This window comes from Xiphophorus maculatus, chromosome 20 (genome assembly GCF_002775205.1).
Source record: "Xiphophorus maculatus strain JP 163 A chromosome 20, X_maculatus-5.0-male, whole genome shotgun sequence".
Classification (NCBI taxonomy): Eukaryota; Metazoa; Chordata; class Actinopteri; order Cyprinodontiformes; family Poeciliidae; genus Xiphophorus; species Xiphophorus maculatus.
Genome location: NC_036462.1, coordinates 14,454,415 through 14,583,134, shown reverse-complemented (window position 1 = coordinate 14,583,134; position 128,720 = coordinate 14,454,415). Strand labels below are relative to the sequence as shown.

The 128,720-nt window shown below is 39.2% G+C and overlaps 3 protein-coding genes and 1 pseudogene across 6 annotated transcripts; 2 read left to right on the top strand and 2 right to left on the bottom strand.

Moving 5' to 3' along the window:
* Positions 1–26,238: 26,238 nt before the first annotated feature.
* Positions 26,239–33,259, top strand: errfi1 (ERBB receptor feedback inhibitor 1). Of its 2 annotated transcripts, XM_005815424.2 has the most exons (4): positions 26,239–26,423; positions 29,602–29,812; positions 29,972–30,048; positions 30,161–33,259. In XM_005815424.2, exons 2-4 carry the CDS (start codon positions 29,658–29,660, stop codon positions 31,198–31,200), a joined length of 1,272 nt encoding a protein of 423 aa, XP_005815481.1. In that variant the 5' UTR covers positions 26,239–26,423; positions 29,602–29,657; the 3' UTR covers positions 31,201–33,259. The 2 variants fall into 2 exon arrangements, with proteins under 2 accessions (XP_005815481.1, XP_023181249.1); XM_023325481.1 differs by lacking the exon at positions 26,239–26,423 and having other exon boundaries at positions 29,792–29,881.
* A 5,087-nt stretch (positions 33,260–38,346) lies between these two features.
* LOC111605800 lies at positions 38,347–39,382 on the bottom strand (annotated as a pseudogene).
* A 3,536-nt stretch (positions 39,383–42,918) lies between these two features.
* mrps16 (mitochondrial ribosomal protein S16) lies at positions 42,919–46,820 on the bottom strand. 2 transcript variants are annotated; one of them, XM_023324486.1, is made up of 4 exons: positions 46,679–46,820; positions 46,441–46,464; positions 45,603–45,869; positions 42,919–44,858 (listed from the first exon to the last, which is right to left on the bottom strand). In XM_023324486.1, exons 2-4 carry the CDS (start codon positions 46,451–46,453, stop codon positions 44,737–44,739), a joined length of 402 nt encoding a protein of 133 aa, XP_023180254.1. In that variant the 5' UTR covers positions 46,454–46,464; positions 46,679–46,820; the 3' UTR covers positions 42,919–44,736. The 2 variants fall into 2 exon arrangements, with proteins under 2 accessions (XP_023180254.1, XP_005816089.1); XM_005816032.3 differs by having other exon boundaries at positions 42,924–44,858; positions 46,655–46,819.
* A 19,425-nt stretch (positions 46,821–66,245) lies between these two features.
* On the top strand, positions 66,246–125,838 carry pax7 (paired box 7). Of its 2 annotated transcripts, none has more exons than XM_023325307.1 (9): positions 66,246–66,822; positions 67,943–68,178; positions 69,257–69,386; positions 69,792–69,920; positions 92,703–92,902; positions 104,060–104,225; positions 105,783–105,979; positions 120,950–121,199; positions 123,160–125,838. In XM_023325307.1, exons 1-9 carry the CDS (start codon positions 66,738–66,740, stop codon positions 123,273–123,275), a joined length of 1,509 nt encoding a protein of 502 aa, XP_023181075.1. In that variant the 5' UTR covers positions 66,246–66,737; the 3' UTR covers positions 123,276–125,838. The 2 variants fall into 2 exon arrangements, with proteins under 2 accessions (XP_023181075.1, XP_023181074.1); XM_023325306.1 differs by having other exon boundaries at positions 69,257–69,401.
* Positions 125,839–128,720: the final 2,882 nt, after the last annotated feature.

Here is a 128,720-nt window from a genome sequence, read left to right as displayed (position 1 = left end):
TCACCCTGAAATCAGCATCCCGACAGGTAAACATGATAATGGTGGCATCTGATACCAAGTAAAAACATGGGCAGTATTTCCAACACCAACACGATGTCCATACTTTTATTATTTAAGTTTGATATATCATCATGTTCCTTTGGATTCCTTTGAATTATTTTGTTAAAATCTCAGTTTGGACAAAGTTTATAGTTGTCTGATAAAATACTTTAAAAACATATGGACATATTGAACAGAAAAAATAGAATAACAAAACAAATCTCTGCATTTTTCCTTAATAAAATTGGGAAAAACATAATTTGAGAGCAAATCAAAACAAAATCTTCTTCGAGGTAGAGTTTAGATATTGTATACTGTCTGGTTAGAATGAAGAAAACAACTATTATTTGTCTTAAAACTGGTCTTACATTTAATAAAAATTCAGTTTTTCTACCTTTAGTTTATCATATTTGCAAACAACACAAAATTGATAAGACAGGGATGAGGCCTGGAATTGATTGCTTTAGTTTGAAAGTTGGGGTGGAGTCTCGTGTCACGCCAAAAAACACAACTTATCTGGGTGCATTTGAGGATTCACCACAAGCTCGAGCTTCAGCTAGTTTCATCTGCAGTGGAAGAGACAGAAGATCAAAATGAATGTGTAGGTTTGCTCTATTTGCTCTGATTTCCTTTCACACTCCCAAAAGGTGCCATTACAGTAAGTGGTCTCATTAAATTACCAGGATACAGAGGGTGAATACGAGATGTGATGTTAAAAATGTAACAATGTTAAATTCAAGGTATTTTCGTTCAGGGTGCTTCAGTTCAAAATAGTTCAAGTTAGGTTAATTGGTTGCTGTGCGCCAGCAGACAGCTCGTTCGTGGTGTTCTGTGCTGACCCTGTGATTATCTGCCAACCTCGCATGATGTTGTGTAACACATCACTCATCAAAAGGCTCCACCTCTCCTGCAGCCTTCAGCACGGGTTAAACAGGTAGAGAAACTGGATGAGTGATAGGCAGAGAAATTAAAAATACCTTAAATGTGAATCAAACTGTGACACATCGCATCTCTTCAATGGGGGCCTTTAACATGAGGCTCCCAGGACAGCGACACCTGACCTCCATCTTGTCTTTTCGCCTTTTGATTTTGCCCTCCTGAGAGTCTTGCCTTCAGTTCAGAGTTTTATTTTTTATTGATTTTGTTAAATTAAAAACGCACATTTAACAGTCTATTTTAACTCAGACAAACAATGCTAATATTTCACTGAAGAACTGCATTCTGATTTAAATATTCCCAAAAGGTAGAGGTTTTTGTTATAAACTGCTCCTTTAATTTCTGTTTACATTTTTAAGGATCTTTATGTAACATTTGTGACTTTTTTTTAATCTTTACAAAATAAAACAATCCACAGATTAAGGTAAAAACCTTCAATCTCAGAAGAAATATATAAATATGTAATTATTTATCTTTATCCTTTCATTCACTAAACAGATCCTGTCAGGTGTTGCTATATATACATTTCATATAGTGATTTAAATATACAAGTACAAAACTGCCGAAAACAAAACCCCCCAAACAAACAAAAAAACATGCTTTTATGTCCTAAATATAGACAAAGTTAGTTCTAATAAATGTAGATACGGTTATTTAAACCATTTCAATTTGGTTATAAATTTAGGCTTCTTGCTGGAAGCTGAAACTCCACCTCAGTCCCAAGTCTTAACATCTTTTCCTATGTTGAAGAAAATCATTCCGACAGCATGATGCTGCCACCACCCAGGGTTGCCATGGGGATGGTATGTTCAGAATGACGTGCAATGTTGATGTTTCCACACACAGCTCTGCTTGTAGGCAAAAGAGTTCAGTTTTAGTTTCTTCTGATGTAGCACCTACACGCCTTCGAATCGCTGAAATCTGCAAGTGCTTCACAGCCCCTTGTTTTTTGACGGGCTCTCAATTTTATTTTTGTATTATAAACACCAAATATACCTTAATATGCATTAATATGCACTTTGGATACAGTGTTAGCAATATTGCAGAGGCTAATGTCCACAGTTTTCCTCCTCTGCACTGTTTAGGGTGCAGCCAATCAGTGCCAAGAAAAATAAATATCTCTACTATATTGACCAGACAATAGTGTTGACTCAAATTGTGTCTGTCTATTTCAGTTTCCCAAGTTGCATTTTCCTTCTAATACTTTAGATAATTTTTCTGTGAACAATTTGGAGTTACATTTCACATAAAATGAAGTGAATAAGTGAATCTGTGAATGCTGAACCACAAATCCACTGTACATGACATGAAGTCGCAATAAAATGCTTTGAGGTTTGTGGCTGCAGCACGACAAAATAAAAAAAAACATCTAAAGATAGTACCAGTCCAACATATTGCTCTCACACAATACAAATAATAATCAAAAATGAGCGCATGCAAAGGGCATTCATAAATGTTTTTAGAGGGGCATTCAGGTGAAAGTCTGTGATATTAGGCCTGGCACTGTTGAGGAAAATGTTGTATCATGCTTACTTCTACTCGTCTTTGACAAAAGATGCTTGAAAAGCAGCAAAGGTTTCTTAATGTTCTGCATTCACAGAGGGCAAATTGTATTGTATTTTATTTGGATAGATGAGTCAGTTTGTTCTCTTGAGACGCTGGGTTTGCGTCACTCTGGTGACCTTACAGGAAAGTCTGCATTGTATTACTCCACGCAAGTGACAATACCAGTCATCGCCATTATCATGCATTTGCAACAGCTGTACCGATGACACGCTGGTGCTCAGATTCAAAGGTGGGCTCTGGGTGGACTCCGGTCAAACTGGGGAAATATCAGGTATAATTTCGGGAAAAATGTCAATGTCTTCTGTGGTTGCATATCTTATCTAAAGACCCAGATTTAGCTCCTTGTGTCTAAGTTATGAACCTTAATTTAACTTTTATCAGTGACTCTTATCCATAATTTAAAGTAAGTGCAAACTCTACCTGTGCTGGCAGCTAGTTTAGTCAGATTTGGTCTAAATCTGTCTAGATGTGAACGCCAGGAGGACCAGCAGCAGACCCTCTGACTCGCTAAGGTGTGATGACTGACACCCTGTGTGACTGACAGGAAGGCTTGCGTGTAAAGATGTCTCACAACTATAAACAGAGCAAACCTGGTAGAAGGGGGTGGTGGTGTTCTTTAGGCTGCGCTTCAATTGCAAAACACCTGCATCTGACTCACACAGAGGTAATTACACACCTTTACTGCTCAGCAGCCCTGCACTGCTTGTTGGATGCTGAAAGACGACAAAAAAGAAGTGGGAGATTGACAGCAACTTATGTTATTTATTTACTTTCACCACAGATTTATCTATATATGTTCAGGTAATTGCTTTATTTATTATTTAAATAAGTGTTTCCTCTGCCATATGAAGGATATAAAAACAAACTACTCAAGTTATATCTGTACTGGTGTTACAGATCACAGCTATAAGGAAGAATAGAGCTGCCACTGACATAAAGAAAAATCAAATTTCAACACATTATAGAACAATACTTTAAAATGGACACTTTATTTTTCCAACTACTAAGCTAACTGGCTTTGGACCAGTCAGTAGTCTAGACCTTTGTGATCTAAGGTTGTGTTTGGTACAGACAGGACTCACAAGCAATGAGACAGTTATAGCCCATGTCCAGGAGGAGTCTGTGTGGCGGCTGACACCAGCTGCACTCCACTCCTTTGTGAATCTTTAGTTCACAATCATCTCATCCCTTCGGTAATCTCTATTGATCCCTCAACTTTTTTGCAGCATTTTCCTTCCACTTAACTTCCCATTAATATTCTAGGGTCCAGCACTTTGAACTTTGACCTGTAGCAGTGATCTACGAGGCTGAAGTCTTGGAGGCTGGAAGTTGTGAAAACACTACTTTGGTTTAGTTTTGAAGAAAGATTAAGAGATTTATTGCAATTTATGCTTTACTGTCGTCTAAACTCTTAATTTGAATATATGTCATGAAAATAGGATGGTATGCCATGCTTTGTGAACAAACTCAGATCCAGGAATTAATCCCTGGGGGATACCACAAAAGAGATGACCCATTCTAATTGTACAAGCTTGGTCACTCAAATGTTTTTGCAAAAATCACATTTGATTTGAGTGCTGCAAAAAAAGCAGCACTGCGGTCTAGAAGCACCAATATATAATAACTCTCTGTGTGGATAAGAAATAAAAAGACATGTAAAACATTTTTTTTATAGAAACAATCCATTTAGATCATACTGATCCAATAAGTGACTTGATCTCAACCATTCATTTGGAATTAAAAGCTTTTAGTTTGTTTTGATTTTCTAATTAACTATGCCCAGTCAGTCCTGGTAGATGCCAGGTCACACTAACTCTGGCTCTGCTAGAAATTTCTTCCTGTGAAAAGGGAGTTTTTTCTTTCCAGTGTTGCCACACGCATGTTCAGATTGAGGGACGGATTTAGAGTTATTGACTAGATGGAATCAGTTTTCCATTTTCACATGGATTCATATCAATTGAATCCGTTTCTGTTTTGAAATGATATTTGTTAAATACTAAATTGAATTGACAAAAAATTAAAGATCTTCTTCTGTGGTTGAGATGAAATATGAGTGCACTTCTAGGAAAGAAGTGCACAACTTGATAATCTAAACTAATGAGATACTTTGACAGCAGATATCACTGTAATGGGAAACATTTCCATCAAAAATAAAGGACGCATCTTTTGCATTTTCTTCCAGCTGCTGACTGTTTGCGATGTGAGGGCATATGGAGACATAAACTCTATCTGCATGTGGGAACTCTCCCGTATTTTTCGCTCTCCCTTAGGTGAAGAAGCAGGAGAGTGAGCTGACTTTATCGGAAAATTCAAAAGGACACACAGCTTACATAGTATAAGCATTAAGCTGTTGTCGTGAAACTAAACGAGTTATACTGCCATGTTGTTCAGAGGAGATATTATGTCAGGGTGAACTGGTTAATCTAAAACTGATGTACCTGTGCAGGGCCCTGAGTGTCTGTTTGATTAGGAGATAAAGAGACTATTGAGGTGATGTGTGCGTGTATTGTGGGGTGCGTGTGTTGAGGGTGAAGTGGTTGGTTGACTCCATTGGAATGTGGTGCTGGCTCAGTCTGTCTGTCAGCCGTGGCCTTGTTCCCTCTGTGAACTTATTCACACACTGCAACCGTGTCCGGGCAGCAGAGGGGGGCTCGGCCTGTTGCCTCATGCTGGATTTCCGGCAGGACTCTTGGCATATCAGGAAACAGAACTCCAGGAACTCCAGGGAAAATACTGGCTCTGGGAGTGAGTTTCTTTATGAAAATTTCAGTAAAATGTGTAAAGTTCCCTTTTAATGTTCAGTAAATGTGCAAAGAAAAAGAGCAAAAAGCAAATTTTTAACTTTAGACTTATATTTTCAATGCAGAGTATCAATACCTCTTGAGCATCAAGACGTGTTTACATTTGGTTACAAAACAACCAAACTGTGTTTTATTGAAGTATTTTTATGATAACTCATCACATTACAAAGTCAAAGAAATAACTGGTGAACAACTCTCACATATCTCCTTCTGACATTTTTCTACGTACAAGTGCGACAAATTGAATACATTACTCAAGAGATATCAAGCCTTCAAGATCCAGATGCAGCAAAACAAGCCAAAACCATAATAGCACCTTCCCTAGTTTTCTCAGATGAGTGATATTTGATGTGTTTCTTTCTTCGTTGAACAATTTGCTTTGTCATTGTGATGTTAAGCTGCCAACAGGAAACCAACAATGTTCTTTTTGGAGAAAATAATGCTTTCCTGTCCCTGGATTATGCACACTGCATGGTTAATATGTCAAGTTTGTTTTGCAAGCTTTCTTCCATTAAAACATATTTTTTTACATGTAGCCACTAATGCCCAGGAATGTTGTCCATCCATTTTCTATACTCACTTATCCTTGCAGGGTCTTAAGAGACTGGTAGTGAGATTATTGGCTGTCATTCGATCACAGACAAGTAGTAGTTGAACCATTTACAGTTTTTCTGATTTTAAAATAACTAACCACGCGTCCAACAAGATCAGCTTCATAAAAGCAGAAGTGAATACAATTTATTTTTTTAAAGTGACCTTGAGATGTGATCTTTTACTTTGTTGTTGCCGTCGTTGTAAGAGGAGCACACAAATGTTTTTCATTCGATTCCACCGACAATCAGCAGCTGAGAAAATGCATTGTTACTTTAAGATGACTTCCTGTGACTAATCTGAGATGCTGATCATAAGATTAGACAAAAATCTACTTGTCAGCTGACCCAGATGACACTTTTGTAGGGCAGAATTTATTAAGGTGAGTAGTAAAGCATAGCAGATGTCAAAGGAAACCAGTTGGAGTCTTGATGCTTTATTTGAGCTTGCCAAGAGCGCGTAGGGATTCTCATGCAGTTTATTTCCTGCTGCAAATCTACACAGACAGACTTCAAGATGGACATTTTATTTTTCCGTTTGTGACTTAATGAACTCAATGATTTAAAGTGAAACGGAAAATTTGAAAAGCAGAAAGATACTTTACAAACCCTCTAAGATGACTAGGAAAACCTGATTCAAATATGTTGGTTGTTAGTTACAGCATTTCTAACAAAAAAACATTGAACTTATTGTTTATTTAAAGATTTAAAGATTATTCAGACTATTCTTCCTGGGGTCCACATCATAAAAAGGCATGATGAATTGTTATTTGTAGGCCAGGCTTTTTGAAACATGGCTGCATGGTGGCACAGTTGGTAGCGCCGTGCCACCGCCACGCCCTAACGCGTGCTTTGACAGGAGAGATTTAAACAAAAAGCAGTGAGTTTTTCAACCATAAGAATCAGCAATCAGACTGATGTTATTGACTGACAATGTGCTTGTACAACCATCCCTGATTGCAGAGAAAAGATTGGACTCCCATTTTTCTGAAATCTGTCGTATGTTTCTTCCTTTGTAGCCCTGAGATTTATCTGTCCTTTTTAGATGATGCAGATGTTGACATAACAAGAAGATAAGAGCAGGAAACAGTTTTATCTCTAGGTCACCTAAGCTTTGTTTCCCCTTAGTTTTAAGATTAGAGCAAGTAAGTGATGTTTCAAAGGATTGAGGACAGGAGTGAAGAATTGTGCAAGTTTTGCTCTGCAATATACTTTTTAAGCTCTTGTTAAAGATGAGTTTCTCGCTGCAGCTACTGACTGCCTCTTCCTCTAAAGGTGTCTTCAGGTATCAAACACACAGGGACTAAGTCAACCAGACTGAAAATGCGTCTATCTGCAACTGATCCTTCAGAATCACAGTGCAGCCCTAAGAAAATAGCAGATTCTCATTGCAGCTGCAGCCAACCACGGCTTTTAATTGTTTGCATTGATCACATTCCTGTATAGCGCATCCTATTGCATCTCTTGTGTATTTTATTTCTGCAGACAGCGCAGCTCTTCTTTATCCTTCCATGTTCAGCCTGACCTGCAACCTGCTTCCAGTTGGTGCAACGCTAAGCGACAATAGTTCCAATAGATGAATGCAGTTTGTGGCATGAAAAGCAAACAGCTCATTGCACACACTAACTCCACACAAGCATACCACCTTCCACACTACTTGAACCCAGAGGCAGGATGCCAAAGAGCTGGAGGAATGTGACCTGTTGACCTTGGCTTGCAGACTTCCACAATGAGACCGGACACCCGGATGGCGTGCAACAGAAGAGGAGGCCAGAATAGCTCCGGTGTCTGGTAACGGGAGGCAGACTGTTTGTAAACTGCAGCCATATGACACACGCACTCAGTCTGCAGGATTCGCACAGGTGATGGAAACACATGCACTCGGGTCCAGAGGTTAGACGGAACATCATGATGGATGAAATGACGGAGGAAACTTTTTGGGTGGTGTTGGTTCAGGAACAGTTTATGTGTTTCCTTCTGTGTAACACCAAGTTAACCTCGCAGCAACACTTTTTTTTTTTTTTTTTTTGCTGTCATAAATCCTGACTTTCCTGTTTGACGTTTTGAGCTGGCCCATAAATCCGTTTGCAGAAAAGGCCAAGTTCAATTTGTCAAACATGCTGATATTTCTAAAACATTTTAAATTGAGACACTTTACATATATATAGCTCTACATGCTTGTGAGCTTGCATGTCTAATTAAGTAAAACACAACTGTTTTGGCATTGAGGAAACCTTTTGCAAACACTTATTTAAATGATTTGGCACACGCTGCAAACTTAGTGCCAAGTCTTTGCGCAACATATTGACTTTTTTTTTTCTCTTCCTGCAGAGAGTGCATGCAGGATCCAAGTGAAGCATTGAAGGTGGTGAGGATAAGGTTTACCACAACGCCACAAATTGCACTTTTTATAAACCGTTCTTTAAGCCTTTATCATCTGAGAATGAAAACACTGCCACTTCCAGAGAAACCTAACCCACACACAACAAGAAGCAGGATTCACAACAAGAATTCATGATTGTGAGATTCTTTAAGGTGTCATTATGGAATTCGAAGTAAGATAAATTGCCTCTTTTAATTTTGACGTTTGGACAAAAATAAAAGGGAGATGTTCAATCCTTTTTTAAACTCCTTCTGTTTCGACAGGCCAGGGGTAAACCCCACCCTCTGAGCTCAACAAGAGGACAGAGATACATCTGACAGATCAGGTCTAACCAGTCCCAGTTGACAAACCCTCAGCGTTTCTCCATGATTATCTGACAGGTGGTTGACTCCTCTGCAGGAGCCACTCTTTCAAACATTTTAGTTTCTTAAATGTTTCTACTTATCCTTGTTTGAAGGCCTTCCATTAAGCTGCTTTTTTTTTTTTTTTTTTTTTTTTTTTGCAAAAGTCACATGTAAGTTTATGCTTTATGCCCTTTCCATATTTACTCACAAAGCACCTGGCTGTCTCTTCAGACCACTGCAGTTTGTCTTTGAGCCATTTAAAACGTGCTAAGCGCACACACAGAGGTCATACCTGAGGCAGACCGTCTGGTGCCAACGAGTTGTAAAACAATCAAAAGGCAGTAATATGTCCCTCTGCCTATCGTATAGTTAACAGAGTTGGAAAGAAACACCCTGGTGATCCAGGAACAAACAACATTCAGCTCTGGGGCCTTTTCCGTCCGACTCGGGATGATCCATTTTGGTAGCGTTCCCTCTCCAACCTTCACCCTAATTTTGACCCTAATTATGGGACTAACGCGGCCGACGGCTCGTCTTTGCACAGCTGGCACAGTAGATCAAAAACACCCCACATACTTTATTTGCCAGAGCAAATTTCCACTCTACAAGACAGCAATATTTCTAATCCCTTCTAATCTCCAGAGGTAAGGCACATTAAGCTTTGCCCGGCACTGCCCCCATAGCATCTATTCAGGTCAAGCATTGAGAGATGCCACGATCACCCGGGCAACCAGTAAAACAAACAATGTGTGGGTTTTGTATGTGTATGAAACGCTAGACTGGAACCAGTCAGCCACACGGAATGGAGCTGGTGGGAAGAGAAGAAGGACCTGCAACCCGCTTCCAGTTGTGTTTTTCAACCGCATCCTGCCTTTGTGAGACAGTGTGGGTGGTGGGAGTTTAAAAGTTGTCAGACTTTTTTTTTACTTGATCCATGTTTACCACAATGTGCAAGTTATGTAAACACACGGGCTTGCCACAGTATTATCCCAACAAGCCCCATATTTTTAAAAAAAACTATAGCTGAGTGTGATGTTTTTCCATCTAAGAGATGATTTATCTGGAGTGAGCTGGCAGTGAGATGTTTAACTTTTCCCAGGCTTTTTGGTGACTGTGGCACGGCACAGCGATGATGCATGATGGTTTTACGATGATAGTGCTGCAGTATTTTCATTTTATGTGCACCATGGCAATTTAGAGCCTTACCCTATTTGTTTCATTAGTTTCCTGGTTGCTATTTGATGCAGTGATGACACACAGTATTTCCCCTGGCAGTTGAGTAACCAGCTAATGTGGTGCACTCCAGGAACATTTTTATATTTTGTCACGGTTTAACCGTTTTGCTGTGAAAAATAAAGGAATCTACCAAACGCCTTCAGAGCTTTATTCATCTTAGATATAAGACTTTTCTGTGCAAAGCTGGATGTGCATTTAAAGCATGAGTGTCAGGAAGAGGAAAGTTGTGTGTGCACAGCACCTATGCTCTGAGCCGGTTTTAGTGTGCACACACTCTTTTCTACCCGTCGTAATCAGCAGTTCTTATCTGAGCTTCCACGGAAGGGTTTTATCAGCTTGGAAATACAACCCACGGAGAGACAGAACGTACGCTGAATGATCCGACAGGCACACTGAGAGAGGAAAACAGGAAAAGAAATCCAGGTGCTTAAAAAACAACATCACATGTTACATATGAGCACACCTGCCTGAGTTACTGTAAAGAAACTGTAAAGTCTCTGAGAAACTGTCTTTTCCTCCACAAGGACAATGTTTCTCCTCTTTGCTTGTGAGAAGAATTTTTTTTAAACAATCTTTGTTGTTCCATCCAATCCCTAACTTCAGTTAGAGATTGGAAGATTAAGAGAAGAAAAGAAGATTAACAAGGACATGCCATGCAAAACTGATGCAATAACAAGACTCATATTACTATCTCATTTAATTGTAATGACGAAACTTTTTTAATGAGATCATATAATTTTATTTCTCTTAAACAGAAAGAGTAAAGCTATGTTTTTAGGTGCTTTTGGTGGATCAACAATTCTTGTTTTTCATCCAGTGAGACTAATTTCTTATGAGATATTAGTGGACATCTAATCTAAAGTAAAACATTTACATTTACAGTATATGTGAGACTAATAAATTAATGTGCATCATATTTTTGAGAGTCTGAAAACACACATGAAAACATACAGAGAGGGCTTGGTCAGGGTGGTTGAAAATAAAAACACTTAGTCAAAGTTCAGAACTTAATCTGGTTTAAATGATTCTTGTAAACCTCAAAAACCAACAAACCGATTCAACGCTTTTAACCGACTTAGTCCAAATGTGGAAAATCTGACAGAGGCAACAAGAAATGACTACTTCAAGTCCTGCAGGTGATTCTACAAAGCTTTGTCTTCTTCCCGTGACTGTAACCGATGTTGTAAGAGTGACATTCACAATAACGTGCTTGACGTTTGCCTTACAGCTGAGATTTCACAGTGTGCTCTCTGTAGGGTTGTACAGTATGTTATGATTGAGACTGTTGCATGTTTTTTTTATGAGCTTACAGTCACTGTGACTACATTCGTGAGAGCTGCTGTCAAAACTTTGGGCGCTCCCAGCTCGACGACTCTGGCCAAATTTCAGGGTCAGCCTGCAGATTGTGGAGGAGTCCCAGAGTGATGTCCTCGACTCCCTACCATGTGCCAACCAAACCGCATGACTCAGGCTGCGGCTAGAGTGGGTGGCTTCCCCTCCTGTGACTACTCCCTGACCCATCCAGCTCCAAATCCCTCAAACTCGCTTCCGGTCTAACTCCCTCCTGTGAATCAGCCATAATATTTGGGATGAAAATGAATGTGAAGTCACTGAAAGATTCATTTCAAATTCTGACCATAATTTTAACTGCAAGCATAAATGTTACTAATACATCACCAGCCTTGGAACAACATGACAGTCTCTGTTTGCTTAACTAAGGCTGTGTCACATGAGACATGTGCATTACGTCAGATGGAGCCATGCAAACTGAAAGGCCACAAGGCAGCATGGTGCGCTCGTGTTTTTGCAAGTTCTGCTCTTTGCAAAAGTGTTTGCACCCCTTGAACCTTTCCACATGTTGTCAGGCTAAAACCACAAACATCGAGCAACAGTGCACTGCATCAGGATTTTCTGAGTAATACAAACACAATTTAATAAATAATAAAGTGGAAAAAAGTGGCATGGTTTTAATTTCTTTTTTTTTTTTGTAACAAAACTAAATCTAAAAAGTGTGGCGTGTAAAAGTGCTCGGCCACTTTTTGCTTCTCTCCAAGATATCTTGACAAACTAATTGTAAATCAGACTGGATTTAGAGAGTCTGTGAACAGAAATTTTCAAGAGATGCCAAAACGTCTCGATTACTTTCAGGTCTGAACTTTGACTGGGCCGATCTCACACATGAATCTGCTTTGACATAAACCCTCGTTTGCAGCTCTGACTGCATATTCAGGGCTGTTGCACTCCATCCTCCAGTGGTGGGAAACTTTAGGATGTGTTTTTCTTTGCCACTCTTTGGTAAAGTCCAGATTTGGGACTGGTGACTGGTTTTCCTGTGGAGCTGCAGACCATCTGATCTCTTCAGACCCTATAGAGTTACTGTGGGCCCGTTTAGGTGGGGTGTGCTGTTGAGTGTCACTTTTTGCTGTTTTTTTGGGTTATCGATTGAACAGAGCTCTATTAAATGTCTAAAACTTGGAATATAGCTTTATAATCTCAACCTCTCCAATAATATCCCTGACATGTCTGCTGTTCAATGGTCTTAATGATGACTGGTTCATTAATGTCCTCTGTCCTCTGAAACTTCTGAAGTAGTATCAGATTAAAAGAAGTTGAATGCTTGCAGCACTTTTGAGATTTATAGTTGTAAAAACTTAAATGTATAAATATTCCTCCACTTCACAACTTCTTACTAGTTTGTGTTATAAGATGACAAATTGTGACAGAAAACGTATTAATACTGTTGCAAGGTACTATAGGATGTCCATTTTAAGTTTTTGCTGTTACTAAAACCATTTTTGCTCTTTGTGGATCTGAGGAACATGCAGCAGAGACTGGGAAAACACATCTAGTGTCACATCTGCTTCTTCTCACCACGGGTGCCAACGACATGCTGACACTCCCTCCCCCATGAAGTCCTCCCACTGCTTAGAGCTCTGCTCTTTGTCCTCAGACATTATTTACCTGCTCCTCTGCATCCAGTGACTGTATCACATACAGTAAGTGCACACAGACATACTGAGCCTTCGTGGGAGCGCTCAGTCTCACAAACTTAACCTATTTCCATTTCCAAGATGCGTAATCCACTTCCTATTTGGTGATTTTCCCACCACAGGGAGAAGCTGGTGGAAGCGGCGCTGTTCTTGTCTCTCTTTGCTGGGTGCTTCCTGTGTTGATAGGAGGCCAAGTAGAGATATCCCTGAAAGGAGCTATTGGTGCAGGCGAGGAAGAGCCGGGTGTTTTGGACCTCTTTCAATGACTCACAATCTTATCTGGCCTGAGTTTGGTATGCATCCACTACTGTAGCTCTGTGCTGGGAAGATTTTAGCTTCCTTCTCTGGTGCAAACAGTGAATACTTTGCACAGCTGCAGATAGCTGAAAATCACTGCAGCGCCTTTCATGCAAAAACATCCTAAGATATAAAATTAATCCAGCAATCTCTGTGCATTCTAGGCCCTCATTAGTTGCTCGGTTCTTAACCTGAAAAGACTCGGATTGAAAAGACTTATTGAGGATTTGTTTGGGGTTGTTTGTGTTGTTGTTGCATTTCAAACGGTCTTGAATTTAGCATTTTAATGAGCATAAACCTAATTAGAGGGTTTTTATGGTGGGAACACTTTGTGAGCTCCAAAAGCTGCAGCTATGCGGGATAAATACAAACAGTCGCCATACAACAGCACATTGTTTAGCAGGAACAATACGAGTCTGTGATATTGCACAATCATCACAAATGCAAAATCTGCTTCAATGGCTTACAGAAAAATACAATCATTCATCAATGCTTATGGTGTCAGGAACCTTTCCACCCCCAACTTTGCATAAGATTTAATTAGATGAAGAAAATTGTAAGACTATCCAGATTTGCGAAAGGAACAGAATTATATTTTCCCAGTAAAAATAAGTAAGCTTATCCTTGTAAAAGAAAGTACAATCGACAATTAGATGACCAGCTGTTGTTGCAAACAAATGCAAGGCAGAAATGTTTATGTCTCTCCAGAGGCAGATGCATGAGCTCAAGGTTTTTTTTGCACTTTAAATCTTTGTGTTCAGATAAATAAGGTGTATTATTTTGGCTCCTCATTTTATGTTTATTAACTAAAAAGCAGACTTTTAAACCCCATGATAGTGTTGCTTTAAAATCCATCCTCATGGAAAATGACATTTTAGACTTTAATTCAGGCCAACGTTCAAGTCTCTTCAACTCATACAAAAGTATTTGTAACTATGAGCACTTTTTCACATTTTGTCCTCCTGTCATAACATTAAACTTTATTCAATAAACTGCCACAATCTATTTGTCATTGCTGAAAGGAAGTCTGCCCAAAGCATGACGTTGCCACCACTTTACTTTACTCTGGAGATAGCTTATTCAGAACCAGATTCAGTGTTGGTATACGTCCCAAAACTGTGGATGAATATAAAAATTAGTTTAATCTGACCAGAGCACCTTCTTCCATGTGCTCACTCTGTCCTCTACCCTATGGAAAACTTTAAATTTGATTTCTTCAATTTCTTCTTCCTTTGGAGTTATGGGTCCATTTCTGTTATTCTGCCATGTTAAATCTCAACAAAATATACATAAATGTGTGGCTGTGACATAAAAACGTGAAAAGTTCAAGAAGTATAAAAATCTATGCAAGATATTGTATTCCTGCTTGTGTCATAGAAGTTCTTCAACAAAGTCTGTTTAAGGTGGAAAACCCCACATATAAGTGTGATATATGGTCAATATGTGCAAAACGACACGTTTTTGGCTTTGAAAAGGCTCCAAATGACAGAATAATTTTGCAAGCTTGAGTAAATAAATATCCATGACAACTTATACGGTAACTTAAGCTCAGTCCTGTGAAAGCTTGTTCGTTAAAATATGAAAATGCATCAGTTAAACCACCAAATAAGTATGCATGAGTGAGTGTGAGTTAGGGCGCACATCTGTTTGTTGAGCAAAGTGTCTGTTTTCTTACTTGACCAGGAAGTAACAAGCAGACTGTGGCCCGTGAGTTTAGTGTACACCTCCCACACGCCTTCAGGCTCCAGAGATCCGCGCTGTGTTTGGTCTCAGGCGGCTCCTTGGCTGATTTACTTCCTGCCAGGGACCACAGCGCTGCACGAAGGACATTGTCTCTTAAGTTTACAGAAGACAGACAGATGGAGGATTCACAATGTTTATTTTACAAGGAATAATTGTTTACTGCCTTATGATTCCTCTTTTCAACATATTCGTTATTTCAAAAGGTTTAGTTTCACATGTTACATGATTTAAAAATAGAGTGCAGAGGAGGGATGGCTTATTATTTTCCTTGAGTTAAGAATAATCTGCTGGCTCCTAGATAATTACAGTTCTTATATTCAAGATGGTGTTGAATGTTCTTTCCACTCTGTGCTAAATATACATAACAGAATCTGGTGCCTTACTTTCTACATCTTAGCTATAATCTGAAAATACATCATTTAAAGTAATTTTTTAAATATTACAGGAGACAAACAGTCTTTATTCAATTAGGAAATCTTGTGACATTTCCTTGAACTTAATTATATTAACCTGGGAGAAATCATCTCCTTGTTCTATGCTTTGGATCCTTGTCTGTTGAGAAGTGATTGCTTGCTCAACCTGATTTTATCCATCCATCCATTTTCTTCCGCTTATCCGGGGTCGGGTTGTGGGGGTAGAAGCTTCAGAAGGGAGGCCCAGACTTCTCTCTCCCCGGCCACTTCTTCCAGCTCCTCCGGGGGAATCTTAAGGCCAGCCGAGAGACATAGTCCCTCCAGCGTGTCCTGGGTCTTCCCCGGGGCCTCCTCCCGGTGGGACGTGCCCAGAACACCTCACCAGGGAGGCTTCCTGACCAGATGCCCGAGCCACCTCAACTGGCTCCTCTCGATGTGAAGGAGCAGCGGCTCCACTCTGAGTCCCTCCCAGATGACTGAGCTTCTCACCCTGTCTCTAAGGGAGAGCCCAGACACCCTACGGGGAAAACTAATTTTGGCCGCTTGTATCAGCGATCTCGTTCTTTCGGTCATGACCCAAAGCTCATGACCATAGATGAGGGTGGGAATGTAGATCACCACCAAACCACAATTAAACAATTTAAAAATGAATATACCTGAAATAAGGTTGAACGAAGAGGTGAATTTATGAATAACCAGAAAGATTTTAGTATAGGAAGGGAGGCTAAATAGTCCTTAGAGGTTAACAGTAAAGATCCGAAGAATCACATCTTAGTGATATAAAGTTTCCTAACTTAAATTACTTGTTTTGTTTGTTTGTTTTTTTAATCTTTAGCAAAAGTTTCTGTAGTATTTAAAATCATGTATACAATATATTTTACTTTGATTAGGACAGTGCACATTAATCAACATTACCACAATTCATGGCAGTGTAAATATGCAGGAATTAGCACAACAGCTAAAAATCATCCTTATGCTGATGTCAAACTGTATATGCATTTACATTTTTGAGAATGCCTGGATTGTATGTAAAGACAAAGCATCAGTAGCCTCATTCCCTGAGAGAGTGAGAATGGAAACTGTAACCTACACAGCAGAGAAACAGCATCAAGTAGAAAAATACTAATAAGGCTGATAAAAAGCCTCTCAAACTGTGTAGGTTGCTGGTGTCAGGCCATGCTGTGACTTTGCATTTTAAAGGAACAGACGGCATTAAACCACAGTGCAGATGGAAGTTTAGTTATTCATCCTGCTCGCTTTTCAACATGCAGCCTCCAGGCCATTATTACACCCTTACAATTGGATGAACTTGTGCATTCCAACCCACGCAAGGTTCTCCCCCTGGAGCAGCACATTTTACCCCTTACATATGCATCTGCACAGCCAACCTGTTTGCAGGAGATGGAAAACAGGCGCTGGACCTCAGCTCTATTCTCCTGAAGCAGCTGATTAAGAAGTTTGTGCGAGCAGTCACCCAGAGCTGGTACTGTGAGGAATTAATGAGCCTGCAGCTCAGCGGCAGATCAGCCCGGCTGCTTGATTTAATCAGGCACCCTAAAATCCATCCATGAATGGAACAAAAAGAAGCTCTGACAAAGCATACTCTGCCCCAAAATGAGTCAGTGTCTGTCGTCAGGCACACTCAGAGACTCACAAAAATGGGAAAACAGGACCTGTTCAGCTCACTGGCTTTACCTCATCTGTGGATTGCATCTGTCCTTGCGCATGTGTTTTCTGTCCTCTTAGTGTGCCAAGAGAGCAATCCCTTCTTGACCCTGCAGCTTTTGATTTATATCTCCTCCATCATCAACTCCCTCTTTTCCTTTTGATGGCAAACATAATGATCTCCTTGGTGGAGAACATCTGAAATCTTTATCACAGGAGATGTGGGCTCTGGGTTGCACCACAGGCTAAATGCCTCCCAGGAGTGAAGCCCAACCAGGAAATCTGGGAAAAAGAAATGTCTCCCACTGATCAGATGTTACCTAAGATTAATAGATTGCTACTTTCAGAGGAGCCTGGTCCCTCGTCTCCAAAGACTAACACCAGCAACACCGGAAACCTTGAAAGCCTGACAGCTTAATGCCAGAAACACCTGTGTGGTGTTTGAAAGACAATACTTACGTTACATTGAAGGCTATATGTAATGTATTGGTTTACTAAGACCATCTATGATCATCAGACAAGAGCAGAAAACTGATATGAAAACTGCTGAGCCAAATTATTGAGTCATCCCTCATTTACCAATATTTTCCTATCGGAGCAAAACGTGTGATCTTTTAAAGTCGTCTTGGTTAATAGGTCTTCAGTTTCAGTAGGTCGATCAAAGCTTTGGTGAGTAACAGCTTTCACTTGAGTCCCTGGAGAGCCTTTTCTTCTGGTTTCCCACCAACAACTATTAAAATCTTCCTTCCTCTCCCTTTCAAAGCATTTAAGATGGTTCTCCTCTTCTCGCCTGCAAGAAAGCAGAATCTATTCAGCACACAGACGTCTTATTAACAGATGATGCATACAAGGTAGACAATAAAATCTTTTTCAGAGCGCCACATCAAACACAGTCACTGACTTTGAAATATTTTTCTGTCATCATTCAGGTACAAAGGACCGCTAAGTTCAGTGGCGAAACCAGTTTTCAGTCAAAACCTAACAGATAAAATAGAAAATGACCAAATCAGATACTTTGTTACAGTAATAATTTAATAATAACAATAAAAAACTTTTAGTTCAAGTTACACTTGTTTATACTGGAGTGATGAGTGCTGAGTTTTAGCCTCACTTCAAGTGCAGAGCAGGTCACATGACAGGAAGCTGCAGCAGCTAATGCAGTCTCTCTTTAATATATTTGCAAATGTTGGAAAACACTGACGCACAGCAGGGCCGGAGCTGTCAGCTGAAGTTGTCTTAACAAAAATGGAAAGTTGATTAAACTTTTAATATATTTTGGTTGCAATTTAGTTGCTGTTTTCTTTCATTTTCATTCAAAAAACTTGCTAGAAAAAAAGGCCAGATTTGTCAGGTTAGCAAAACATCTTGAGTGATCAATAGTACAGGTTTTCGAGTAGAGCACACAAAAGTTGGTGATGATTTTTAAAGCCAGGTTGAGCTAACTGTGACAAATGTGGGTGTAAAAATTTATTTCCTACTTCGTCACCATATTTAGCAGTCAAAGCTCTTCAGGAACTTTCCCAAAAATGCTACTGGTGACAAACCTTGTGACTTTTTCTGCAGTTAATGAAAACTTTTAAGGCTCTGACATGACCGGGTATATTATTGTTGCTCTTTTCAGTGAGCAGTGGGAGTTGCCATCTGCTCCTCCTTTGTCCCAAAGAGCTCGTAGACCTTGTTCACCAGTTGCAGGAGACATTCACTCCTCCACATCCAGATTGCATATTTAACCCACGTGTGCAAAGCTGTGACTGATTCTCTCACAGTTTCTCTGTCTAAAATAAATCAGTGTAATTGACTGCTAGCCTGAGTCTCTCAATAAACTCATTCAAAGTGTGTGTGTTTCTCTGTCAGATAAGGAAAACATCTTAAAACACCCTAAAGTGACTGAAACAAATAAATGAATCCAATGTCTTGAAAAGTTCTTCTGTTTTTCCGTTTTTGTCATAGTCATAAGTTACAGATCAAACAAATTTTAATAACAGACAAAGTCAATCAACAGATTGTTTTAGTTATTATGGTCAAAATACCATCCAGACTAATTAGGCTGTATATGAAAAAGTTGGTCTGTGGTCATCCAGTGTGACAGATGCACTGACCGCAGATTTACCTCTCTATTGACCTGACTAAAACCCACAAACTAAAATCGATCAGTAGTAGACATTTTCTGGTAAACTCGCACAGTGTCGCTGCTGCTGCAGCTTTGAACATCGTCTTTCACTAACCAGGCACGAGTACTTCCACAGTCATCCCTTTTTCCTCATCCTCCTCTTCCTCTTTTCAGCATCTGACTCTAATTAAAAGTGAATTAACATCGTAAACATGGTGGGTATTTATTGTTGCGTGGGGGTAGGAGTCGGATATATCTGAAGAAATTCTACAGCAGCAACAAGTCGAACACTCAGGCATCTTCTATTGTCAAGATCGTAGCATGTCACGCTTGTACAGTGTGACATGTCCAAGTCCTGTTTGATGTTTTAAAGTGGACCATGCATGCTGGGTTTGATGCAGTTTTGCAAGGAGTGCTGGCAAACCTACGTTGCTAATTTTACAAACTAGACACAGATTGCCGGGGAGCCCAGTGTTTCCGACGTCCACCCATCTATCCATGATCTATACCTGCATTTCCTTGCAGGGTCACAACTGCAAGGAAATGCAGTGTCTCCAACTTAGCGACTCTTCATCAAAAAGTGATTTTCTGCATGTCGAGTGACTTTTCCTGGTGTTACTAAAAGCTCAGGACGTATCATTAGCCACTTTCAGATGATTCCTGAGCTTCACATGTTTTCAGACCTCAATCAACTGAAAGGCCCTGAAAATGAATGGGGGCCTGAAATAAAAAATGATGCCCTTAACGCCCTAATGGGAGGCAGTTACCTCCCCCATAACCACTGTGAACTTTTAAGGGTATTACATGAATGTGGAACAACTTTAAAGTTTGAAAGGTTATAAAAAAACAAAAACACCTGCAAATCAGGAGATGACGTCAATTCCAGCAGTTGTTTTGGTCAGCTAATTACTAAATGAGGAAATAGCGACACAAGACATAAAAATTGTAAAAAGTATAACATATATTTTGGAGTTTAGTCAGGAACTCTGACATCAGGTATCTAAAATCCCCATGATGGGACATCTACAGTTAATCCTGTATGAAACGTTAGACACTAATTGAAAACACGAACAAATTAAAAATGATAAAAACCTTCAAAAACGCACAAGAATTATTGATCTAGGCCACTGTTAATCAAGGCTTTTTATAGCTAAAATATGATGAAATTGGGGTTGGTTTAAACAATTTTACACCCTGACTTAAACTTTAAGAAACTGTTGTGAGAACATACAGTATTTGGAAACGTTTACCATCTCCTTTTGCAGCTGGAAAGAAAACCCAAGCTGCATGACGCCCTCCACAGCTGTCGTTTTCACAGCTTCACCCAAAAAGGCAGGCACAAATACAATGTTTATGAGCGTGTCTGCGTGAGGGATTATGCGTGACGGTATAAGTAATCAAAGAAGTATGTTCCTTCTCTTTTTTTAATGGGAGACTTTTAGAAGCCATGCTTATAATTATTAGAGCCGGTTCTACTGAATCTGACTCAGGATCAGACGTGGGATGAGCTCAGCAACGACTCCCCCGCTCTCCGTCAAGTGATCCTCGGATCCTGGAGACTAAACAAACCCTGTCATCATAAGGGGGTGGATGGCTTGTTCCTCCCATTACTGACAGCAAGCTCCTGGCTGCACTTGAACTGCTCAACGTAACAATGCTGAGGAGTGATGCAATAATGACTCCGTGTTGCTGCTATTGATTACATAGCTCTCGAAAAGAAAAGCAGTAAAAGGAAATACCTGTGCGTGATCAGATTTTCTCTAAAATCCCACGACTTCCCAGAAGTCGACACAGGAAGTGATTAATGACTGAAGCAGCCAGTGGGACTTTAGCAGTTTGGCATTGTTATGATGTGGAAGTGCTTTAATACGGCCTTATTTACACATGGTGGTGAGAAATGACACACTGTTGCCTAGAGTTTTATATTTTGTTTCCATGACCGGAGCCAAATGTGTGTCTACCAGAATAAAAGAGGCTGAAAAAAAAAATCCGGGGCTTGAGGAGCGCAATGTGTGTCATTTTGAAATTTAGTGCTCACAGCTGCACAAACTGGATTCCCAGCTCAATCCCACCAGTAAGGAATTAGGACTTCTTGGGCCACTCTTTTAGGAAAATGTATAGATAAACCTTTAAATACAAAATTAAAATATACACATTTTTAAATGAGGCTGCATGGATTAAGTCTTACTGAAAAGAACAAGATAGAAGATAACTGGTTCATTCTAGGCTCTTAAAAACTTGGAACAAAATTCTATTTAGTTTCTAATTGGATGTTGCAAGTTCAGAAACTCCAGCAAGGATCATCAGGACGTGACGCGTTTGTCACTCGTTTACCACCCAATAGCATGGGCCGCTTTGGTTGTGTCAAGTGCATTGTTTACCTTCTGACATGTGAGGTGTTTTGGTGACATGTTTCAGAAGGTGAATGGTTGCGAAATTGCCCAGAGGGGAAAGTAATGGCAGACTCCATACACACAGTAGGTGTTAGAGAGGTGATACCTGAGGCCACTTCTTCTGTTGAGGGGTGGTTTTTCATATTTTACATAGATGCCGTCCGTAGCTACCTGGTTAGATAATCTCTGTCCAGGATGTGTAAATCCTGAAAAAACAACTCCTACCTTTGCAATGCTGTAAGTCGGACAACTGAGTCTAGAGCTTTTTATCGCTTGTAATTTTTTCGGTTCTTCCATTCCTTTCTCAAGTGCTTGTTTGGTTTTTCTAAAATGTCTGAGCGCTCCTTATTACACAAGGCTGCATATATCAAAATGTGTTATGTCAGGCAAGTATATCAGCTTTAAAGTGCAACACTTAATGCCACAGAATATTTTGAAATGCACGTAAAAATCTCTAACAGCCTGATATAACTGTAGATTAATGCTAGCGTTTCGGGAGCTAAAATGCCAAAAGATAATTTACGTACAGTTGCAAATACTATCATGTTTATTAGTGAAACCGATAAAACACATAAAAAGGTATGCAACAGTTTGTTTGCAGTATATGTGTGACGTAATTTTGAAGATTACATGTCTACACTGTCAAAAGTAAATGTTTCTCAGCACATCTAGTGAAGCAAACAAAACCTGTGGTGATCATAGACTTGATATAATTTTATGGTTAGCAGCTGCTTAGCCTGACATAACATTTGCTTTTGAACATGGAACAAATAACAGGGCCTTATATTTACCTTGGAAGTTGTATCTCTGAATTATGTCCTGCAAATCGCAGGGGTGTCAGACTCCAGTCCTCGAGGGCCGCTGTCCTGCAACTTTTAGATGTGCCTCTGCTGCACCACACCTGAATAGAATAATTAGGTCATTAGCAAGGCTGGGAGAACTGATCTACACAAGGAGGAGGTAATTAAGCCATTTCATTGCAGCGTTTTGTACCTGTGGCACATCTAAAAACTGCAGGACAGCGGTTCTTGAGGACTGGAGTTTGAGACCCCTGATAGGAAAAACAGCAAACAGTTTTTTACGCAGTCAAACACCAAAACAATGTGTTCACAGAAATATTTACATACTGTTTGTGGGACACAAAATGTAAGGTTAATGTTTTAATTTCTCAAACTTTTATACATTGTGGCCATATTGGATCATGATGGCAGGACCGACAAAGAACCTTCCAGCTTTAATCTCCAGGAGTTGTTCTTGCGTTTTAGTAGAAATGGAGCACATCTCAACTGATTTTGTGAATATCTTTACAAAAAGAAGACATTAAATGACCAAAACTTATGACTTCAGGCTTTTAAAACCAAAATATTAGTTAAAGTTAACCATTCTGAACTATTTGTGGTTCAGTATACTCCAGGCTATTTCTCTACTTATTTGTTGTACAGCTTTTTTGTGGCATACATCTTAAATATTCAAATGAAAACACAATGTGCAAAGCTGAAATACCGAGGCACAATGCTACTGTTATTGTCTGCTGTTGCAAGGCAACCAATCCAGGAGCACCATTCACTTTCCTTTGGCTGAACCCCCAAGAGCGGCGATAAGGAAGACTGTGGAGGTTTTGACGAGGTCTCTACGCTCTGAAGGAGCAGATAAATAAAACTTTCAAGACAACAGTTGTGTGCTTGAAATTCATTTTATCAATAAAATCAAAGCCGTTTTTACATTTGCAAATTACATTGTTATGAAAAGATCTTCATTATTGTTTAATTTCAAGAAGCACTCATTGAATGCAGTCTTTGACACCCTGCTGTAGAGACTCATCAAGCATTTTGTGCAAAGATTCAAATGACAGATAGGCAGACAGAAGGGAAAACAAAACGTTCTTTTTCATTCAAGCTTACCTGTAAAAAATCTTCACCACTATAATTGTTGTTATGCAACTGTAAGGCAGCTTCATTGATAAGTCTGCAAACAAATACAAACTGTACAAAACCCTGCAGCATAATGTGCTTGAAAATATGACGTGAGTGTTCTGATTTAATCTGTATACACAGAATCTGGGAATAGCTTTTTGTCCTCACCTGTGCTCCATCAAGTGAACTTTAGCAGGATTTACAGTGTAGTGCGTCACCTCACTGTAACACCAAACATTTTGCTCCTGTGTGAATATCAGGGTGAACTTTGGAAGCAGACTGAATATACACGTAATCTGATTACCTCAGCAAGCAGAGAAGATCAATGGTCTGATCTCCACAGAGAATAAATCATTTACAAAAATACTATGTTTTTTTTGTGCTCTATGTGTGACTGACCTCCGCTCTTTTGTTTGAAGGATTGAGAGTGATCAGCATAAAGACAGGAATACAGTTTCATAGCCTTGCATATACTGGAATGTGACCCATGAAGGGCACTTTCTTTGTATTTTCACACCAGCTGACAGGAAATGAGCCAAAGGTGTTAATTCTTTGAGAAGAGCTCGTCTGACAGACACCAAGTATGAGTCATGAAGCAAAGAAACCAAAGAAAAGACAGACAATTTTTTTTTTCCTGAGAAGGGTATATCCTCTCTGACACAAGAGCTGCCACCTCAACTTCTCATCGGGACTGCCTCTGGCTGCGGCGGCTTGTCTTACACCCTGACTTAGTTTTTTTCCTCTAATGACTACCTTTAAAAGGCACTTCCTGTGAGCAGTGACATCACAGTGTGGTTCACAGGCAGGGAGGGGACTGGGGAAGTGAAGGGAGGAGAGATCACTTGGACATGAAACCTATTTATGTTTTTGGCGGCACATGGAAACCAGCTCACTTGGAGATTCACTGAGTAATTCAAAATAAAAAACAGCTTTATTACACTAACCATCCACTTTTTTTTTTATCTTTCTCCTACCCCAACCAGGCAACCTGAATCCTGTCATTGGTGCTCAAATACACTGCAGGTTCCACCTCTTTTCACTTCATTGGTCACAACTTGTCCGGAGGAATTCGAAAAATGTGGCTGAAATTATAAAAGGGGATTAGTGAGCGTCTGGTCCGTGCGAGGGCCAAACATGCAATGATAAGCCTTTTTGGGTTTGGAAGCAGGGGAAGCAAGCTGCAAAGGATTCCCAAACTCAGGAAGAGGAACAGTCTGTTCTTTCTCTTTCTGCACACGCACACCTGTGCTTTTCTGCCTCTATTGATTCCACTTGTTTGTAGCCATTGTGTCACTGTGTTTGCTTAGTGTGCATGTCACTGTTGGGTTTGTTTAGCCCAGTTAGATTACAGAGTTAATACAACACCACTTATGGCCTAGCAGGCCTAAGTGGCAGGAAATGCTAGGTGGGACAGACAGGGCATTTAAAATTGTGCATATTTTAAATTAATGAGACTAAACTCTCTCTGTGTTGCTGCGTTCAGAGGTCGTCATGTCTGGCGAGCGGGAAACAGGCCTGGCTGAAAGAAAATACAGAGGGAGAAGGAGAAAAATAACTGCTTAGCTCAGTTAAGCTGTGCAGATAAAGGTGTTTCTTTCTGCCTGCAGTCAGTGTTATCTGGAGCCATCCCCATTATCACATCTGTCTGCTTGCAGACCTGTGCTCCTGCCTCTGCAGCCTCGTGCTCATGATTCTTTTTATTTAGGTAAAGCAGAGCTTGTATACAAGAAGGTTTGAGAGGTCTAATCCAGCACTGCCCAAACATTGCATAAGGAATTTAGGGGCACACTTGCCTTAGGGACTTCTTGCAATCACACCTTGTTGCTATCATTTGTCACAAACTCAAATCTGGGAGCACCCGACTCAAAAGTATTCTAGTTGCAAGCTTGCAATGGTTTAGTGTGAGTGTTTGTGACCAGAGCAGAAGGAAATATTAAAATGTGGCTCGCTTGGTTCATCTCTAAAGTTGGACCTCTGACCCAGGAAGAAGACCCACCCAAAGTAAGTGAGTTCTGGTTGCAAGCCAGAAGATTTGTGGGATTTGCTCATTTTTTCTGTGCTAACTACTAATAGCAACTCAAGCAGATAATGTATATGTTTTCCTTTTAAAAGTTCAAACACTAACATGCTTATAAGGTACTAGGTGCACCTCTTGTTTAATAAGAAATCTATCAGAAGTGCCAACTTTCACTATGTTTCACACGCGTGGATACTGAACTTGAGGCTGCTTTAGCTTTCTCAGTAGTAAATCCTACTTCAAGGAGGGTTTTTATCGTAGTTCCTGCTGGAGTCAAAATCAGACTTGCAAGTACAAAGGGAATGCATCATTTGTATCAAAATGAGACTGATTTCAAGTTAGATGTTTTTCTTCTAATGTGTTTTTAAACCTACCTTACCCATATTTAAGTGCTCTTCCGGTGAGCAGGAGGCCCTCACCAGTCACAAAGTTTGCATGTTCAACAGGCCGGTTCTGATCTAATCAGTTTGAGCATACAACAGCCAGATTCTTCACAATAGCTATTGTTTTGAGATATAGTCTCTCAGTTTATTGCATGCAGGTAAAACCCACTAATAAAGAATTACCTTCTAACTAACTATGCCTCATTTATTGTGCGCCAACTAAATATCTAAGTGCACACCTAAATGTTACCCCATGCCTGGGTTCAAGGGCGATTCTTCAATCAATATGCAAGTGACGTGTAGCCAGATAATTCTGGTTAAAAAGAGGGACTGCGCCTTTAAGAGAGGGGAGAGGCGGAGCCTGCGTGTCTCTATGGTGTGGAGCTTATAAAACATTTCTCAATACAACACTGGAGGGATCTAGAAGTGTCACAGTGTAGTCGGAGCGCCGCCAACTTGCAGGCGTCTTGATCTTAATGCATTAGAAATCTGAAGACTTTACAAATTCAAGCTAAACCCAGAGAAAAGCAGCAGATCGTTATTTATAAGGACAAAAGGACTGTTTGTGGGCCAGTCAGCGAGGGAGATCAGAGGAGTTATTTAGGTGAGTCCATAATGTGATATTTAAATTTTTTGCTTAGGGCACACTTGATGCAACTTCAGATCACACTTCTTTTATTATTACTATTGTTTGCTTTATTTTTCTTTTCCATCTATTTTTTTATTTTTAATCAAATAAATAATCTAATCCAAATTGGAGTTTCTGATTACAGTTCTGACAGATGAGCTAGAAATTCTAAGCAGATTCATAATCATGTACAACAATTTAAAAACGAGTGAATAATCATATTAGTGTTGCTTAAATTGCGCGTTTAATCCAGGGGCTGCAATATCAATTCCTGACATATATCCCACCTACACATGAAAAGGTAATCATTCATTGTGTATCATCACTGTGCTTGCCAAATATCTGTCCTCTGTGTTGTGGCGTGACTCACTTGGCTGCTACAGGGCTTTTAACCATTATTATCTCAATCCGGTAAAGTGAGGGGGTGTGCGCGCTGTTTGCTTGCCGCACAGGTAGAGCGGGTATGGTTGCTCGGAAACTGCTGCAGGGATATCATGAGCGGGGTGTGAACCGCTGCTTTCAAGCTCTGACTCCGACTTCTACTACCAACTTTTAAAACCAGAGGGAAATAAACTAATGCACCACCGTGTCAATTTATTATTATTACCCTTTTAAGCAAGAGTTTGTCCAACTCTACAACCATAAAAAGCCCACACTGTCTGGCCAGAAGGTCAGAATTAATTGACTGAAAGAATTTCTCTTGAGGAGACGGGGTACATCATTTGTTTAATCCTGTTGCCTGTAAATGCGCCTGTGGTTAGCTGCCAGAATGGACTGTCTTTGCACCTGTTGCAAGAGGAAGCGCAAGCCTCAGGGGCTTCATTATCGAGGATCATGTTGCTTCCCGTCTCCGCCGAACCGAATCGGCAGCCCAGGACATGAGGAGGTGGGAGAAGAGGAGGGGGGGCAGGCTGGGGCTCCTGCATGCCTTGTTGGGCAGTTTGGCTTGTCTCGATGGTCCTCGTGCTTCCTGTTGTTTCAGAGCTTTGTTTCTCAGCAGCTGTCAGGTCAGCACATAAATACATGGCTCAGGAGACCAGAAGCCGTCACAGCAAGCCTGCAGCATAAGCAAACCTTGCAACTGCTTTGCACCCAAACGAGCACTTCCTGAAGGACAAGCCTTCAAAATGCAACAGTTGAAAACAAACTTGGCAAAATCTTTACAACTTGAAAGTATGCTAACAGAGCCATAAATGGTGCAAATTAAATCTTTTTTTTTTTTTTTTTTTGCTGCGTGTTTGTGAGCTGCGGTCACTTGCATACAGAAACAACAGGTTTTTCTGGCAGACACCCAGTTCTGGTTTTGTTTGAGTTTGGCCAATTTCAGTTTGTTTTACATTATCAAAACAAATACAAATAAATACAACCATGAATTCAATGAACTAGGAAATTAAATAAGCTATAATCTTTCTCTATTTGACCTATTTACCATTGATCAGAGCTAATCAAATCAAAACTGACGATTCAGATCTCTAGTCGCTTTAATGTTGCCTCTCTGTTCCTTAAACAGATAAACAACTTCCATATCTACTATTTACATTTTATTAAAGTTGCAGCTATAAACTATTTAGTAGCTCTTTAGACAGTTTGCATGTCATAAATCAGTGGGGCCAATAGTTTGGTAAAATTTCTACTGGTGAACATATTTATTTAGTGTTACAGAATTACAGTGTTATTAGCTGGCAATGCTAACAGTAAGTAGCACAGCTATAATTGACAAATTTTACTGATTCTCCAACTTGAGTCAACTTGCTCAAGCCATTTTCATATCTGAGTTTTAATGCACCATAGTTATACTGTGGAAAACACCATAACTATATAGGAAGTATATCTTCTTCTTTTGTCCAGGCTGAGGTTGCATGCTCATTGTAGCTATTAGGAGGGACATAAACAAAAATTAGAACATTTTTTCATGGTTATTTGTGGACAAAACTTTAACCTATTTGCGATTCCTGTGGAAAATTCAACAAGAATTCTCCTTAAAGTCAGAATTGTAACAATCCAATATGGCTGTCAGGCATCGAAAACTCTACAAGTTGTAGGCGTAAACTATTTGTTTGGTTCTCTTGTGGTTATTATCCCATTAAGCAGGTGACAAAATAGTTAATCTCTCTCTGCATTAATTAATACTCATGCAACCAGATAAAATGAAGAGAAATGCAACATTATTGTCCTGCATCGCTGCTGGTAGGCAGATCTAAAGTGATTTAAACAAGAACCCACTCAAGCTCCAACATCCAAAGCAAATTTAAACTCAGCTTGGTTCTGATAGTCCCAAGTCAGATTCTGCTCAGGACCTCATACAACCTGACAGTGTTCGTCTGCTGCACAGGAAGTTCTGCTGTTCTTGTGAAAAATGGAAAAAAAAAAAAAACTGGCTAAGTATGTCTTGATCTGGGATTTATCTATGATGACTTGCCAGATTTTTACAACAAACTATAAACTCTCCGCAGCAGTTTCCAAGCACAGCTCTGCTTAGACAGCGACACATGTAAATGTAAATTCAGTGTCACACAAAAGCCAGATCAAACTTTGCTCCCAGCGCTCACAGCTGACCCCAGAAATATCAATACGCTGCGAGGTTTCCACCCCTCTGAATATTGTATTCATTGTTTACTCAGGCCTGACACATACTTGTCGTGACACAAGCATTCAGGTCACTTGACATTCGGAGTTCTTGCAACATCCAGTCTATCTGCGGTAACAGGAGGAGCCCCTTATAGTTTCCTATTCAGGAGGAGCAGGATTGCGGCACTGGTGCGTGGCACAGTCGTGTTTTAAATAAACTAGAACCATTATGAGGTGCAGAAAAGAAAATTGAAAGTTGGCTCTGGCTCTCTGGCTTGTGTATGCACAAACAGTCTAAAACATACAGATTGGACTTAAAATTGTTTCATTTGTATCTTAGTCGCTTTCGGAGTGAAGCTACAATACCTGAGATAAGTATTTCCATGTTTATTCTTTTAAAAAACAGAACAATATTAAAATTGCGCCAGTTAAGCAACAAAGAGGAGAATATTTCCTAGAGAAGGATCTTGTCAGTCATGAACTGCTTGACGTTTTGTGTTGGGGTTTCCTCTCTGTCTTCTTTTGCTTTCAGTCTTCATTTCACCATCATCCTCCTCAAGTCTGCCTTTTGTGTGTGTTTTTTTAGACAGAGGAGAGAAGCAGGGGCAGCCGGCCCGGTGATCTGAGTGTTTCCTCGCTTTGATGCGATCCGACTGTGCCTGGAGCATGTCCACAGTGGGCCTGACTACCCAGGAGATCTCTCTTCCCATAGAAAACCCCTTCCTCCGGGGCAGCTACTGTCACAGCATGGCTGGATCCAAACCGTCCTGGAGCTACCGCCAGGAACCCATACACAAGTAAGTGTTTGGGTCTCGAAGTTCATCAGGGCTTAGGCACGGGTGACACGTTGAGGAGAAGCAGTTCAGGTTCGTCTTAGAAGTGTTGTAAACAAAAAAAAATTATGCTTGTGTGATTTGACGTTCTGAAAATCTAAAATATATTGTTTTAATTTACAGTTTCTACTTTACAATGGACCGCCACATAGAATCGAGCTACCGAACTCAGCAGAAAGCGCCGCCCCAAAGCCATGAGAGTAAGTGTGTGTTGGATTATGGTTTTTTTTTTTTGAAAGATGGAGTTGTAACCTATCTTAAAGCCTTGTTTCACTGATTCAGTGATTGTTGTACTGTGGTTTTTATCAACAGAGCTGAAATACAGTCCCAAGTCTCAGAGTTTAGCTCAGAAGAAATCCCTACCCTCCCATCTGTCCCTGTCCCACGCCATGGAACCATCCACCCCGGGTCCTGCAGATGACATGCAGAGGCTTTCTGTCAACGAGAACAGTCCACCTGTAACGCCAGTTAGATGTTCAAAGCCCCTGCCACCCATCCCACCACAAACGGACATCTCCACTGAGCAGGCTATGGATCATGAGGTGGAATCTTTCACCAGTGAAGATGAAAGCTGCCGCCTTGTCTCCAATGATGAACGGTCTTCCAAATCTTCTCCTTTTCGATATGGACTCTCCCACAGAAGGAGCTTAAGAAATGTCGGGGAGATAAACTATGCTTATTACGATGGCCCTTTAAGGCCACATATCCAGCAGCACTCCCAACCCCAACCCCAACACCAGCACCATAACCATCCCGCATATCATCAGCAGGAAGTGCGACAACAGCATGAACAGCAGCGACAGGAACCACCAGAGCATGCGGCCTGTCCACGACCACAGGACAAAGCTCAAAGGAAGCTACGACGTTCTCACTCTGGCCCTGCGGGCTCTTTACACAAACCTTCATTTATGCGTCTCTGTCCAAAACGTTACACCAATGGTTCAGACAAACCAGAGGTGCCACCCCCAATCCCTCCTCGCATGGTCAAGACTACAGAATCGCGCCGCTGGTCAGCAGAGGTCTCCTCAGGGGCTTACAGCGACGATGATAAACCACCCAAGTTGCCCCCAAGGGACCATTTTCCCAGAAGCATCTCCCGCACCCCAAGTCCAAAGAGCCTCCTCCCCACATATGAAAAGGGAGTCATGCCCAAAACTCAGAGTTTTGCGCCGGACCCCAAGTACGTTAGCTGTCGGTCTTTTAATAGACAGAACAGTGAGGGCTCTGCATGCACCGTTCCTATCATTGTGAAAGGCGACAGCAACACTCATTACTACATTCTGTCTCAGCGGTCTTCGTTTGCAGATTCGTCCTGTGACTGCCACACCAAGAGGAAAGTAGATCTAGTTTAGTTTGAGAGGTTCTAGTGGAAGGAGAAGGACTGTACATGAGCAAAAAAGTAAATAAAACAAACAAAAAAAACACTCGACAAAATAGTGAAACCAGACGCTAACAACAGTCAAACTGCTGCTTTTTACAGTTTTTTTCCTTAATACCCCACATATTTTTAACTCACAGGGTATGTGTGCACTGTATACAGTTACTGGTAATGTTGAACAGCTATCACAACTAAGATACTTCGTCGGACTAAGGATTGTGATCAACATTCAATTTTGTAGAGCTTATTTTTGATATGATTTTATTTCATGACATTCATTACTGTACTGTTTGTTTGTTTTGTCATTGACGATGTGGTACAATCAAAAGGGGCAAGCCGGCCTTGCACCCTATGTGCTCAGTGTTTTGTGTCTGGAATAGTGGGGATGGTTTTTTTTGTAATGCACATGGGGTTTTCTGTGATGCTGCTTTTGTATCTTACAAGGGACAAAAGGTCAGTAAATGTAAACCATGTAACACTTAATATATGAAGTCTAAACCCCATCCCAGTGAACTTTTTAATGAAATGAAGGATCCTAGATATCAGTGTGATGTTTTATCCCAACTTTGACGTGATGTAGTTCAAGTTCTACTCGTTCTGTGTTTTCCCCACATGGCACGTTGTTTCTGGTAGCTATGCTTGTTTCCAAAGGAATCTTTGGTGCAGCTTATATGGAGAACTTGTCTGTTGATGAAAGTATTTGTGTTTGTGTTTGTGCATGTGATTCACAATCGTTTAGTGGTGGACTTTCTGCAATATGTAGAGAATTGTCAACACAACCTGTTACTGTGTGCTGTTTCTTTTTTTTTGCACACATTCAGTTATTTCCAGTCTGTGTCCTGGTCTGTGCAGGTTGCACAGTAATTGTGTTCATGCATCCTTACTGAAGTTTCCTCAAACTGTTAAAGGAAGCAATAGTTATTCTTGTTTGTGCTCAAAAGTTGGACTTTCCGAGGTCTCAGTCAGAAAGGGAACAGAAATGCCTCAAACTAATATCCAATATGGCTGTCGCACATGAAACACATAGTGGAAAGTGTGTTTATAAGCTATTTATTAGCACTTCTGATAGTGTGTGTTGTATTAAACCACTGACATACATACTTATTTTTATGAACATGTTCATTTTAGAGTTTGCTTAAGAAGGAAAGGAATATATTATTAGTTGTATTGTTCAATCCCACAAGCTTTTCCGATCTTTTGAATCCACTCAACACGTCATTCTCTAAATCTGACTTCCAAGTCAAACTGAGCTCAGCATTACTTTTGGTCACGTTCTGAAGAAAGTATTACGACATTTTTCAACTCATTCAATTTTTCCTTTAAATTGTCTAAACGGTTTTAAAATATTAAAGTTTAGGCCCCCAGCTCAATATGTGACTTGACTTTTGACCTAATATTCATAAATAGATTTGAAATCAGGCAGATCTGCAATAAGGGATGTCAGTCCAACCAGTTAATACAGCGACGGTGCAGGATTCAACCTCCTGCCTGCCTGACACCGACTTTCCTGTTCTGCACACGCATTCCTTGCTTTACGTGATTGCAGTGGGTGTGGCCTGAAAGACTTTGGCTGCTGGCAGCCAGGAAAGACGTATGAGTTTTATTGTTGTAGATTATTCACCAAGCACCCGGATGTTGTGAAAATTGTAGCACATGTATTGAAGTAACCCCTTCTGTATCAAACACGGTGTTCAGTTTTTGGGAAACATGACCTTTGAGGTCAGCCGGTCATTGAAGTCTACCCCCTCTATCCTCCTCTTCCTCACCAAACATAATGTTGCTTTTTGACCTAAATGTTTGAAATGTTTACATCACACACTATTTAATCTTAAGGTATTCGTATGTCTTATGAAAAATAATGAAACTAAATGAAGACTAGTGTATCAAGAAATAACTTCTCTGCTGTGGTTGAAACAAAATGCACTGGGAGAGTTCAGTATGCTTTGTACAGTATTTAACAATTCCATTTGTTATTATGAATAGCTGAGACTTTTAAAAGAAAGCCAAAATAAAATGACTTATTTATGAGCTTGCTTCAGTCTTGTTTCTTGAATCTGTCAGTGTGAACTCAGTTCCTTTCAGCTGTTTGGCCTGTTTTATCACCCACACGCCCTCATGCTGTGCCTTATTGTGACTGGCCTCCATCCAGAGAAAGAAGAGTGACAGGTGTAAAATCTTCCTCTTCCTGGTTAAACAGCAATTTCCTCCTTGCATGACTGCTCTCCTGTTCCCTGTCAACCAACTTTGCACACAAAGGTTTTTTTTTATACATTTTAACAGTAATTATTATTTTTTATTCTTCTGTTGAGTCCAGGTGGCAAAAGTCAAATATCCCCTAAATCAGCTGCAGACCAACTGCTGTCATGTTATACTCAGTTAAACCTTTCAGACATGCATAATAATTTGTGATTCTCTAGATTAGGTGTTTTTTAAAATTTATTTTTGCAACAAAGGGTGGCAGCTTGATCTACTCAGAACATGCCTTTTTACTTGGTTCACTCAGGCAAGCTTTAGCATTGAGAAAGGCAGATTGCTTGTTTTAAACTTCTGTTGAACTGGAAGTTAATAAGCAAAGTTTGTGACAAGCATCTGAATACACAAAGTGGCATCATTATAGTAAGAAGGAAGTATTTTTTTTTTGTCGGCTTTATCTTTTGGTAGATATTTTTAAAACTTTGCCCACGGGATATTTTAAAGGTAAATCATTCAGCATGTCAATCTATTTCTGTCCTCTTTCTGTTTTCCTTATTTTATGCTCCAAAATTGGTCACGACTTCCTGTCTTTCCTTACTAAGCTGTTTTCAGAGTAATTAACTTCCTGTGAGTGAATTTATTTCAAGCTTAAGACTTTTATTCTGACCTCAAAGTTCTCGCTAATTGTTTGACTTGTGGAGCTTGTTCTTTGGATGACAACTATTATGATGAGTCCAGCCACAGATTCAGCTATTGTTACACTCCCTCTGCTGGCTGTCTTGAGCAAGGCATGCCTGTGTTTTCTGTGTTAAGAAAGATAATTACCTTAAGTTGGATATAATAATTTTAAAGATTTAAAATTAACTAATTTCATTTATTCAATTAAAAATGTAAAATATATAGATTTCTTTAACAAAGCTGAATTTATTTTCAGCGTTTATTCTAATTTGGATTCTTATGGCTCACAGCACGCCAACCCTTATTCTGCTCTGCCCAGGTAAGACACTCCTGACATTGTCTCTATTTCAGGAGTGGCTTAACATGAGGATTACAACAGTTGTAGCCCATGTTTGTATGCGGCATCCATTTTTTATGTGCACCACACTTTTTTCTTCCACACAACTTTACATGAATATGTTTGGATTCAGTTCTTTGTAACTAATGTATCTAATAAGGACCATTTGGATATGATAGCTCTGATTATTTTAGTCATTCTGATTTTTCGAAAAACCAATTTAGGGTTTCTTCGTAGCTCTAAGTCGACTGGATTCAAACCCTGGCCTGGACTCTGCAAAGTGGATTCTCTCTGGATTCTCCCTCAGTACTCCCCGAATCCAAATGGATAATAGGTTATTCAGCCATACTAAAACAGCCAATAAATCACAGTGTATACTTAAATCAGTGTGTGTCTCTGTGTTGCCTGCACAAACAGGTGACCTGTCCAGGGTTTAACCCGCTTCTTGCCCAATGACGTCTGTACATAGATGTGACTCTAACTGACCCTACAAATATAAGAGGGTATGGGCAATAGATGGATGAAGTAGCTAAAACCCATTGAAATGTTTTGAAGTTAAAACTAAAGCTGTTTATAATAAATGTATAGTACACGTAACGTGTAACACATTTCACTTTTCAAACTGAGTTGCTGCAAAAAAAAAACAGAAGCTTTTGCATATAATTGAAATTTATCAATATTACTTATAAATGAAGTACATACAGAGACAATGATGTTCCAGCATTTCTCCCAATTTGTTTTGGGAATTTGATAATAAGCCAGGCAAATTGCATAAAAAAATAAATGACAAAAAGCTAATTGATGAGAAATAATGATCTATAGGGAATTGAAATGTATGTGAAATAACCCTCTAAAACCATATATAGGCCTATATATATACATTTAATTCCCTCAACAAAAAGAAGATAGTAGAGTCTGTTTACACTCTTGTAGGTAACATTTAACTTGTACCATGTGCATAACTCAGAAATCCAAATGAATACCTCTTATGTTTGCTTGTATCTTTCTTATCATTTGGTGTGGCAGGGAGACAGAGTGTTAAATATTTAACCCAACATGAAGTGCTGGTGGTTAAAATTTATTCAAGTCTGGGCGCCATATGAAAAAAGACATATAAACTGAAGGTAAATAAATTAGCCAATATGTTTCCAGTGTTTGGACACTAGATGGAGACAAAGCTAATTTAATGTTTTATAAACCAGAACTCTCCAGTCAAGCTTAAATGGGTCTTAGATAAAGTTCTGCTCAGTTTAGTTCAATTTACTTATTTATTTACTTTTAAAACGACAATAGATGATTTGGAAAAATTGCATGCAAAAACGTGAGATTATTGTCCAGGGGTTAATTTCCATATCTAGTCCCACTGACAGGTTGGTCTTAAAATACAAATAATAAAAAACAAGAGAAAACAAGTCTGTAAAAAAGAAAACAAACAATGAAACTCGCCCCCTCAAAAACAAAAACATAACACTGAGGTGTAACTAGCTAAATGGCAAAATAGTTTTCTGAATTCAGGAAGCAGACACTTTTTTAGTTTAGATTTACAAGAGCACAGACCGACTGATTGTTGTCTTTCAGATCACTGGTTTACATTAAATCCTATTTAAAATAAATGTCAGTTACTCTCCCTCTTAATGTCTCCCTGTTCTCATTTTCCATAGTAAAATACATTTCTGCCATCTAGTGACAGAAGACAGTAATGGCCATTTGGGAACTCCAGAGAAATTTTCTGTGGATTTAAAATATAAATACAAATATATCAACCCCAGATCTTAAAACAGTAAAAATACATGTTCAGTGCAAGAAGCAGGTCTTTTAAAGATCTTTTCCAAAATAAGAGGACACATTTCTACTGGATACTGAATAGGTTAAAGGGAAAATGCTATTATTAAATTTCTCTGGATGGCAGTACCTTCACCTCCAGTGCTACTAAGCCAGAGATATATTTGAACAGATTATGTCCCTGGGCTCAAGCATTGAACAGGGTATATTGGATTAAATCTGCCTCTAATTATCTAAATCATCATTTAAAAACTGTTCATTCTGACTCTTTATAAGACTACAGCAAAAGTGATCTCAGATCACCTGTCGAGCTCTAAAACCGGTCATATCTTAAAGACCCAACAGCTCCATAACCTTCAATTTGAGCATTGGACTCACAGATTGCAGGCTTACCTCTGGATTAGAGATTATCTGAAAGAAGAATGGGAGCAGAGGATTTACTTATCAGGCTCCTCTCTTGTTGAACTGACTGCCAGCTACGGGTTCAGGAAGCGGACACGCTCTCTAGTTTTGGAACTGAGGTTTGCTGCGGTGAACTCAAACTATTCATTTAGTTATGAACCATGGCAGCTGACATCACTGTTAGTAACTGCTTATAGCTTCATTCTTTTAGCATCTATTCAGCCCTCAACACATCAACGCATTCTCGTTTTGCTGGAGGTTGAAAGAAAGGTACACCAAGAAACAATTTAAAGCAAATAATGTAAAATAGAAGATTAAACAAATGGTGAGGATCACATGTATTATACGTGTAGGCTTAAAATAACACTTGGACTCGAGAGAGAGTTCTCCTTCTTCATTTTTCCACACACTTTGTCCAGGGCACCAGGCCCAGAGTATATACAGTTGTGTCCAAAGTGTGGGCCATTTGTGACCCTAGAGGTGATTTTGTATGCTCCTAGTCCACAATACGAAAATGGCAACAACTTTTTTTTTTCCAGCTCAAGGATGATGCGGTAAAAAGAAAAAAAAAAAAATCCATTTTAAAAAGATACAGACATTTTAAAGTATTCTAAGTATGGAAAGTGCAACACAAAGTATTAATCTTTTATCAACCATATTTTTTACTTTAATTAAATTTGATAGTATTTAATTAACATCCAGTTATTGCAGTGACCAAGACTTCAAGTTTAATATTGCTCTTATCAATCAATATTAATTTCTGTATGGAAATTCCACATGTAAAGTTAAGTAAAAAAAAGCCAAAGTGCTTCACATGTGAAAAAAATAGGAGACAATAAAAAGCAAACAAAGAAGTGATGAGCTAAGCAAGACCAAACATCAAACAAAAGACAACATAGCTCAAAATAACATCAAATAAAAGATGGAAAAGTACTAAGGAGTGCAGAGATGATTGAAGTATAAATTATAAAAGCATATCTAAAATCTTGTTTCTGAATAGTCATAAAACAAAAATCACAAATAGAAAGAACAATAAAAGTAAATTCACAAATAACAAAATAAAAATAATGCAAATATAAAAAAAAATCAACATAAATAAAAATAAAAATGAAAAATTACAGGTACTTTGAATATAAATGACAGATTACTTAACATAAAATTAAAGGTATAAATTAGGATTTCATAATCTAAATTTGGAATTCATTATATTAATTAAATAAAATATCTTAATTTTTGTTCAAAAACATCAATAGTCTTTTTTGCTCTTTGCAGAAACACTGATCCAGAAAAGAGGAATAAGGAACCACAATGGGTCGTTTTGTTCTTAATTATGGTAAATTATAGTATAATACTTCATGAAGGTACACCAGTATTCTAAGTACTGATTTATTTAGATTATTCTAAATAGTGGTATTTTTAGAAAGTTCTAAATACTTTTGTATTTAGAATACTGTTAATATTAATTTTAAAAATAATATTAATATCAATCAAAGTTACTTGAGTTAATAACAAACCTCAGTTTCTCTTAAACTTTTTCTAAAAATCCATTATCTTGAAATTCAGAGTTATGATTCCCTGGAAACAAAAGCATGATATAATTATGTTATTTTTTATTTTATAGTAAGCATAAATTAGGAATGATTCATCAATATGACAGAAAACAACACAGCGGCAGCTACCTCTTTTGGAGAAATCTATTAAAAATCCTCTTCAAAAGATAGCGCTGAGTCAATTTACACAGTTCCTTGTCCTAAAAGAAATAATATTTAAATGGTTAACAACAAAAATTAATGTAGAAGTTGCCAGTTATATTATTGGGCTATGTTAAGCTGTATAATTTTGGTTGATTATTGACAACTAATAACCCACCTGATGATAACAATGGTGATTATGATAATCAAAAGCAGGAGTGCCAAGGCCAGAGATCCAAACTGTGCTCCATAGAAACCAGAACCATCTGCGGAAAAACTCACATCTTGGACCATAGTACTGCTCTAAACTGGTCTGATAGCACCTGGGTTGAAAAATACATGAGAACACCAATAATAGTATGATAGCAAAATAGAGTTGAACTGTTTAATATTTAATAAGGCTAAATCAGATAATTTAGTTTACCTGCACATGAAGCCTTCATCAATGTGACTAAAACAATCTCCATGTTGATTACAGTAATCAACATTTGTTTTACAAGGTCCACTGCCATGCACCATTGATAATTTCAGCAGTGTAAATGGCAAACTGGAAGCAGCTGATGAAATGCTTCAGATTTGTAATGTCTGGTTGATGAAAAATGACCAATAATTTAGATAGAACATAGTCATGGAATGAATATTTACTGAAAATTTGTTGAGATAAAACCTACTTGTAATCAAAGGTGTTGGCAGGCTTAGTCCACTAAACAACACTTGACTCCCAAAAACCTGAGAGATATTATAGAGGTTCATGGTGTCATTTAAGATGTCAGTCAGCACATGATCAAGCTGATTGTTGAGAAACTGTATCTGAGTTTCATTGTTTTGATAGTTGTACAGCACCACGCTCTCTGAGACAACACTTCCCCTTCTGTTGCAAAATAAACACAAAAAAGTATTTATGAAAGACAAAATTCTTGCATTTAAATGTAAAAACTATCAAATGTTCATTACATATTAGTAAGGAATTTTTTTAGAAAAACATATGTTCATTTTATAACTTCTACAGCTTTGTAGGCTCCTGGGACAGCTTTTTTGGAAAGTGCTTCCAACTGAAAGACAAAAGATGACATTTACGTTCTTGGATAATGATTAACAAACGCAATAAACTTTAAAGACATAGTTTCCATAATTAAAACGCAGAAAGAGAGTACTGTGATATTGGTGTTGTTGAAAGCATCTTTGCTGTTGGTGTTTCTTGGCTAATCAATGATGTTGATTGTGATAACTGTGTTAAAGATTGAGTAGAATGTAATGTAGTAGTGGGCTTCACTCTAGCAATAGATGTCAAGAGTTCAGAGCTAGTTGTAATTGAAGATGTTTGAGAAATGTGGGAGGTGAAAAAAAGAGGTGCTTGGGTTGGAAGTCAGGAAATCCTCCGTACTTAGGGACAGGATTGTGGATGTCGAAGTTAACTAATTTGTGATGAGGTGTGTGGTTGACTGGGTTGTCTGTACGTTTCCAGTATGTGGGAATGTGGCAGTAAATGTAGACATTGTTTCTGTTGGGGAAGACAGTGGTGTACTTGTTGCCTTAATTGTTGGTGGAGCTATACTTGATTTGGTTGTTTCAGAGTGCTCAGCTGGGGTTGTCATAGTAAAGTAAGTGGTGGCTGATGATGTTGTTAGACCCTCGTTGGTTGTTGTAGTTAGTCCGTTTGTGATGGGCGAGATTGTCGACTCCATAGGAAGTGTTGTACTGGTGGACTGCACTGCAGTGATCGATGTCGAATCAGTAAAGTCTGTGATAGGTATCTTTGTTGTAGATGTTTCGGGACTAAATAGTTGATTAGGTAAAGTGAAGATAGAATAACATGTTTCTTCCCAGGTCAATATTTTCTAAGCTGTAGTTAAAACAGACATTATACTTTTACCAAATTTTTATCACAAGTCAATACTGCTTAGGAGCAAAGAACCCATGTGATACAAATATAATGTTTTAAAGTTAATCTCTGGAATGCATTAACAGGAGTAGATTAAGGAAACGTTTTAGTGTAGATATATTCTCAATGTCCCACATCAAAATACTTGACAAAAATTGAGTTCTGGCCATTTCAACCCTTCACACTTTCATTCTTTTACGCTGTCAGGAGTTTCGTTCTCATCTTCTTCAGGCCTGAACCTCCCAGCCACAACAAATGTTTCCACAGAAGCTACGAATTAATTCAAATCTTCCAGGGAAAGTATTGCAGTAGTTTCTACAGCTAAGGATTAAGAGTATTTTTTCTATGTTCTACTCATCGTCCTCTAAGGACATGTTGTTACCTGAGCCCAATAAATAACATTAACAACAAGAGATCACTGAGAAGTTACAATACATCAGAGTCTAAAATCTCTCATATCAGAACCAAAATAAAGAGAAAAAGTGTGGGATCCAAACTTTTTAATTCAATTGTTTGAGTACCATTTCTGAAAATACTTGACTGCACCAAAATTAATGTCATATAGCAGATGGACTAAGGAAATGGGTACAAAACAAATATATATATATATCTGTTAATATATTTTGGTCCCAATCTGAAAGCTCTGGTCACACTGTTCTCTCACCTATACAAGATTATGTGTTTTGTCAATTTTTATTTGGTCCCCCATGTGTTTATTTTACCCTCTTGTTCCCTTTTAGAAGTACAGTATATCAGTAAGCATCATTTTCAAAATTATGGCATTATAAGTTCTTGGACCTAAAAAACTAACAGCTTTTTCTTTGAGTGTAAATTTAATCTCTGCATTCCTTACACTCTGACAATATACACTAAGTACAGTTTTTTGTGTACGATAAAGAGAGTAGTAAATGATCTCTTCTACTTTATTCTGTCTTCTTCCATCCTGGGTCCCTTATTAGTATGCATGTGTGTGTGTGTGTGTGTGTGTGGGTGTGTGTGTGCGTGTGTGTGTGGGTGTGGGTGTGTGTGTGTGTGCGTGTGTGTGTGTGTGTGTGGGTGGGGTGGGGGGGGGGGGGGGTGCGTGTGTGTGTGGGTGTGGGTGTGTGTGTGTGCATCTATACATGTGAAAGTTTTTTTTAACATGCCCCTGCTGCTAGTGCTCTAGCACCTAGACTTGTTTGCGACCATGTAGTTATATATTCTGTTACATATTCACTCTTGAGGGGATTATGCTCATTTTCTCACTCTCCATTTCAGCTGCAACTTGGGGGCAGATAGGTCCAATCCCATTTACATGCAAATGTTGAGGTTCTTTTGCTCGCTGGGTTTTTCTAAAGGGGGATCCTTCCTATAGAATTTGACTTGAATGTCTCCAGAAACTTCCACTTTGATTTTAATATCATCTTTGATAGCAGGAAACAGCTCAAGATTTCAGAGTTGTCACCAGGCCAGTGTACAAATGGGTCCAGCTGATAGGAGCCCCTTTATATAACATCAAAAAGGATGGATGGATGAAAAGCTACAAGGTGCAAGATGAAAGAATTATTATTATTATTTTGCGATGCTGCATCATCATGGACATATTGACAATTGAGTTCTGGCCATTTCAACCCTTCACACTTTCATTCTTTTAAAGGTATTGCAGTAGTTTCTACAACTAAAGATTAAAAGTAATTTCCTATGTTCTACTCATAGTTCTCTGTAAGGACACGTTGCTGCACGAGCCCAATAAATAACATTGAACAGCAAAAGATCACTGAGAAGTTACAGTGCTTTCATCACAGTCTATAATCTATCATGTCAGCAACAAGAATCAGAACCAAATAGAAAAAGTGTGGGATCCAAACTTTCTAATTCAATGGTTTGAGTATTTTACAGCCATTTAACTCCACCATTTACGAAAATACTTGACTACACCAAAATTAATGTCATATAGCAGATGGAAATGGGTACAAAACGAAAGGAGGATGGGATGAAATGGCTATATTAGTACAGAATAGGTTTACAAATAGGAAAAGAGGCCAACTGACACAGAGCCAGAGGTGATGTTTGCTCTGCCAACTGTATTGCTATTTTCTGAAAAGATCAGGATTTCTGGTTACTTTGTTGGGTACTATCAATTATCTGCTGTCCATGTTGCTCTCTGCTTGGTGTGAGAGCAACATTCCCGTAAATCTGTATGTACGAGTCACTAAATGGAGAGGAACCTCAATTTGGATTTTGGCCTCTGAGGGACTCCGTAGATAAAAAGAAACAAATTATTTGTAACGTTCTGTAACCTCTGTGTGCTGCTGCCTGTCTTGGCCAGGATTCTCTTGCAAAAGAGATTTTTATCTAGGTGGGATTGAAATAAAATAAAATAAAAAAAAAGATTGTGTAAACAGGTTAAGACCACAGCAGCCAGTATTTGTATCTTCATCTTTGTAGATTATGTCTTTGTAATCTGTGCAGTGTCGATTTCTACTAACTTGGATGTTATTGCACAGCTGTTCTTGGAAACTAATAGCTAGTGTTGGTTTGAAACTTTTATGCTGAATTTGTGTAAAAATGATAACCAAAACAGGTAGAAAATAAAATAAGATTTTAAAATATTGAAACAAAGATTAACCTTATGATGTATACATTTTCTTTCTCTCAAATATATACATTTAATTTATTTATTTTTACAATTGTTTCGTTCTTTAATTTCAATACAGAAACAAGTGGGAAGGTTTTATGACTTTTATTGAAATAATATTTTACTAAACATATTACAGTTGCATAATTCAGCATATGCTCCATAAATAGCTCATTGGACATGATCACAGTCAGTGTAACAAATTATATCAATAGCAACATAAAGAAACAAGCTGTGACAAGGTGAAGACGGTCTTTTGACTGAAGTCTGAAGAGGTTTTGTAAAGTCATCTACACCTCTGTTTGCTGTTTAGGAAATCATTACTAAAATGTCGCAGCAGAAAGTCTCTCTTTCTCTCTAAGCTGTGTCATTATTGTAATAACGTTCAACAATTACCATTATTTCAAAACTATTAAAGCTGTAACTTAATTATGGAGACTCAAAGGGACTTTTGTCACACATGTTCTAAAGGAAGTCATGAAATTATGAATATACTGAGATTCCTAAACCTGACAGTCGGCCATTAACTCCCAGTTATGCCAGTTTATCAGCAGCTTCTTCTCTTATGACGAACTGCTTCCTGGTAAACGTTGGGTTAATTTTAGTTGGTTGAACAGTAAGTTTCAAGGAGGGTTTATAAGGTTTAACTAAAGGCAACCTTTAAAAACCTCCTCATAAATTTATGAATTATAAACCAAGACACATTTTACCACCAGTGAAGAATGTACGACTCAAATTATTGAATGTCCACAACTTCTCTAAACCTGTTTTTTTTCCTAATTTTAGCTTTTCCTATAACTTCTTATGAAAGAAAAGGATGAAAGCAAGGCTCATCTAAAGCAAAACACAAGCACAACCTCACTGGCATTTAAGTCTTACTCTACTGTTCGCTCCAGATGTTTCTTTGTATAACCAGAAACTGATTTTGTTTTCTCTAGAGGTCCTTTAGGAAAGTTATTGGTTTATTTTTTTAATGCAACATTGTTTAATGTCTTATCCCTGCTCACATAAATATGGATAACTATATGGAGGCCCTACTTCTTCACTCTACTCTTTCACTTTACAAGCTAAAATCTTCAGCATTGCAATAATGAGATATTACTTTATTCAGAGAATACCAATGAACTAAAAAAGAAAACACCCAGTTAAAACTGTCTTATTTGAATTAGCTCTACAAGCTATAACAGCATGCAGAGTTCAATTTTCTTTACGTTTCCAAGTTTTGGCTTTGTTCTTAATTTTTAAATAAATACATTGTAATGAATTAGGTTTCTGCTCAGTAGAAGGCAAAATTTACCTTCTACTCATTTATTTAGTCTTTGCCAGAAGCAATTTAAGTTAAACCTTTTATGTAAACATTTAAAGTTCATAGCAGGTGAATCAACATTTTACTGTGACTGTAAACTGACTTCAGCAGCCACTTCTGTCCGTGATCTCAATCTAGTTGAATGTTGTCTCAACTCTCAGAAAAATAGTGAAGGGAGGAGTTTTTATTCTTAAAAATATTTAGTGATTCTTAAAATGATTTTGTGTGTTTGCCATCAACCCCATCTACAAACACAAACTCCTTGCAACTTTACTTTGTTGACATGGCTCCAATGTATAAACCAAAAGACATAATATGAGACAAAGGGATTTTGAGTGAATTTCAAAAGGACCAAAACATTTTTAATAAAAACATGCATAGCCTTGCAGTTATGACACATTTTTTAATAATAAAAAAAAATAACCAAAAAATACAGCCTTTGTCAATCTACGATCAACTCAGAGCTGTTGATTCCCCCCCCCCCAACATTATGAGTTGTTCACATTTTTGAAGAAGTTTGTTCTTCAAGACATTAGATCAGTTGTTTTGAGCAGTCCACCAAGAAAGAGAAAAACGTGTTTTTATAAGTTTTCTTTCAAACAGCAGCTTCCCTTTGATCCGATCACACGTCAGCCTGTTTCTCCTCCTCTGTTCCTGTGGCAGTTTCTGCCAGCTTCGCCTGAGCTCTTCGACGCTCTGCCTCCGTTACCGTCATGGGATGGAGGGGGAAAAACCCAGACAACCCTGATGATGTAAGAAAGAAAAGTTGTTTTTAAAGTTCAGAAGCAGATACAGCCTGGCTCATTCACAGTGCCTTGCAAAAATATTAAGGCTACTAAACTTTCTATGGATTTACTCGTGTTCCAGATAAAACCACAAGGTATTTTAGGGGTGTTTCGTGAATTAGACCAACCTTAAAGTAGTGAAAGGGAAATTATACATTGCTTTACTTTATTTTTATTTTACAAATAAAAATCACTAAAGTATGGAGTACATTTGTATTTGGCAGTAACACCAAGAAACTCTAATTCTTGGTTCATGTCCGTCAGTATGAATTAACATTTAACACGTCAAAAAATTTGTCATGACGAGGAATAAAAAACACTTATAAGTTGCATAACCAGCCAAAGTATGAAAAGTATGATTTATAGTCATGAAAATACAGTACTTAGTTTTATCCACTGATAGTTTCAGGAACTGTGTTTCTTCAACAAACCTTTAAATCAAAGAACATTATCAAGGTGCTTCAGGTAATGTTGAATGCACATAAATATTTAAGAGGTAAATATGAAAGAAATTTTAAAAAAACTCAGAAGAAAATAAAGTAAAGAACTTCACAGCAGTTTCTAAGGTGCAGGTGCTGATGAAAAGTTACGTAAGGACCTCCTTGATTAAACAATTCCTCATGAATTAACTGAATTGCCCAACAACAAAATTGTGTAATCTTGTCACAGGCTACAATTCGCGTCAAAGAAAGTCAGCACACACCTAGAAGTTTGGCCACTGGTTTGGACGTGTGAGCGCCGCAGCCGATCCAGTACTTGATCCGGTCGAAGTTGAAACTAACAAGCTTCTCATTGTAGATGTTAGGGAGCGGGTCGAAGCTGCCCAGCTGCTCGATGTATTTACCATCCCTTGACCTCTTGTTGTAAGCCGCCACGATGCGATAAAAGGGTCGGTTGGCTTGTTTGTGGCCTGCGAGGGCGAGCCGGATGATGACGTAGCCGGCGTGGTAGTTCTTCAAAAGGAGGGACGCTGCATGAGGACATCAGGATAAAAAGGACCATCAGAGGAAAACATGATTCTTCTTCTTCTTCTTCTTAAATTAACTGATTGCATGAGTGAGATATGGCAAACTTCTGTTGATAAAAATTAACTTTCATACAAACAAATTATAGTTTACATTCTATTTAAAATATTTTTTTTGTAGAAAATGTATTTGGATCAGTGTAAATTAAATAATGCACATATTTTTTTTTCTTTTTTGCCAACAGCTACAACTTCTGATGGCAAATATCCTCCAACGAGATGATGAAAAACTGCTTTTTCTGTCTTACTGAATGTTAGTTTCTTACATTAATGATGAATTCCCAGAATTATTTTAAGAATTTATTTGATAAGGAGATTACCAACTTACTGACTAAAGCTGTAAGGTTGAAATGTAGTACTCATTTGATCTAGAATTATGTAAATATGATGACAGGTACCTGACGAAAAACTAGTAAAGGTCAAAATAAAGACTATGTTTTCGGTGGTTTATATTTTTTGCAGAGTACCTTCGTAACTGTCTTCTATATCAAAAAAGGAAATTAAATTTTATACTCACATAAATGCACCATGATGAATCACCCTGCAGAAAATAAGACACGTTTAAACTGACATAAATGTTGAGATTACTATATTAGTATGTAGTTTCCTCCACTAAACTCGGCTTAAGCTGAAAGAAAACTGTGCAAATGTCATTGCATTGTAAATAGCAAAACTGCGGTCCAGTCGATGCTAAGCTATTTTTAAGTGTAAGATAAAGAAATGAGAAAAACCTCTCAGGGCGGAGAATGACGCACAGATGATAGTCACAGCCTTCTCCTTTCGATGTTTCGCTCCACTGTTGACCGACCTGCAAATATTACCAAAATGTTTTCTTTCTCACAAGAGAGTGTGACATTCGTCAGGGCGCAGCCATGTTTAAGCCGGATGTTACGCAGCAGCGTCGTTGTTCCCTATTCTGGACGCCAGATGGCGCCATGGGACCGTTGACCACTGAAAGAGTCAACTTTGTAGATAGATGTAGAAATTCAAGATTTTGTAACGTCGCTGCTCATTTTTCTAAACTTCACGTTTCTCTGTGATATTCATGAGAGTTTTCTTTTTTTTTTGTCTTTCAATTTTAGTTAAAGAAAAAAAACTAAATAAATATATATTTAAAAGAAAGAGAATGATGAATTTTGGAAGTGGAAATTCTAACAGCTGAAACAAGAATGAAAAAAATAGGAAATATTGTTTTATAATAACAAAAACCTACTACAATACTATTCAAAATTTCACATTACGATATGGGCCAAACATTTGATGATTTCCCCAGGAATAGATAAATTGAAAGTTATTTGTAACAAACATAATTTTGTAAGCTTTGGGCTATTGTAAAATCTGGGTACATAGTTTTTGCTAATTTTGTAGAAGACAAACTTAATTTATATGTGTTTTATTTGTAATGCAGTGTCCTCAAAGTTACTGATGAAAAACTTCTACAATCTGTAAAAACATATACATATAGGTAGAAGATCAAATATATACATATATATGAACTCAATAACTTTTAGCTATATCCTATCACAAATAATGTGATATACATATTTTATCAATGTCAAAATGACCAATAATGGTACTGTTGCTGTTTAAACTTTATTTAGAGACATTAAGGTTTTTTCAGTTTAAGAATAATTACTGTTTAGATAAAATTATATATCTAATAACATTAGCGTCTAAGGAACAACTGTATTCTAATTAAATCACATAATTTCATTGTTACACAACAGTTTGTTGTGTCTGTAGTTGAACAGTACATTGAGTTTGAAATGCCAACTCCTGGAGAGATGAAAACAAAGTTACCTGAGTCTGCTCATTAATTCAGGAGCCTTTGTTTGTGCCTCATGTTGTCCAAGAGCACAGATACATATTTTTTTTTAGTCCGCTGAGAGCCCAACCACCCCGCCACCACTCCCAGTCTTGGAACATGGTGATTTCACACTCCTGTTGTGTAAAGCTTGTTTTCCAGTGTGTGTGACAAACACATGGTTTTCTGTGAGGAGAGGTCACACAAAAAAGATGGGCCCATGTTTGTAATTCTCAAAATATCCTCATGTCCCAGAGTGACTCTTTGTGCACGAGGCTAGAAATGAGTTCTGAATCATTTCAAGCAGACAAAAGGAACAATGCGGCTTCGTGCTTTTAATGTACTTATTTGATGAAGACAAACAAGAAGGTAAATTTAACTTTGAGCTGTTGAAATTAGGAGTGAATGAGGATGAAACTGCATGAAACATCATTTGTTCAAGTTGTTCAAGAAGATTAGAAGATGCTGGGGAATTTATTAAATATAAGATGAGTAGGAAATGAAAAGATGACTTTTTACATCCGTTTAGAACTGAACTAGAGGTCTAAATCAATGTTTTCCAACCCTGGTTCTTGAGCAGGGTTGGACAGGCATATGGGACTACTGGGCATTTTCCTGGTGGTTGATGAGTTAGTGGGTCGGTGGTTTCGCCCATGAAAAACATGACATACTTGCTTCGTAGTCACACTGCACGCTGTTGTTTTGCAGTGCCATTATTCCTCAAACTGTACCTTCACATTTGTCCTCTTCATCTCTCCTCCACGTGAATCAGTAAGATCTCCTCAGAGCGAATTCATCCTTAACCAGTCGGCTGGCCTACTTGGTCCTTTTGATGCTGTTTGCTCACCAATAATTTCCAGCCAAATCTGGCCGGCAAGATTTTTTTTTTTTGTGGTCATCTAAGCTGGAAATAGAACCTTCAAGATGAGAGTTGTGTGCTTAAAAAATATATCAACCAAACGACAGCAGTTTTGTCTGTATAGTAGCAGATTATATCAATGTGAATATTTCATTTCAAATGCAGAAAAGCCATTTATTAATATTTTGACATTTTGTTTGTAGGTAGCTTTATCATCACATTCTGCCACAATGTGATGACATCTGAGGACATTCTTGATCTTGATTTGACCCAAAATGAAAAGAAGTTTAACAGACAGATTTATATTGAGATGAAATCACACAACCATATGCATGATGTAACCCACTTCTTCCTTTATGATTTTATTTACATGTCACCATTTCTCAACAAAAGACATTTTTACAGGGCTTTCAAATTACTTTATCTAATCCAATTGCTCAATTTAATGTTATCAGTGTATAAACAACTCAGTCTGATTAACAAGGTGGTACAATGGCGCTTGCAAAAAAAAAAGAAGTTGTCAATCCAAGTCAGTCAGGAGATTCCACTTTTTGTTTTACCGAAGTCCCAAAAGGTTGTGGAAGAACAGGACGACTGATTTGCGTTTAACAGGAAGAAACCTCCAGCAGAACCAATGTCTGGATCTGCTTTGAGCAGTTGTGATTTCAAGGAACAGGAAAGAGATACAGACACTGACGCACTGGGCTATGATACATTGTATAAAGAGAACATCAATTTTATACAGCCAACATTTTGCATAAAGAGTAAAGATACCAAAGTGAGGTTATTTAGTGACTTTGTACCATAAAGGATTGAGGTTTGTGTATTAATCATTACTTTGTCAATTTCTCGTTCCTTTGTCAGTTTCCAGTATTTAAGCTCCTGGTTTTTCATTATTCCTTTGCCGGATTCTTACAAAATCTTGTTTGTACAAAAAGTTGTACAAACAAGGATGCACACGGATGTATTTTAATCCCTGACTTTAATCTAAGAAAAATAAATTCAAATGGAGCAAAATGCAAGAATAAATTAAGAAACTAAAAGCAAATGTAATAACTAATGTGACAGTAATAAACACAGAGCGACACTCGACAAATAAATTAATGATGGTCTGCACGGTTCTGAACTCGAGCCAATTCTTCTCTATTATTTATCAACAGAAGTATGAAACCCAACGAGAAAATTGAATAAAAGACACAAAAGTCAAGTTTATCAATAATGTTTCACATGTAAATTCAAAAATAGTCATTCTTGGTTTTAGTCATTAAAGCTGCAGAAATTTAGCCAGGCCTCAAAGTAATTTTCGAAATATTTTGTAGTAAATAAATACAATTTTAGATACAATGGTTTCTGTTATCAGCCAGAAAAATCATATTTCCCTTGCATTAGAGCATTTTCACATCAATTTCTGTACATTATGTTATACAAAATGTGATCTTAAGTTTTAAAACAGAAGTTTAGAAAGCTTTTTCTGTTCCTATTCAAGAAGGTTATTAATCACTTAATAAATTGTTTCTATTTAAATTTTTCAAATCTGTCTTATCCGTCTGCAGGACGGACATTTGCAGGATAACGTCGAGTTACACACTCCACAGTTCTGGCCTTTGGTGAAAAGTGGAAAGAAGAAGCCCATTAAAATTTTCATTCAAAGTTTTCAACAAGCCATTAGGAGACACAGCAAACATTATAAAGGAGATGCTTTTGTCAGATGAGACCAGATTAATATACATATCTATAGTTTCATGATTTTCACCTTGTATGAGCAATAATACCAACTATATGCATTTACATTTTGTCACAAATATCTCTAGCTGGTTAATAACATTGCATAAGAAGTTAGTACAAAGTGATGGATAATTGTGCATTTGTATTCAGATTCCATAAATAAAAGGCAGAGCAGCCCACTGCCTTCCAAAGTTATGTAATTACTAAATAGTCATGTTTGTACCGTAATTAAATCTCAGGTATTTTCTCTCTGAAGGCCTCAGAGATTTGATAGAGAACATTAGTGAATAATTGTGAAGATCAAGGAGCGCAGCAGACAGTGGTGGAGTTTGTTTGTTCATCTTTTAGTTTGTTGAACAGGGACCATGTACAGTAGCATTAATCTGAAAGAAAATATACCTTACCTCAAGCACAAAGTATTACACAAAGAACAGTACAGAAACAGTACAGAGTGCATACATGTATTAAATCTTTAAAATGTGCACTGTCTGATTGAAGTTTACATTGAAAAAAGAAAAACATCACAATTAATGAAAGTGCTGCTAAATCTGTTAAAGCAAACTAAAGTTATAAAACAGTATCCCAAGTTTTAAACATCCATCAGAGCTACACTTCATCTACCAACCAAAAATGAAACGAGTATCAAACAGCTGCAAACCTACAAATGCGTGATCTTCCACCTAAACTGGGAGGTTGGACAGAAGAGCAAAGATCAGCCAAGAGGAGCATGGTAACTCTGGAGGAGCTGCACGGATCCACAGGAGAGTCTGTTGACAAGTCAACCACAAATCCAGCACTTCATAAATCTGTCCTGGGAAGAAGAAAGTCATAAAAAGTGTCAAGCATGTAAGTAACACAAAGAGATCCTTTGGTCAAATGAAACTGAAGTATGCTTCTGGGCGTACATGTAAAGGACAATGCACATTCTGCTACAAAGCATGGTGTTGGCAGCATCATGCTGTGGGGAGGCTTTTTTTCATAAGGGAAAAAATGAACTGAGCAAAATAAAATATTTGAAGAAAACTCATAAGAGGATCTCTGCCCTCCTTTCTCTCCCTCTCTGTCTCTTTCTATCTGGGTTTAACCGGTTCTCACTGAAGTTATTAATTAACTAATTCATGTATTAGCAGGTATTACTTCTTACATTTCTTGTTTAGTCCCTGTTAAAACTTTTTATTCTTCTTTGGGAAACTTTACCACATATTTTCTTTGGATAATGGGCAAGACTGCAACTTATGCAGCACAACCTTTTCTCTTGATAGCCTGACCAACTTGACAAATCTGTGAATCAATAATGCAGCATTGCAGATGTGCGTTTTGGAAATTGTTTTAACAATTTATTCTGGAAACATGCAAAACTGTAAGAACTAAGTGCCTCAATTTCAAGTATGAGAAATGCTTAATGGTATTTCAAACCAATATAGTTGGCTCTCACACGTCTTTAATTGGAAAGAATAACAAGATTACAGGCGCATTAGTTTAAAAAGATTTGAGAATTTTGTCAGTCTGGTTTGTCACAAGAATAATTTAAGCAACCAGACTGAAAACCCTGTAACAAACGCTCTCTTCCCAACAAGAGGGCAGGAATTTCAAGAAAGAAGGATCATTACTGCGCTGACCACGTTTTTTTCCCCCCTCTTTCTGTGGAAAATTCAGAAAATGAATAGAGGCTTTACACAGTTAGGCAGCAAACAAAATGCATCTTACATGGTGAATCGGTGATGCATGATTATCTGAACGGTGACATTGATTCTGGTTGTGGCTCACCCTCTCTCGTGAGGACCTCATGCTCTTTGGGATACCAAGACGAGCTGTTCCTCCTCTAATCATCTGTGACAGTTCAGTTAGCGCCGCTCAGATGACCAGATATTTTACTCAGGAAAAAAAGGCGAGACTGCTCTAAATGATGAATGCTGCTCCAGACTATGCAGGCATATACGTCTGAATTTAATGTGATTATGTGGAACATGTTTCTTCTACCTTCTACACATTGAACTTCCTCAGACATTGAGGACATGTGGGTGCTGAATTACAGCAACCCTCTTAATAATTGCAATTCTTTATGAAAGTACTTCAGTGGCTTCCTTTGGTTTAGAAAGTAAATAAATTATTAAAACACCTTAAGCAATAAAGTGTTGTGTTTTGAGTCAGTTTGGTTTGCTCGATTAAAATAAGGACAGAAATAAAATTTAATGCCGTTATGACCACACTAAGCAATGACGAATCACCAGAATTAGAATGAGTCAATTAGGAGCTGTGATTCATTCAAATGTCTGCCTGGATTATTTTGGGATTGTGCTTTTGGGAATCCTGTGTGAATCCTTGCAACATAAATACGTCTGCTGCTGCAGTCAAATGTTTACCTCGGTGTTGATGCTGGAATCTGTGTTTTCAATTTTCCCAAAAGTCCCTCTAATCAGCACAGCCTGTGTCACTTCAGCAACACAAAAACACATTGAGGTGGCAGTAGATTAATACACCCATCAAGGGCAAGACTGGGTCCATCTTGGACAGGTTGCTGCTCAATCAGCAGCACAGAGACGTTCAAACTTTGAATATTTTTGAGATGAAGCAGCAGAGCTAAGAACTGCTCCACCGTGCAACCCTTGGCAGATAAAGGGAAAATGTTTTATGGCTCTTTTAATTCATCAGTAGAAATCATTGAAATTCATTTTTATTGCTTCTTAATACATGTTTTTGAACGGTCAACATTCAAACTCTGCACAGAGAGGTCACAATCTGGATTCAAACCAAAGACTTTTTTGCTATGTGACAGCAGTGATAACTGACCCACCAAAAGGCCCCGTTTAACCATGCAAATGCACTACAGGTAGTTTCAGACTTCAGACTAGTTCACCTGTTTGTTGGAAGGGTTTTTTGTCATTTTAAATGAGGCGAAAATCCTAAATCTTCTTGTTAGTCATTCCAAAGTTGTCTGTGCTTTTGTTAAGTTTTAAGCCTGTTGATTTTTACCTTAATGTGATGATTCATGGTGATTTATTCACAAAGGAAAATGAATCCATTCATAGTTTGTGCTGATGCCCTTTTTCTGTTTCTCTCTGTACATGGAGAGAGTATTTGGTGAGAATATTAATAATCGGATTAGATCTTACTCGATGATTAGCAGCTGGACATCTTGGACTTGTTGAGAAGACTGAATGTGGCTGCAGTAAATTGTGTGGTAGAAGCATCTCTGGGGGTCTGGTTGTTGTTTGTGATGAACCATAAGGCAGACAAAGAAGCAAAAGTGACAGTGGGTGACTTGGCAAAGTATGTGGGAAGGACAGATGTGGAGAATTTTTTTCTGATAGGGAAGGCAAACAAGCCTTGTGTGGAACTTGAGCACATTTACCTCAACAAAAGGCAAAGGAAATCAGCTGAGCAGCTTCTCCTAATGAGCCAGCCTGATGAGATGATCAGACTCAGGTGTGGAGCTGCAGCCTGGGAAGCTCCACTATCCCAGAGTGGATGAACACGGAGGAACTGGGAGAGATACACACAAAACGTTCATGAAGATGAGGTGAGGAGATTTTGACAACATTCAAATTCTGGACAGAAGTTTAAGAATACACCCATGACCTTCTCAGCACCCCTCACTATCCTCTGCAGTGTGCCACGCAAATTCAAAATGGATTCATGCTTCGGGTTGAGCTACTTTAGAAATGTTCTTGTTTTAGTAGCTTTTTATAACCTGACCTTAACTATTCAGCCACTTTGAGTATTTGAAATTTTGCACTGTTCTGGAAAACCTTGCACTGTGTTGTTATGTGATTGACCCACTGTTCATTTTAAACATATGTTGCAGAAGTAAAATATAGCAAAATAATGTCGTGCACATCCTAATTATGTTGTTTTATTTCCTCCTTTGTGAGAACGCTGAAGGAAGATGAACCAAGAGGAGGAAGGTAAATTTCCACCTGGAGGAGAGTCTACCAGCGTGAAAGTACTGTCCGTCTTTATGCCTTTCTACAGTCGAACCAGTGTTGTCTCTTCAATTCAATTCAATTTTTTTAAAATGCGGAGTGAAGTCATATGAGTATTCTTAAGAAACCCACATGCTTACTGGGAGAGGATTCAAATCCTGACGTGCAATCCTGGAAATAGTTCTTGGAAATATGTGGACCCTGTGATGAGCCGGCAACAGATGCCCCGAGACAATGTTCATGCATGCAAAAGAAAATGATTATTACTTATTTCCAATATGATCAGATGATTATTTCAGAAAATCCCAAAGGATATTCGACTGATTGGTATATGCACCTTCCAATTTTCAAGCATTCTACAGAATCAAACAAACACCTCACCTCCATGTTTTTGCTTTCACTATGAAATGAATGCATTTTATTAGAACAAAGAAAATTATGATTACTTTCTTGTCGGAAGCTTTAGATCTTCTCATGATATACATCAAGAGAGGATGCCTTGAACTTCACATCAAGGGTGCATTTTAAACTCGAGAATATCCCAACCACATAGCAGTTTTATGTTGTTTTAAGTTTGTTTTTGAAAGCACCAGCAAATTCATAAGATTCTTGGGCTTGGTTAGTTTGAATAATGGACCTTTTCAATCACAGGCGCCGTGTGACTTCTACACTGTCAGCTCTTTGTGATGCCCTCTTCTTTTTTAAGCATCTGTGTCCAGCATGAGGAGAGAGAGATGTTATGGTTGCAGAGAGCACCTAATGGGGTGATGGGATTCAGTCACAGATGGGGGGTCAAGTGATCTGCCTTTTCTGGAAGGATCTTTCAGATGGTTGTGGTGAGACTAATTGTGATAGCATGCAAAATGGAGCCATTACTTTTATCTTCATTAACAAAGAGTCTTTTTCTGTTTTTCTTCTATTTCTTTTCTGGGATTTGTCAACTCTTGCAGCCACTGGTTGAGCCAATGATGCTCTGTGTTCTCTGTCAGAGGGAGGCATGTGTTTAATTGCCAAAGCCAAAAAAGTAGAAAAATAGTGTATGATGTGAAAGAAATTTGCTTTTTAAATTTATTTATGTTTATAATTAACTTCACAGAATTGTAGAATAAATATCTTCCATCATTTATAAACCAAACAAGTCCGTCACACTGATTGCCTTAACTATGATTAAATACTTCAAGTTGGACTTAAAGCCACAAAAAAAACCAAAATTAGACTTCATAAAAGAAAAGTCTGTTAGATAGTTGCATATGTCTTCATGGTCAAATTGCCATAACAAGGTTGTAAACTATGCTTTCCATTCACTTTACCTCACTTTCTTTGGAGATCTTGATCTCCAGCGATGCTGAAAATAGGAACTTGCGCAAAAAGACCAATAAACTGTCTTGTGATTTTGTAAAAAAAAAAAAAAAAGAGTTTGAAAACCACAAAAAACAAGATATTTTTGAGTAAATAAGAAGTCGTTTGGATAATTTTAAAAGTGAAGAAGATATCTTGTCTCTTATAGTTGTGAAATGTTATAAAGTGTAATAAAAGATTTGCACACTCAACTCCTATATTGTCCCTTAACTTGATTTTTTAACCTGCATATTTCCACTAATGATTAAATACGAAACTATAAGTTAAGCAGCAAATGTTTTTGCCTTTTAAAGTTTTACTTATATCTTGATAAAAGTAGTTAACATAAAACCTTCCTGGATACTTATGCTTCATTTTTGGTATTTCCAACAGTTGCTTAATCATTGTCACTAGTACTTTTTCACCAAATCAAAGAAAAATGATAAAGCTACTTTACTAAGTTGATAGAAAAAACATGGACAAATCTGCAAAAAGGAGATATTTTCTGGTAAGTACTTGAAACCAAATTGCAGAAATCATAAAATGAAAGATTGGGATTCCTCTGATGTTTAATCAAAAATGTTATTTCTCTAAAGAATATTTACTAATGCATACTCTACATTTATTATAATACTCCAGCTTTTAAATTTGATTTTAATGGGCTGACTCCTCCATCCCAACCATAGCTGCAGTTCTGAGAGAAGGTGATTCCAATTTTCACTGAAATCTGCTGCTTATTTTTCATGGCATTTCATGCAAAAGTAATCACAACCCATTAACATTTTGCATCATATTACAACCACAAACCCTGATGGTTGCTTTTTATTACATATGACCGAGCAACATAAATTAGTGTATTAATTTGAAAAGGAAAGAAAAGGATTTATGGTTTTCTAATATTTTTACCAGTAGAATTCTGAAAAGTACAGTTAATTAAGTTCAATGCTTCGTGAAACCAGCTTTTATTGCTTGTTATAGCTGCAAGTTTTCCGGGATATGACTCTAAAAGCTTTGCAGACATGGACACAGAATTTCTTTACATTGGTATTGAAGTGTTACCAGATGTAATCTGAGTTTATGACTTTGACTTTCTACATTTTCAGGGTTGTTGTCCTGCTAGAAGCTGCAGCATTTAATTTAATATTTTGTCTTTGAAATTATGTCCTTCTTTGTGTTTGTCTACAACAGAAAAAGCCTAAAAAATACACTTAAGTTTGCAACTGTAGCACGAGAAAATGTAGAGCAGTTCAAGGGGTTTGATAAGATTTCCAAGGCAAGACATGTTAATCAAAATAAATGAACTAAATAAATAAATAGCTACATAAATCAAATCAAACTGTATTCAAAGAGCACTTTTATTCCATTCAGATCTAAAACAATAGATTTTTAAATGTCAAAAACAGAAGGAAATAATTTGCTAATTACACATCATATTTAAACTTTTTCAATTATCCTACAGAAAAACAAAAAAATGTGTCAAAACGACAGCTCTGCTGACATTCACTGTTCAGCAGAGATTATAAACCAATTATCAGCAAGCAAAAATGTCTGGGTACCTCAGCCAGTCGTAGGTCACGTTTGGTGATATCGGAGCAGCACACTGCTCTGTGATTTCTGCTATGAGAGGTTGTGACCTGCCTCCTACGCCGCCGCTCTCCCCAGTCCCCCACTGGCAGAGCTGAAGCGGTGGAGCCACACTGGTAGGTTGTGTGAGAGGACAAGCGGATTTGGCATGCACATCAGAGCGTGATACCCAAGCATTTTGGTCCTATCACATGCCACACACACCGACTCTCACACACACTAAGAGAGCATTTCTGGTCGCGTAAAATGGATTGTAACACTGGCCACTGTTATGAAATGATGCCAGCAACTCATAGTATCCCTTTACAGCCCTCTCAACCAAAGGTCTGAGTGTATTTGTGCCATGTTGTTGTTGAAAGAAGTGGTTTTACAGGTGCAGTTATCTTTACAGTTTAAAGCTTCTGCTTGCTTAAGACGTTACACGGTCACTTTTGATCAAATCCAGCCAAAACAAAATAGTTGCTTACACTATGGAAGGAAACAATATATTAGAGAGCTTTTTAGATCTTTTTTTTTAAATTTAAGGTCAATGTTTCAATAAACAAGATTATTTTTTACAATGTTTAAGTTAATTGGAGGCGCAACTCAAACACATGACTTCTTTGTGACGACATGGAAAAATTAATCGTCCTGCGGTCTAAGCATGACGCCCAGGAGGAGCACAGAAAATGTCAACGTCGGACAGCGGGGCAAGTGGGGGTGTTGTCCCTTCAAACCCTCAACTTCCCAAACCACACACAAAGAAAATGCATATTTTTAAACAATTACTTTCATGTATAAACATCATGTAAATGACCAGTCAACATACAGTTCAGATAGGCAACGGGATTCTGCCTGTCAAATTTCAACATGTTTTGGTGCAAAATGTTTGCATCAATCCCAGAAGAAACGGCAAAACACTTTGCAAAGATCCAGCATGAAGCTGGTAATGAATCCTGCAAACTTGTGGACAAAAAGGCCACTCTGAAAGGACGCCGTTATTGTCCCAAAAGCAACAGAATAGAAATGCAGAACACAGTGTGGCAATGCACACTGTCACAAAGACCTTCATTTTTTTTTGCACCAGTTCCGTCCCAGCAAACTATTGTCAGGAGCTCCAGGAAGGAAAACAGTTTAGACGGCAATTCTGTCAAAAACTGGGAAAATTTATGTTAACCACTGAGCTTGAAGAAACCTTTTAAAAACTTTTCACAAAAAAAAAAAATATTTCAGTCATCCTTTAGGCATTTAGCAAACAGAAATAAATTAGCTAATCCAGACTGACCTAAAAGAAGAAAAGTTTAGTTCGATTTAATGTTTTTTTTTTTTTTTTTTTTTACAATTTCAGTAAATATCTGGTTTCATCTGGAAGCTTCAATTTGACAGATACTTTTAGTTTAATTAGATCAGCAAACATTGTAATCACTAGAAAAACCCTCCTGGTTGTGTTCTAGTCAAACCTTTGAAGGGATTTTGAGGCTAGTGAAGGATATCATCGGGGATACATTTTTCTAAAATGCTAGTTGACTGATTTAGTCTCACACACGCTTCAGGGAAATCTGCTCATCTGTGATCTTAAGGTGTTCATGCAACCTGTTTGTTCAACACCCAGTAGCAACATGCAGATTGTGGTTTTTTTTAAGTGTGTAACTGTAAAAAATGCCCGTCTCTGAGGATACTGACACTAAACCCAGAACAGCCATATCTTAGGGACATTGTAGGCGGCCATGACAAGTTATGCCCCATTTAAGATGTTGCATTATCTCAACGTGTTTGAGCCGCTCTGAAGCAAATCATCAAAGACATAAAATCAGCAGTTGGCTATGATATGGTACCTTGTTTTCGTGCATCACAGATGAGCAGGCTTCGCATTAAAACTCTAACGTCATCCCCATACAAACAAGTGAGAAATAAAGTGGTGTTTTTGGAGTGTAAGTGTGATTTCACATGACAGAGGAGCAGAAAGGAGAGCTCTTTTGGCGTTAAACGGAAGAGGGCAGGTGAGCCCTGCTGCGGGGCGATAAGAGCCTCGGGGAACAACCAGACAACACATAGTCCCTCCGTTTTGCTTCAGTGAAATAAAGAAGAAACTGTTGCACTTCCTGAAACACTCACCATCATGTGCTTTGTGCTTTTCGCTTATTTAATCCCTGCCACTTCAAAGTGTGGGGCTGCCCTCGTTTGCAGACTTAAGATGGTTTGTCTCCGCTCAGTGGACGGTCCTCCGTCTCCTCCCCATTGGTTCGTCTTCAGACTAGGTTTGAATTTTCTATCTTCTCCTCTCAGGCCTCAATCTGCAGCGTCAAGTCACGAGTTTGTGCTGTCTGCTGCCTGGAGAAGGTGTTACTCGGGATAAACAGAATTCACACTATAATGAGCGACGACAGGATGTCACCCCGTCTGACACAAATCAAACTCCAGCCACCGTGCTTCCACCTCTGTACCCACCTGCACCCATCCAGCTGAGACGTCCCCCGCTCCCCCTCCTCTGGTTTTGTGATGCCATCCGCAAAACTTATTTTGGCAGATGCTGTTGCAACAAAGGAGCAATATTTACAATCACATCTTCAAAGCTTGGCCAAATATAATGCTTTTTTGTCTGGTTCTCACCAAAGTTTTGCTACCTGTTGTGTCTCACACATTTGTGTCCAGCCTTACGGGCCAAGAGCATACCTCAGTAAATGGATCTGTGGCCAAGTCTGATGGCTTTTTGAGTTTCAGATTTTTACACAACTCATAATTCATATTTATGTGCCAAATCAATGTTTTTCCAACGCATTGTGTTCCGGTGTTGTACGTCTAAATCAGTGCCCACCATCTATTTTGGCTTATGGTGCCTTTCAAAACTGTTAGTACCGTTCTGACTCATTTTGTCACATTACACTATTTCATAAATAAAGTCCGAATTCAATTTCTGTATTAATCCAGCAGTTTGGTGAAGGCCTCAGAGGTTTGACAGTTCTCTGATCAGACGAGGCTTTTATTCAGCATCGATGGGGAAGCTGGCCACAGCTGATTGAAAGGTTGAGGAGCTGAGCACAGAGCAATCCTGGGAGGGAGTCTGTTAGAGGCTGCAACAAACTCTGAGATTCACCATCCAGCAGGGAAACGGCACGGAACGCACACCCAAAGCTATGATGGAGGGGTTTAGATGAAAGCATCTTCATAAACTAGAATGGCCCAGTCAAAACCCAGTCTGGATTCCAATTCATTATCAGTGATGAGACTTACAAATTGCCTTGCATCCTATTTGACTGAGCTTTGGGTGGAAGTTTCACAGGAAGGAAATTCAGAAAAGTTGCAGCTGTATGATTCAGTGCTCAGGGGTTGGAGGGCTGAATATGAATATAGAGTTTTTACATTACATTGTGTCATTGTCCTTCCACCTCACAGTCAGACACAATACTTTGTACTGTTCCACTATGTAACATAAGAAAAGTGAAAGACAACAACATAAAGTTTGTACTTGTAATGTGACAATATATGTAAAAGTTCAGGACTTTGTGAGGCACCAAAGGGTTATAGATTGAATTCTCAGAGCGGGTCGAGTGTGTGGCCCGGTCCAGAAAACCGGTTCTCCCTGGCTCTGCCTCTCTAATGCCTCATTCTACGGGGTTAGCTCATCCTGAGCTACCTTTGCAGCTACGTTGCTTTAGGCTTAGGCTGCTTGAGAATAAAATGACCACTTCTCCTCACTTTCCTCTTTTACTGCTGTCCACTTGATCTTTATTTCAACTGTTAACTTTGTTTTCTTGCAGTTTGCTTGCATTCTGTTTGCCTGTGTTGCCTTCCTGGAGGAGGAAATCGGCTGAGATAATGGTGTCAACACTTCAATGTTCCCCCTCTTCTGACATGAACTTTGCACTTATCATTAACATAGAAAGCACTCCAGGGTCAGTTCTACTGTTTCTTTTTGTGTGTCTGCTCTGTCGCCTCATGGCAGATAGTTGCTTCCTTGCACTGAACCAGGTTCTGCTGGAGATTTCTTCCTGTTACAAGGGAGTTTTTCCTCTCCACTGTCGCTACGTGCATGCTCGGTATGAGGGATTGCTGGAAAGTCAACAATACAAGCAGCTGTCTACAGTACTTGTCCAGGAGGAGTGAATGCAGCAAGTCAGTGACTCCATGTAATCCGCTGAGTTTCCTTAGACAGAAAACTTTTTAAACTAATTTGAATAATAAACTGAGATTAATACTTGATGACTAGGATTAGCGTGTATTTGTCATTGAAGTGTCTCGAAGCAATATTTGTTGTGAATTTGCACTATATAGATGACCAGGAATTAATTACATTTATAAGTAAAAGAGAGAGAGAGTTAAAGAGGCTAAGTACACGATTGTAATAATTTTCCACCACACGTAGCCAAAACATTATTTTTTTCCATATTCTTCCTCATATTTAAAGACAGTTCCTTTTGTCTCCCGACTAAAAACAACAAATGCACACCTCAGTTTGCTAAAGGCTCATCTCAAAGTATGCACCAGTTAAATGAGATAAGAACTCAATATTTATAATCCAAAGTTATCTTCAGCACATGAAATATACATTTTTTTTTGTCTCTCTGTGACTTTTTTTCCATCTTATTCAAGGCCATTTAGCTCTATTAATCTTCTCAGGAACTCTTACCAGCTTTATTGCTCCTGCTAAAAAGAAGTAGGACTTCAGCATGACACTGCCACCATCATGCTTGCCCTTATTTTGCTGTGCGTTTGTTAGTTTTCTGCAACACAAAGCATTTTGTAAGTATTTCGAAAGTCAAACTCAAATTCATCTTTATTTCCTCTCATTTGCACAATCCCACTGGAAAGAGCAAACCAAAAAAATGTTCCTGGCAATTCTTAAAACTGACCATTTCACCACATATCAGAAATCCCTGTTGTCTGCTTTTCTTAGTGTTGGGTCCACATCAATCTGTTCTCAACACAACTATGGTGCAGACCCTGAAGAAATCCTGCACTGTACCTGAAGGTCATAAAATATATAAGCATTTTGTTTCCATCTGCACAAATACTACAATTCTTTTTCATGCCTGTTTCACAATTTACCTTGGGACCATGTAAACTGGATTATAGTCCAGTCAGTTGTGGTTTCTTGATGAAAAAAAGCTGTGTTGTTCTCTTGTATCTGACTTGTTTTCCCTTGTCTGTACTTCAGGACCTTTCTGCAGGCCTGAAGAGGTGAAAGGGTTTTTTTTCTTTTCAGGAAAATATGCATTTTTTCCAGTTTTTTTTCCGCTTAAGTCTCATAAATCTCAGTGAGAGTTTCTTCTTCTTGTTTCTCAAGACTTACCTTATAAATTTCAGTATTTGTGGCTGTAGACCTAGTGATACATTTATTTTAGATTTTCCAAACCAATAACAATGACCTTTTTCTTCATTTTGAGGTCATGTTTCCTTAAAATGCACAGGATTAACTGAGATGGAGGCAAAACAGCGAAATGTTAGTCAATTTTTACGTGTCAGCTAATTTGTTCCAAATGAGTTTTTCAGGAATTCCTGAATCTCTGCTCTCCTTATTAACCAAACATCACCTTGTTAGACCCTTGTTAGAAAGTATGTGTAATCAGAGCTCCTCCCTGTGCCACACATAATGTGATGAATATCTCAAATCAGCTTTCTTTAATTACACTTACAACACATAGTAGGGCTTTACACTAGTCTCCTCCTAAGAGGCCATTTTATACGCTTGCTGTGCGCCATGATAAAAGAAAAATAATTCCCTGTAAGGAGGTGATTACACATTCGGATAATTCTGAGCAGATGTGAAAATGTCTCAACAAGTTAACAAGTCTTTGGAGGAAGTGCAGGCTTTGTCACCACTGAAACAGCTTGAAGAATCCTTCACAGTTGCGATCTTTGTTTTGAATAGATGCAGGATGATGGTAAAAAAAAATATGGCCGCTGTTTTTGGTGTTCAGGGTCTCGAAAATGTTGGGCAGCAGTTTATCATGGTTGCATCTGTTTTAAATGAGTTTGCATGAAACATTTATGAGAACAACCAATGCTGGTGAGAAAGGCAGCTGACTGATGCACCAACTACTTTTGCAGAGTTCTGGTTTGTTTTTAGAAGCATTTGTTGTTTTCAGCAAAGAAAATGCACATAATATGGAAAATACATTTTCAGATTAACACAATTCTCTCTCCTTATGCAACAATGATGTAGAATTATCTTTTTGTCTTCATAAAGATCAGAACAATAAATGTAACAAGCTTAAATGTCCAATTACTCTTTAGAATGTAAGACAATTTATTTTCAGTTCTCTTCTTTGAAAATTAACTTTAAATTGCTAAAGGATTATCTATCAGAAAGTGTTTTTTTAAATTATATTCTGTGCAAAGACAAACTAAAAAAATGTTAAAAACTTTTGAACACATAAACTTTTATACACTTAACTTGCTGTGGTTCTTCTCAGAAAAAGATAAAAGCTCAAATTGGCTATGCCTCTCATCAAAGGTGCTTTCTCTCTTCTGAACAACTAAAACTACACATTAAGAAAAATCCATAGTGAAATAAGAATGAGTGGAGGAGGAGGGGTGTTCACCTACAAGCAAGAAAGAAACTTTGGGTAATTGCCATAACACAAATAATGAGAGGCTAAAGCAGCGAAGTGTTTGAAGAGCGGTCCTGATCGAGATAAGATTGGAGACATTATCATGTTGGAGAGGAAGCTTTTGCTTTTTTTTTCTGTCTGCTGTAGCTGAGAGGAAACTTTAGTGACGGAGTTGCTCATGTGAGCCAGACGTCGAGGTGAACCATGCAGAAAAAATGCTTTAAAAAAAGAGCTTAGGCACTGCAACAGGGATGAATCTTTGGGTGCAAAACAGGCAACGCAGAAATACTTTAAGTAGATATGTGACTTTTAATCATTTTTAATGTCGTTTATGAACATGACTCGCCCACTGGTGAACACTCTTTTTGATCTAAAAACAGTTCCCTAAGTAACAAATAAGAATGTTCTTTAATTAAAGTAGATTTAGAAAAAATGCACATTAGTTTCTGCGGGCTATTTTGTTTCCAAATATCCAAAAATTCCCTTGCAGTTTTATCACATGACTCTGGGTTTTGCAATCTGATGTTTTCAGAAAACAACTCTTTAAAGTTAAATTAATTCAACTTTATTTGTTCATAGCAAATATATCCTCAATTCACTTTACAAGGCAAACTTGTCAGATTATTTAGAAACATATAGAAGAATCAATTAAAGACAATACAATTATAAAGACAGAATAAAATTCAGTTACATACAGACCAGTTTAACCCCAATTATTACAAAGTAAAAATCCAGTTTATAATTTAAGTTGGTAAAAGAATATATGTCAAGACTTTTCAGCGATCCCACTACTTCCAGTGAGAGAGTTTTCTCTGTTTTCAGCCTGTTTTAACATTTCACTATCAAGTGAAATGTTATAAATCATGCATATTCTGCATTCTAAGCTCAGCAGCATTTATTGCTTTTGTTTTAGCGTGCAAACATTTCAAGAGAGGTGCTGAGCAATTGCAACGCTTGTGTTAAATGATTCAAATAGCCTCTGACAAACCTATACGTTTAGTTTATGTTGAGACTGAAAAAAGAAACAGGCTACAAATGCTTGCAAATACATACACACACATATATATATAAAGCCCTTCCACAGCCTGGTTCTTAAATTCACCACAATCTAAAAATTTTCTGCACACTGCTAATGCCTTTCTTTTTGGTGTAATTATAAACAGATGCATAGCAAATGAATATCAGGCTTGTAATGATTAGGATAACAGAGGCAAGACCTTACGGTGCTGAACCAATGGTGTGTTCAGGGAACACGGAGCCTCATTTCAAAGGCGAACCTGTTGTAGCTCCAAAGAGGTAGAATATTTGTACTTTTTACATTTTACTTTTACTTTCTCCTTGAAGTGAAATGCAGCTTGTGTCTCCAGATGATTTATGCTCGACTTAATCCAGCGCTCTTTGCTCCTTCCCCAGGAGACTGAGGCGGTCTCTTTGTGCCCCCTCTGTCCCATGCGAAGCAGACCAAAAGCGGGGAGAGCGAGGGTCAGAGATCCGTTCGGCGGGGTGGCTCCTTCCCACCGGCGCATCTGCATGTGAAATCGCCATTTCACCCCTCCACACTCCCTAATTGTTGCTAAAATTATTTGTGAAATTGCCTTCCACCAGGAGTGTTTTCCACGGCAATTGTCACACGATTTTATATGCACGGTGGGCCCACAGAGCCAGCACACACGCACACCTCCTCTCCTCCTCCTCTCTCTCCATATGCGCTCGTTCGGTTTAACTTTAATTGTGACGCGTTATTATTATTATTATTATTATTATTATTATTATTATTATTATTATTATTATTATTATTATTATTATTATTATTATTATTATTATTATTAAACAATTAATTTTAAAGGGTGCCCTCTGTACCCGACCTGTTATCATCAATATCGGGTCGATCCAAATGTTGTTGTCAATTACAACAAAAGCAAGAGGAGCGGACTGGGCTGATCCTGCAGCGCAGCAGTTTGACTAATTGAAAGGTTAACAAGCGAAGGGCCGCAGTTCTTCTAACCTCCGTCTGGTCTGACAGGGCGGCTCCTGTTTGCGGTGAAGAAAAAAAAAATACTGCAACTTTGAACAGGAAGAAGAAATAAAAGGCTTTAACTTTATTTAATTTTTTTCCCCCCTTTGTTTCAATTCTATTTTTTTTTTAAGTTGAATAATTCAGAATTTATTTAGTGGACTGAGTTACACTGTTTTCTAAACTAATGCATATATTTGTAAAAGTTAAATAAGTATGTAAATAAATGAATATTTTTAAAATGTATATTTTATTAAGTAGTTTTTTAGGATGTTGGAGTAATTGTGAGTAAAATAAGAGTAAATGTCTAAAATATATATATATATATATGAAAATCTTCAGATGTTTAAAGTTCTGCTCATTTTTTCACAACAGTTCTTCTTATAGAATATTTTCTATGTGGTCCTCTAAGAGAGGCAGCGGTGAATTAAAAAAGTAAAAATGTGACGATCTGATTGGTCGTCGGGCTCTTGGTTAAACCCACTCCCTTTCATCCATAAAAGAAAGGGCAGCGAGCCTATGGGAGCGCTCCGCTGTCTCCTCCTACGACATGCACGAAAGTTGGCCACTTAAACTACTTCCAGCCAGCCGGCAGACATTATACCGAACCCAAACTACACCAGGGGGAAAAGAATAACACCGCGTTTCCCACAACGCGCCACCATTTAGCTGCTTGCGCCTCCATTTTTTTTATTTTTATTTTGTGCAAACTTACCTCTGTGGAGGTTTTCGTTTCAGCTGTTGCAGCGTTTTGACGTTGTATTTTTGGCCGATTTATAAAGCAAGAGGAGAGCATCCCCCCCTTTTTTTCTTCTTTTTTTTATTTTTATTTCCTCCCCCCCGGTGGAAGAAGGGTCTGTCCAGATTTACTCCGCCTGGGATTTGGGATTTGACAGCGGCTGTTCTCAGATCTTTCCAAACACATTCCGTTTTCTTTTTCTTTTTCTTTTTTGTTTTTTAACTTGGAATTTCAGAGTGAAACACGTCCTTTAGCGCAGTGATTTTATTTTTATTTTTTTTGCCTCGGTAGCTACAGGATGGCTACTTTACCTGGAACAGTGCCTCGGATGGTGCGCCCTGCGCCAGGCCAGAACTACCCTCGAACCGGCTTCCCCCTGGAAGGTGAGGACAAGGACAGCCACGGGTGCCTGATACTTGAACTTGTGCTGGTTTAAGAGCGAAACTGTCCGCTCTGTCAGCTCGTACGCAGCGCGGCGGTGGGCACAGTTTGTCATCGGCGACATGCTGGGAAATAAAAAGATGGGTGAACAAAACGCGCCGCAGTCAGGGCTGATTAAAGTTAACCTCACGTCACGGTCAGGGGAGAATTATAGCTGCAGAAAATACAATCTGGTGTCTTAAAAATGCTCCAAAATCTCAAAAGTGTATAATCCATGTGGATTCTGGTTGTTTTATGTGCATTTCAGACAGCATTTAAAACAATGTTCTTCAATTTTTTTATTGTTTTTTTTTTGTTGTTGTTTATTGCTATTTTAATGCAACATTTATTCTCTACTTTTTATGCCCTAATATTTGTTTTAATCTAAAAAAATATGTTTAAATCTTTCATTACATCACTGGAAATTATTTTGGCCCTCAGAATTAAATGTCTAATTTGGAATATATTTGTGTTCTTTCTTAGACGCACACAACATTTAAATCGCCCGTATATGTGGTGGAGGGAAGGAGAGGAAGGGTAAAAAAAATAATAATTAAAAAAAAAGATCATTGTATTTGCATGTATTTGCGGGAAACTGGTTCTTCCCCATCCTACACCCGCTTCGTGCTCAAGAGCCCTGGACTGAAATGTGCAAAAACCACGTAGCTCGCAAGTGACTCGAGCTGCGGGATTTGTTCGAGTGGTCCCGCAGCTGGAAACGGCAATAATACACACGGCAAAGAGCTGGCTCAAAGGATCACATCAATATTTGTACAGCATGACTAGGAATAATCAAGGTGGGGAGTGCCATCCTCTCTAGTGTCTCTCGGATGTGAAATTGCATCCCGGAGTGGATCCTTGGATGCATCCTGTCAGGATGAATTTGGCACGAATCTCCCCTGGAAAATGGTTAATATGATAATGTGCGCAAACTGCGTCCGAATGGAGATAAAAGCAGCAAATGTGGCATCATCTAATCAAATTAAAATCTCATCTGTATTGTAGGATACCTTAAATTGAATAATGTCTCGTTGAATGTGAATGTTTTTGAGTGTTTTTTTTTTGTTTTGTTTTGCGACGCAGTGTCCACCCCTCTGGGCCAGGGCAGAGTGAACCAGCTTGGTGGGGTCTTCATCAACGGGAGGCCGCTGCCGAACCACATCCGACACAAGATAGTGGAGATGGCCCACCACGGCATCCGGCCCTGCGTGATCTCGCGACAACTGCGAGTTTCTCACGGCTGCGTCTCCAAGATCCTGTGCCGGTACCAGGAGACCGGCTCGATCCGTCCAGGGGCCATAGGGGGCAGCAAGCCCAGGGTGAGTGGTGGTCTGTGTAGATGACAGGCATGCAACACCTGATTCTATTTACACATGGGTGTATAATAATAATAATAATAATAATAATAATAATAATAATAATAATAATAATAATAATAATAATAATAATAATAATAATAATGTGCAATTCAGTATCTCTTGAAACTGAATTGCAATCCACCTGTAACATTCTATTTAAAAATATGATCCAATTAAAACTCAGATGTGATGTGAAAATTTCTCTCACGATTAAAATCATTTTTTGCATTACAAAAAAAATCCAACAAGCATATTTAAATAATAGTTTGAAATTGGTATAACAAAATATGTAGCTTCCTGGACGTATGGTCAGTATTGAAATATATACTGAACAATCTAAATACAGATATTTATTTTTTTATTTCAGCATGTTTTGATAATATTAATTAGTAATTACAAATGACAAAAAAACACAAAAAGATCATGTAATTTTCACACTTCTAAATACTCAATAAACCCTTCAAGGAGGGAAACAATTTTTAAGATTTAAGTGCAAAAGTCAGAAATACAGGAGCTGCACATTTCTGTACCTTAAACGTGAGCATAACTCCTTTTACTAAGAAATCCAATGATAACATTTTATTGCTGTATTTTTGTTAATATTATCTATTTCGATAGTTTATCTAGAGAGATGTGAATTTGTTTTCAGATTTAGGTTTCATTTTCAATCCGTTTGTTTATGATTTGTGTCCAAATCGATCCAAATCTCATGTTTTATTAATTAATAAACGAGAAATAAATCTGTCCATTTAAAATTAGAACCACTTCAAATGTATTTTTTTTTGTGCTATTAAGCTCAGTGTAGCGAAATGTGTGGTACTAATGATGCATTTCATCTAAATATTTTCAGAATACTTTACACGTTAAATTGTTTGATTATAGAAATGTCTGTCTTTCTTTTGCATTTATTCAAATTAATTCCAAATTATATTTTCCTAACTAAACATTGTGTGTTTATTGGATGAGATGAGTGTTTCCTCTAAACTAAAATCCCTCCTCTTTTGTTTGCTCGCTTGCCATCAACCTTTCAAACCTAAAGCAGGTGGCAACTCCCGACGTGGAGAAGAGGATCGAAGAGTACAAGAGGGAAAACCCGGGTATGTTCAGCTGGGAGATCCGGGATAAGCTGCTGAAGGACGGGGTGTGCGACAGAAGCACAGTTCCTTCAGGTGAGGCTTCATCTGGTAAGCTGCACTTTTTTTTCCCCTTACTACCAGCGAACACCGCAGCATCACCTCTCAATGAACGTCACTTTGAATTCAACATGTTACTGATAATAAAGCGCCTCTGTAAGCAAACCCACAGAGCGATAGCGATATACATGTACATGTCCTGTTGAAATGTGGCTTCAGTGCTCCGTCAGTTCATAACATTTGCTCCAAACGCTGCTGCTTCATGTGAAAACTTTTCCTGTGCCATTTTTTTGTATCCTTCTGAGAGAAAAAGAGAGAGCAGAAGAAGAAGAAGAAGAGAGAGAGAGAGAGCGAGAGAGAGAGAAAATGTTTGATAGGATTATGATGGTTCTGTTATGGCTTTTAGGCCTAATCACCCATTTACCTTTTTGTTGCCATTAGTGAGTTCCATCAGCCGCGTTTTGAGGGCCCGATTTGGCAAAAAAGATGACGAGGATGACTGTGATAAGAAGGATGAAGATGGAGAAAAGAAAACAAAGCATAGCATCGATGGCATCCTCGGTGATAAATGTAAGTTAACAAACAAAAAGTGTATGTCTTATTATTATTATTATTATTATTATTATTATTATTATTATTATTATTATTATTATTATTAGAGTAAATTTGCAGCCTTGCAAACTGGAAGCAAATGTTTTTTTTAAATTGACTTCCTACTTGAACGTCCTCTGGGGAAATCGTCCCATATCCGAGCTGCGGCTCTAAGCGCAGACAATTTATTCCCGCTTTAAACTCCGAGCCAGCACTTGTTCACTGCCTTCAATTATTTATGAGAGCCTTGGCAGAAGGTATTTAGCTGCCGAGAATTAATTTGCGTGGCGCATTCTTGCTCATTTCACTCACTCATTCAGGGGGACATCTAAAACGACAGCTGACAGTTGACCCACTTCAAGCTCCCTGACGCCTCACCGCTTGTCAGTGAAAGCGGAAATGGATGCGCATGTTATTGTTTTCTGCTGTTAGTAATGTGTGAGACAGTGGTGCAGGTATTTTGTTTCTGAATGGCCCTGGAAGATAATCATTTCCCCCGTGGTCCCAGGTTTTGAAGCATGTTGTAATGCATTTGAATTCTTAAAATGAAGCGAGGCCTAATGAGGGATTCAGTTTTATCCTGAAAAGATTTCAATTTAAAATATAAAAATGCGCGGAATGAGCGCTTTTTAAACGCCCTGCTGCGAACAATGTACACTGCAAAAATGAATTCTAAAGGGAGTTCAATTTTAGCAAATAAAAATCTCTTTAAGCATATTATTTGTAAAGATAATGGTCACTAATACCTGCATTCTAACGTCATTATATTAGATAGGAATTTAAGAAAAAAATGTTTGTTCTGCCAAAACGTATTCTAATTTGTTGTTGTCATGTAGAGGAGCGTGATAGGTCTACATTTTAAAATGAGCTTTGTTATGAATGTACATGTCAACTCAGTAAAAGTTAACAGTGTCATTAGGCTTGTTGCAAAAATTTAAGAATGTAGTTTATTTATTCTTATCTACTTTAGCGATAGCGCTAATGCTGGAACTTGCTAGCACGTTTAGGTTCTTAAGCCTGAGGTTGAACTCAACTGCACATGTACTGAACTGCACATTTTAGCTAACAAAAATGCAGTTTTCAACACACCCGAGACAAAAAGTTGCTTAAAAAAGACTTTTGTGTAAAAAAATATGATTGCACAAGGCAAGTTGCACAAAGTGGCTTTACAGGTATGGCTGTGTGTACAACTAATCACTTTGAAACATTGCCTAAAGAGAATATCCTATAAATTTCCAAACCGTCCCCATTTGAATTAGTAAAACTCTGCTGCAAAGATTGTTAGCATACCAAAATAACTTTTTTAATGCTGAGCTATAGGCTATGTTGGAACTAATGAGACTTGACTTATGTTAGCTACATGAATACCTCTCCTACAGCCAAAGCAATTGGCACAGGTGTAAAACATTTTGCTATGTTCAATCAAATGTTAGCTCACTGGAAACAAAATCTGCCACACAGGGTGAAGTTTGAAAATATAATGTTGTAGCACGTCTATAACTGAGTCTCTTAAATGTTAAACAGTGCGCAATAAACTATTCACTGTTAAGTTTTGTTTTTTCTCAATGGTAAATGCAAAAAGCAAACAGTAGAGTGAGGAGAATGTGAAAGAGCAAATAAAGAAATAACTGATATGATCAAAAATAAATGATTAAAAGTAAATAGAAAATACAATTTAAAAAAAACTAAAATGAATTATAGATTCAAGAGTTTTGATTTAAAATTTAAACTATGAAAATGTGATCACGAATCGTTTCCATCAATGGATCCCTGCAGCTAATACACATCTGTGTATTGTACATGATATATAGCCGAAAAAAGAGACTGCAATAGTGTCTACATAATGTTGGATTTGTGTTGAATAGATTCAGAATCAATCTTTTAGCAAGTTTTACAACTTGAGTTTTAAGATGCTAAAATGTATCTAATCTTTGGGAAACGTTATAACAGTCAAATGCTGCCACTTTCCGTAAGATTGCTGTGTCTTTGTAGAAAACATTAAAAAAAAATTATTTTTAGAAAATTGTAGTCTATAGTTTTTTTTTTCAATTACTTTCTGAAATATGACCCACTCCAGCCTACTATTTCAGCAACATATGTGCTCTTAATGACAAGATAAACGAGTTAAGTAATGTAAATATTTTTAATTGACTAAGTACACTTTAATTACTAGAATTACAAAATAAATTAAATTATGGATGTGATTCCACCAGTTTTATTGCTTTTATTCTAACAGTTATTTTTATCAGTGCAAGTCCCGCTTCCTATGATAAAACGAGAGAATAGAGATAGTTTTTTTTTTTTTTGTTCACAATAGCTATTTTTATTTTTTTTTTTTAAAGAAGACTGCCAAACAGCTTTTTTTTTTTTTTTTTTTAAACTTGAAGATGAACTTCATGAGCAAAACCTCCCCTCTATTGAAGCTTTTCTAAAGCGAGGAGTCGGGGCACAAAAGCAAATCCTGGAAAGCACGGCGGCGTAAAGCGGAGTGTATGGGCCTGCGCCCATTCACATTCAAAGAGCTGCTAAAAGAGAGAGAAAAGTTTGGACAAAGGGCAAGGAGCGGCATAAAAGGAGATGAATTATTCAGTACGCCCCGCTGCTAGATAGTTTTGTAATTTAGTATATAATGGCCCCGTTGGAGAAGAATCGGTATGTGGCGTGAAAACGGCCTCTTTTCTCGGTCACAGCGCAGATTAATGTTAGGAGAAAAATGTCACTATTTTCTTGCAAATATCTCCGGTGTCTTGTAAACCCTGCTGGCTGCAAATGACCGGCGTGCAGAGCTGGAGTCTGGTCGTTTACGCACAACGCGCCTGATTGATAGTTTGCGCTTCAGCTGCATCTCCGGAGCTTTGCTGGTGACTTTCGCGTTTTTGTAGCAAGATTTCCACATGATGTCACTTTCGTTCTTTTAAACACTGCTTGTTGTTTCAAATTGGGATCGAATTACGCTGCTATAAAAAGAGCAGTGTAAAACAGTGCGCAAAACAGTTTAGACAAGCAGCATCCGGATGGCGTTTAATAATGTTAATACTTATTAGAGTAAAAGCGCTGGAAACGATGCTCTCTTGAATAGGTGGCTGTGTTCGTGCCGGGTGTAATAGCTCGAAGGCATGGTAAGAAATGTATTTATCCCCAATCAGCCCCTCACTCTGCGAATTTGAAGCACAGCCCTTATGTGGAGAGGGGTTTTTAAAGCAGATTAAATAGAGCCTTTTATTTCTTTTCACTTTCATCTCAGAGCGGAGCTCACTGTGGCTCGCCCTGGGCACAAAATTCATAGATTTTTTTTCTGGCTTACTTATCCAGATTTTAAGACTTTATTTATTTATCTATCAGTTTGTTTATTAGGTCTTCGCATTAGGTTTTTTTTTTAGACTTTACATCGCGGATTTATCTTGGTACTAATCTAGCTTTAATAAAAAAAGTGTACTTAAAATCATAAACAAATTAATGCACGTTTGATTTTCCTGCAAACACAGTTTCTTGCAAAACAAGCCAAGCCGAGATCGTCTATATGCATGGGAACCCGTGTGGGAATATTCTGGTGCATGCGCTATTAACGAAAAAATGACGCAAACGCTGCGCTACACCACGCGCAAACGCGTGCACGGTTTTGTTTTGCGTCACGGGAGCATGTATCAGATGTCAGGCGTCGATTTGCCACACGTGACGCATCCTGTCCGACCGTCAGATGAAGTGGAGACAGGCGATGGACACTTCAACAAATCGCAGGATTACCTGCAGGTCGGTCTAATTAAACAGATGCCAGGTGGGATTATTTCTGGGAACGGAAAACTGAGGAAAGCTGACAGAGCTGCGCAAAGGCGTGAGAAAGGGAGATAGGCCTGGCTTGTTTAGAAACGCAAAATGGAGTCAATTGGTGAAATGTCTATTTTATTGCAGAAAAGTCGTATTATTTTCCAACTTTATTTTGTTTCAGAAATAGAACAAAAATATTTCTTTATAATTTGCGCTTACTTTATCCTGAATTGCAAAATCTCAAACTCAAATGTTCCACCTGCTAAACCAGGTAACACAATAGACAGAATTTAGCTTAAATTGGATAAAACTGAAATAAATGCCCACGCACCTCCACTTCCACGCACATGTTCGTATTTGCTCGGGCGCGCGCTCCAGCGCCACGCACACCCCAGTCTCTCTAAGTGCATGGTAATATAATGTAGCCATATTTCGGGTCTAAAGCCGCGCTGAATGAGAAGGACAGGGGGAATGAAGCGAGAGACCACTTCAAACAAATCCATCTGGAACAGTGTGTGAGAGAGATTCAGTGAAAGTATGGGGAAGTTATTTAGCTATTAATAACGTTTTTTCCTCAGGCATTCAGAGTGACTCCATCTGCACTTTCTCGCAGCTATTTGGCTGGGTGGAAATTGAGGGAGACCCAAATGTTGGGCAGAGATAACATACCCATCATAGCCCAGACCCTGCGCTGTGCTTCACTGCATTAAACTCGGATTAACCTCCCCTGTCCCCGCAGCCACTCAAGCCACATTTCACTGGAATTTACATCGGAAGGCCTGCATTTCCTATAGAGGGGGCAAGGAGCTAAAAAGACACGACACGATAGATATTATTATTATTATTATTATTATTATTATTATTATTATTATTATTATTATTATTATTATTATTATTATTATTATTATTATTATGTTTTAATAATAACAACAATAATAATAACCACAACGACAATAATAATAATAATGTCATTTATGAAAAGAAAAAAATATATATACCTACTGGCTTAGAAGTTCTAAAAAAACCAACTAAACAAATTATTAGTATTTTGATACAATACGTAATCAGATCTTGACAACAGTAAATATTGCATGAACTAGCCAAACAAAAGGCATAAAAATGTGCTTGCTAACAAATAGTGAGCAGTGTAATCTTAGTGATGAGAACTATTGTAATATATTTATAACCCAATTTATTTATGGTGTCTAATTGATAAAAAGCAGTTTGTGTTTCTTTTCTCTGTATTTATTTTGCAAGATAATAAAAATAGGCTTAAGATTTTTCTTTTTAATTTTTTAAATAGCTAAAGCTACAATTTGGCTAGTATGCGTATAAGCTAGCAGGTGGCAAGCTGCCTGTATTTTTTTTCCTTTATTCCCATGATAAACCAGCAGTGGCAGGCAAACAGTAGCAGGTGAGACAGATTCCCACTTAACCTCAACAACTGCTAGATAAAATATGAGAAATAAATCCGTGGCGCATCAAATGGATTCACCGTTAATGTATTTATCCACTGCAGTTGGATAATATTGCTATTAGCTTAGTTCTTCAGATGCTTGGTCAGATGTTGCCTAGCAACCTGGACATAATTCTGACCCTCTTTTAAACCAGGTGGGATTGATGAAAATATGACCAACTAACTTGAATTGTACTTGCTAGGATGTCAAAGAGTAGAAGTAGAATTTTATCTCACCAGCCGCTATGCAAAATAGAAAAATTAAAGACATGTCAAAGGGGTAATTTTGAAGAAAATATTTATCCCTTGTAGCTTGCTAATGTTCTTGTTAGCGTAACTTTCTTTAGCTGCTGCTGAGATGTTGCTCAGAAACATTGATAGCATTTTGATATTCTTAAAACTAATAGGAAAATGGATTACTTTTGCCCACATTTCTAACAGTATGCAGACAAATAATACAACAGGTTAGCATTTAATTTCTAAATAATATTAAAACATCATCATTAACAAATTATATGGATTTCAAATGGACATTTTAGGAGCTACTTTGCAGCAAGGTGATATTTCTTTTGACTTAGTTTGTTTCTTTGAGATGTTGTCCAGAAAGCAGGACTGATAAAAGCATCAACCGATTTCTTATATATCTTTAATAGTTTGCCAAAGAGTATATTTAGCTATTTGACTTATAAATTGACCTCAAGAACTACTAAATAATAAAATTAATAATAATTGATATATTAAACGTATTTACCACATGCATGGAGCTGGATAACATTGCTGCCTAGCCTTATAGTTACTGGTGAAATGTTGCTTCCCAACCTCAACAGCTCTCTGGTTAGAATATGATGACTGATTATTGTTCAACCTAAAAATATACACAGCAAATAATCAGTGATATGTCAAATGGATTTATCAGAAACATATTTATCCATTGTTGTTTGCTTGTTGCACTCCCATTATCTTAGCCTTGATCTTTAAATGGTAAGGTAAGATATTCCCTCGCAACCAGGATAGCATTTTGAATTTCCTTTTCCTTCTGAAAATACTGACTATTTTTGCGTGTCCTTTCATGCTTAAGAGAAGATTTAGAAAAGGGATGACTGATTAGCATTTAACCTCAACAGCCGCTAAATTTTATATAAAAAAATAATCAGTGACACGTCAAATGGATTTCATTCCTATTAGCTTAGCTTAGTTCTTTGGTTGCTAGGAAAGATGTTACCTAGCAACCCCATTGGCATTTTGATGTTCTTTAGGGGATTAATAAAACACTGACTAATTTTGCTTGTACTGTTAGTGAAGAGAAGATTTAAAACAGAAAATGCAGTGTATAATAGGTTAGCATAGGTTCTCATTGATTGTAATTGAACATATCGTGAGACCTGATGACAGAATCAAATACAAGTAATTGCTTTCCGGTTCCAGCAAGGTAAGGCGAACAAATCATCCTACACAATAACGCGACATCTCCTGCTTATTAGTAATGAGCATACATTTTTTAAAAGAGCACAGTTTAAGCTTGTAGACCTACCAACCCGGCGAGACATTTCAGTGTCAGGAGCTTTAAGTGTCAACAGCACGAAGAAAAAAAAATGAAGTAGGCTTAAATTCACTCTGTGCTGGCATTTGACTTTGATCACATGAGAAATATTCATGGAAGCACAAACACTAGCTCTGTCACCATTATCCAGGCTGACAGTGATACCTCTCAAGGCTGTCTATTAATTAAAGTTGCGCTTACCATGTGGGACGACTTCCTATCTGGGCACAAAAATGGTTTTTCCATCTCTTGTGGGGGGCTCTTGAAAAGGGGCAATCTCTCCTCTCCTGCTTCTTGTGGGAAATTTAAAAGTGTACAGAGAAAGACATGGGGATTTCTAGCTCATTTATAAAGACGAGTTTATAATCCTTTCCTGCTTAATAACTTAAAAGGATTCAATTTCTCCCCTCATTTATGGGGTTATGATCGCACATTGTTAGGCACAGATAGCACCATTTCAAGGTTACCGTTTCTTGCTCAAAAATATCAGAATATAAGCTGTAAGCCCATAGGTGCCTCCTTTGTTTAGCCGGCAATTTCTCCCACACACAAATGCAGATAGACCCATTTTTAGATGTTGTTACTTTTAATGTGATAACAATGAGGAAGTCGATAAGATGCCTCCATGCACTGAACATTTTTCCCCATCTTATTTCAAATGATGTGATATTTAATTATAGCATATAATTTCACCATCGAGAATTAAATTCGGTAGGCTTACGGAGGCTCTGAGGATTGAATGACTGGTTGGGGGTCTCAAACCATACGAGACAAATTAAAGAGGAAGCGCTGCCCTCCAGGTATCCTGTCACAACAGTAGGGTGCTTCAATGCGGCTCTCATTTCTGTCTGTGTTTTATTCCGCCAATTTTCACTATGGGGCTGCGCTGAGGCCGCAGGGCTGCAGGACCAAAAGTAATAGAGGAAAAATCTAAAAAAAATTTTTTATCCGTTTCCATATTCATGCTGGAGTTTGATTTCTCTCTCGCTTTGCTCCTACTTCCTTTAGTCAGATGCTGTTCATTTAAAATTTGTGTAAACAGGTTAAAATTAAAGGCAACCTGCTGTAGTTAAATTGATAGATTTTATATTTTTATGACTTTATTTTAAAAAATAGTATTTTTTTTAAAGTACTGAAAAAAATTTGCATTTGTGGGGAGCATAGAGATTTCATTAACGGAAATGTAGATAAATTTTTTTATATCTCATTTTTTTTATTAAATGTAACAAATTCCCAGTGTTGTAGTTTGATTTCTAAAACTGCATTTTTATTTTTGCCGCTGTTGTTGTTGTTGGTATTTTTCCTACCAGTCATTTACATTTCCACTTGGGTCCTTTCATGTCTCCCCCTCCCCAAACTGCCATCGCTTTGTTAGCATTAATGTTTAATTGGCTGGAAGAAGATGAATGAGGCTGACAGGAATCAGCTGTCCAGAGATTCCCCCTGTGAGTCTGACTCGGAAATCATAACCTGACCAGCTTTTCCTCCTCTGAAACCGGCTCGTTGAACTTGTCACATCTAATTAGGGTGTTAAAACGCACCCAGTGCATCTGTGGGAAACAGTAGGTGGTTAGTCCGGGGCAGCCAATAACGCCCTTTTTTTTGGGTCAGATGGTGGAGGAGGGAGCAGGTTTGGGGGGATCAGCGTGGTTGGATGGCAGTGTTGTTGAATTGGACTGCTGTGGGCTTTTATTTCTAAGCAGCCCTCCTTTTTTTCCGCTATTACTTCAATTATGACCATCCAGCGGGCTAAACAAGCGAGCATGCACGGACTGTGGCCTTGTTTTAATTAGGTATGAAATTAATTACACTAGACATCTATTAGAGACTTTTAAGTTTGGCTATTTTTTTTTCTTGACAGAGTTTAAAGGTATAACAGTGGATTAATGGCTTACATCCAAAATTACATTTTATTGCATCCCATCATTTCAGTGCTGCCTGTCTCAGTAGGAGACTGGCTATCAGTAAATAACCAGATATAATAATAATAAAAAAACATATTTTAAATTCAATTAGCACAGACTTTTAAGTCAAAAATCCTAATAACAAAGTTGAGTTTTTATTCATTTTTATTTTGTAATTTTCCAAACATATTTTACAGCCTGAACGCCTTTTAGATCTGAGAAAATCTGCAAGTACAGCAGCATTTTGAGAGGTTTTCTTTCCTTTTTCGAGCGCTTTTTTTGTGTTGCTACAAAAAGGCCCTGTGATGTCTGACAGCCTGCTCTCACTATTGTTAGACAAACAGCCACTAGAAAAGGAAGAGAAAAAGAAGAGGGGCGCAGAAAGGACCCCTCTGTTATTTTCTGTCTTGAGACTTGCTTCATCGGCTATTCAGGCAAGTTGATGAACTCCTCCAAAAAGTTTATTAAGGGGGGAGAAAACAATAAGAACTAAAGCCTTTGGGTGCCTGGGCAGACAGTTTATAAACTAGCTGCTATTGTGCCTCAAAGGCAGATGCTTGAATACTCCTGAATAGGGGCCTTCAAACTGACACGATCAGGCTGGACAGCAGCAGTTTTAAAGAGGGGAGACAGGGCTCTTCTTCTGCTGCTGCTACTCAGATCTCTGCCTCTCCTTTTTTTTTGCATTAATGTACATCTGCAGGAAGAAAAGAAGAGGAGGAGCTGGGCATGGTCTGCTATGGATACTTGGGTTTCTGTGTTTTTATGAACATGTGTTTACAAAAAATGCAAGTATGTGCCAATCAAGAACACAATCATATCAGAAAAACAAATGCTTTTCACGAGGCGACATAAAAAAAAGCTAATGTTCTTTCTTCTAAGTATTCATTTTTATGTGATCAAGCAAGAATATATTGTCAATGTTAAGTTTTAAACAAATATCTGATCATTTTTTGAGGCCCAGAAATCTGTGAAACACACCCACCGTTGATGTTTTTCATTCTTTTATTTTCTTTTTTCTGAATGGGATACTTCGGCTATGTGCACTCAAGAAGATACATTATTCCTCTCCTTTTCAGGAAACAATAGACTGTCACTCTTTATCCCTCTTCCCTCCGCTGTCCCTCCCTTTCCAGCCTTTCTCTTTTTTTTCTTAGGCCTCTTAGTCTCTGGCTCTGTGCCTCACAACATCAGAGGGAGTCCAGTGATTTGTGACCCCCAGAAACCCACACTTAATCTCGCTAAAGAGTGGAGGAGGAGGGGAGCATCCAGTTTACAGCTTTAGTGGGCCCCAAATAGGGCCAAGCCTGCTCTGGCAGGTGTCAACATTAGCAAACAATTGAACCCCAGCCCCATGCCTCGTACCCTGGTGCGACGCTGAACCTAAACTATTCGAGACTCGCTAAAAGGAGCCGCATAATAGAGAATATGGAAGGGGGGAGGAGGAGGAGTGGACAAGGGAGAGATTACATTCTCAGACAGCTATTAGTCTGGATGAGGCTTTTCTAAACAAACAAAAAGAGAAGAAGAAGATCAATATTGTTTTAGTTCACCAAGTGGACTCATCATTGCGCCTTTGGAGTATTTATTTTCTGCTCCATTGTTTGTCTCAGCTCCTCAGACGTCTGTGGGCCGTATTGGCAATCCAATTAAGTTTCAGGGGGTCCAGTGGAGGCCCATTTCTTCTCCCGGACAGTTGTGTGTTTTGCGCTTGCAGTCGGCAGTTCACTCACAGATTCGCCGCTGTAATGAATCCTGATTGGCGACTATTGCCTTTCGACGGCGGACAATGAACAAGAGGGGAAAACAACACTCAGGGATGACAGAGCTCCACTCGGCCCTGTGGGACGGCAATCCTTCTAATTCATTAGACAGAAGTGTCTCAGCGCAGAGAGCTGAGGAAACAGGGAGAGAGGGAGTTGACTTGAGTGGACTGGAGCTGCTCTCGAGAGGGTATGTGTCTTGACAAGAGGGACAATGTTTGTGTTTTCTTTAAAGGCTATTTATTTATCTCTCAGTGTTGATTCAGAGCCATGCCACAAGGAGAGACAAGTGTTCCCAGCAGGGGAGATTAGTTTCAAACGTTTTTAATGGGAAAACGTGAGGTATTTGTTGCCGTTTAATTGCTTTGAGATGGTCTTTTGCTGCATTTATTCCTCATACTGAAGGAAAACTGGCAAAAAGAAACTTTGTGTTGCAGTTCTTCAAGTCACTGTGAATTTATTGCAATGTGACAAACTGGCATCTACTCGTCTTGTAACATTGTCTAAATTCAGAAATTCGACCATCAAAACATTATATAGCAAACACAAAAACCTCCCATAACATAGACAGCTGGTAAAATATCATTAAATTAATTTGTGTGTAGCCATTACTGTACATACAAGACTGTTTATAGACGGTTTATATTAATTCTGGCTCTAAGTAGTATGAAATTAGGCATGTAATTTCATAAATTGAAGTCGTTTGCCTCCTAAGTTATCTACAAGACAAAATAAAAGTTGTTGCCAGCTCACAGATAATCTTACATAATGACAAAGGCTTGCAAAGCCAATATGGGCGCGTTAAGTATATAATATGGAAGGCTTGAGTCGGCTTCATTAAAGGCAGGTTTCCATCAGTGACCGTGTTTGATACGGGCCAAATGGGCAGTTGCCCACGGCGTTGTTAGAAAAGAGGCATGCAGAAGCACCAGATAAAGAATGTAACTCCTCTGTCATTTACCCCATTAGCAAGTTTTCTGTTGCTTTTATGCATGTGCCTTCAATGGGGAGTTGTGCTCCCTGCTAGCTGCTGCAGATAGGAAGACTGTTTTACATGCTTTTTGTGGCTTTGTGCTCTGTTTTCTGTCTGTTATGTATTCATTTTGTTTGTGATAAGGACTTCCTGTTGGTTTTAGAATCTGAAAGGATGACTTGAGGCAAAACAAAAAAAACATAAGGCATCTGGATTTAAAGTACCAGTAATAAGGTATACAAAGATTTGAGAACAAGCTATTCAAACAATTTAAAGTCATTTTAATAAGAATGGAGAGTAAGAGCTGAAACAAAAATAAGGCCCCTTCCACGACTTGTTGCTTTGCACTGCTGATTAACAGGCTGAAATAAGGCTTTTTTTTCTTGTTTCAATAAAATAAAAAATAAAAACGGTAAGTCTTGGTGTGGAAGATAACAAGCCACCAAGTCAATTGTATTAAACAAGACTGCTTTAAAAATTACTGCTGGCAATCTGTCTGTTTGGCAGCCTACTGGAACAGGTAGCCTGACTGAAAAACCAGCTAATATTAGCTTGTTACAGCTGTTGCTCCATAAACAGAAAACAAGATAAATGTGTTTTATTTTGTGCAATAGTAATTTTAAATGTACAAAAAGATTGGTAGAAGTTTATACTATAGTTCTCCATAAATATATGGATGAAAATCAATGACACTAACAAATATTATAGATAACCCTAATTGTGACTATATACTACTATTACTATTTTATAAGTTTGTTATTTTAATGTCATATTCACCGTCTTTTTGAGGTCGTTTTGTTTTCTAAGTTATCTACCAAACAAAATAAAAGCATGGAATCACATGTAGACAAAAAATATTCCAAATCAGTAACATTTTCATAATTGTAGATGGTTGCTTGAATTCTGATAAAAGGGCAAATAAAATTTCTGATCTTGTATTTATTGGCTTAGCAGATTAGAAGTAACTCAAGATTTGGAAGCTAGATTGCAATCATAATGTAGAGTGGGCTTTAAAAATTATGTGTATTTAAAGAAAGTCTTAGTCCAGTTTCAGTTTGTTCTTTCCTGAGATTTCAAAAAGCTGAAGTGAACAGTTCATCACAATACTGGAAAAAATATGTATTTATCTTGATAAACAAGCCATTGTTATGATGTAAAATAATAAAGCATGCCAAAATAGAGAGCGGGGTACATCAGGACATCTTAGGTTTTAATATCATTATTATGTCCGTGTGAAATTGTGTGACAGATGAGCAGGTCAGAGCCGCATCATTTGCTGAAAGAAATGTAGTTTCCTCCAATTTGCCTTGCCAGCTAAGGTTGTCAAACTCTGACAGCTGGCACAGATCGGGACAGTGTGTTGCATTACAACCATCCGCTGGTTACCGTGGAGCTGCATTAGGAAAGACAAAAAAAACATTTCTGGCTAATTTTATTACAATACAGGAATAGGCCACATAATGTGCAACAGTAATTATGTTTAGCACAGTGCTCCCTCAGTGATGAATAAGGAACATTGACCATGGTCTGCTGGTTTAAAAAATCGCCATTAGTCTATGCTACTTAGGGCCAGAACATTTCACATTTTATGGTCTTGATGGGGCCGCACCACTGAAATATTCATTTGTTTTTTAATTGTGCGTGTTTTTCCACAGCCACAAAGACAATAAACATGTTCCCTGAGTGTTGCAAATCAGAAATGTGTTTTTCTTCTACCGAGTTAAAATGTGAAAAGCGCTTGTCCAAACAGTGGGGTGGAGCTCCTGTCCTCGCCGACAAAATAACAACTTCAAATGTTGTCCCCTCTTTTCAACTAATGGGCTTATTTCTGCATCGTCAGTCATTCTCTCCTTGGGGAATATGTAGTCGCAGTATAAAAAGCTTTTCTGCTGTGCACATTACAACCTCTCAATATGGAGAGCTCTCACAAATTAATGCTTGACTGTGCCAAATAAAAGCTCTTATTAGATTGTTGTGTATGGAGGAGTTTTTACAGTTTTGCTCTTTTATAGGAATATAAAAGGAAATTTTATCAAGGAAATACCACAAGATTTCACACATTACTCGAACCTTAGTGCTATTTCTTTTTTTCTATTATTTGGATTTATGGGAGCAACAAGAAGTAAAGTGAACAGTTAAAGTTAAAATGTGAGCTTCTTGTTTGTTAATTTTATGCTTTGAGCTTTTTTTTATTGCCATTTTTACATTTAGTTGAAGTTTAACTCATTTTCCCCTTCTAGTGTCCTCGATATCCCCAACTTTTCAAAATTATTTGCCGGTCGTCCTTGTCCAGAAAATTAGAAAACTTCCCTTAGGCACAAAAAAATGTCCACTGTGCATTCCTGTACGCTGCCCAGTAATCTCTCTTTGGCTTTGTTGGGGGAAAAAAAAAAGATTTGTTCCTCCAGGAGACCTCGGCTCACAGCCCTGAGACGAAGCTGTTTGATTTTCTTCATACGTTTTTTTTTTGGTGCCTTTTTCTTGTTGGGGGACCGGGACTTTGGCTGTATTTCCATTTGGCAGAGAGACCCCTGTGGGCTCTTCTTTAATTTTCTTGCATTCTCTTAATTTCATTACATTCATTGTGACCTCAATTAGCAAAGAGTTTTGCTCAGGCAGTGACATTCTGCTTAAAAGCTCAGAAGTAAAACCACGGTAGCAACAGCTAAAACAGGTCTGGATCTTGTGAAGTCTGAAATCAACTGTGTTCTTTCAGATCCTCTGTAATTGAGCTTTGTTCTTCACATTTAAAATAAAGAAACATGTAATTTCTAAACAACTTCCCACATTGCATCATGTAAAGGAAGAAAAGTGACATCCATCGTTTGAAGCGAGAAATACCGCCACCAAAATAAGAGTTCATATTTTCATTGCTAACAGTGCTGTAAAGACAGCCATGCAGAAACAAAGCATGACTTAGAGTCAAAAGCAAACATTTATATTGTCACTAATATCCCACTTTTAGCCAGTAGTGCATTAAAGAAAAAGAATCCCACCCTTCAAGCCCTTCACGCTTTCAAAACTCAGGCAGCACAGAGGCATGGGGAGTCAATATGTCAGCGTTTATGGATGCCCTGCAGAGCTGCACAGGGCTGTCAGTCCCCCATTCATGCTCTAATGGCCCCCTGAGGTGCTCGTCTCTAGGGGCTGAAAGGGGCCGGGAGGCCCAGTGGACGCCCTGTTGTTGAAGGTGAGCGTGCGCTCTCATGGACGCGCTGCGCCTTCATCCATATGACAAGAGCAATAAAAGAGCATCACTCTCCCTCTCCTCTGTCTCCTCTGCTTTCTTTCGAGGCCCTCCAACCCCCCACTCTCCACCTCAAACAGTGAGAAGGGGCCTAATTGTTTGTTGTGAGAGCCAAAGATTATAGAGCCTCGCTCCCATCTTTCTTCCTCCCTTGCCTTTTCCTCCCTTTTTTTTTCAAGCCCGCTACTTTTTTCTGTGATTCTGTCAGAGAGACAAGGGGAAGAAAAGTACTGGAATTTCCCTGAGGAATGCGGATGCTAAATTCCCACTCTGACTGTCAGACGCTGCACATTTGCTTTAAAAACAGAACAATGTTTTACGATTTTCTCAGATAGACGAAGCTTGCATGAAGAAAAAGTGTGTAAATTTTGCGTTCAAAAGTTTAACGCATTCAAGCATTCACATGAAATGCATTCTGGCAGGAGCGCCCTTGGCCGTCTGCTACCTGCTATAAACCAGTAATTGATATGATAAGCAGGAGTTAAAACTGAAACCACTGACATCTGTCCATAAAGGTGAGAAGAGACTGATTTTATTTTATTTTAGATAGATAGATGGCCGAGTTGTAACGTACGGACACACATCACACCCAAATTCAATTTCAGCTAAATGTCAAATTATGACTGAGAGAAGGTCAAAGATATCAAGCTTGTAACCGGACCGGGTAAACACCTAACTTGATTTATAACCATTTGAACATTTTAATCTAATATTTCTAAATAAGCTCCATCCGAGTTGCCACTATGATTACTTTTAGAGTTTTCGTGGTTCTTTGTTTTTTTTCTTTCTCTTGTGTGGAGATATCCACAGGAAAAGATTATTCCAAAAACAATCTGTCCTTAAACCATTTTACTTATCGCTGGCGTCTATCTTGTTTTCACACAAGGGTCCTATCTCATACATCCCTCGGTGAATGCCTTGAATCGCATGGCTTCTTTAACTTGGCAACCCCTTCAGGATGAACAGGCAAGTGCATTAAAGAGAGATGCCGCGCCATTCTCAGAAAAATGCAAATTGAGAAGTTGTTAGTTATTTGATGTTGCTGTGCGAACCTCCACCCCCCTCCTCCCGCCTCCGATGCATCCCTCCAACTCCAGTGTTGGTGGTTGAATCGCATGCAGTCCTGGGGACAGGCAGGCCTGTTTATATGCAGGCCTGGAGCAGAGAAGACAGCGCAGAGACAGATGCATGTCAGAGATAGAAGATCCCATCTGAGGCAGATGCCTCTTATCGCGGGCCTGTTTGCATAATTAGGCCTTTTGATATTCACCCCCTCTGACTGACAAAAAGTATAATTGCAGGCATCAAGTACGACAAAAGGTGGGCACAAAATAAACAAGTCAACACAAACAGGGAGAAAAGACGTGGTGTTATTTTTGTCCTGTGGGAAAAAAAGAGGGAGGAAAAAACAGCATTTTTAACCAAATCTGCTGTCAGTCACAGTCAACTGGTGTGACTCGGTGCTCAGCAGCCTGTCCTGTGAATGCCTGCAAAACACAGAGCGTGAGGCCCGATTGTAATTATGCTGGAACTAATATGCTTTTCAAAATGAGCCATTATGAGCTAATGCTGCACTGCCAAAGCCCTGTCTGTTTTTGTCCCTCTGTCTTGGAGAGTTTGCAAAGGTATGGCTGATATTGAGGCCATGCGTTGTGATATCAGAGAGAGAATGTGGGGGGGTTGAAAGGGGGCGCCACTTTACTTTAGGGTTTGGCTGCACAGGTGAGGCTGAGACGAGGGATTTGGAGAACCTTCGCTGCTAAAACCGGAGCTTCTCTTTGTCACTTTTAGAGTAGTTTAAATGTTTTTGTGCAACGATTGTTTTTCCTATTTTTACTTTTTCAATATTTAAGAGCTTAATAATTTGCTGTGTTTTTAATGGCAATGTTTGCAACAGGCATTTAAAGATTTTTTTTTTTTATCTTTGCATTAGTGCTTTTTGAGAAAAAATAAAATAAAATAAAAACAAGTAATGCCTTAACTGGTTTATGCACACATTAGTCATCTCCCACATGCCCCCGACAAAGATATGTAAAAAGCCATAACATAAATGCATATTTTATTGCAGTAACACAATTTCTCACTGAAAAATTGACCTTTAATTTTAGCACATTTATTCATGCGAAGCAAACAAAAATTGTTTTCCATGAGATCGCCGATTGTTGTTTCTCTCCCATCGATGCCTTGTATAACACCCCTTTTCCAAAAGAACGCTCATTTGTTTCATTTAACATAGAGTCTCCATTTTGTGTCAGGTGAATCATTTCTATGTATATCTGACTTTTTAAATCAATATTCTGTTGAATGAGCCAAAGATGAGCCATTCTCAATTTTACAGCAGATATCTGTTTAAGAGAAAGTTTAAAGATTTCATATGCTCTAATAAAATTTAGAGTCCCACAGCATCACAGGTCCTCCACCGCCATATTTAGCAGTGGGCATGAGGTACTTTTCCATATATTCATCTTGTGTTACAGGCAAGAGTCTAACAGTTGATGTGGTGATAGAAAGACGCCACTCTTTGCTTTACATCTTGACATGTATATCATCCTCTGCATTGTGAATTATATCAATATAACTCAGAAATTAAGCTTTGAGTTGTTATATTTATACTCCGGCGAAACGGAGAGTTCAGAAAGTTAAATATAAATTAAGGAAATTGCTTCAGTCAAGGCTTTTCTAGGCCGTCTGTGATTTTGTGAAAAACAAAATCACAGACAGCCTGTACATCTATATATAGATAGATATGCATCTATCTATATATAGATATATATGCATATCTATATATATATATATTTTATATTTTTAGGCCATTTCCAAACCAGCTGCTAGCAAATTTGTCTGTGTCTCACCAGCCTGGGGAACATTATGTTTATTGCTCTTGTTACCCATCATAAACTTGTAGCTTAACAGATTGCTTGGTTAATTGCCACGTTAAATAGACAGCTGTCTATTTAATTAGCATTAGCTCACAAACCTGGAGGATAAAGGTGAGTTAGAGAAGTCTGAGGGTTTGGAGGGAGGTGGTGGTGGAGAAGGGGGTTTCAGACGATGCACATGATGACTGGTTTTGAAGAAGAAAGTGTGATGAGGATCCCATCTGTCTGGGGTCTGTCTGAAAGGTCAGGAGAGGAGCAAGAGGGGCAGGAAAAGCCTTTAAACCTCGCTGCAACCTTCAAACTATTAACTAGCAGTTCAAGTCTTTCAAGAGGAAGAGCTGTGTTTTATCTGAAAGGTCTGTTCAGAATTAAAGCTCATTAAAGCACAGCCACAGCAGGGTGAAGCGATCTAATGGGCATCTTCACGTCGACAGAGTTCATTTGGAGTATTCAGTACTTTCACACTAATTAAACACGGTTCACTACATTGGTACATGAAAATTTTGATTTTTTTTTTACCTTGTATTCGAGCAGCTTATGTAAAAATACCTTTATTCTCGTTGATTTTTATTAATATTGCAATACTCTTATAAAACACCTAACAGAATTATCTATGCTTACTGTGTTTACTGCTTTGTGACTCTGACCAGGCGAGTTGTTTTCCTAAATTTGAATGCACAAAGGAAATGAAGGAGAGAAAGAAAAGCTTTTCCCATCTAGAAGATATTTCAAACCAACTGTAAAAGGCTGTGGAACATTTCCCAAAGCTAAACAAAGTGCTTTCTATTCTTTTCTGCTTTCTTTGTTGTTGTTGTTATTGTTGTTTTTTCAGCATGAAACATTTTTCATGACAATATTGCATGACGCAACATTTGTCAAGCGTGGATTTGTACATATATACCGAGTATCTTGCATAGATCAATGATTGTGATATGTGCAACTTTTTGCTGTGGTGAATGTGTCACCGTGCCTTCTGCTGCAGGTTGTAAAAAAGAAAGTTACCTGTCAGTCAAACAATCGTATTATTTCAGTACAGGTTCTTTGCCTGCCCATTGAATGTAAGCAACCTTTATAATAATTACAAGAGAAATATTTTCTTTCTTTTCTTGAATTTTTAAGAATCACAATCAAAAAAAGAAAAATTAGTCGAGATAAAAGAAACTGAAATTAGTCAAGTCATATGGGGAAATTAAGTTTGAGTCGTGTAACTTAACAAGTCTAGTTTACAGTTTATAGAGGTGTGAAATACTACATATTTTGTTATCAGTTTGATACTAAGTAAAGCATCACTGGTATTAATACCAGTATTATATCAAACTTACTATTTAAGTTGGATGTAGAATTGAACTTTTGACCTTTAGGCATTTTTGTGTTTTTTTCCTTTGAATTATTTTGTCAAAATCAAGTTTTATGGGTGTCTAAAAATATTTTATTAGCATATTTATATTATATGATGACAAATTTGTGTGCGTTGTTTTTTTAAAGAAACAGAGTGGGAAAAAAATATTCAAATCAAAGCATAATGTTTGAAGGGTAGAATTGAGAAACTAAAAAATTAAATTCAATTTCAAGATGAAATCTGAAACTAAAGTATCGATCTAATCATTCTGGTAATTATGCAATACTCACACCGACTTGGTATTGATATAATTGATATTTTGGACTGATTCACACACCAGTTTATTCCCAGCTACAATTTACAAATGCCTGAAGGTTCTACCATCTTGTGTTCCAGAGATTAATGTTTATTGGTGCAAAACATGTATAATAAACCCAAAACAACAGAAAAAAACTTGTGAAGATACTCAGTGAAGCTTGGAAGAGGATCTGTATATACTTATATATAAAATGGTCAGTTCAAACTTCCGTGTTACAATCATGTTTTTTGGAAAATCCATGAAATGTATTGTAATGTGGGAATGTGGGCTTGGAGCTTTCACTGCCCCCGGAGTTCTTTCTGTAGCCTAATCAGGCTTTTACCTTGACAAAGCAGAGTGTAAACCTGATTAATTCCTATTCATGATGGCCACAATTTTAAATCAATATTGAGGTAAAACCTTGGAGGGCCCCTGGAGCAGAGTACACGGCACTAATCGTGCCCACTGGATGCAGCATAATGAGATTCTAATTGGACAATAAGTAATGAGACAAGGCATGAGTGGTTTACCAATATCTCATGAACCTTTGAATGGAAATTACAGCAGTTGTATTATGCAAAGGTCTAATCAGAGTTTACCTTTTTGCACTGTTAAAGAAATGACCTGATCAGTCCTGCAGGGCCCCATTTTGTCTATTTATTTAGCTCTTACTTTGCATGAAGCAGCCTGAAAGGCGGTGATTTCCTCTCTCTTTTCTTGCCGGTCCGTGTGTCTCGGGTCGTTTCTTAGATCAGCGGAGAGAGCAGCCATGTGTTTCGGAATAATTTCTGTCGTCAATTTTTGTCGGCATACAGATGAGTTTTACATCATGTCCAGGTCCCATTTGGCCTCCAACAACATGTGCCGTGTTCCATTTTCCTTCACTCATTACAGGCAGCACTGTTGACCTTGTGCTTCTGGTTCATGTACAACAGCAGATGTGTTGGCTCTGCAGGCTTAATGACGAACAGCAGTACAAGCTATATGCTGCTGAGGTCTATCAGGATACTGTTGAAACCACATATTTACATATTCTGTATTAAAAAGTCAGGTAACCCTTATTTTTTTTTAGACCATTTGGGATTGGCAAAATTATTTCTATTTGAAAAGTGCCAGAATAATGAGAGAATTTCTTTGGAGAATCTTTTTTCTTTACTTTTTTATTGTTCCGACATTTGCAGGAATGACTACAGTATTTAGTAGAACTGTCTCTTAAACTGTATGATTTTGGAAAGACATTTTGAGACATATCTCACAATATGTGGAACATTCCTCCTGGTAGTACTGGTGTAGCTTAGCTTAGCTTAGCCAGGTTTCTACGCTACCTCATTCACAAAATCCTTTTTAGCTATAAGGAGCTAAAAATGAGCTCCTTATAGATAAATATAAATTTACTAACATCTAGCCTTTATGATGGCTACTCTCATACACTGACTTTCTTGTACTTAATTCACTTTGTAACTAATTTTGCTGTGTTCTCAGGCTCATTGTCCATTTGTTGGATTCAGTTGCACTCCAGATTTAACTTCCTTGCTTTTTTCACATGTGATTTCAATATTTTCTTTTCTCAGGATCTGTTTAGTGAAGTGCACCACCCAATCCCACACAGCATAATACTGCTATTCCTGTGCTGAACAGCTGAGATTGTGTTCTCAGGCTTGCAAGCTTTCCCATTTTTCCTCCAAAATTAAGGTAGTTGTCTAAATTATATTCTTTCTTTTGGAGTAATGGCTGCTTCTTTTCTGAGTGGCCTTTCTGTCCATATTGGTGGGACTGGTTTCAGTGGGAAAGAATCTTAAAAATCCTTGATCTTGACATTAGCTGGACTTTGCCAAAATATTTAAAGGCACAATACTCTGACTAATAACAAAAAATCTCCGAATAAATTTTTATCTCATTATTTTTTGCATTTAGCAAATAGAAATTTAAATATTTACTCTGATTCAATGTCAGATTATTAGAAAAAAAGATTGTCAAATGTAGTACGTGTTTTCAACTGTACAGTGATAAACTGCGAGGTTGGTTTACTAGCTAGCTAGCTAAAGTTTGTGAGAACATCTCCAACAAAGAAAAAGGCAAAGAAAAGTGATAATTTGAGGAGGAGAGGACGGTGGTGTCTTGTTCAGAACCCCACTGAGCATGTGTCGACTCTGACCCCGGCGTCTCCCCCGTGGGGACGTGGAGGTGACTTTGCAAAGTGATCCGCAGACCGCGGCGCTGCTCTCAAGTGTCGTCATGGCGAGTTACAGAGCAAATGGATACTCGCATCCTCATGAAAACCAACAAAGGGATATGTGCTGTATGTACATATTCAACTTTGTATGTTCAAGGGTGTTCTACGAGCTTGTGCTTCAAGAATCAATCTTTATTAAAAAGGATAAGACTGAAGAATTGATTTAATGAATGCGGCCTCATGTCCTGCGGCCACATGTAATCCGCACGGAATCGTCGAGCACGAGCTCAGGGGGACAAAAAATGTTCGCAGAAGACTGGTGGAGTGGCCTGTAATGATAGTCTCCATATAATCCCATAATTCCTTGTTTAATTAAACTCTGGAGCTGGCCTTGAGTCTCCGCCAGCTCTGTTGCTCTTTTGTTCTCACAGTTGTTATTTGGAGGCAAGGTCTGAGTGTTCTTTTGTCCACTGAAAGATTTGACTGGAGTGAGCTGAAACAAAGAGCCAGAGTCAGGTGCGCATTTCCACCGGAGCCGGATGGCAAAGGGCCTCTGTCAGAACCCGAAATCTCTTCACGCGCCCTCTTCTTCAGCATCTCCCTTTATTTTCCCTTCTCCCACACTTTCTGGACTGAGCATGATGCAATCCAACTAGGCCTGGAGCAACACTGGCACATCACTCTGCCTTGTCAATGTCTCAATGAGGAAATTATGAAAATAAGAATTTTATGACATGAAATGAAAAGGGCCATGTAGTTTGAATAGACATGCAGAGGAGGTGAAAATGATGCAATTTTCTAAATTCAGTTATAATGGTAATGCATATTTACTGTCAAAAATTTCCCTGTCGGCCCGGATTGTACAGCTTTGTGCTGCATCTGTGTTCCTCGAGCAAAAATTCAGCTTAGTTGAATGCTGAAAAAGTAATGTAAAATATGCTTTAATTCATTCGGTGACAGCAGGTGGAAACACATGGGACTGAATGGTTTTGGTGCGATATTGTGCTCTATTTTATGCACTTTGGCTGAGCTGTGTATGAGCAGTATGCCCTGGGCCAATGACAGAGAAAAACAGGGTGAGGAGCAGCAAGGTGGCCTCTGCAGATTAACCCCTCTACCCACTGGCAGCCCGCTCCCCCTCAGCTCCCTGCCTCCACTGCCTCTGGGGCCCCTCTCACAGGCAGGATTGCATATCAGGGCCTCTTCTATATTAAATAAATATCCACAGATTAAGATAATATTCTCCCAGTTGTGTACGGAGAGAAAAGTAGCTGTCATTTGAATCCTCTCCGATGCAAACCCTGCATCACGAACGACAAAAGAGGCCCTTTTAGAATGCAGATAACGACGTTACTTTTCCACAAACAACTAATTTTCCCAAAGTCCTCTGGACTAGATATTCATTAGGTTTCTCTACACCTCAGGTAACCGCACAGACGAAGGATCGGATGTTGATTCGGAGCCAGATTTGCCCCTGAAGAGGAAGCAGAGGCGCAGCCGCACCACCTTCACAGCGGAGCAGCTGGAGGAGCTGGAGAAAGCTTTTGAGAGAACGCATTACCCTGACATCTACACCCGAGAAGAGCTGGCTCAGAGGACAAAACTCACAGAAGCCAGAGTACAGGTAGGTCCAACAGAGCTGTATGCAATTTAACCTTAGCTGAAGCAAAGACAAAGCAAAGATTAGCCATGCTTTTACTTTTACAGGGACTATGTCTTTGTGAGTAGGGTGCACTAACTTTCAACGCCTCTTTAGGACTACATGCTGCAGAAACACTGAATGTCACCAATGAAAAAGCCTTGCCTTTCTCTATAATTTGAGTCTGCACATTGCTTTAACATAATGTTCTTACCCCTTACATTTTTACACATTTAGTTCAAATTAGAGCCACAAATTTCAACATAATTAACTGGGATTTAATGTAAGCAACCAACAAAGTAGCACATTGTGAGGGGGAATGGATTCAGTTTTTTTACAAAACAAAGTTCTGATATTTAGGTTGTGACCAGCCACTCCTTCTGCAGGGGAAAATAATCACTCAGGGTGATGCTGCCACCACCGTGTTTCACCATTGCAATAGTTTGCTCAGTAAGATGGTGCGGTGTTACAGTATTTTAAATGAACACTATGTCTCCTGCATTGCTTTTGGCAAACTTCATGTGGGACTTCTTGCAGATTTTACTCATGAGTAGCTTTATTCTTCCTACTTCTTCATTAAGGTTAGATTTCCTGTCAATCTCCAACCGGAGCTGTTTGAGCTCTTCAGCTTCTTCACAGTTACATGGGGCCTATTGGCTGATTCATTGATTATTGCTCTCCATGCCTGGCTTGTCAGTTTTGGGATACTTGGAGATGTCTTTCTATTTTAATATCATGGATTGCACAATGCTCTATAATATGTTTAAAGCTTGGGACTTACAACCTAACCGTACATTAAACCTTTCCACATATTATCCCTGGCTTATCTACTGTATTTCTCAGTGTTATGACTATTTTTATTCATTAATGTTCTCTCAAAAAGCTCTGAGGCTTTTATAGTACAGCTGTATTCATATTGGGTTTAAAAGACACTGATTCTTCAGGTAATTTGCTACTCTGGATTTTATTTATGGGTGTCAAAGTAAAGATGGCTGAATACAAATGCTTCCCAAATGTTTCAGACATTACCCTCCTTCTAGTTTACAAATATACTGTACTCTGTAAATAAAATGTATCAAAATTTGTGATTCTAACCTGACAGAATGTGAAAAGTCTTAAGGAGTACGAATACTTCCACGGTGTAATACATTCATCCATCATGAACACGTTTTCCTTCTTATCATGCTATTCTCCTTAATGCTGAAGCAGTTTGACAGAAACACTTCCTTATTTCACACCCTACAGTCTAGGGCATAGACTAAGGAGGCCACTCTGACAGCCTGAACTCCCCACAATTTAGTGCAAGATTGAAGGAAGATGTGTACAGTAGAGTTACAGCAACAGCTGTTGTTCTAAAGATGGGAAGGGAGCAGAAACTAGGAGAGGAGCGAAAGGGAATGCATTCCTGATGGATTTCTCATTTCGGCCTTTGGCCAGGATCTCATCCCACCACTTTCAAGCTTGCCGCTGCTTGTAAAATCCTCCACATATCACACAGAGTTCTTCATCCTCTCTGGGGACTCCATGCCCCGACAACAACATTAATCAATCAACTGCTGGAGAAAAAAAAAGTCTGGGGCACCCCTCTCCTCTTACCCCAGTGGTTCACACTCACTCTGAAACGGCCCAAACTCCTCACCGCATGCTAACTGTTCATCACACCACAAACACGCAGAGTTGGTAACTGATTCCACACATGTCACTGTCCATCTTCAAAACCCCCCAACATGCACGGGTATCCAGTATGTCTGAGTAAAGGAGTGCAGTATGTCAAGTGCTGAAGAACTAAGAGCTTCAGCTGAGATTTTAATGTAAATATTACCCTACATTGTCTTAAAAAGTTCCTTTCAGTTTTGCATTTCATCTTCAGGGATTAAAGCAATCATGATATTTCTATAGTAGAAGCAGACTTACTCAATTTGTTTCTTGTTTTATATATTATCATTTATTTAACAAATGTATTCAATTATTATTCTTCATTAGAGCCGGCACAAGAAAACTAAGCAAAAGCTTAGGACTCTCAGAAGACAGGTTATCTAGTGTAAATATTATATGTACAAGTGACAAATCAATGGAGAAAACAAAAGTTGAAGCTCTACATTCAAGATAAATGTGATTTAATTTATTCAGAATGCAGACCTTCCTATATAAAGGAGAAATGGTATAAAACTTGGTCAACATCAGAAAAAATGGTTGGCTTTGATTTTGGTTGATCTGGATTCAGGGTTTTAAAAAGGAAAGAAGAAGAAGAAGAAGATCCTAAAAGCCACAGAAACAAAGAACATTATAAGAAATGAATGTGAGTCAAGCAACACACATCTAGCTATTGTGTGACTAACTTTCCCTCTAGTTAAAACTGTAACATTAAATGTGTATAATGAATAATCGTTGGTAAACAAGGATTAATTAACAGGAATATGAGTTGTGGGGTTTGTTGTTGGATGGATTGCCTCAAAAATATGCTTAGGGTCCCAAACAACATAAAGTAGAACATTTTTGGGTGGTTTTAACACTTTTACTAGCAAAAATGTAAAATGCAGCATAAACTGCTTGTCTGTCACAATGACATGATGCAGCCACCACCATGTTTTACTATGAGGAGGTATGATTAGAGCAGTGTTGTATAAAGTACTGAAATCTCAGAGTCAAGTAAAAGTACAAGTACCTCTCCAAAATACGACTTTGGTAAAAGTCGAAGTCACTGACTGAAATGTTACTTGAGTAAAAGTCTTAAAGTATCTGAAACTTCTTGTACTTAAGTATGGAAAGTACTGTAAAAATGGATGTACTCAAGTAATGTAATGAAAAGTACAAGTAAAAAGTAAAACAAAGCAAATGCAGTTTGAATGACATTTTTTATATTTTGGTAAACTTGTCAAATACACTTAAAATAATGTACACAACCAAGTGCAGGCAAAATTAAACCTGCTAATAGATATACCTGCAGGCATCATTTAGTTAAGAAAATTAGGTGCTTTACCTATAGCACAAGGTTAACTTAACCTGCTTTACAACTGAACCAGCTTCTTAGTAAACCCTCCAGGACAGAAAATACAAAGTTTTTGTAAGCCTCAAGTTTTCCCTTCAAGTAAGGTCAGTGCTGAAAATGAGAAAAATAAATAGTACAGAAAATGCGGCCAACATGAAGAAAAAGAGCTGTTACGATTACTCTACTTCACAAATCAGTGAATCAGTCAATAGGTGGTGCACACAACTGGTCATTATGCAAAAAAAAAAAAAAAAACCCAGAAAACTTTGGAGCGGGGGGGGGGGGGGGGGGTGCTGCCCACTGACGCGGCTCAGGGATTACGTGACACGCAGCGCCGTGCGCAGTGCCCTACAATGCACTGTAAGCTATGTAATGTGTTTTGAGGCAATTGACCAAAATCCCGGACAATTTTTAAATTCCCCCCGGACATCTTTTTAGGTCTGAAAAGTAGGACATGTCCGGGAAAAAGAGGACGTCTGGTCACCCTATCACCAGCTGGTGGTTCCCCTGGAGCCGTGTCCGACGTAGTTGCAGTCGTTGTGGTCTCCGTCTCCTCCTCCATGTGGCTGTTCCTGATTGCGAGACTTGCGTTGTGTTTAATGGGAGAAGCGAAACAGGTGTATCCTATTGGAGGTGATGAACAAGCCCAGGCAAGTAGTTCTACCGACTTTGTTCGGTAGCCTGCTTGCTACTTGCTAATCAGTAGGTGGGATCAAAACACTTCGTTTCTCTCTCTCGCTTTTTTGTAACGAGTAACTAAACCACACATTGAAAATGTATCGGAGTAAAAGTACGCAATTAAGTTCGGAAATGTAGTGAAGTAAAAGTGAAAGTCATCAAAAATTTTCATACTCCAGGAAAGTATGAAGTACTCCAAAATATACTTAAGTAAAGTAGTGAAGTATTTTTACTTCGTTACTATACAACACTGGATTAGAGTGTGCAACGCTTGTTTTCTGACAAATAGTGTTGTTCATAAAAACTTTTTTTTTATTGTTTATTTTTTTTATACTGGTACCATTATAGCAGATAAAAGATCCACAAATCTAATTTTATTTAGAACCGTATATATCCTTGGGCTGGTTCTGTTCTTCAGTCATCATTGAGGACTGTGACACGTCATTTAAAAGATTTCTTTCTTCCATTAACGCCTGAGTGTTTATGGAACCACAAATAATCGTGGAGCAGAGAGTGAGAAGTACGGGAGTAGAATGCCACCGGAGTTACTTCTGTCTCTTTGCATTTGGATAATCGACTTAAATGATGTCATGTGAAAACCTGAGGAATTTGAGCCGCGGCTGTAATTTGTTAATGCTGTTTTCCTCATAATCTAATTCTTTGAGGCTTTGAAAGTCTCAAAAGGTCAACTCAAACTTAATTTTCTGAGAAGGTTATGGAGAAAAGGGTACTGATGGCTAAAATAAATAGTGCTAACAGTGGTGCCGCAGTCTGCATGCTTCAAAGAACACATTGTCAAATCACTTTGTGAAAAGCCTAATAGTTTTTTCTAGCTTTTGCTCCAGATGCATCACCACTTTTAAAAACTGATTCTGAATTACACACATGCATATTCATCTCCTTTTACCACTTTGGACAGCTGATAGAGTCAAAGACTGTTACTGAAATGTGAGTGTACATGAGAAGATGTCCACCAGCTGGGCTGCTACATTGGTGCCTGAATGGCCTGTCATAGGCCAGGAGATGAGACCCTTTGGCCAGAGTGCAAAGCTCCTCCAGCACAGCTGCAATGACGCATCTTCCAGATGTCATCCAGAAACTTGCTGCAGTTTGAGGCTGAGAGAGAAATTACGGGCCGAGGTCCGTGCCGAGGTCCCACACGCTCATATTTTATCCTCAGATTTGTGAGAGCTGTCATGGTTCGCTGTTATCTGTTTGTCTTTTAAGATGACAATAATGTGGAAAGCAGTTTTTGGGATGGGTGCAGAGGTAAACTGTGAAGCTAACACCTCTGTAAACAAGGCCGCCAGTCAAAGCAGAGCTGTAAAATTAAAAGCTGGATCATCATATGAGTGATGAGTGTTTGGCTTAGCGCTGACTCACAACACAAACTCATAAATAGAGCTAACTGCCTGGCGTCTGCCCTCGTCTGCCATTTTAAGACCCTCTCAGCATCTATCTTGATCAGCCCCGCTGCCCCTTTTCAGAGAACTTCCCGGTGCTCCTTTACCACCACAAACCGTGCAATGGTTTTATCACCCCGGCTGACAAATTGTGGGATGTGATCCATATCTCTCAGCAATTAGTTCCAGACTGTCTCTGTAGGAGGGGACGCTGCCAAGTCTACCTTTTCTGTATCCACCGCGATTGCAGTGTGCTCTGCTACTTTCCATCTGATAACCCCTCAGTTTTAACAAGAGCAGGCAACAAAGCCATTTCACAAGAGTGCTGCTGAGTGGTGGATCAGGTGGGGAAGCATCGCGCAGGGGGAGAGATGTGCAGGCAATGGACAGCAGGTCGCTGTAAATCAGCTCTTACACATGAGGCAAATTGCATTTCCCTCCCATTTAGGCTGAAGTTTTTAAGAGACAGACTCCTGCTTCTCGACCGGAGCTCATCATCTCAGCATGCTGCTGCCGGCTCGCTTTACCAAATCTGTCACATAGGTCCTCTTTCATTACCAATAAACATCCTCCGTGTAGCTATTATAGTTAGTGGAATCTAATAAGGCATAAGCACTGCTTTTTATGAAGCATGCAAATCAATTTGGTAAAAAGTTTCTTTCTTTATCTGTGGCTTGCGCTGCTCTGAATGAGAGCACACAGAAAAGACCTATAAGTGGCTGTGTGCTAGCATCTTTAGCTGGGTGTAAAATACATTTAAAGCTGAGTTTAGCCTCATGCAGGTGGTTTTAAGCAGGTTAGTGGAAATGTAAGGTATTCCATGTTTATATTTCCTCATGGTTGTGCTATCAGTCAAGTTTCAGTACTGTGAAGGAAAAAAATCCCAATAGCGCCGAGTGGTAGCAACCAAACCCAACAGGCAACTGTATTCCCGCCAGTGCGGGTTTACTTCTCATAAAGGAATAAATAGGATTTGTGTAGATTGTCGGGAGGAAATTGTTGCAATGCATCAGAGTGAATGTTCTAACACTTTCTTATTATTAGAATTTAAATGACTTTGGTACAGTGCTTCTGTACTCCTGATACTTATCAAGCTAATCCCACTCTCCTCACAAATTCACACTCCTAGCTACTTTAATTAGCATAGTGCCAGTCTGGAAGGCAAGCAGGGAGGGAATCAGAGGGGAAGAAAGAGGAAAGGGAAAGAGGAGGAGGACGTGTGAGGCATGGGTAAAGGGGGGGGGGTATTGCGTGGTATGAGGCAGAAGAGGATTTGGTGTGTTGTTGAAGCCAGTTGCATCACCTCTTCTGCGTTTTTATGGGTATGAAGTCAGCAGCACATTTTGTTTTGTCATTATCTGTCGGCTCCTGGTATTCATCTGCCGAATGTTGCAAATTGGCTCTTGAAAGGCGTCACATATTCAAGACTTGTCTTTGGGAAAAGAATTCATGGAGGATTGTGTAAACAGGCAATTCTCAAATGTAAATGATCCTGTTTAAGAGAAGCAACACATAGTGGATTTTTTATTTTTTGGTCTCTGTGGTGCACTGTCATGGCTTTACAATGTTGGCATGAGTGCCCACTATCATTGATCAGCCAGGATAAAAAGGAATTTAATCGCTCAAAATCAGTTCTTTTGACTAACACGGAAAGGAAGATTAACAGAGATGAAGCAATGTGGAGTGTACCAGAAACCACAGACTCAGATTTCATCACTGCATTTAATATTTTACATTCTATCAGATTGTAGGCTTAAGGTTTGCATACACCCTGCCTTGCAAAACTATTTATACCTCTTGAACTTCAGGTTAAAACCACAAAACTCCAAGAATTTTATGTGACAGACCGACACGAACAAGTTCATATCTGTGAAGTGAAACTAAACTGTGAAACTGGAAGGAGTCCAACTAAACCAGAGATCTCCAACACTCAGCATGTGAGCCACATGTTGTGGCTCTTTGGTGGTCCACAGTGGCTTTTAACCTATAAGAAATGAGAAAGACAAAATAATAGTGCTTTTTCACAACAGTGACAACATTGGTGAAAAAAATATTTGGAATAAATTTGTTTTTTGAATTGGGGCTGCACAGTGGCACAGTTGGTAGAATTGTTGCCTTGCAGCAAGAAGGTTCTGGGTTCGATTCCCAGCACAGTCCAAAAACATGAGGCTAATTGGTCTCTCTAAATTCTCCCTAGGAGTGTGTGTGTGCGCATGGTTGTTTGTCCCGTCTGTCTCTGTGTTGCCCTGCGACAGACTGGCGATCTGTCCAGGATAACCCCGCCTCTCGCCCAGAACATTAGCTGGAGATGGACACCAGCACCTCCCGACCCGACTATGGACAAGGGTGTTAGAAAATGGATGGATGGATGGCATTCATGAAATCAATAAGCTCTCTGTTTTTGATGGGTCATGTTGTGACTGTAGATGTTACTTAGAGGAAAAATTGGCTCTCTAGGTTTTAAACATTGCTTGAAGAAACCAAGAGAGCCATAATATCTCTGGAAGAGAAACACTTTTGCACACACTTTTCCTGATTCACAGCTGCAGCTTAATTGTTCTGCTTTATTCTTTGTTCTTCCTTCCCGGGTTAAACTTGACACTTGATGATGTCCCTTTAACCTTAATGGGTCTAAATAACGTTCTCCACCACAATCCAACAATACAGACCTGTCCACGTGCCCTATATACTGGGAGACCTTATAGTCAGTGAAAATGAGACAGAAGTGTATTCTGTGAGTGAATTCAGGCCACGCACTCATAGGTAAACGAGGGTAACAATGAAGAAGCTCTGCAGCTGTCTGTGTTTCTGCAGAGAATTAAACCGGATTGGGGAGAGTCGAGGAGAATTTCTGTTCCAAGGTGACTTTGTGATCAGGTTCCAGAGCACACAGCCTCAAATCCTCAGCTTCGGGCTGTGTGTCGTAGTCTGTGCTAGAGTCGATGTGTGCATGTACAAGAAGACTGGGCTGGTAATATATGCATGCTGGTGATAGGGTATGGGCACATGTGCAGCCCCACTCAAGTGCTTGTTTATCCCTGTTTGTGCTAAGAGTCTGATGACTGTTGGAGAAAGCCACTTTGTGCCTTATGGTTCCCTCTTTTCCTCCTTATATTAGACTGGATGCACTGCATGTCCTGTCTGTGCATCCTTACTCGACAGAGGTGTTACACTAGGTCTTTTTTCAAAGTAATGTTGCAATGATATCGCTTCCTACTTCACTTTTGCACCCTAAAGCAAACCATTTGCAGTAATGGATAATGTTTTTATTGAGCTACATGTGTGTATAAAATTATTAGCCTGAAGAAATGTTAAAAAGAAATGCTAAGGTGTGAATATTTATCTTCATTAGGGAACCATCTTATTGCCGAATTTCATCCGGACATAAATGAGATTTAGATATTTTATGGGGAAAAAAATAGTTTCTAAGTTACAGTATCAACTAAACATAAAACACCCAAAAATGTTAAATCTGGTGACTACTTAAAGAGAAAGTCAAATGAATTATTCAAGAATGAGTATTCAGAGTAATAACAGCTCATAAAGTCTAAATATATAAAAAATTGTTAGCACTTTTCCTCTTTAAAAGTTAAACATACAGGTTCTCTGCATAACTGGAGTTCTTTAACAAGTCTAAAGGAGAAATTTGACAAAGAAAAAAGGAGGTCTTAACTCCACAGGAGTTTACCTGTTGTCCATCAGCTTGACCACCACCAACCCTAAAAAAAACAATAGCAAGGAAGACTCCTTCTAAGACTGTTTTGTAACTTCTGTCTGGGTTCCTTACTTTGACTCAGAACTGAGATGTAACAAGTACATGATGTAATCTTGTGAGATAAGCTGACTCGTATTTCCACCTTTTGATTCTGATCAGTGTGTTTCCTAGATCACACACAGAGGATAAATTTGAAAATTCATCAGGACAAATTAGTTTCTACTTAAAACAAATCATATCGGTTAAGCTTCAAAGAAGAAACAAGTCCAGACACTAGAAATTATATATTTCAGTATGGACACAGGCATCTAGTTCAAGGTCTAAGAGAGAATATGAGTTTGCATTCAAAATGTAACACTCTACATGTTGTGCCTGATCATGAATTTGTTATAGATCATTTCAAAAGCTTACTGAGCTCTATGCTGTAATATAAGGCACTCCAATGACTACTTTGACATCTATTGACATGCATCTAAATGAACATCTCCTTCATCAGATAACTTCATAAACAATGCATGTCTTGATGTTCCCAAAATCTTCTGTGGAATAAAATGATCAATTCATTTAAAGTCATAGAGTAGGCACATTCTTCTAGTCTTGGTCAGAGAGTGAAATGTGTGCATATATTTGTTTTCACTAAATAAATATATTGTTTTGTAAAAAAAAAAAATCCAAACCAAATATAGATACAGAAGAAGGAAGTAAAAGTACAACTTAGCAGGATATCAAAACAAACACAGCATATGGCTGAATAAATCTTTTAAGGTGAAGCCGAAACTGAAAATGGAAACAGTGAGTTAAAGAAAGTAGTGAAAGAGAAACTTAACTTTAACATTCAGGTGTTTTTGTGTCCGCCATGATGAAGCACCGGCTTCCTGAGCTTGGATGACAAAAGAAGGAAGGAAGTTAAAGTGAGCATGAAAGAAGGAGTGTTGTGAGTGGATGAGGTCGAAGGTGAAGTGGCACTGCCGGGTGGGGTGATCGGGAGTGTGTGGAGGGAAGGGGGTGCACCTCCCACTACCCCTGCCCCCAACCGTGCGCCCCCTCCCTCCCTTGAGCCAGGCAGCTGCTTGTCTGGCCCAGTCGGTGCTCAGTTCAAACCTCAGAGCACGCTCCACTACATCCCAATAGGAAAAATTTCCCCGAGCTACACCTCACGTTTGTTTTGTAATAGCCGACTGAAGAGATTCAGACTCAGCCTTTAGAAGCAGTCGCGCTTTAGATAAAGATTTCCTGTTGGTTTTCCACTTGTACACCCCAAGATTTGTCCTTTTCTGAAAGCTGACACAGTCGCTGCCTGTTGTATCTTATTTCCTCCCTTGCAAACTGAGTTAAAAGCAAAGAAGTCTTTGTGGAAGAAACAACTGTGTAGAAAAAGAACCACATTCGAATTAAGATCTCTGCAAGGCTGAGATCCCTTGTAGGCCCATACGAGTTTATATGTATGTTTGTGCACACAAAAAAGAGGCGGGCCCTCAAAATGCAGAGTACGTCTCTGTGTAAGTCGCCTTGAAAGTGTCCCTCTTTAAGACCTGTTTAAAAGGGACGCCCCCTCTTTGTGTCCACTGTTCTCGCTGGCGTACGGAGGGCCTTTTGTCCCCCTCTTTCATGTGCTCTCACAATAGCGCTGGCCGTTTGAAACACAACAGTAGATGAACTGCGCTGACAGTGTATTAAACTCTGATGAATTGCCTGTGCGAGGCATAGATCAATGTCCTTCAACCCCAAGCACACAGCGAAGCCCGAGCCTTGTCTTGGCTAAATGGAACAGGTTGCTGGCTCTTTTCAAAAGGCGCCTGATTATATTCATGTTTTGTTGAAGCAGAAGCCTTTTTAAAATGTGTAAATCTTTGCCATTCTAAAGACTCCCTATTTTCTTCCCCTTTCTTTCAGAGAAGTGACATGGTAATGCTGCTCATTTTGTTACCGCTCTACTTGAATTTTTTTTTTTTTTTACTCCTAAAATATACCTTGCAACTTAATAAACAACAAAAAATACGCCTTACAGTTATATCCTGAAAAACATCATCATTTACCAAAATGTCTTTTAGCTTTTCAAGCTTACTAGAGGGGTGTGATGCAGACTAATGGCCTGCCTCTGACCTTTCAGTGACTTCTTCCCTCTGAAGGAAGCTTAGAGCTGCCTGTTTACACAGATCACAACCACTTAAGAACAACACATATAGGCCACTGAGCTCCCAAGAAGGGCTGCAGACTGTCAGCTAACAGCAGCAGTGCCACTGTTCTCACCAGATTAATCACAGGTGGCAGAACTCCCTCTTAGAGGTCAAGCTAACACACACTAAAGAGAAACTGAAGCTACTTTTTGGAATGATGTGTTTTTATCCAACTTGCAGGTGTGGTTTAGCAACAGACGGGCTCGGTGGCGCAAGCAGGCCGGCGCCAATCAGCTAGCAGCCTTCAACCACCTGCTTCCCGGCGGTTTCCCGCCCACGGGGATGCCAACTTTACCCACCTACCAGCTGCCGGAGACCAGCTACCCCAGCACCACGCTATCACAGGGTAAATCTGACGCAGCCCAACATACAGAATGCTCTGTCCGGTGGTTTTAACTCAATTTTGCTAAATATTCCATTAGTACTATTTATTTGTGGTATGCCATCCATTTTTCATGTACATGTTAATAAAGTTGCACGAATCATGTGCTGCACATAAGAAGCATGCAGCAGCTTGTTATCTTTCTAATCACATCTTTGTCACAGTGAGAAAGAAACAAGTCTTACATTACAAGCAAGGGTCACATGGAAGCTTTACACTTTTTACTAAGAAATTTGCTTTCGAAAGATGATTCAGGAAACGCCTGTCAGATGCTTTCAACGATCACAGGATTTAGTGTATTTTATTAGGATTTTATGTGATTTACCAGCACAAATTAAATGGAAATGGCCTGTATTTGTATAGCACTTGAGTGGACTACAAAGCGCTTCACACTACATTTAGTGATTCACACACACATTCACACGCTGATTGTGGAAAGCTACATTATAGCTGCCCTGAAAAAAGATGACAGTCAGCACCACCAAACCTTCTGACCGCCATTACCAAACCACCAAAGTAACAGATAATTGTGAAGAGGAAGGACACTGATATGTTGTTTTTAAAATGTTTTGCAAATAGAAAAATGAAATGTATTTTTATTTAGCCTTTGGGGGTCCTCTTCCTAGAATCATCTTTAGCTATAATTAAAGCTGGAGGTTTTGTGTCTCTTCTAAATAAGCTCAAGTCAGTCAGACTGGATAGAGCGTCTGTAAGCAGCACTTTTCAAGTCTTGCCACAGTTTCTCAATTGTATTGATGTCTGGACTTTGACTAGGACTTCCTAGCATTTCATATAACCTGTTCCCATTGTAGCTCATCATTCTGGTCAGTGTTCTGCATAGGCAGCATCAAAGAGGTTTACTTCCAGAGTTGTCCTGTGTTAAGCTACATTCACCATGTTATCCTCCTCAAAACATCCCCTCCATCACGTTTCAGGGTGGAGATAGTTTTTGTTTTGGTTCCACCTGACCAGATAACCTTCTTCTAGACGTTTACTATGTATCCTGCATGACTTGTGGCACACTTTAAGCATCACCTGTAAGAGCTTTGTTTCAACAATGACTTTATTTTTACTACTGGTCCATGAATGCCAGTTTTTGGAAACCCTTTTACCATTTGTTATTCTGTCAGGTTGCCTCTTTGATAAATGCTCTTCTTACCCAAAATGCTAGACGCTAGTTCTTAGTGGACACAAGTTTCTTGGTAGGCTTAAGATAAATATGTATGACCTAACTTAACTTCTCAATAACTTTCTCCCTCTCTGAGCTGTAAGTAGTTTAGGTCCTCAGCTGTGTTCACTAATGTTCCCCAACAACTCCTGAGGCCATCAGAACAGTTGTTCTTATGTCAATATCAAATTCAAGCAGCTTTTTATTAAAGTATTGAAATTTAATTAGAGGTATCAGAGTATAGGAGGGTGAATAAAATCCACTCTACACTTCAATTGGAGCCTTTTGTCGTAAAGATTCCTGTTGTTGCGGTGCAGAACATTAATGTTGTGTATGTTCTTTGTTTATGTCAGAGGGCAGCAGCACATTGCACAGACCACAGCCTCTGCCGCCGTCTTCCATGCACCAGGGTGGTCTGAGCGCCGACAGCAGCTCTGCGTACGGCCTGTCGTCCAATCGACACAGCTTCTCCAGCTACTCCGATACATTCATGAGCCCATCCGCCTCCAGCAACCACATGAACCCTGTTGGCAACGGGCTCTCCCCACAGGTCAGACCCAGCAGCCCTATAAGGCCTCATGCCACGTCTTCTTCTCTCATAGGTGTTGATAACATTCTTTATTCCACGGCTTTCCTCCTCCTCTCTCAGCTAAGGATATGTAATTGCATTTTTTTTTCACTGAAATTAAGATTCAGAAACAGCATGTTCAGCGAAAATAACTGCCAGTGTGGGCTTTTATGTTCGCCTTTCCAAAGCCCTGGATTTATTTTAGCTACTCCAAATTGCTACATTTGTAAAACAATTGGATTAACATCAACAAATTAAAATTCATCTTGATAGCAACCAGAAGTGCTCAAGCTGCTCCAAACAGCGGTTTTCTACTTTCCTGGGACATCTAAATCCTGCACCGCGCAGAGAGAGCACATGCAGATGAAATAATTAGCTAAAGCTTATAAATGTGGACCCATAATCTTCTTCACGTAATTGTCTGCAGCTCGAAGACTCCAGTGCCTTGTGTGATTTTTATTTTTTTTCGCTTGTGTCTTGTGCTGCATGATTTTCAGGCATCTTTATATGCAGAGTGAACCTAAATTCAACTCTGTCCACTTCTTGGACCTTAAAGTAAAGATTTATGTGTGTTGTTTTCTGAAAAGCATTTGGTTTTAGTTGTTAACATCTTTTAGACACTTCCATTAATGAGCGTTTAAATGCGACTGCCTCTTGTAAGGATTGAGCTTTAAGTAGCACAGAATGAAAAATGATTTGTATTGATGCAAATCGTGTGTACGGAGTGAATTATGCACAATTACCCATCAACACTGGCCAGTCTTGCCCACCCTCACCAACAAGATGTGGTTAACAGGCAGAAAATAAGATTGAAATGGTGTGTAAAGAGTTGAAAATGAATTTCAATGCTGCATTTGTCCACAATTACCCCGTCGTTCACACATGTTTTATTGGGGAGTTTTTTTTTTCTCCTTCCTTCAAATATTTCTCAAAGCAGATTGGAAACATTCTTGGTATTACCCTCTTTCTTCAGAGAAGAAAGAATTAAGGATTTTGTGACAAAAAAGAGATTTTCTCTCCTGCTGGAGCGACGGAGGATAACATGGAGGCTCACAGCGTGTTTGATTGTTAATCGTGGCACAGGGGTTTTAACTGCTAATGCTCTCACTGCAAACCTGCAGAAAAACACCAGGAACATGGAGCCCTTTTTTTATTATTATTATTAATGGGTCTCTCTAATGCTGGCATGGGGTGCACTGTCGCTTTCCTCTCCCTCCCGTCAGAGCGGTGGAAGAATGTGTTGGGATATTAAACATTTCCTGTCACAGTGGGGATTAGGACGTGAGCATTTGGGCAGCTGTAGAGAGCGGATTTTTCGTTTTCAATTACTCAATCAGAAGTGATTGATAGAGGCGCCAACTGACATGCGCTTTATTTGTGTTTCTTTTTCTTTCTGGAAGTTTATTTAAATATCTCAAAGTTCAAGGTTTTTTTTCCACATTTTCCTGCATGATGTTTGTGCTTCACTGAGGTGAAATGATTTGAATGCATCCAGATTGCTGTGTGGCATTCCTATCAGTGTCCCAGCATGGAGATGGATGCTCCCGCTGATAGCAAAATCAGAGTTCGCTCACTGGTGCAGCTTCCTGCTGTGCTGGACAGACCTCCTCTCTCCACAAAGCAAAACACTGAAAACCCAAACAATAAACCCAATAAAAAGGTTGACTGTATGCCATTTTTTTCTCTTACCTAATGTCAATCATAAAGCAGAAGTAGCTACATTTTTATTGTAAACCCATTTATTTTTTTCTCCCTTTGTGTATTGGTGGGGAGGGGTGGAAATGAGAAACTGATATTGTAAGTTGCAGACAAAGTCTATTTGCAGGAGATATGCTTGTGCATTGGTATGTGCAGGCCATTCCTTCAAGTGTCTGGCACTGATGGCCTTGCAGTTGCTGTAAAGATTGACAAAAATTCTGTGATTCGAAGTAAATGGGCTGCGGTCGCGAGGTGCCAAATCTGTAATGGAATCCTGCAGCGTTGGGCAGACCCGACAGGAGCCCGCGTCCATCCCAATTCCATGACCCTTCCCGACAGCACACATTTTTGCCCATTACAGGCGGTGGGAGAAAAGCTATCCACACTCCATACCGGCCACTGTCATTGTGGGGTATACAACATGTTTGGCTGGTTGAGGGCGGGGCGGGGGTCGTGGGTGGGGGTCGGGTGGTGGTAGTATATTAAAGGATCGTGAGAGCAAAGCTGTGCCTGGCTGGGCGAAAGGTATGAAACCAGAAGTGTGTTTTGTTGTTGGTCTTGTTTCATTTAGCGGCTCAGCAGGTGTTGGAAAAAGGAGAAAGCAGGGGCATGAAGGACGGGCATCCCTGTATTTTTCAGCCATGCTCAGCTGAACACAAAGGTCAGAGACTATGTGCTCTCTGTGACTGACACTATGAAGCTTTGATTTATTTAAAAATGAGAGAAAAAAGCTGAAATTGAACAGGTTTTACTCATTTTGCTAGAAAAACGTGATTTCCAACAATTGTAATTGTTGGAAAATTTGATGCTTGTCAAATTGTTGTTGCTTTAGCATCTATTCTAAACATAAATTACTGCATGATAGGAACACATGATAAAAGAGGAAAAAAACTACAGAGTAGTTGGTGGGTGTTTGGAATCGGATGATTTTCATCTTGACCAGCTCAGATCAGTCATAGATTTGTTAGAAACTGAAAATCAAGTCTTTTATTCCAATCTGTAAGCACAACTTTCCTCCACTTTACTGATATACTGATGTCAACAACCTTCAAGCCAGGAAGAAGACTCAAATCCTTCTACAATGGAAATATTATTTTGTACAGAGACGTGTCAGGCTGCTTATAATCTTAAAAAGTCCAATACTTTCTGTGGCTAGAAAGAATTTTCCAGATTAGAAAACGTTGGCAATCTTTTGGAAATCTCACTGACTAACTCTACAGGGGGCACCAACAGTTTACATATTGTGATTCTGACATGCTAATAATGCTAATCATGCTAAGCGCTAATACAGGATGTAAAGGACAGTTTCACATGTGTATCCTGTTATCCTTTTATTGTCCTGTGAAATTGTCGTGGTATTTGTATATTTTCAAGTATTTTCAAATACATAAGCAAAACCACTCAGTTACCTCTCAACCAAAACTGCAAAAGTACAAAGTGACCAGTAGGCAACCTATAATTCACTAAAGTTGAGTTTTATTTTATTACAGATCTCTCCCTCTCAGAATCTGGTGGATTTTTTTGTAGTGGTATTTTTAAGTGATGCGAGGAAAGAAAGCTTTGTACATTTCTTGAAAATATACGTTTAGTGTTACACCGAGCATTTTGTTGTTAATATTATTAGGGCTTCAATTAATGCTGAAATCATAACTGTCTAAACTGGCAGATAAAAACGGTCAGACACAACCGGTGATTAGAAATTGGCCACCAAATCTCTGATCTGTCCACATGTAAAGAAAATCAACTGCAAGAAGAGCTGGTAGCACCACTCCAAGACGTGTGTACAACATGCAGGAGCCACAATAACCAGCCATCAGTGGCAGAATGGAAAGTGCATGCCATGGAGGGGTGTTCACAGCTATCCTCTCTCCCTGTAAAGAGGCATGATGGAGCAAGAGAGAAGCTGCTAACTCGATAGGTACGGTGGATATTCCGATAAAGGAAGTTCACAAAGTTTTATGAGAAACTTTTCTTTCCTGTTTTGCAGTTTTGTGAAACTGTTGTGTGTTTTGGAATGACAAGGATGTGTATGTGTGTGAGGAGGGCCTTTGGGCTGTGTGAGTGGGCCGGGCCTACACACACACACAAACACGCACACGCACGCACACATGTACACGGGATCAGAGGCAGAGCGGCTCTCACCCCTGCCTCCCTTTGATCTGTGTCCCCAGGCCTGCCTGCCCGCGCGGCGCTGCACCGTACCACGCACGCTGACACCATGCTCACCAGCGACTCCCCACAACTGTCTGAGCGAGATAAGCCAGGGGAGACTCCAAACTGTGCTGCAGCTCTTCCATTAGCTAGTGCAGGCGCTTCTTTTAAAAATGGGATGAATTATTTTTAAGAAGCTAGCTCTGCTGTTGCCAAAAAAAAAAAAAAAGGAGTGTGGGGAGGGAGGGAGGGAGGGGGTGAATGTACAGAACAATCCGGGGCTCTGGCTTCATTCCGCCTCCCTCCCTGACTTCTAACAAGACATCCTGCACCTGAATACCAATGAGAGGGGGAGATTCATGTAGTCCCCCACATTATTAAAACTTGGGCATTAAGCCTCTCACCGGGCACTGTGTCAGCTGGCAGCCTCCACTGACAACAAATCAAAGGGGATGAGCACATAGCCTGCATTCACAGCTCAGCCACTCGCGGAGCAAGTGGGGGAATACATACTGGTTAATTAGAACTCCCATTAAAACAAATACTGTTTCAATTTGGCAAGTATAAAAAAAGATGTAAGAGGCTTTAAAAAAACAGACCTGCTGTCGGCAGTTGCCAAGAAAATCCAGGGGCTGCAAATCATATCCACTGGCTATACTGTTTCTGAACAGATTATTAGTGTTTTTTAGCTGCTGTTTCGCAACACTTTCGAACTCAGGGGAAATATTTCCACCGTATGTTCCTTTTTCATGAAGCGCAGCTCTGTTGCACGATTGGTTTGCATTTGCCACTTGCAAGTTGTTGATTGATAATTCCGCTTCTCACTATTAAAGCTTTCATTGTGGTTCTTCTGTAGCAGCGCTGCTGCACCTGAGCCATTTGTTGCTCCATCTTTTGAGTCTCAGGAGCAGCCTGAGCGCTGCCATTTTCATGTTCATTCCAAAATATTTCTACTTGGCGCTTGGTGCATTCATAATCTATTTTTCTCACCTACCAACCTTGCTTCCCCTCCACTTGGCGTTCTGTCATCCAGCTATGCCTTCCTTGCCAATGGTGCTCCGCGTTCCCTCTCCTCTCCCCGCCTTCCTCTCCTTGCTCTCCAGCTCTCTCCCCTGGAGAGGCAGCTCTTCTCCCCGCGCCCAGATGAAAGGCTACAGCGGACAATAAAAATGCTATTTAAATGCAAGGGTGTTTGTGTGCGGGTGAGAGATATTTCCCGCTGAAAGTGAGCTGCTGCATCCTGATAAATAGTAAATATAAGGGAATGTGATTTACATTTATCTTGCAGAGGCAGCCAATATGAATTTCAGTAAATCCTGGAAGATGGGGATTTAAGGAGGAAAATGACTGAGGCTGATTCACATGCGGTGTGTCCCACGCAGCTGAGATGCCTATGAGGTGGAGAGTGCAACTGCTTTTATTAAAGTAGAGACGCACACAGACGCCGATCGTATCTAAAACCACTTATTACACACAGGGATACATAGTGGAGATATCCAGGCCTTACACACTCTGCATAATAATAGTAAGAAGAGATGCACCGATCAGACTTCTCGTGGCCGATATCTATTCCCATTTTTCTCTGAAGCCTGTCTTCCAATTTGAACCCATTTTTTTTCTTCTGAGAATAACACATTAAAGAAAAACTGTGTTTCATTTTCTTTGATATATAGCTCATAGTTTTGAATCCAACAGAAACTAAGGAAATTGTGATATTATACAAAGCATTTGCCCCTGAACTTTCTCTGATTTAAAGAGAAATAAATATGAAATAAATGTTGCTGTTGAATGCATTTAAGATGAAAATTATAATTTGTTCTTAGTTTTGATGCATTTATTGAATAGGAAAAATAATTGGAGACATAAATAAAGCTTTTCCTTTCATATTCCCAGCTTTCTTTCGACTGTGATCTGCCATCTTTGATTTTAACTTATTTTAATGTTTCTTTTTTACAGACCCCCATTAAAAGAGAAAACAAATATCCGTTATCGTTTTGATGCAATCTTGGAATGGAAAAAAACAGTTCTAAATGCACCCACAGACCTTTTCTGGCTGTAAATTGTTTCCGTTTCTGTTCAGAATAGAGAATCATTTTCTCTATTCTGTGATCTGCCGATTCTGATTTCAAACGATTTCAGTTTGTCATTCTAAGCAATATGATGGACAAAAGAAAAAAATGCTGCACATTCTTTTTCAGAGATTTTAACTCAAAAAGACTATTAAGATCAGTACCATATATGGCTCCCAAAATGTGAACTGATGTTTATTAAATTACATTAAAAATGCTTCAGTGTGCAAGCTGTTGGTTGATGTGTTCTTGGTTTTGAAGCTTTTTATTAGTAAGAAATAAAAATGCACTGATCAGGCTTTTCCTGACCGATACCAATTTCTGGTGCACTTTGAAGCCAGACATTTCCACTCATTTTCATTCCTAAGGACCAAAACACATAAAAGAGAAAACATATATAAACGACAGGTTCCTGGATATAGGCAGTATTTGAGTTCAACAGAAAATGAAGGAACTACAGCATTATCATTTATTACCTCAAACATCTGCCCTAACCATTTTATAATGTTAGAAACTTTAAAAAAGCTATTTCTGATGGACAGAAATTAGTGGGTGTTCTTACTTTTGATCCAAAAATCAGATTTTTTGATTACTCTTTCTAGTCGATGGACTTATGCATCTCTGATAATAATAATTATGATAATAATGATAATGGAGGGAAACTGTTGAGTGATTGGGGTCGGGATGCAGCAGGTCTGGGGCAGCTGGGTAGGAACCTGCAGTGAGCAGCCAACGTTTGGGATGTTGTCCGGCTGCATGTGGTTCCTGTTAGTTCCAGATGCCACTCTGACAGGTGCATAGCTGTGATTAATAGTCTCCGACTTTGTCTCTCAGCCATTCTGTCGCTTCTCCCCTTCTGTCTCTGTCTCTCATTGGTTCATCTCTGTGTTTTCAGCACAGAAATAAGAAATAAAAACGAAACAAGCCCAGGAGCGTCGTTATTGACATTGAGCTTCATTTGAATTGTCTCTCTTCGTCTCCCCTTCCTGACAATACGATGAGAAAACATGGAGGTTGGAGGGTCCTCAGCTGGTTGTCACATGCAGCAGCTTTCCCCTCTCAGTCTCCAGCTGAGAGCTATTTCACTATTTATTTACATGTAATTATGGCTATGAGGTGCAGATATTAACACTGTCAAGAACAATTTGACCTGACATTTTTCACTAGACCTGGCCCCTGCTGTTTTCAGCAAACAACCTCCTCTACTCCTGCTCCTCCTCCCTCACTCCCTCAGTCCACCTCGCCTTCCTGCTGGAGCTCCCCTCTCTCTCTCTCTCTCTCTCTCTCTTTCTCTTTCTCTCTGCGCGCACACACTGGCCCCGCTTCGCTGAAACCACTCTCCTGGAATCAGAAAATTTGCCGTTTAATTTAGAAAGAGGCGTCGGCGCGAGGTGCTGAAGAGTCGGAGTCTGCATGTGTGTGCAGAGAGAGGGAGAGGAAGTGGGAGAAGAGGGAGGAGGGGTGTCTCTTGTTCCCAATGGCTGAATCCATCCCATAGTTACTCAAGCATATCACTAGCAGAGAATAGAGGATTGCTCCCCACACGTTCTCCAATTGCAGTCCAATAGACGGCATATTAACCTCTGGTTAGCGCGGGGCCGGGTTTATAGCTCAGACTGGGGGACGTTTAGGAGGGAGGGGGAGAGGGGGGCGTCCTGCGGCTCCAACAGCTGGGCTTTCTTCAACAATGAGGCGAACATGACCAAACGTGGACTCGAGTGGATTCAGCTTGATAGTAATTTGCAAAGAAGAGACGAGAAGAAGTGTGGACAGGCCTAACATAAATATGAATTATGTTTCATTTCCACTCATTTAGGCGTCTTTTGTGTTGCATAAACAGCTCAGATAGAAGAGACGGAGGCGCGGAGTGGATAACACGTTGTGAGGAGTGACAGCTTGTTTCAATGCCCGCTAATCGTCCTCATCTGTGCCTGACTTGTCAATGCCCAGATTCTGTCACTGCCAATCAGCCACTTAATTGAACACAATTAGCACCCCCTCCCCTCCGGTCTCTACCCCCTCCCTCCATATGCAATACATTCTTCAAAGCCCTATTTCTCTCCCTGCAGCACCACATCCTCCACCCTTCCTCCCGCTCTACCTCTTCGTCCTGCGTTGCAGCCGTTTGAGGACACGTTTCAGTTTTTATTAATGTGTCGCGGCCAATTAACGCAGTGGCACGCAGGCCGGGGCCCGTCATCTGCTGCCTGCCACCGGCCTGGCTATCTGCTGCAGCCCCCTTTAGCCGCCCCCTCGCACCTCCTCCAACCGTGACCAAAACGCTTTAATTCAATTTATGCAATCACTGTTATTTTTAAATAGTCATTTTGTCTGCTCAGATGAGGGGCCTTACTGCCCGCTGGGCCGGTCCTCTCATGTGAGGGATGAAGTGGGGGAAGGGCGGTCTCTACCAGAGACTTACTAACTTTTAGGGAGAAACATAAGTAAGGAACTGAAGGGATATTTTAATATTTTTGATAAAGTTGATAACTGTTGATCCTGGAGGCTGGCAGAGGGCCTAGACCAAAAAACACTTCTCCTAAATATCTAAGAGCAGTTTATCATAAATCTTGACCTCAACAACTTTATTTCTTACCATCTTCTTCCTCTGCCTGCTTCCTGTCTACTGCAGTTAAAGACCCCTAATGCCAGAAAACAAATCTTTAAAAGAACCAACTGTTTCCAAACTGTCAAGCAGTTTTAATGCAAAAATTGTTTTTATGAATGCTTGAAGCTTTGTCATGTCTGTCTATCTATCTATCTATCTATCTATCTATCTATCTATCTATCTATCTATCTATCTATCTATCTATCTATCTATCTATCTATCTATCTATCTATCTATCTATCTATCTATCTATCTATCTATCTATCTATCTATCTATCTATCTATCTATCTATCTATCTATCTATCTATCTATCTATCTATCTATCTATCTATCTATCTATCTATCTATCTATCTATCTATCTATCTATCTATCTATCTATCTATCTATGACTAAGTACACCTTCTTGCTGTAATATTTTCAACAAACAATTGTAATAGCAACAACAAATACCAAAGTGTATTTATAGTATGTTTAGTGTGTAATCACTGAGAATAGTTGTCTATTATGATTTATGAACAGCTATCAGCTCTCCAAAGAACGTCTACTACAGAGAGGCTCCATCCAGTTGACTGAATGTCTTATTGGCAGGCAGTGTGCTGTTCTGACAACTGCAAAAAGAAAAATCTAAACAAATATACTCCTTCAGTGTACACAATATTATTAACGCATATCCTGATATTCTGATGATACGCGGTGAAACTCTTATTTAGAGGTCCATTCTGAAGAATGCAGAGTTCTGAAAACCTAAGAAAAACGGAGACCCTGAAAATGAAAAATGTTGCATATTTCTATGATATGTTTAACAAATGTTCTTTTATTAATTATTAGATTAGATGTCAGTTTACTGACTTTTAACTGAAACCTAGTCTAGTCCTATATAGTCATTTTGATTTGCCAGAGTCATGTTTGTTACTGAAACAACTTTGGGAATTTTATGACTTTTTCACTAAGAGTAGCTCCAGTACACATTCTTCAAACCATTGGTCCTGCATTGACTAACTGAGCATCAGCTAATGTATTAAATTAATTGATTTTTGGTATGGGCTGCACAGTGGAGCAGTTGGTAGCACTGTTACCTGGCATCAAGAAAGTCCTGGGTTCGATTCCCAGCCCGGGGTCTTTCTGCAGGGAGTTTGCATTCTGCACGGAGTCTCCCTGTGCATGCATGGGTTCTCTCCGGATACTCCGGCTTCCTCCCACAGTCCAAAAACATGGCTGTTAGATAAATTGGACTCTCTAAATTTTCCTTAGGTGTGAATGTGTGTGTGCCTGGTTGTTTGTCCTGTGTTGCACTGCGACAGACTGGCGACCTGTCCAGGGTGACCCCACCTCTCGCCCGGAACTTTAGCTGGAGATAGTCCCAGTGTCCTGACCCCACTAGGGACAAGGGTGTAAGAAAATGGATAGATGGATTTTTGGTATGTATATGCCTGAAAACATGAACTAACAGTACTTTATTAGTCTATAAAAAATATATTATTCTTCAGTTCAATCAAGCTTGGTTTTGGTCTACAACTTCAACAGAGTGTGCTGGATTTGCTGTTAAAATATATGAAGAAAAATGGAGAACTACTGATATTCGAGATATATCTAGTTTTAAAAACTGCAACCCATCACAAATATATACTTATTATAATATATGTATTTAAATATATTGCATGAACAATTCTGAAGTGTCCCATTAGGCTTTTTTTTTTTTTTTTCAAATAATTTGAAATAGCGAGAAAGAAAAAGACGTCTTTATTATCATGTGTCCATTTGGGCTTTTTCCAAAGTCATCCACTTCCCAGGAACTGTAAGTGCTTCTGTGTCACTTCTGGGTCACAGAATTAAACACTTTTCTCTTCCTGTAATCACACCCTCAGGACTGGCCTTCAAATATTGATCTCAAATTCAGTGTCATCCGTGTGGATCTTTAATCGTTCCCCGCTGCTGAGCGGGTATCAGCTGGGCAGATCTGCTAAGGTGCACAATGCTGTTCTGCAGCACCCAGATAACTTGCAGACATTTGGAGTGCTCGTTTTTTTCCCAGCCCGTCTGCCCCGGTGACCTGCGCCTAACTTAAAGGTACATCTCGGGGGCATTTTGATTTGGGCAGAGCGGGGAGGTATCGGTGACAGAGGAACTAATCCAGTATTGCACAGATTAAGAGTATTTGTGGAAGTGGGGTGTGTTGGCGCTGGGGATGGAACAGAAGGGGTTCCTATCAGCTCTCCAGGCAGGCTGGCCCTCAGGCCAACACAGTCCTACAGGAGTCTTTGTACTTCCCAAAGCCTCTACTTTCCTCTCACTCACCTTCTCTTCTGTCTTCTCTCTATATTTGGCTATCAGGTTCACAGCTCTCCATTTTCTGTCAATGTATTGGTGAATTCATGCTGTTTTAATCCAGGTTGAAACCGCCTTCTTATTAAGACCAGGTGCATGTGTGGAAGTTCTGATATGCGTTTCTGACAGTTTTAGAAGCATTCAATCAAATTATTATTTTCTATAGTACAACTCCTTTGAAATATTTTTTTAAAGTGAAATAACACCAACAAAAAATCCATAATAGTATGTATTCCAAAAAAAATAAATCTTGTCTGGCAGCTGTTTTAATTTTTTGTGTATAGCCACTTTGCTCTGTCTGTATCACATTGTTTTCTTCTTGCATAAACACCAACAAAGAAAAACTAATCAAACATTCACGCAAACAACAACAAAAAAAATGTAATTTGACTGCTAAAGAAATTAGTTAGCTGTGAAAAGGGTCCCTTTTTGTCTCAAGTCTGCTATTTATTTATCTGAAAGGATGCACATTGTATCAATTTACACTTCCCCATTTAGTTTGCCACAGGCCGCAGGGCTCAGAAGTTGAGAGAATTAATTACTTTTTTATTATTATTTATAAAGTAATCTATCTGTAGAGAATGAGAGGGGGAAAAAAAGAAAAGAGAAAAGGGGTGGGTGAGGAGAGAAGGGGCTGTGTGTCTTTGTGAGTGTGATTGTGTGAGAGAGAGACAGGGAACGCCCTGGAGCATTGTCCTTTAAACTGGGTCCTGGCTCACATTATCTCCCAAACCAGCACTCACACAACGTCGCACAACAAACGAACTGCAGGCTGCTGAGGACGCTGCATATGCAGGCGGTGGAGGAGGAGGAGGAGGAGGAGGAAGGAGGGAGACATGAAGGAAGAAAACTCTGCTATGTACGAGAATGTTAGGTTTCTTACAAACAGCTTTTTGTTAATTTCATACATGTGCATTGCTCAGCATTTATAGCATAAAAATTAAAAAGTGTTAGAAAAATGTTAAATTTGATTTTATCAACATCCAACATCCTTAAAAAACTATATTTTACATGTATAACCTTTGTAAATCACACATTTATAACATATTCTCATATCTAAAAGATAATTTAAAATATATTATAATTTGCTTGATTTATTTTTATATCATTCATTCGACTTTGATTTGACATATTAGTAAGGTTCTAAATGATTATGCATTTATAGAACCTGCAGCTAAATGCATAATTATTTAAAAAAACAAAACAAGCAGTCTCAGTGCTGCTTGGTTAGGTGGTTAGGTTTAGATGCCAAACAAAGCTTGGAAACACAGATGGTGTCCTCTACTTGGACTCAGACGTTCTCCAAAGTTCCCATTTAGAAACACTGTGAGAACTTCCCCTGAACTTGTGAGATTCAGACTAAAAGAGTTGGAGCCTCTCTGAGTCCAACATAAACATTTAAAACAGCATGATATTCATAATCTAAGCTGTTTACCAGAGGTGACGATGCTTCTGAATAACTTCTATTTGTGGACATTTATTTTGTTCTATAACACAAAAATGGAGAAAAATACGTTGCTACTATCCTGTGTTACATTTACCAACAGAGCAAATACAAGCGGCTCTACGACTTCCAAGGAGAACTCATCCCAACCTAAGACAGCAAGACAGGAAACATATCAACATAATAATAAATTTTTTTATATTTAAAGCAAAAGAAAAAAAACAAAAAACTGTGTTTTAAAAAGACCTGCATTTCCATACTCACCTGTTGCTGCACGCTGAAAGAAATCTCCTTAATTTTTCCCTGTTCTTAGTTTGGAAAAAAGTGGTAATCCCAATAAACTGCAGACTACTTTAAAAATGTAACAGCAGATGATTAGACGCCCCATGCAGCTTCAGAGACCGCACAAAGGTGAAAAAGTGCAATGCATAGTAGCAAGGAATGAACATTTTCATTCAGATTTTGCATTTTAATAGTTATTACACTGTGGTGTTTACCCAAGGTTATCACGCTGAGACAATGTCAAACTGACCGTTGTTTATTCAGAAAGTTTTAAAAACTTTTGGAAAATCTTAAAATTTGAATCAGGAAAAATTATGAAATGTTAAAAACTCATTGGAGTCTTATTCACTAAGATTTAACATCAGTGCTCTAAACACTAATGGAAATATGCTCACCATCATTTAGTACCTGTAAAGTTTGATGTTGAAGGTAAGAATAAAAAAACATCAAGATGCAAACGTTATATGAGCTGAAGCCCTTTCTGACTAAACTTGCACATTTCAAAGACGAGTGAAGATGTAATTAAAGACGACAGCTGTAGGTCAGGCTGCAGCCTGAATCCTGACAGTCAGCTTCACCCTCTATCTGATCCTTCATCAGGCTTAAAGTATTGTGCTGAAACTGTATTGATTTTTATTTAGCAGTGTGAACACAAACCAAATGAGAATCCCACCTTTCCAATGACATGTACCCTTTCCCCTCAAGGAAAACTTGAATTATTAACCAAGAATCTTCCTTTTTTTTTCTTCATGAGGACGTCTGAAGGATACTGTCGCATCCGCCAGCTCTTGTCACACTCTGCAGCTAGCTCCGTCCCAATTTGCTAAAATAGCAAAACTGCATCCCGCCAATGATAAGAAGTCATCTTCTCTTGAAGAACTTTTATGAGCATGAATAATGATTGGGCCAATTGTTGGCTATTCTGTTTAATAAGGAAGCGATGTAATCGAGCTTTAATTAGCCAGAAACTGAAATGGACTCATGCCCTCCAGCTGCCTCTCTCAGGACACTTCCCTCCTTCCCATTTCACTTTCAGCAAACCACCCTCCTCTTCCAGCTCGGCATGTTCAGCTCCATATGTGAGGAAGCAAAACATGTGTCCGACACGAAGAGGGCCATGAATCTCTCTCTTATAGATAAATGTCACATGCTTTGTCCGCAGATGTGGAGGGGAGGTGGTGGGGGTTTCCTTACTGATAGAATTAACATGTGGAAGTGACTAACCAGCCTTTGTGTTTCTGATGTGCTGCGGGTGCTTCATATTTCCAGGGAGGCCCTTAGAAATGATTAATTTGCAGAATGTGGTTAATTTCCCCTCTCAGCGGGATAACTCCTGGCCTGTGCACGTCCAACCGTTTTCCTTACCCCTTGTTTTGCTGCATGCTGGAACGTATGAGCATGTGCCGGTTTGTGCATGCATGCTTGCAAACATATGTGTGGGAGTGTATCAGTCCCTGTTTAACTACCTCCATGATGGGCTAATTGGTTTAGCAGCAAAGGGGCCAAAGGCCAGTGCAGCATAGCGAAGCTCAACATGAACCTGATGTTGAAAGGAAGAGAGAAGCATGTGTGGGACAGTTCCTATCTGTATTTTTTTTTCAAACAAAACCTTTTCTCTCCCACAAACCCAGAAAGAAACTTGCAGCATGAGGAAAACTATATTTTTCGCTTCATATGAGAGGAGACGTAATCTCTTCCATTTCAACATAATTTGAGACCTTCCTCTGACGAATGTCACTAGCTATTACACTAATCTACTATATTGAAATGGGAGCTTTTATGCATTATCAATAATATACACGCTGTAATGTTCAAGGCGAACTCAAACTTGCAGGATCAGTGGCCCCCTTCACTTGGGTTTGTGGTGCCTACTTTGTGCAGGGATCTGAGGGGATCATTTACCAGTTCCAACTCCATTACTATTCATGAGATGGGTAGGCCAGGGGCGAGGGATTAGGGACTCCCTTGGTGCTTGTTGTGCCACAGGCTTGGGCTCAGGCCTCAGGCTCTGGGACACAAGCTGTCTGGCAAGGATGGTGGGTCTATTATCATACTGGGACCCTTCTGTCCCACCGTAGAACAGTTACTGTCAGGACCAGCTAATGGAAACAGTCTCCTGTTCCTTTTCTCTGTTTTCCTTAACCTCAACAACCTCCTTGTTCTCTTTCACTTGCTCCAAAAAGAGATGGAGAAGTTTCTTTCCTCATTTTAAAGTTTGAAACGATGTACTTCTTTTGACTTTCTTCGCCACAAAGTGCAAAAGTTGGTGTTACACTCGCAGGGAGGAAAGAAACAAAATATTTCTGAACTCTGTCACTCCTTTGGTCTCAGATGGTCTAACATTCAAACATCTTCCTCTTCCTCTCCCTCCAGGTGATGAGCATCCTGAGTAACCCCAGCGCTGTACCCTCGCAGCCGCAGCACGACTTCTCCATCTCCCCCCTTCACAGCAGTCTGGAGAGCTCCAACCCCATCTCAGCCAGCTGCAGCCAGCGCTCCGACACCATCAAGAGCGTAGACAGCCTGGCTTCCTCCCAGTCCTACTGCCCGCCGACCTACAGCGCCACCAGCTACAGCGTGGACCCCGTCACCGCGGGATACCAGTACAGCCAGTACGGCCAGAGTAAGCAAACCTTTACTTGCTCTGTTTCTGTCTTTAAAGAGCTTCACTTAAGCATTCATCGCAGGATTTTTGCATTTTTATTTTATTGGGATTTTAAGTGATTGACCAACAAAAAGCAGTCCTTAACTGTTCTGACTGTTTTCACAAGCACACATCTAAAAAGTGTGGCATGCTTTTATTTCCCACTCCACTGTGAATAGTTTTTAGGAATCCCCTTTAATTCCTAAAATAATAAAACTTTATCAGTTTTACTAATTAATCTTTGCATAGTAACTCGTATTTAGTTGAACGGAGCAGTTAGGAAAAGATCCCCACAGCATAATGCTGCCTCCACCATGTGTGGTGGGGATGGTTAGTATTAGACAGAATGAAGAGCACATTTTGTGAACATAGATCTTCAAGTATTGCAGTAGATTCTGAATTAGATCAAGGTCCAGACTTTGACTGGGACATTTTCATGCTTTATTTCATTCTATTCCATTATAACTCTATCTACATGTTTGGTCTTCCTGAAGACCGGCCCAGTCTCTAGAGCTTGGCAGTTAGTAGGAAGTTTTCTCTTAGCATTGCTCTGAGTTTAACTTCCATTGAAAAAGTCATTGTTACTCCAGAGCAACAATGGGACTCTGGGCTACTTCTGTGACCGATGTTTTCCTTGCCCAGCCTGTTGGTTTAGGTAGGCGACTGTCTTATTAAGTTCAGAATAGTGCCATATTTCTGAAGACGCATTGGGTCAAATAGAGTTTATTGAGAGGTAACAGAGTAAAAGGGTGCTGGATCTAAAAACATGCCACAAGTTTCAAAATGTTGCAACCCATCCATATGTTTCTGTCAGTCTCATTGTTTGTTGGATTATCACACAAAATTCCAGGACAATATGTTGAAGTTAGTGGTTTGTAATGTGAGAATATATGTTAAAAAGAAAAAATTGGAAAAATATGAATCCTTGAGCAATGCATGGTAAAGAGGTGATGCCTCCTGACCTTTCCAACCCTGGGTTGTGAAGGCATACACGTGCTCTTGATAAAACCCACCCTGCCCCCCTTTCTCGTGCTTCCACCTCCATCCTGGTGCAGAGCTACCTCAGTCACACCCCACTCCACTTGGATGGGAAAGGGAAGAGGGCCACTTCAAAGGACGGCACGCCCTCGGGGCCCGCAGTGTCCTCTTGCCCACCTCTCGTTCTCTCGTCTGCATCACGCACACACATGCGTGTCCCCCTCAGGACAGGAAAAGAGTTTGCTTTATTAGATTAGCATAATTGACTGATGCTGTCACAGCCATTCATGAGAGCTAAAATGAAGCACACTTCCCCAAACAAGGCAGCCAGCAGCAGCTATCTGACATTTGTTTGTTATTTACGTGGAGGTTCCAGCGTTGACGGGGCGCTTTGTGCATTGAGGATCTGCACAAGCGAACCCGTAACAGTCTGTTACGTTTCGGGGTGTGTGTGTGTTGTGTGTGTGTGTGCGTGCTCAGTGGAGGAAACTGATGGCAGCACGGATGTGATCTGATGTGAGGTTAATTAAGATGGTGATTGAGCACAGTGGATGGGTAATGAATGGAGGGGAGAGGAAAGAGATGCTGTCTGACGATGAAAATGATCGGCCATGTGGAATGTGGAGGGCATGAAATCGGAGATGCCAGTAGTAATGAAGACTGGCACACAGAACACACACGGGGACCCCTGTGACTGACAGCATGGAGACTCCACCAGGATGCACATGCTCCGTGCCAGCAGCGTGCCAACCTCAGACAAGTGACAAGGGAGGGGTTTTTATCTTTCACTCTAGCTGTCTGAATTGTTTTTTATTTGACTCAGTCTTCTCTGCCACAACTTGTTTCAGACTTAATCAGAGAGATGAGATGAGAGCGAGTGGGACGTGGGCTGCTGAGGTCCACCACCTGTCTCATGCGTGTGTGTGCTTTTTTTCCCCTCTTCTCACTGTTTTCTGTGCAGCCGCCGTGGACTACCTGGCTAAGAACGTGAGCTTGTCCACCCAGAGGAGGATGAAACTCGGGGACCACTCGGCAGTGCTCGGGCTGCTGCAAGTGGAGACGGGACAGGCCTACTAAAGAGGCCCCTGACGCATCCTCCACTTCCTGTCTCTCTGTTTCGCCCGCCTCTGCCTCTGCCTCAGCTTGCTTCACGCTCTTCATCAAGCCTGGACTCCAGGTTGCCTCTCTCCTGCCCCGCCATGACGTTGGAGAAAGTGACGCTTTTGGGGAATTCAATCGCTTCTTCAGGCAGTCTCCAATCCTTAAAGCCTTTTCAGCTCCGAGGGCCCAAACAGGACCCCTAGGATGGCGGATCTGCGTCGGCTTGGACTCCTTTTTTGTCATGGCTGCAGTCCAATACACATTTAGAGCCATCAACAACATGTACTTTGACCTTGCTGTTCATAGTAGTTAACACAGCCAACATCATTTGAGTAACTCTTATTCCTTGTTCCTTTTTTGATATTGTTAAGCTTATTGTTGCTGTTATATGATTATGGTTAATGTGATTTTTGTTGTTCGAATCCATTTGTATCTCTTTTATCTGTTTGATGTCGGAGCGCTAAAAGACACACACAAAAAAACACACAGAGGTTGACTGAGACGACACGGAAGCGAGTGTTTGTTGTGTGTGCATGTACGTTCGCGTGTCGGCACATTCACACTAGAGGAGATGATTGTTTTCCAAGCTGCTGCTCCCCAAGCTCCAATGCTCATGAGCGATTTGACCTTCCCACTTTCATATTCCTCTTGACATTCCTAAAGAACTTGGCCACTCGGTGGGAAGTCTGGCTGGATGGATTCAGCAGGGAATTTAAGCAGCATATTGGCGGCCAATAGCTCCCCCCCTTTCCTCCTCATAACCTCCATCCCATCCTTAGCCGCGGCCCACAGGGAAAGGGGGACATTGTTTGCAAAAACAGGATTGGGGAAATTAATGTGTTTTGAAATATGGACCTTGCCAAGGAGGGCTAACTCACTTAAACCACCAGCTTCCTTCCTTCCCCCACTCCCCAGAAAGACCATCTTCCGGGGAATCCTGTGTTTGGCTTTAGCACTGTAAAGCTGATTAAAATCACACAAATATAATGTCAAAGCTAATTCACAGTGACCCTTTTCCATTAATAGCCCGGCCTTTCGGTTCCTTTTCCCATTTTGTAAAAATGCACCTTCAGTTCATTTCCACTTCCTGAATTTTTACAAGCATTCCTTCGAAGCATTCCTCATGATCCGTCTATAAAAAAATATAGAAGAGCATTCCAGCGTTTTCTGGTTCTGTTGTGAGATTAGAGAGAAGACAAGCTGTGCCATTCACATGCGCTCTGGAAAATCACATAATCCAGTCAGCTGTGAAAGGGCACAGGTAACGCCGCTGATTGGCCCCCCACTTCGGTTTGGACCGGAGCCTTGGTCTGTAATCCTCCAGTTTTGACGAACTTACCACAATGTAAAAAAAGAAAGGAGTAAAGAAATTAAATAGTTAATATGAGACATTGGTGTAGCACTCATAGTTGACTTTTGAGATGACGGAGGATCAGGTGTTCCTTGTAGGTGTTAATACTTTTACTGACATCACTGTCTGCAGAGGATTCTGTCCTTTGTCGCCTTTAAAAATAGTGAAAAAAACCCATACATTTCCAGGAGCAGATTGTGTATTGTTTGGTTATAAAGAGTATGTTTTATACTGAAATAATGAGTGGGAGGTCAGGGAGGAAACTCTGATAGTAAATGTTTTATTTGAGTTTCTTTAACCGGTCTTTTTTCTGTTTCTGTTGGTTTTTTTTTTTTTTTTGTATTTAATTGGTTAAGTTGTTTGAGCCAAAAAGAAAAAGCTTTTGTTACTGTTTTTGACCCACATGAGAATGAATTTGTATAAATTAGTAAAGTATAAATTGCATTGAAAAAGTGTAAAGGTAAACCGTGTTAAGAAGTATCAAAATGAGCTCAGATAAAAAAAAAAAAAAAAAAGGCAAAGCTTGGTTTCTCAGATGGACTCCCGCCTGGACCACAATGTAAATTTAAAGAGTGGCTTCACCTGCCGGAGAGTTTCTACCAGAAGGTTTCACAAACTGATTATGAATGGACCACGGACCTAACCCCACCCGCACTCAGAGCCATTTTGGTTGTGGCTCATGTTGACGGATGTGAGTGACAGTAAAGCCCCTCCCGAGGGCGAGGGGTGAAACTGAAGAGTCAGGTTTTCATTTGTGGACCAATAAGACTTCAGGAGAACAACGCGACGCTGACTCCGCACTGAACGGCAGCAGCTGCTGCTGCTCCACTTAGACACCTCACTCTTGTACATTTTAAACCTGAAGAATTTTAGAATTGTCTTTAGTGTATTGAGCCCATTTCTAACACTTGGATATTTAAGGCATACAGCTCCTTATTCTTCCTCCTCCTCTTCCACTTCCTCCTGTCTCTTTGAGCCCTAACCTGTTTTAGTTGCTTTCTGACATCTGTGCTTTGCTTTACTCCTCTTTCTGTTCCGCATGTGTGTATATTATCATGGTATAATTTATTCTGCTGTATGAAGTATTAGAGTAGTGGGAAACTTGTATTGGTATTTACTACCTTCAGCCTGTTGGTGTGTTTAATGTAACACTGGCGTAACTGTTATCAATTAAAGATCCAAAACTGACTTCCTGTGTGTTTGATTGCTCAGTAAATCCTGCTAGGTTTGTCATATAATTGATTAAAATATGACAAAAACAAAAACAAAAAAGTGATGCCTTTTAATGTATAAATAGTCTGGTCTTTACCAAGTCCTAAAGTTATTTAAATCTTTTTTTGTCCCAAGTGTGAAAAACAAAAAAAATAATAAAATTGAAAGCTTAAGGAAAAACCACAAAGAAAAACCAACATCTTGGATAATTACAATGTATGCAAATTCCTGGAGTTGTATTGATCGGGTGCCCTTTCTTTTTCAATAAATAAATATCACAGATGCAAAAATATGGTAAAATACTAACTTCTTTATCTTAAAATTGTTTTAGGTTTGTTGTTTGTTTTATTTCAACAATTAAATGTTTCTAAAAAATGCTGGGTTGGACAGGCCTTTACTCAAACAGAAAATTAATTGATAAAAACATTTTTCTAATTCATGAATCAAAGCACGTGTTTCTAAATGTGATCTGAGTTTTACTGTACTCAAAAGAAAGTACAATAAGGGGTAGAAAAGTTATTTTTTACGCTGAAAAAAGGTTTTATGTTGGGAGTTAAGGTTTTGATGCATTTACTTAACAAGAAACTGAGATTTTGATCTTGGAAAATTGGCAACTAATTATTGTCACCTTTCAATTGCATAAGTACTAACACATAAGGTTAGTACTTATGTGTCATTAATGCAAACATGGTGAAGTCTTTTTTTATTATTTAAAGCCTTGAAACATGATGATCCTGGTAGAAAACCTGCAAGTACTTTATCTAAAGTAGTTCAGCAAAGTGAAAGCAGCATCTGAAGGAATTATTACCTTAAGGAGTAATTTTTCCCCTCTTGAGAATTATGCAACAAGTCATTGACAAATCATCTATCCGTCCACAAAGCTTACACACGTGTGAGTGTACGTCCTCCTTGTGCATTCAACCGCATTCATGGGGGTCACTGGGCCACCATTGACTTTTTGGAGTGCTGTTGATGTGATTAGCGAGTGATGAGAGCTCAGACGTCTGAGAGGGAGACACACAGATAGCGTGTGCGTCTCACCGCAGCTGTAGGAAGTAATTCATTCTGCCCGCTGACCAGCAACGCTCGTCTCAGCCCGCTGTCGGCCAGGGAATGCAGCCTGCAAATCTCTGTGGTATGGTGTGAATGTAGGGGAACTAACCGGTACGGTATGGCAGCATCCGCTGTGTTTTATATTACATGACAGAACACAGGAGCACATTTAGTCTTTTACCAACAGCACTGCTGGAGACGTGTCAAACACGCCTTAGGTATGTTCTTTTAGTCCTGGCTTACTTTTAGGAACATTTCATCATGCCGGATGTGACAGCAGACGTTACATAGCGCAAAACAGCATTTTTTACAAATAAAAATCTGTGTACATTTAGATTCATCCCCTTTACTTATGATGCCACTAAATAAAATACAGTGCGAACAATTGTCTTCATCTTATTAGTAAACTGTGTTGGTCCATCATCTAAATTCCCAATAAAACACATTAAAGTTTGTCATTGTTCTTCCATGATCAGCTTCCCTGTCTCAGTGAAGACAAGCATCCCCAAAGCATTATGCTGCCACCACCATATTTCACAGTGAGGATTGTGAAGTAGAGGGGATTTACAGTGTTATTTTTTCTGCCCCACATTGCCCTGGTCTCAGTTATTTTAGTTGCAATAGATCTTATTTAGAGGCATCAGTGTAAATGTGGCTGAAGACAAATACATCCATAAGTTAATATTTACATCCACTTCATAATTACACACTACTTTATCTTCACCTGATGTATTTTATTTTTGATAAAATACAATAAGGTTTTTGATGGGGAAGTGGTAAAATATGAAATCGTTAAAGAAGAATAGTAATGTAACTGGTTAAATTCATTTTTTTTTAAAAAAAAACAATAAATTCTAACTATTAAGAATTAGCAGGATGGGCCAACATTATGAGAAAAAATAAACTGTGAAAAGAAGCCATTGTTGATCTACCTAAACTTTATTTATTTGAAAATGGAAAGAATAATATTCCTTTTAGACTGTAAAATAAACTGTGGTGCTTTCATTGAGATTTGAGTGTTAATTGAAAACAAATTATAAACTTAAAAAGCCAGCCACATTCCAAACCAGGTTTCATCTGTCAGTGAGTTCAGAAGGTAAAAACAGATCTCCTCAGCATTTTAAATGTGTATTGTTAGGCGTCTCTGTGTCATCTCTCATATATTTCTCTAAAAGTTTGTGTTCTGGTTGTCCAGATTAGACATTGGCATGTGCTATGGTTGTCCCCTTTGCTCCTGCTCGTCTCCTGGGGAATTTCGTCTCCCTCCGGTGTGCTGTCACTCGGACCGGGCGAGGTGGAGGCTCAGGCGGTGGGGTTTTTTGTGGGAGAGCTTTGTGACACTTCCCTCATCTCCTCCTTTGATCCCCTAATTGATTGACTACAGGAGCAGGGGATAAACAGAGCCCACAAGAGCCCATTCCACTCGCCTCTCTGGAGTGCTTTAGATAAAACGGAGAAGGCCCGAGCTCTCCGTTCCCCCCTTTTTTTTCTCCCATCTCTATATGGACACACGGCCATTGAAGGTGGCTCGGTGTCATGGTGGCTTAGCTGTGGGCTGCGTCCTCAGGCCCGGAAGCTTGCGTCCTTCCCCCTGAGCATAAATGGCCTGCGGTAATGGGTTTGTTTAGATCACAGGGATGGAAATGAAGCTCGGAGCCTCGTGGTAGAGACCAGGAAGCCCTATCTCTCAGGAGAGGAGTCTCCACAACTTCAGCTCGGTCATACTCACTCTCACAAATGGAGAGGAGGTTCTGATTCAGATCTGATTTAGGACCAGGCTCAGAAACCTGGAAAATCAAGACAGC

What these genes read in the sequence shown, in the direction of transcription:
- errfi1 (XM_005815424.2), top strand. Translation starts at nt 29,658, where the DNA reads ATGCGATCCGACTGTGCCTGGAGCATGTCCACAGTGGGCCTGACTACC. An exon ending in CGCCAGGAACCCATACACAA is followed by an intron (nt 29,813 to 29,971) that starts GTAAGTGTTTGG and finishes TTTAATTTACAG; the next exon opens with TTTCTACTTTACAATGGACC. An exon ending in GCCGCCCCAAAGCCATGAGA is followed by an intron (nt 30,049 to 30,160) that starts GTAAGTGTGTGT and finishes TTTTATCAACAG; the next exon opens with AGCTGAAATACAGTCCCAAG.
- mrps16 (XM_023324486.1), bottom strand. An exon ending in ACCAGTGGCCAAACTTCTAG is followed by an intron (nt 44,859 to 45,602) that starts GTGTGTGCTGAC and finishes TTACATCATCAG; the next exon opens with GGTTGTCTGGGTTTTTCCCC.
- pax7 (XM_023325306.1), top strand. Translation starts at nt 66,738, where the DNA reads ATGGCTACTTTACCTGGAACAGTGCCTCGGATGGTGCGCCCTGCGCCA. An exon ending in TAGGGGGCAGCAAGCCCAGG is followed by an intron (nt 68,179 to 69,256) that starts GTGAGTGGTGGT and finishes TCAAACCTAAAG; the next exon opens with CAGGTGGCAACTCCCGACGT. An exon ending in TCACAGAAGCCAGAGTACAG is followed by an intron (nt 92,903 to 104,059) that starts GTAGGTCCAACA and finishes TCCAACTTGCAG; the next exon opens with GTGTGGTTTAGCAACAGACG.